We start from the raw sequence: 144,179 nt of genomic DNA, 5'->3' as shown, positions 1-144,179 counted from the left end.
GACATTCGTGGTACAGTTGTTTTGACAGTGCTTCAGACATTTTAAGGGATAGTTCACCTAAAACTATTCACCCTCATGTTGTTTAAAACTTTTCTGTGTAACAGAAAAGAAGATATTTTGAGAAATGTCTCAGTAGTTTTGTGTCCATATGGAAGTCAATGGTGGCCATTGTTGTTCGATTACCGACTTTCTTCAAATATCTTCTTTTGTGTTCTGCAGAAGAAAGAAAGTCAGACAGGTTGTGAATGACATGAGGGTGCGGAAATGTTGAAAGAATTTTCATTTTTGGGTGAACTGTCTCTTTAGGCTGTGATCTGAACGTGAGTAAAACAGGTTTGTGTCCGGTCTGCACCATATCTCCCTTCCCTTAGCAAAAAAAATGTGATTGCCAGACAATGCATTTTTCCTCATCTGAAAAGCACCACTTTATATCCATCCAGTATGCAGTCATGTCTAGCACTGCCGTGATGAGTGTGATAAACAGCAGTGTGCGACACACATCCATCCCAGCGTCATACTGTAGGCAGAGGGGTTAGAGAGATGGGGGTGGGTACTGAAAGCTGATTCTGAAACAGGAACCTGGCAGCTGCGCAGCAGGTGGTCAGTGGCAGGCTGTCTATCCCCATTGTCCCTCAGATGAGCACGTAGGCCGCCGCAGACCACCAGAGCCACTGCCGCAGGTCAGGGGGCTTACAGGTGAACGAGCTGGGGGAGGGGTGCTGGATGGCTACCGTGCACCTGTTTCAGACACTGCAGTCATGGCTCAGTGGAGAGAGAGAGAAGATCCCCTGGTCTCAAGACGTGCCCTATTTGCCACCTGTGCTGTGCCCCTGTCACTTTAAAGGGGCAAGTGGCATCAGGTAGATGAATTTGAAGGGTTATCTGTCAAAACAAGCTAAATAAAATGCTTTGATCTCAATGTAAAGCTATTAGATTAGTTTATATGGTTATTAATCTATAGTGAACCAAACACCTTATTCATTTAATTTTATATTTTTGTACAGCAAATACTCATCACAGCACTCATTTAAAGAACTAAATGAGATCAGCATTCTACTCTAAAAAGTAGTCATTTTCGAAGGGAAAATATGTAAACAATCTTAAAAACTGTGTAGGCCAATAATTAAATTTAGTTACTTTTAACCTTTTTACTACTTAACCCATTGTCAACAACATAAACATAACTGTTTCTTTTTCTATTGCTTAAAAAATACAGAGAAGAACCAGCTGCGTCAAGCTTGTTTGGTACTAGTACCAATAGACCAATTTGGAGTCGACGTCACGCATACTGGTGGCAGAAAAACAGTGGAAACAAAGCAGCAATGAATGAAACGTAGGAGACAATTCCTTCAAAAATGTGTTTTTGTGTTATTGAATGTCAGAATAGGAATGGCAAAAATGATGGTGTTATTTCCTATGGAATACCGTCGTTGAATGACATTTCAAGCTAAACAAGCCATTAAACGAACAGGCTGGACTGAAGACATCATCCGGAATACTCGTTTCTCTGTGTTTATTTGATTTCAGGTAAGGTTTTCTATACTGTTTATCACACACAAATGCAAAATAAATTATGTAACGTTAGATAAGAACGATAATTTAGATGCTTTCTGCCACCAGTTCGGCTCCGCCCACATAATCGTGTCACACTGTTTGCAAACAAAAAATTGGTCTATATATCAGCATAGCCATTCTGCTCATTAGCAAAAAATTCTATTTAACCAGAATTGTAATCTTGGACATGAAAGTACTGAACTTTACCCAACTGCACGGAAAGGGATGAATTATAAAAGCATTTACTTACCCTCAAGTTGTTCCAAACCTTTATACTGTATAATGTGTATATTATACATACATTTCTTTTTTTTCCTGTTCAACACAAAAGAAGATATTGTGGGAAACCACAGACTTTAAGGGTACCATTGACTACCATAATGGTTTTCCTACTATAGTAGTCAATAGTGCCCCATATTTTTTTGGTTTCAAACAAGATTTTTCATTTTGGGGTGAACTATCCTCATGTTTGATATTTTTAATATGTGACCCTGGATCACAAAACCAGTCTTAATAGCACGGGAACATTTTTAGTAAAAGACAAAAATACATTGTGTGGGTCAAAATTATTGATTTTTCTTTTATGCCAAAAATCATTAGGATATTAAGTAAAGATCATGTTCCATGAAGATATTTTGTAAATTTCCTACCTTAAATATATAAAAACTTTATTTTTGTGAGGGGATGGTCTGCCATAGTGCCCCTGATTAACAACTTCAAAGGCAATTTTCTCAATATTTAGATTTTTTTTTGCTCTCGCAGATTCCAGAGTTTTAAACGGTTGTATCTCAGCCAGATATTGTCCTATTCTAACAACTCATATATCTATAGAAAGTTTATTTATTCAGCTTTCAGATTATGTAAAAATCTCAATTTCGAAAAATTGACCCATAAGACTGGTTTTGTTGTCCAGGGTCATATGTAGTCATCACTTCATTAATATTTTAAATTTTATTAAGAATATAATTTTCACATGTAACCCCACAGTATGTAGTTGATACTGATTCTGAATAAGCTACACTGTAAAAACTAAATCAATTTTTTGGAAAGTACATTTCCGTTACGTTATTTTAAACCAAACTTGTAAATGTGTGGTTTATTTCTGAAGTTTGACATTTTTACCGCATTTCAAAAATACGACAGCATTTTTCACTGAAGACCAGAATCCAAAACCTAACAAATACTTTTGATCAGCCTAACTATTTAACAGCAAAGTGCCATTTAGACTTATGATTATTTATGTCTGTCCTCTTTCAAAAAGCAGAACATTTTTTAAATTTAAAGACTTTACTAAGAAAATCCCTGAGACACGTTGTGTCCTGATTACACAACCTTGTTCATGTTAACCACTCATTTAGCTTTTAAAGTGAAGTTCACCCAAAAATCAACTTTGTGTGATTTTTTACTCACCCACATGACCTTAAACATGTTTAGAGACCTTCCGGCGTCTTTGTAGCACAAATAGAGATATTTACTCTATTTGGCGCGTGCTCTCGTGAACGCGCGCCATACACTGAAAAGACAGAGGAGAATATATCGATTAAAGTCGGTGTTTTGGTTTGTTTTTCGCACATAAAGCATTCTCGTCACTTCAAAAAAATTCAACTGAGCCACTATGCGCTGATGGACCAATTTAACAATGTCTTTAGTACTTTTCTGGACCTTGGCAAAAACTGACATGATGTCTGTGAGGAGGCCTGGAAAGCTCTTGGATGTCACCTAAATATCTTTATTTGTGCTCCAAAGACGCCAGAAGTTCTCTAAACATGTTTAAAGTAAAAAATCACACCAAGTTGATTTTTGGATGAACTATCCCTTTAAATCCTGTTTTTCTGTGTGCCAGTCCTGTCAGTCCTTTTCTCGTGTTTCAAGAGTTAACCGTCATGCTTTCCATCTCCCGGCTCTTTCATTTGCCTACTCAGCTGTCAGATCCAGGCCTCAGGCTGCAGGGTCTCTGTCTACAGCACTGGTCCTCAGCCCATCATATGTGGCTCCACAGGCCTTTGTTTATAAATGACATCTCTGCTAGTTAGGGATAAGTTTAACAAGCTCGTCTAAGCCCACACAGTGCCCTTTCTGAGATAAACGAGTGACCTCAACGCAGCAGACGCTCAGCTGGACGGCAGCACCCGGAACACCAAACCGATGTTTGTTTATATCCATCCAATTATCAATACACATAATGAGTCTATTAGCTACAGAAAACATGCTGTGCTGAATATGTGATGCAATGCACCAAGAATTATTAGACCGATCTAAAGATCTACAGGAACTCAAATGAGTATGAAATGTAAAACGGTTTCTACATGGTATTGGATGCCACCCACACAAACGTGCTCTAATGACAGATCTACTCATAACCAGAAAAACTGAAAATATCTCGATCCGGACCTCCCTAACGCTGCTTGACCCATTGTGCCGAGGAATGATGCATTGTTCTTGCTCACGGCTAACGTGTCTAATCAGTAAACTGAGCAAGTGTGGGCTTGCCCGGACCCGAGGTGCGGCTTGTGTCTCAGGTTATTCTGTGCTGCTTCAGCTCTATGAAAGGCATGAGGTTGTCAGAGGTATCAGAGCGTCTCAGTTCTGGGGGGAGGCGGTCACGTTAAATGAGGGCCACATGACTGCACACAGATGATAAAGAACGTTCTTTGGCTGTGAAGAATGTCACATTTTACGTAACTGTGGTTGATGGACCAAAGTGTTCCTGTGTACGATATATTTTTTCAGCAAGCTAGAATGATGTTGCTAAATGCAGATCTGAAAGCATGCTGTCTGCAATGCATGCAAACAAGTGTGCCGTGAGCCTGCTGATTTACATTTAAATTAAGAACATTAATCTCATAAACACTTTCAAGTACTTAATTAAATCTCATCTGCTGCAATAATAAAAGATGTAAGACTGGAGCATGAATAGTTGTGGTTTTATTGTGATCAGACTCCTAGTTCAGTTTTCTTGGCTTATTTTTGACTAAACCCCTGCTGATAGAGTCCAGACATCCGAAGAATATAAGCCTATGCATAAGTTTTCTATTTTCAAAAAGGGAATTAAACACGTATTATACATGTAGCAAAAAGGACACCATTTTTGAAAGATACTTTGGAAGATTTCTGTGAATTAAAATGTGCAAACCACAAGCAAGTGGTTGCTCTTCATAAAACAAATTAGTATATTTATTCATTTTCATGTGCCAATTTATGAGGAATATAGACCGTTATGGATGTAGCAATTCCGAAAGTGGCACTATGCAAAATCAAAATAATAAAATGCCTATTAAAAATGCTTTTAAAACTTTAGGAGAGACCTCACATGGGTATTTAAACCGTGACATGTTGACATCTGTGCTATTAGTATGGTTAAAACCTTTAGTAAAATCTTTATTTTTCATGGTAGAGTTGACATTTGCATGGAATTGCCCATATTTAGTCTTGGTTTGCTTTACATTTTTAAAACTGAATCTAAGTATACCAAACCTAAAGGCACAAAGATAATGTCACAACCTGATTGCTCAGATTTTATGACATTTTTTTGCACATTTTATCATATGCCTATGGTAGTATGGGAGAACTCGCGAAAAGCTCACAAATGTTTAAAGGAGTCAAAACATCACCGTGGATTTTGCCTATCTGTTGCACACACAAAGAATTAATACACTTTTTCGCATCTTGATTCGCATCTTGTTATCACTTCCTGTTTTTTGGTTTGTCTAGATGTCTATGTTTTAAAGCTTTTCGGGGTTTTAGTTTCACCAGGGTTCGGATGGCGGCATTCACCCTTCTTTGCTCTAATTATTGGTTTCACAATTTTGGCTATTTGTTTGACCTTACTTTTTGTTCTAAGCACTTGAGAGCCAATTGGTTCTTCCTTCTTTTTTGAGCACATACAATTTATTTTGGAGAACCACATTTATAGAGCAATCGCATTTCTGTTCAGTTCTATGGCCTCTCTGTCTGTATTAATCTTCAAATGGACATAACAGAGCAGAACACCACTTCCTGGATTACTGCTTTGATAACAAACTTGTCAAGCTAACCAGACATTTGATTTGTGATAATCAGTCATGTAACGTGAACTACGTGTTCTGTTCTATCCTTTCAATGACCGTCCATTGCAAGGTTGTGGGCTTGACGTGGGCATGACATCTCCCGGGCGAGTTTAGACTTGTCCGAGAAGGCCTCCCAAGGACCAGGCACGTGGTTTCCTTTAACTGTAGCAGTACTCACCAATCACAGCCGGGCACACCGACTAGCCTGCCAGCCAAATTATAGCTTTGCTGATTGTTCCTGGAGAGGCTCTTTAAACAGAATAATCAAGTGTTGTGCTCAAATGCTGGCCCATCAAAACACAATGCAACTGAAAGTTCACAGCAAGATTATTCCAGCAAACTGATCATTTGGCATGTCATATCTCAGCCAACAAAAAGGAACTAGATCTTTGAAATCATGTATGTGCAACTTTTAACTCCAAACCCTACACTGAGTCCCATGTGACAACTAGCCCCAGTCTCCCCTACACTTTGCTCATCACGCAAACCAGACAGTTTGTCCGTGTCGATTTCTTTCAAGTGTAACGCATCCAAAAAGTGGCCTTTGAAAGCCCCACACAACTCGAGCCGTCTCATAAAACTAACAGGCGTGCCATCCGCTGCACGACCGTATGGTAAATCAGGCATGCATTGTATCCCGCTTAAAGATGAGGCTCATCCGTCCAGTCCAGACTCTTAACAAGATCTTTACAATGCAGTGCGAGTCAGCCCAGTGAATGAACACAACGGTGGACGCCGCTCAGCCTTGGGAGGTAACTCAGCAGGCCTCCATTGTAATGCTAAAGCGGAATCAGGGAGCCAGGATACTCATTTAAAGGAGAAGAGATTGGAAGTGTCTACGAGGGATGGAATCACAACACAACAGACAGGCAGAAACTCCCCTGCCATCAGACCTCACCCTGAGAGGGACAAGATGTTCTCAAGGATCTTTCATGACAGCGGCTTTTAACTGGAGCTTTTAATAAACTGTGTAGCAATTGCCCAAAGACTTGCCCATAAAAAAGACCCCCTCCGCACGAAAACCCGGCTATACTGTCTCGATTTTTTTTCTGTGAAAAAATAAATGAATAGATACAAAACACAATGAGAGAGTTTCTAAAGAGTTTCTCGGTTATTTATCGTACCGTAATGTTGTGGTGTCTATGCAGCTCAAGGTCAAAAATAAATTGTTGGTTCTACTTAAAAAAAAGAAGTTACCTGGTTGCCTTAAAAGTTTGAGTTAATGCAACTTAAAAATATTAGTCAAGACAACGAGTTTGCGTCAAATTCATCGAGTTAACTAATATTTAACTAGATACCTTTTTTTTTAAGTTGAACCAACAAAAAGCGACAAAACCTTCTTTACATTGTAATTACTACAAAATGTTATTTTAAGTTTATTTCACAATTTTGCATTGTAGCAATGCAGCTGTACAGTAAATTCAACAATAGAACAGATAGTAGAAGCAAAAATAAAACAGGAAATTATATAGTACATGGTAGTATGGTAGTATTACATTGACGATAGTAACACGCAATTATATCTCGTAACTTTTACTCGTAACTTTAACAGCATTATGACCATAACTAAAAGATTTTACGAGTTAAAGTGATAGTTCACCTAAAAATGTAAATTCTGTCAAGAATGTTGTTAACTGGCACCCATTCACTTGCATTGATTTTGTGTCCATACAATAATAGTGAATGGGTGCCGGCGCTGTTCGGTTACCAACTCTTTAAAATATATTTTTTTGTGTGTTCTGTGGAAAGAAAGCTATACATATGACAAGAGGGGTAATAAATGATGACAGAAGCTTCATTTTGGGGTGAACTTCACCGTATGCTCAATGTTCATGTTAACTGATGCATTTAACTAATACAACCTTAGTGTAAGTGTTGCCACATTTTCTAAATGAGGCAGTCAAGGTTTCAAAGCCGCACAATAAGCATTTATATTGATTCTATTATTAGTCAGCATATTCAAAATGTTAACATTTCTTTTATTCAAACCTTTTTTCTTAACTACACAGGTATTTTGCAAATGGGTACTAACAGCACACACATTCAAATCCACTTTGAGAAATATGTGCCGTTGTACACTCGAGGAGCACATATTGTACTGTACCGCAGGACGGTCTGCCTTGTTTTGCCCAGGTCTCCAATTTGAACACTGCCGGTCCATAGAGAGCAGTCTGGGAACTATCTGTCTGAAACTTCAATAAAGAGCCATTCCCAAACAACAAACCAGACTTAACATTCTGAACACACAGCTTTTCCAAGACCTGAATCTGGCCAAAAGGCCAAAGACAATTAGCTGATTACATATAAATGAGACACAGTGAACAATCTATGAACAATAATGTTTTGCATCAGGAAGAACTTCGAAGACGGCTTATACAGTTTAATAGATTTTTATTGTATTTATTTCACATCTGTGTATTTGGCAAGTACAGAAGTTCGCAATGGCCACCCTGGCAGGATGAGGCTTATGGATGTGAATATTTGGCATCATTTTGTATACTTGACTTGAGCTTTTTTGCAAACCCCCAAGTTGTGCTGGACACTCTCTTATCTGGCATTAAGTCAAATTGGGTCATTATAGAAAACAGAGCTCTGTCCTCTCGTGAATTGAATAAAGAATCTACACAGCAAAGAATCACAAATGAACAGTTACATTGAGAGGGCTTTGTAAAAAACGGAACACAACCAGGAGCACAAAACACTCATGTCAGAAGAACAAAAAGACATCTCAGCCAATAGCATCTATGGGACGTTCAGTTACTTCAATGCATGTTCTTCTCGTGGATATTTTCAAGCATCTTTTGATGCAAACTCAGGACAACTGCTGGGGTGTTACCAGTCCAAAGACAGATCTTGGATGGTCTCTAAACCGCTTTCATTAAAGATATGGTGGTCTTGTGTTCTTCTCAATACGCTGTGTTCTTTCAGCCTGGCTCATGGGATGTCTTAGGCTGGCATGCAGCTGATTTTTGGCTTATAAGCAACAAAAGTGGGCATTGGAGCTGGTGGCCATTCTGTTGTGGTGGATGGTGTTACGTGATAAGGGTGAGTTGTGTGTGGCTGTCCTGTGTGAAACCAGTGATAGGAAAGTGCAGGACCCTCAGGACCGTCACTCCTGTTCCCTTCATGTAATGAAAGCACGACTATCATTAGACTGGCCCTCGGCATGTCATTTTCTCTCCTTCTATCCCCTGTTCTCTAATTATGCATCTGTGCATCAAACCTGTAAACCTCAGAGAGCTATCTCCCAACCAGGAAGCATATGTATTATATAACCGTAGTGTAGTCTAATTGTATGTATATTTACACTGCCGGTCAAAAGTTTTAGAACACTTTATTTACATACTTATTTTTTCATATATTTTATAAATAACAATAGTAAGGAGAACTTGTTAAGTTAAATTAAAAACGTAAATAAATCTAACCTGTAAAATGTTAGCATCTTCAGTGTAGTCACCTTTTGTCTAGAATTTGTAGAAATGTTTTCTTGTCATTTTATCAAGCAGCTTCTCGAGCTTTCAACCTGAGATGCTTTTTAAACAATATTCCCATCTGTGCTCTTATAGGCTGCTGTTTTTTCCATTATTCACCAGTCGTCAAGTCATCTTTATAATAAAAAAACACTTATTTTTGTAGAATGATGTTTTTCTCCATGAAACTAACATTCCTAAAGTTGGCATGAAACAGAAGTAGCGATTGTCTTCTTTTTCATATTGTGATCGATCGGAGTAAAATGGTTTCTAAAAAGAGAAAAAATGAAGGGCGGGACCTGATTTCATCCATCAAGAACTGATTGTTGTGAATCGCTAATCCCCGCAATCTTTTTCCAGGCAGAAATGAACAAGTCTTAGATAGCTCCGCCCTCACGCCATTACGCGTGATAGGAAGTGAAGAGAGGTTGTTTAGAGGGGGTGGAGGTTAACCTTTTTGATTAAAGATTACGAGGGCACATGAATTTAAAAAATATAAACATATGTTAATATGTGTATACCACCACAACTCAATATGATACCTTTGATCACCCAAAACCTTGTATTGAGTACATCTTGACTGATTCTAATACAAATACCTGTTATCACATTCTTCCTGCTGCCATTTTCATCCGCATTTTATAAACAGACAATACATTTAATACTTAAGCCTACATTGAATTCAAGATTTACATTTCATCAGATGTGTATTCCCTAGGAATCAAACCCTTGAGCTTTACATCACTAGCTCTCAGATAAACTGCAGGACTATATCATAACAAGCAAAATACAACCTGGCATTGTTTAATGAAAAAACTTTATGTCAGTCTTTACGTTCCCCTCGAATGACTTCCGTTAACATTTTTGTTTCTTGTCAGTGTGGTGTGTTGTCAAACAACTTGTATTTAATTATTAACAGTAGAGTACTTAACACTCGGGTGCACACACATAACACTCTTCCTATATTTCCCTGCTTCAACTTCTACGTCTTTCTCCGTCGCTCATTCTCGTCTCGGTCCCGCAGGTGAGCTATTATCCACCTCAGTCCTCCTGGGCCCAATTACAAAGCTCGGAGTCGTCAGAGGTGTTCACTTCAGACCTACTGTACTTCTGAACTGACTGTACATTTGATTCTGTTAATGACTGTATGTAGATTTGTATGTGGAAATGCGTCTGTATGTATGCATCTGCCAGATTGTACGTGAAGTGAGTTAAACACAATCAGTCTTTCAACGGTTTGACTTTTCGTTGGGACGTCAACGCAAGACGTGAGCAGGAAAGCTTATGATAAGTACATTAAAACAGCTTATATGTCTTCCTAAACTGAATCGAAAATTCTTAGGAAATGCTTGAAGTTGCTTCTTACTATAATATGCTTTGTATTTACAGACACACAATGTGAGCAGTATATAATCTGTTGTCCAGTTCATTTTTGGACAGGCAGCTCTTACAAAACAAAAAAATATAATGCCGTACAGTATATTAAATAAACAATAAACATTTTCTTATACTGGAACAAAGCGAGGAATATTTCATGTGTTATTCAATATATTGTAGTAATATAATATAAAAACTATGTAGTTTACTGTACAGTACAAAGAATTAAATGATTTGTGACCAAGTTTGTGAAAACCAGTCTCAAGTCCCAAAATATTGTGGGTTAATATTAATATCATTCATGGCATAATGAGCATCAAAGTTCGATTTCAACCATAAATTTGACTATGATTTCAATGTTTGATGCGACCTTACATAGTCAATGTTCAAGATATCAATATTATATATTATAATGTCAATATTATAATTTAACATCATTTTCTTTACATTATGTATAATGATTTTATGTAGGAAAATGTTAAATACAAAAATGACATTAGCTGGGTTTTCACAGGCTGGGTCACAATAAATATACTGTCAGTTAATTTCCTAGCTATAGAGAAGAGTATGGACAAGTAGGCCTCCGCAAGTAAGCACAGGGAATATCTCAGCACAGCTCACACAGTGCACCTTCCATAGATTCCAATTGCTTTTAAGAATCCAGAGCACTCGTGTTCTTCTGATGTGTGTTTGTAGTGTATTAACCCAGTTCCCCTGAAAGCTGAAGCCACAGAGCGTGCATGTGTGTGTGCGGCTGGATCACAACCTGCCTGTAACAGGTGTGGTCCCTGTGGGTCCAATCAGTTTTAATGAAGCCCTGGTGGTAGTGTTTGCTCTACAGGAATAGGCTGATGTTTGCTCTACCTCTCTCTCAGGTATCAGCAAGTATATCTCCACTGTACCACCTCTCTGATTCAGCTCTGAGAGCTAGCAATTTCATAATCTAATTTACCGAGCGTTTACACCATCAGCTGTGTGCTGTGTGCTCAGTTCAGCAGGCCAACTGACACGATCATTGAATAAAGGATGAGTCATATTCTTAGTTTTAACAATTCACACAGACGTCGTTATTATCAGTTCTCCTTCATTTACAAGGGAACATTTGGTTTAGAAAACCTTTGTGAGTGTTCTAAACAATGTTTTTACATTCTTTAATTCTAAATGACATTACATGAGTCTTTTCCCAAAGCGATTTAGCACTGATCTTCGTAGCTTAAGACCCACAAGGGCATAGAATGTACAAACGCTGCATGTCCTGAGAGCTTTTATGTACTACTCTTTATAAGAGATGTTTATTTTCTACAAACATTTGATCATTGTGTTAGCAGAACAAAGGTTATGGGTTCGATGCCCAAGGAACTCACATAGCCTACTAATAAAAATTGCATACATTGTGACTTGCAAAATATCAGACCGTCGCCTGTGGTGGTCTAAAAAGGACATCTGTTCATTATTTATATTACAAATTTGACTTGCTTTATCACAAATGAATACTAACCAGTGTTGGGTAAGTTACTCTGAAAAAGTAATTAATTACTAGTTACTAATTACATATTCAATTGTGTAATTAGATTACTGTACAAATTACTCTCTCCAAAAAGTATTTAGTTACTTATTACTAATTACTTTCTATATCCTACATCAACTTTGATTAGTTAAGTGATTCAAGGACGGCTCTTTTAATTCATTCAAATAAATAATATAAACTACATAAAGTACTCTTATTTACTGACCAAAGTATTACAAATGTGAGAATTATACATTAAAGCACAGATTTTAAAGTTAGACTTTGAATTTTGATTTGTTAATTCCACTATTGCACACACATTACACAAAGTATTTAGTCTAATTACATCAAAAGTAACTGTAATTAAATTACAGAAAAAATAAGAGTAATCCCTTACTTTACGTTTTCAAGTGAAAAGTAATTAAATTACATTAACTAATTACTTAGTAACTAGTTACACCCAACACTGATACTAACACACACAAAAAAAGAGGGGAGGTCTTAAAGGATTCTTCGAGCTGGTACAGAAATGCTATACATAACAGCACTTAAAGAGATAGTTCACCCAAAAATAAAAAAATCTGTCATCATTTATTCACTCTCATGCCATTCAAAACTTGTACCTGACTTTTCTCATCCGTTGAACACAAAAGAAGGTATTTTGAGAAATGTCTCAGTGGTTTTGTGTCCATACAATGGAAGTCAATGGGGGTCAACGTTGTTTGGCTACCAACTTTAAATATCTTTAGTGTTTTTCAGAAGAATGAAAGTCATATAGGTTTGGAATGACGTAGGGTGAGTAAATGATGAAAGAATTTTCGCTTTTTTGGGTGAACTATCCTTTTAATTAGCTGGACTTATTTAAGGAGACACAATGCATTGTGGACCACCGTGTCAAGTTCAAACACATTTAAGCTTCTGGACACCTCATCCCGGCTCGGTGCCCGTTCACACGACGCGCAGGTCGGTCATCAATTATGAAGAAGTGGAGAGACATGTTCGATGGAGGTGTCGGAGACCAAGGATCACATTTCCCGTGTGGAGTCATGCTTATGCAATCAGGCGCTATTTCTCTCACTGATTTAGTGTGAGTGCTAAAGCAAATGAGATTTGTGCGCGACCCACACACCCAGACAGTGTGGGAGGAGAGAGTTTGAACAGGGCCAGAGCAACAGGCAGGTGATAGGAGATGAGCTCACTGCCGTACGTGATTAAGGAGAGGCAATGACATGCAGCTGGCTTTAATGAGAACGGGATAAGCTCAGTTTAAAAAGCTCTAAATGCGAGAGAGCACAAGGCAAGGCGAAGCTAATCATATACAATACAGATGAAAGACAGCCACTGGGGCGGAAACAAAGAGGAGATTAAATGTGAGGTGAGCTTGACTGTGCTAACGCACAAAGACATCCTGGAACAATTTTTATTTATACATTCGTTATACAAAAATTACAAGGAGAGATGAGCTGAAAATGGACATTCTGACATCATCTACAAAGACGTTCGTTATTTCACTGAATGCAACATATAAGGGAATATACTGGCTAATATTAGGTAAATAATGAATGGGGCTCCAAAAAGGTCACAAAAATGTAAAAATAGGGTCACGTTAAAAATGTAGTCTTAGTTTTCCGTGGCATTCATGAGAGAAGTAATAATATCTGCACAAGTAATTTTTATGAAGGTTGAGAGACTGCCCCAATACATAGGCCTACTACTTTTAAATTATTTGAACAAAATTACCAAAAATATTTTTAAAAACGCTAAACCTTTGTGTTCTATAGGAGTAATAAAATTGCACATGAAGCATGGTGGTGAATAAATGATGAATTGTCATTATTGGATGAACTAAAACTGAAAATTCTGTCATCATTTATTCACCCTCGTTTCATTTCATCATTTACTCACCCTTGTGTCATTTCAAACCTGTATAATTTTCTTTTTTCTGCTGAACACAAAAGAAGATATATTGAAGATTGTTTGTTACCGAACAACATTGGCCCTCACTTCCATGGTATGGAGACAAAACCACTGAGATATTTCTCAAAATATCTTTTGTGTTCCACAGAAGAGAGCAACACTTTCTTCTGAAAAATATATGAATACATTTTTATTTTAGTTTGAATTATCCCTTTAACAGGACACATGTTTATGCTTGTGGAGGAAAACCCTGAGTGATACCTAAATGATTCATGCATCTACCCAACTCCTTAAGACCCCGACTATGCTTCGTAGGATAACGTTGCAGTTGTTTGTCTCTTTTTGCTGTCTGGCATTGGATGGAGTGTGTGGCCCTGCTCCAGGACACTGCCTCTGGTTCTGGGCGTCCCGACACTCTGCCCTCTGGCTGCTCTTTCTTGCTCAGCCACTGAGATCTAAGAAACCCCTGAGGAATGCTTTTCACCAGCCACCCTGCCAACCCGTCCTGTGCCTGCACCATACTTTATAGCAATTAACCCACAAAGGACATGGAGAAGAAATGAAAGGAGCAGGCAGGAGTGACATTTAGGAGAAGTCTGTTGACTACTTCTGCATTCCAATCACGACTGTGGCTTGTACCCAGTGAGCCATATTTTCGCTGCACTGCATTTGTGAAATGCTCTTTTGGTTTGCTGCGTGAATTTTTAACACAGTTACAGCAAATCAGTACGATTAATAAACATGTCATTATGTCTTCATGTAACATTGCATGCGCAGGAAGGTGAATCTACATTTGACGTATTTAGGGGAGACGAGACAAAAAAGAGGCCATTGAATGTCTGCGTGTACGGTGCGGCCTGTGAATGGGCTCTTCACCCCCCTGAAGATTTCCCTAATAGCATCTCCATTTGTTCAGACATGGGTGAAAAGATCTCATCCCAAAGAGGCATAAATAGCGCAGCGTAGCACAGTTTATTGCGTGTGTATCTATTTGGGGGTTGGACACAAAGAAAATTAGCACATCAAGGAGCGCGGAATAAAGCTGGCAATTGTAATAGAGATGTTGGTAACAAAACTGGCCCATTTGAGAGAAAATGATAAGTGAAAATTGAGGCTTGAATGCTTTGAAGTGAGTTTGGAACGTATATTGTTATCATTGCATTTGGCTTTCATCCAGTCCATGCTTTTTCGGGTCATCGAACCCACAACCTTGGCATTGTTAGCACCATGTCTATATTTTACAAACCATATTCAATTTCTAAAAGATATCTACTAATTCTGATGCAACCGTGTGCCATTCTGGCAATGCTATGCTTGTTTTTATGATTTAGCATGCTTCAGTATGCTTGAAAGAGATACAGGATTACGTCGGCTAAATGTCGCAACAATACAATTAAACATGAACACATTGTCACTAATGCAGACTTATCTGAAAACATCGTCTAACCTGCTCTATAGTTGTGTGAGATAAGAGTGATTTTATTACCTTTGCCCTTTAACCTTCTACTATTGGTGACTGGTGGTCAATCCAGAGTGGAATGAAAGGGTTTGTTTGGTTTAGTAAAGCTTTAAATAAGATTAGGGAAAATGACTCGCAGTCTTTTCTTTGGGTCTGTGAATTCTAACTGTCAAGCGCGGTTCATTGGGGACATCAGAGACTTGTGAAAAAGTCCTTGCGAGATAATGGGAAGTAAAGGAATCCAAAATGTCAAATGTAAAGTGGGTTTTAGGTAGTGTTTGCATCATAGACAAATGTAAACATTGGTTAATGCTCCATAAAACATGCAAAAACTTCAAACAAAGTAGTATTTAAAATAAGTACAAAACAATGCCATAAAAGAACCATTTTTTACTGTAGGGTTCTATTAAGAAACGTCCGCATTTATATAGGGTATATATTATACTCTTAAAAAAGGTGCTACGAAGTTCTTCACAGTGATGCCATAGAAAAACATTTTTGGTTCCCCAAATACTCAAAGAAAGATTTCTTTCTTTCTCTTTTTATAATGTAAAGAACTTTTTTTCCACTAAAAAAACTATTTGTGAAACTAAGGTTCATCGAGTGTTAATGGTTTCAAGGGGTTTAAAGGTTTTTTATTTGTCACAGATATGTTGATGCATTAATGTAGTGAAATGTTTTTTCTTAGTGTCTTGTTCCACAGTGCAACTTCAATACAGAAACAGAATAAAACAGAATATAATAAAAGAATATAAATAGGAAGAAAATGTAAAGTAAAATAAAATAAAAAAGTTAAATGTAGAATATAAATATGTGGAAACATAGACTGTAAAATATTAAAATGATGATTTTATGGCATTTCTGTGAAGAACCTTTCATAGCACCTTCATTTTTTAAGTGTGTATTAAAATTGATATTTCGGTTTATATTTCTTTCTAATATTTGATTCAATCTAAATTTAATACCTATAGCGCTTTTTCTATAGGAGCTTTACATACATATGTAGTAGCCAAGTAACATATGTACTAGTAACAAAAGTAAAAAAAATTAAGATTATAAAAAATACATGAGATGAAATAGAATAGAATAGATAACACAGTTGTCACGGGAATTCGTGACATCAACGAACTGTAATCTATTAATTCGTGTTCATGGACACAAATTTCCCCCTTTTTTTCGTGTCAGTCAGCACAACCTTTTTTGTCACCCAGCACGACTTTCAATCTAACGTATTTAATATGCGGTATCTTTCATATGTATAGCCTATATATACTGTATATCAACGTAATCTGGTGGGAATTCATACCTATTTTACAAGGTGGCTAATTCATGTGAATTTCTATTTCCTACGATCTCATTCGTATGTTTTGTAATGATTTGACTCTGCCCCTGTGACGTCGTGGTCTTGTGAAACTCACATTTTTAGCTTAATTAGTATGAAAGCATATTGGTTGCTATTTTCAATTTGATGTATGTAAAATGACAATGCAATTGTGTATTTAAATATACATTTTAAATAACATATGTGCAACATTAAGTGCAAAATGAAAATAAAAATCAAATTATATCAATTACATTTGTCAGTTCCTACACTAGTTTTAATGTGTTATTTAAATGGTTATTTTTAACGCTCTTTAAGTTGCAAAATGAAAATGAAAATGCATTCCCCGGATTGAATATATGTTTAAGATAGTCAAGCAAAACTGTAGCAAAATGAAAATTCAAATGTTATTTTCCCTAAATGCATTAACATTAACAGGTTGAACGTTTGGGATTGCATTTTCATTTACACACAGCGCATTGGGTGTTGCAAAATTCTATGTGGACTTGAAAATGCATTTCGAGCTGGCCACGCCCCCTCCCCGGTACAGCGTCATTGTGTGAAGGCGGAGCCAGCATCGCTCGTTACGTGCATGGATGTGTGCGGCTGCAGAACTGATAAAAACATTAAATCGCATGCACGCATCAAATCGAATTGGAGCACAAAGACAAAAATTACTTGCTTGTTTTTTAATATTATTACGTGTCTGTAGACGATAGAACTAGTAGCTACATTGCTAGAACATCTCCTAGAGAATTCTCTGCCTTATGAAGCGGTGAGCTCACCTGTTGAATGTCTCATAATCACTATAAACTGACTTTCTCATACGCGTTTTCATCACGAACACATTCAGTGTTTCGATTATTATCTTTTTTGTCACAATATCTTCATACAATCGTTCAGAAATGGTCGTTTTGTGAGACCACTCTTCAGTAACTAACTGTACAATCATAAACGCGATCCATCCACGTGAAAAAACACCTGTCTGTACTGTGCTACTTTCGTGCTGGAGACAGTGTAAGGGGTGAGATTATGCACAAATTACATAAACATTGCCAAAGTGGAGATTTGCCCTTACGAAAATTAACCTTGGTTTCATCCGGATGCTGCAGTTTGGGCTGTGACAGATCCACTTGTAACTCGATTCCAGAAGTTACGGTTTCGCCACAAAAACAGTGTCTGAATGATTATGTTATGACTAAGACAACAAATACTTAATGTGTTTATGATGAAAACGTGTATGCGCAAGCGATTTAACGCTTTTATCATCTCTGGAGTCCTACGTATTTTCAACACCTCAAAACAACACATGTAACGAGCGATGCTGGCTCCGCCTTCACGCAATGACGCTTTACCGGGGAGGGGGCGTGGCCAGATTGAAAATAGCAACCAATATGCTTCCATACTTGTGGTACTGTCAGCTCAGCTGCTGTTGAGCCGCGCGCTCCCAAGCGCTGCTGGCAGCGCGAACCGCAAACACTTGTTCGACTTGATGCGGCGCCGCAAGATCCGACAGGCGGATGACATCTAAACACCGCGAGAGCGATTATAAACCAAACATTTTATGGTTTTTCGAATGGCTCTCGCGGTACTTTGATGTCATCCGCTTGTCGGATCTTGCGGCGCCGCATCAAGTCGAACAAGCCTAAAGTGCTTTTATGCGCGAGGCGCTGCAGACGCAGGATGTGCGGGCCGGTTGACACCCGTCCGTCTAGCGCGTTTTTACACAGAAAACGGTGGTAAAGTAGCACCGCGGGATGGAAAATCACGTTGTCTATGAATGGCCAGGCCAGTCACTGTAGCTCACAGCACGGCACGCACATACTTTGTGCTGTTATTAGTGTGTTCTGTACAGTAATGAAAACAGGTCACACCACAACAAAATATACACTCACACAAATGCTCCCAAATATATTTTGGGGTCGCACAGGTTAAATTTAGGGAGCATATGCAACTAAAATGGTCGCAATTTCGAGCCCATCACTCCATCATGCCAATTGCGTAAGGAAATTGTGTTCTTGAGACTTATCAGATCTCTTCACACCCCTACAATTTAACCATGGTATTTGTAGTGGAACTGTGGTCATACAAATCTGACAAAAAAACATGGTTTCTACACTTACACTATGATAAAATCATGGTTGATTTCCTTAAGGGCTTTTAAATCCTACTATAGTAAATAGTACACTACAGTATATATTACTGTAATATAGTATGCTGCAGTTTACTATAGTAAATGCTGTAATACACTATATTATTGTTTCATTTGGTCACACTCATCTCTTGCATGTCATTTTGTCAAAGCACAAGATGTTACTATGGCCTTAGAGTTTGCCTGTAGCCTACAGCAGCACCCTGTGCTCGACTGCCATGTGTGAAGCAAGACACGCCCCCTCATTACCATATGGACACATAAATATAGAAATAAATAAATGTGAAAATAAATTAATGTAAAAATGTAGAAATACATATATATTAGCATAAATGCATAAAAGAAATACAAAAATGTACAAAAAATAAATGCTTAAATAAATAAATAATATACGTTTAAATATCATTTTTTTAATTAATTTTTGTTATTTTTAGAAAATTAATTTCATTTATTTTTGTAATTATTTATTTTTTAATTTTGGCAGGATTGGGCTTCCATAAGGTGTTGGTTAGCCACCTCCTAAAATATGTACAACTTCTTTTGATATCAGGTTATAAATATATACATACACGCGCGGTCTGTATTGCATCTTCGTGCTGAGTGACACGGAAAAAAGTGGTGCTGAGTGCTGACTGAAACAAAAAAAAGGGGAAATTCGTGTCCATGAACACGAATAAATACACTGTAAAACTTTGCAGTAACTTACTGTGGATTTAATGTACAATTTTGTTTTAAGCATAAACTTACCTAGTTTATATATTTTTCTTTCATAAAACAAGAATAAATATCTTGGGTGACTTTTCTTGTTATGTAAATGTATCGTAATTTAAGAAGTTTTCAATATTTTTACAGAAAACAAGAGAAAAATGCTTAGGAAGAATGTCATTTTTTGCAGTGTGCCTGTCTCTTCTTGCTCATTTTGAATCTCAAAAGTCATTAAAGTGTTTTAATTTTGATTAAAGTAATTGAAAACAGTACTAATTGGAAAGTATATTAGGTAGTAATTAAATCTACAGTAAGTTACTGGCAAACCTGCTGCAAAAACTGCAGCAAAGTTTTACAGTGTAGATTCCAAATTTCGTGCCAATGCCACAAACTGCCTTGAGACTGGATTGGGTTGGAATAGAATAGAAATGCATGTTTTAAATAACACAACTGATTGATTCAGGTTTGGGCATAAAAACTCCACACACAGGATGCTGATAGCAAATGTTTTGCTGACTTTTTCAGCAGAATAGCTGACCCGTCTCTCTGTGTGATCTGGCTGACATGCCCACATAACACCTGTAATCAGGGGCTGCCAGCCATGCCTGGGGGGACATAAAGCAGCGTGGCGATGCCCTGCTGTGACAGCTACCCTTGTTCCCACTGACATGTCCGTATGTGGGCCCCGAGCGGCGACGGTCCCCGTGTAAATACAGACAGGAGTCTCTGCCTCTGGGGAGATAATGTTATCTGTAGCGTCAAGGAGCTCTCCCATCCCTCCTCCACAAAAACACATCCCCTGAGAATCATACAGCACCCCCCACCCGTCCCCTCTCACCCTGCCTACACCTCAATCACAGTCACCTCTGTCACTTCAACACGGACCCCGACGTCTCAGCGAGTGTGTTTTTGTGCTGAAAACACGAACATGTGCGCTGTAGATTCACTTATACGTTACTCATCACTGGATGTGTGAATGTGTATGAATGAATGTCCTTGCCATGACCATGGCTTCGTTGGGCACAGCTTGTTGGAATTATCATGCCTGCTTCTCCCTGATGTTCATGGAATGTGAATTATTCCACAGATTCAGACACATGACCTCCAGCAGAAGGAGGCAGAGCCGATGAAATCGACTAATCCTCGCTTTGCTTTTTGCTTTTTCATTAAAAAGAGATTTTATGTGTGAAAGTATTATTTTTTCTATCAAAATGGATTTTCACAGAAGTCGGCTTCAATGTGGGAGGCAAAGCAAGGATATTAAATTACGGGCAGCATAAGTAAATAAAAAGAGCATTTCTCCTTAATTCTTAAAAACAAAAGTGCGAAAATAGGGTTTCACAGTAATGCCACGGAAGAACCATTTTCAGTTCTCCAAACAATCGTTGAGTGCAAGGTTGTTAAAATACACCTTTTTTCCACAATAAAGAACCATTTGTGCAACAGATGTTACACGTTCTTAGCATACACCCTGTAAAAGAGCCATTGATATGCCAGACTATTAATATTCAATAAACATTCATTGTCAAAGATCAATGCAAATCAGAACATTGTCAGTGTTGAATATATTTTAACAAAGCAGCATAATAAACAAACAAGTGCAAATTCAGACATACTTGATGCCCCTTATGACACCCCATAATGACATTAAGAGTAATGGTCGGTCTAACCAAACAAGCGTAACAGCAATGTAACTATTTAACTGAATGCAATTTGAGAAATGCAGACCAGTCTGGGCATGTTTGACTGTATTTTCTGTGTCAATAATCAAACTGCACTGACAATAAATCACAAACAGTCATGTTGAAAAGGGTTGTGGACAGCGTGCTGTACAAGGTGGGACAGAAGGATTATGATGAGAAATATTAGGAAAGAACACTCATAATACAGTTTACATAAATAAATGGAGACCGTAGGTCATTGAGAAATATCTGCCCTGGAGTTATTACTCTTTGCAGATCCTCAAGTTTTGTGTCATTTGCCTTCGCATGTTGACTGAAAACGTTTACAGTGCGGTTTATTGCTTAATTTTATTCATGGAAAAACAGAAACATAAGCATCATAAATAGTTTTAGAAATATTTAAACAGCATGCAGATTGTTTTTTTTCTATTGGTTATTATCAGTATTTTTTTTCTATAATCAGTTAAATTTAATGTTGTATATACTGTAGAATCTTAAAACACAGCAATTATTTTAATTTAAATAGCTAATGCTAAGAAACAATATATGTATTTGTATGCTGAAGGAGTCAGCACATGTTGTACAAAGCAACAGACTGAAAGCCAGTTGTACTTATGTTTGATCTTTTTATTCAAGTACAGAATATATTTTGTTTCATGTTGCATGTTCATTTCTAAAAGAATCAATACAAGTACACTTCCAGAACAGTCATTGCCATGAAATTGCCTCCCACATTTCATCAGAAATTCCTAAGCGTTGCATTCTGAAACATAAGAGACATCTTAAGGGATACTTCACTCTTGTAGCAGATCATCGTGAACAATAGAAAATAAATTATTAGACTAAATCACTGGCCAACAAACTGAGCTAATGTTTCAAAGTGCTTGTGCGGGTTTGTCTTTGAAAATGATATTGCGAAGCACGTTGGCCTGTTGCATCCCTTTTCAATATCTAATTTATATTTATGTCTTGTTAGATTTACAAAGTATGACATCACCTAAAATATCTGGTCGACTAAAGCGAATATATTAGATTGATTAATCAATACAGGAACAAAATGTCGCTATCCTAGAGAACTAGATTTGTCCCACAACAATATTTATCAGCATCCTAACAAATTTTCAACAAAGAATCAAGAATTCAAAGACCAAAAGTGATTATAAATGAATCGGTATACGTTCTTAAAAAATGCAAAAGACGTACAAAGAATAATTACATCGAACTTTTCACATCTTCAATAATTCATTATGCTAATGTAGCAAAACAAAAGTCAACAGGTCTTCAGACCAGCAAAGACAGTGCATGTTCATCTGTAAAGTCACAGATAAGACTCCGCTCTCTCCCACAGTTGCATCTCCGAGAAGAATCCCTCACAGAGGCCATAGCCATGATCCATTGAAAGTGGAATGGCCTGGGCTTCCTCTTTAATCTCCCAAGGGTGCTGCTGATGCTGCTGCTGCTGAACCTGATCCGGGAACAGAGTCATTCCTTCATAATATTGCGGATGGGCCTGCACATGCTGGTGATGATGCTGCTGGTGAAAGTCCTCCATGTTGCATCCCATCATGCCGTTCGCCTCCAGGTAAGCACAAGCCTGCTCGTCCTCGTTGCTATAGCCATTCCCGTGCTGGTTCTGTGAAGATACTTCCATCTCACACCCCAGTGAGCTCAGGGCTGTGTTGATATCCAGATCCTCAAATGTGCTGTCATTCCCGCTAAGAACATCATCAAAAACAGAGGCCAGGTCGAAATCTCCTCTCAAGACGTCTGACGTTTTGATCTCGGTGGCTAACAGAGGCGACTTGGAAATCCTGGTGAGCTTGCTTCCTCGTTTGGGAAAGACCTGCTTGCGTTTGTTTCCCAAGACTGGTCCTCGGAAGTCACCCATTCCCGTTCCGGTGCACTGAGAGCCATAAGAGGAGCCGGGTGAGGATAATATTTTGCTCTGTCTCTGGGTATTGAAGTTTGTGGCGGGCATTCGCCGCCGTTTGAAAACGCCGTTGACGAACATGTCAGCGTACTGGGGGTCGATTTGCCAAAAGCCGCCCTTTCCTGGCTCATCCTTCTGTCTGGGCACCTTCATGAAGCACTTGTTTAGGGACAAGTTATGGCGGATTGAATTCTGAAAGAAAGAAAACACAAATGATTGATTCTATCAAAGTAAGCATAAAATATGAACGACACAATTTTTACGCTATTTTAACAAAAATATTATATACTGCTTTAAATTGGATATGTACTAGCAGGTGCATCTCGATGGTTTTATGCACACTTAACACAACCATTTCTATGCAAATGTTTTATTTGAACGTGTATTCAACGTCACGCTTATATTTATTAGTTAATTGTAGCATAAATGCAATAAAGTCCAATGGCAGTAGGCGACACATAAGGGCTCCTATAAAATCCCATTGTGCAGCAGGTAGAGGTGTCCTGTTTCATTGGCTCACTGCTCACTGAGGAAGACAGACACAAAGGGGGGAGGGGAATGTTGCGTGTACAGCAGAAGAAATGTGGTGAATAAGGATCTCTAGTAATTCAGCACTCCTAGTTTCACATGATCGGTGGCTCCCATAAGGATCCCTCATTATGGAGCGCGGCCTCAGGAAAGCCAGTGCACTTGGGTATAGTGGTCTCAGTTTCCATCATCAGGGTATCACTAAGTATATCAACATCTCACATAAGTGCAATGTATTTGGCACAATGTTTTTGTAGTGTGGTTGATGTGTTGACAGACCATGGTTGACTGACAAAGTTCTTGAATAAACTGTTAACTTTATGAATGAGGTTTCTTGTTAGATCAGTACACCTGTTGCACAAAAATACTTTTTGTCTTGGATGTGGGAGAAACTGAAGCACTTTCGTATAGAAAACTTCTAATAAAAAAGGAGAATTAGTGATGTTACCTGCCAACTAGGCTCCGCGTATCTGTAGTAGCAGAAATTCTCTGTGATCCAGCTGTATATGGCAGACAGTGTGATTTTGGTTTTGTTACTGGCTTGCATTGCCATGCAAATGAGCGTGGCATATGAATAAGGTGGCTTTACGTGGCGGTTTGTTTTATACTCTATTTCCTCAGATGGATTTGTTTGCGCCGTTATGTAGTGTCCGGTTTGTTGGTGGACGTACGCATTCATCAAACTGCTGCAGGACGTTGTGGGGTTGCCAGGTGTCTGTGGCATCCCCGTGGCCGCGGTATCTCCGGCAGGTGGGCTGGAAGGCGAGTCGGTTCCCCCCAGCTGGTTTTTGTGATAGAAAAGGTGTTGCGGGTGGAAAGTGGGAGTCCTCTCCGGATTGGCACTCAGGATGGAGAAGTTCTGCAGCCAGTGCAGACTGGTGAGACTGTCGTCGAAATGAATAGAGCCGCTGACGTTGTCCTGATCCTCCGGATGAAGCATCATCCATTTCTCTTTGAATTTGTTCGCTATCTCGGGACTCATTAACACTGGCATCTCGGGCAAGATGTAGATATCCTCTTTATTTAGTTTTTTTTTGGAAGAAAAAAATCTGTAAAACATAGATACGTTGCGTGAACATTTTAAAATAACGGATGGTGAAAGAACGTAACCGTTAAGTGCAGGAAAATATCTTTACAATGGTCAAATTCATTCATGCCAAAGTATGGCAAATTCAATCGCTCATGTAAATGCTCACCTGCGAAATGAAAATACACCGATGTTTCAACAGTGCGCCGATCTTTGAATATCTTTAGGTCCGTTAGATTCTACTGATCCTCTTAGCGCAACAAGTGCAGTCGATCCACAAAACAGCACATGATCTGAAATCTATAAAGCATCCACTCCCGTCTCAAATAAAGTCATGTAGAGAAGCACATCAACCGTGTCCAGAATGGTTTCGTAAGTGGGGTGAGCAGGTGAATTGAGAGAAATGAGATGTAGGCTTTGCGCTCCTCCGTTTTGGCTGTTTCTTAATAGCCCTTTAAATGTTGACGCTCTCTGATTGGCTCAGAGCTTCAGAGTTTAACATGTCATTGTCCCTGCGCGAGGAGTGTGTTCAAGCGCACATCCCCGCGAAATATGACAGGTGCTGGTTTTCTAGCAAATTTAGCGCGATTTATAGTAAATAGGTATTTAGCTATGATTTTTCAAAGTCACATGGATGAACGTTTTGTAAGGTAATACAACGAGTACATATATAACAGCATTTATAACATGCTTAATATTTCTTAGACTTTTTCCTCATCACATCCCTTTCCTCATGCCTGAAATAAGTCGTTAAAAGTCGATATATAGTGTGCGCGCGCCAAAAGTAGAGGAAAGGCGCACAAATGAATACGGTGACGCGCAAGAAGCGCGCCACTCGGCCCGCCTGTAGACGCCTCTTCCCTCTCATTACATAGTGAAACATTTATCTTGTATTTAAGCAAACTTTCGTTTCTTTACAAAGCTTATGCCCATACTGTGTTGGGTGCTAAATTCGAGTAAAATGAAGTGATGCAGGTTTAACCAAACACGAAATGAGCGTCTTTCTAAAACAGTGGCTATACCGCCACCATATGGCTACACACGGTCACTACATAACCTCAGTGTTTCTGCCCCAAACGTAGCTCTTCGCGTTTTTATTTGTGCGTTTTCAAAACGTGATATTAGTCAACTTATTTGATATAATTAATCGTGAGATCAGGTTTTATAAAACAGGATTATCGTTAATCGAGAAATGACCACAGTGATTGACATTAGTGCACAACACTTTATGATAAAATGACTTAACTAAGTACAAATATACAACACTTTAAGGTGCCTGACATAGATAAGCAGCAGTGAATTCACTAAAAAGCATCAGATATATCTTTGTAAATGATGGCAAATCCCATAAACTACTCATTAAAGCTTGAAGAAGTGCTACAGTTTTCCATTATGTACGTTTCAAAGGAAAGAAGTTAGGAAAAGCCACACATTACTGTAAGGCACAGAACAAATATATAAGATACAGACGTACATGATTACTTTATGCTGGATAAGTATATGATTATACAGTGTCTGCATCAGAACGCAATCTGATGCACTTAGTGTTCATTTGCTGATTATACAAACGATAAAAATACCCAGGACAGTCATAAAACACCGTGAAGCAGAAATAAATTTGAACCATTAGATGCTATACTGTCAAGGTAAACGGTATTTCACTCTTATGAATATCTTTCATGAAGTTTTCTTAAAGCTAATGTGATAAATATGCGTGTAGTGTTTGTTACAGTTGTCTACTTCACATAGAAATGTTTTGGACACTTCAGCATGGGACTTTACTATGATTATGGTTCTTGATTTGAGTCTTAAATATGCCCTGGAGATAATGCAGCTATCATTAAACATTGAATTTGCTGGGTTGGAAATTGATTGAACGTAGAACGAAAGTGTCTTGGTCATTATGGTGTGAGACGTTCATCTTCCATGTGCAGGGTGCTGGGGAGGCAGAGCAGAGGTTGACTGGAGCTGCTGGTGCTCTGACTCTTCAGGCTTTCAATGGAGCCAGATGACCCTGAGAAAAGGTGAGGAGTGAATGAAAAAACAATAGCTGCAGAATGCAGAGATCCTAGTTTTACTATGAATGTTATACATTTAGTGTTAAGTATGCTCACTGTAAAAAGTAATACCTTAGATCTACTCAATAAAACGATGGCAACAGATTACAAGCAATTTTTAAAAATTAAATACAACTTATTAGAAATGAGTAAATTTCAATCAATTTTATTGTTTAAAAGTTACATAATAAAATTGAGTAAATGCAAATTGTGACATAATAAAATTGACTTAAGGTTCCAAGATCTACTTGATTATTTGTTATTAATATTTAATTAAAAAGAATAATTAAACTTTAAATATTATTCAGAGAAGGTAGAATTTACCTAAAAATGATCAGACACAAAAGGTTCTGAGGTGAATTTATGTTGGTCAAAACATTTGGAAGAAAAAGTCAGAAACAAAGACATTAAATGAAAGAAGCAAAACACACATATTACTCCGTAAATAAGAATAATAACAAATTAATTCCATCCCTTCTAACACTGTGGCCTAACCAGATGATACAAGAAGCCACGACATTTAAAAAAGCGATTTCGCCGAAGCGGCTAGTAATTCGGCTTTAAACAGCACGGAAAACATATACCCAGCTAACAAAAGTTTGTTATAAGAACTTTCCTTAGAGGTTTTTCATGCTTTTGAAAACGTTTTTAAAACGTTCAGTGTCCAGTTTTTTCATCAAGACATCAAGAATCAGTGTATGAACCTCAACAATGGTGACAATCACCAAACGAATTTTATACTGCAATGCATGCTGGGTAACATCATAGTACAAAACTCATTCATGATTCCCAGCATGCATTGCGGTTTATCTGTTTATCTGAATTAGTCTGTTGATTGTCACCATTGTTGAGTTTCATACACTGATTCTTGATGTCTGTGTTTTGCAGTTATGCTTTTTTTATTACGTTTTTATTTGCGTCCTGTTATCACAAATGTTTCTAGATATCAAAATGTCCTCAAACTCCCTGATCTTATAGTGTTCTTTCATGATCAACAGCACAGCACTCAAATGAGATGAAATCAGTGAATCAAACCACAACATGATGGTGATTTTAATGATCCCCAATCAACACTCGATTAGTTTCTCACTGCATTGCCATAACAAATGTACTTTAAAAGCACACAGATACAGCATGCTAAAAAACAAGCTATAAAAGTTAAGGGTCAAGAGTCCAACTCAAGAAAACACTGATCACCATGATGGTGACTTTTGTTAGCTGGGGACGTTCTTAAAACATAAAAACCTGGACTCTGAACGTTTTTAAAACGTTTTCAAAAGCATGAAAAACCTCTAAGGAAAGTTCTTATAACAAACTTTTGTTAGCTGGGTATATGTTTTCCATGCTGTTTAAAGCCGAATTACTAGCCGCTTCGGCGAAATCGCTTTTTTAAATGTTGTGGCTGGTTAGGCCACAGTGTTAGAAGGGAAGGAATTCATTTGCTATTATTCTTATTTACGGAGTAATATGTGTGTTTTTCTGTATGCATCTTTCATTTAATGTCTTTGTTTCTGACTTTTTCTTCCAAAAGTTTTGACCAAGATAAATTCACCTCAGAACCTTTTGTGTCTGATCATTTTTAGGTAAATTCTACCTTCTCTGAATAATATTTAAAGTTTAATTATTCTTTTTGATTATTTGTTATTAATATTTAATTAAGTAGACCTTGGACCCTTAAGTCAATTTTATTATGTCACAATAGCATTTACTCAATTTTATTGTGTAACTTTTAAGCAATAAAATTGATTGAAATTTACTCATTTCTAATAAGTTGTATTTAATTTTAAAAAATGCTTGTAATCTGTTGCCGTAATTTTATTGAGTAGATCTAAGGTATTACTTTTTACAGTGTATGTGCACCTTAAGAGTCAAACCCATGACCTGAGGATTTAGATGCGTAAGCAGCCAAATTACCCTACAAACATTTTTAATAAAAACTTTTAGGGGTGTAAACACCTAAAGAAATTCTAAATCATAATAATTTATAATGAGGAAGTGTGTCTGAGGAAGTGTGTCTAAACAGTGCACACAAAAATCTTGTACAGTGTGTATAAAGTCAGTGGTAGTAAAATGGAAAATCAATAAGAAAGAGAGAATTCTTAATGACACAGATAACCTACCGGAGTCAACATTCCTCTACGGCAGTGGACCATGACTCAGACGCTATGTGTGTTAAGAGCAAAGCCGAGTTAAGAGTAACACGGAGTGGAAACAGAGAGAGAAAGGTTAGGAGGACAGTACAGGATTAAACACATGCAACAAACACATAGCTGAGAAATAAAGGAGTGAAAATGTTATCTGAAAAATCCAAAAACAATCTATTCTTCTGAAAGTATTAAAATTATTACTATATTAATACCTTATATATAACGTTGTTTTATTCAATATTAGATTATTAAACAATTTGTCAGTTTGTGTCTTTGTTAAAGGCGAAGTTTTTGATTTACAGCGGCCACTAGCGTTGTATTATAGATCTGCAACGAATCGATCAGTCCAAACCACCATAGTACAAAAAGATGTTGTTCTCATGTTGACGCAGGGATGAGATCATGCGGGCATTAGAAAGACTGTAGAAAGAGCAATGTCTTATTTATTACATAAAATAAAAGATCTGTGGATTTTAAGTATAAAAAGAAGGATAAAAGTCAGGCAGGAGATAGGACCTGCTTTAATATTATAAAGACTTTCCAGCAGAGAGTCGTTGGAGAGAAAGATCGTTTTAAAATCACCCCCGAGGAGGTTGCTTTGATTCGGACAAGTATGTGAGTAACATTGTTTTTTCTGTTTGTTAGAACCAAGATATGTGGTTGTTTTTGTTCTAATATTAGCTGTGTGACGGAGCAGTTTTGAGCGTCATTGTTTATCTGGAACCGCTTTAATATTGTACTTGTCCAGATACTGGAGAGAGGGCGCGAGAGCACGTTGGCGCCAAAACTGTAGAGAGAGCGCGTTTTACTCTCTTACTCAATGATGAATAAACTTACATTTAATCCGCATTTAAACATGCTAAAGTTTCAGCCTTCAATGTGAGTCACATCAATCTTACTAAAAGTGGTGGAGAGATCATGTTAATATGATTTTGAAAAATGTGCATTTAAATAGAAGCTCTCCTGGTAGAAATATCTGAGAAACGCATTAGCAATAACAAACAGAGACAGGTTTTACACAGCAGAGGATTAGTTCTGCCAAACATGCTGAAAAATTTGCTTGCTCCAACTTTGCTTGCTCTTTAGATTTGCATGTTCTCAAAGTCAACATAGAAAGGATTTATCAGGACATAAAAGACACTGTCCCCGCTCCGAAACCCGACTCAAAGGAACTGTTTCTGTAAAAGGACAGATGAATTCTGGCAGCCTCAAAGACTTACTGGGGGTGTTAGTAGTGGGGTACCGAGTGTGTGTTAGCGGCTCACCAGGCAGGGCCAGATCTGCTGAGGGGTCACTTTCTGTACGGCTCAGACTGCTGCGCTCGCTGTGGCAGTCCTGTAGGATTTCACTCACTGACGCACCCAACGATCTGCTCTCTGAACCTGCCAACACATAGCATGCTGTCTCTAATCACTGATACTACAATACAGCAACATTAACACCACATGCAGAATGGCCATATGCAAAACGTATTTAATATAATCATATTTTTTTACAATTTTTTAGACTGGCTATATTTTCCCCCAGATTATCATTTATAAGAATTTGCTAACCTGAATTTGGGAAACCAGGTTTGGCGGAGCCACCCTCTAGTGATGCCTTGTGGGAAATAAGAGAGGTTTAGCCATTTTTGCATGAAATGAAAAATGAAGAACAGATAAAATTGTTTACTTTATTTACTACTTTGCTTTTCTTTATCAATGACGTGCAACCAGGTAAAAACCACATGCCCTATGCAAACTACCCCATTACACCATCAGGTCAACCATGCTCGCCTGGTTTTTCTTAGATTTGCATGGGATACATTTGTAGGGAAAGTATTATGAGCCCCTTTGTGTTGACCATTTTAAAACAAACGGTAATCAAACCACATTACAAAAAATGATAAGTTATAAAAGTAGTACATATAACGTGTTGTTTCTGCTTTATGATTATTACATATCATGACATCAGCCCGAGCTCTCCTTTTGCATTCACCGGTGCATTTTGCGCATTTCATGAAGCAAAACCCTCAAGTAATTTGCTCATGATTTAGTTCTTCCGATTCAAATATCTGCAACATCTTACAGGAAATGAGGATTAACGTTCAAAATTGTATTAAATAAATAATGATTAAATACTAACTTCAAACAACCTGAACTATAGTGCAGGAGTCATATGGACAATTTTATAATGTTTGCCATGTTGGGCATCCCCAGTTCTAATTAATTACATAGAAAACATGTTCCAGGATATTCTTCAAAAATGAACCTTTTGTGTTCCACCAGTCATAGTGGTTTGGAACAATAATATGAGGATAGATAAATAAATAAGATGAAGTAGTGAAAGAGGCTGACCTCAGTGGGAGTGAGACTGCAGGACAGGACAGCCCGTGGCTGGGCATCAGAGAGCTCTGACAACCTCTCTTCATCTTCTTCCTCTTGTATGGGTGATGATGGAGAACGTGCAGACCTGCAGCACATCACACATTTCACTAAAAAACCCTTCAGAATTTTCTGAGAGTTCACTCAGAAATATTGAAATATTTTTTATCAAAAAAACGAAAGAAAATGAATTGGACCAGATTGTGGAAAAAAGCAGTCAACAAGATTTTGGGACATATAGGAACTTTATTTGTCTCTCAATGTTATATACTGTAAAACCTCAAAGCGTGTGCTAAACCCTGAACTTACCCATCAGGTGACTTGCTTCCTTTGCTCTTAATTGATGCAGTGTCTCCGCCCTGCTGCCGGCTGGTCAGGTTGAGCGGATCTCCCATGTCTCCAGAATACTGGATCTCCTCATACAGAGGTGCTGATGGGATTGTAGGGGACACAGGCTGCACCCCATTCAGGGCCTCCAGAAGGGAGATGGGCTCATAACCAGGGGGGATGTTGTCAGCATTCTGAGATTCAAAGCGAAGTGTTTGCAAGTTAGCAAGATTCTGACTTCCTGCCATAGGAAACTACAGAATATAGGACAGTGACCTGATGACCTCACTGGTAAATTAAGTACTGTACGAAACAGGACTGTAAAATGATAGATTCAGCACCAAATAAATTGTGCATGTTTTACATGTGATTTAAGTATAAAGGGGGCATTAAAGGAATGTTGAACATGATTAAAGCATGTGTGACCCACCGAGTGTTCAGTATGGTCAGAGCTCTGCGACAGAATTGGGCTGAAGGAGACAGGGGAGAGAGTGGCTGCTGTCTTCTTCCTAACAGCTCGGATCTGGAGCAGTGCCCTGAACGCTGAGCAGAGAAAGGCGAAAAGAAGGTCAGAAGGAAGAACACAAATAAGTGCAGTGTGCATAAACAAACACAGGTGCTGCATCTTCACATGGACGCACTTAAATGTTACCAGAGTTGTTTCGGCAACAAAAAGGGGACAAATATTTGCACAGCTGGTCTTACTGCTGAAGCAGTTCAGTGCATGCTGTCACAGTTCTATAGTTCTAGCTCCCGTTAGCATATTTCCCCTTTATAACTATAGGAAGTAAATATGTTCAACTTTAAATGAAAACACTGTGGTCTTCTGTGACAGGCAAGAAGTATTTATTCTTTATCATAAATAAACACTATTGTCCAAATATTTAGGGTAACTCACTAATTAATATTTTTTCTACATTACAGAATAATAGTAATCACACCAAAACTATGGAATAATTATAGAAACAATGTACAAATTATGTTGTGATAAAACAGATCAAAACTTATAATATAGTCAGTTTTCAGTATTCACCCTGGGATTCTAAAGCAATTTTGAAGGAGTTTCCATCTATGATGGGGTCTAATTGGTTACTTTTTCTTCATGAGTCATCTATTTCAAAAACGTTTTATTAAATCAATTGAATTGAATGAAACTAAAATTTTGAACAATTATATTTTTTGTCTACAAAACTCATTCCACACATTTAAGCATTCACACAATCAGATCAAGTTTGTAGAGTCAAAAGAACATTTTGATTTCACATGTGCATCTAAACCTTTGAACAGTAGTGTAAATACTTATTATATTATTATACTATTCTGTATTTATGCTATATATTAATAATAGAAAACTGATGTAAACACTAAAACAAGAGTCAGGACAGTGTTAAGTAGAAAGTCCGTGTTAGTAGATGCTGTAACCACACAGTTTGGGGCAGATTTAGTCATGCACCCTAATAATAAACATTTTATGCACCATATAAAAATACAAATATTTCGTAATCTTTCATAAAACATATTATATGCTACTAAAGGGCATGAACTGTGTGTTCTTTTGTTGCCAGTGCCCAATGTCAGGATGTAAATTTCCTGTGGCTCAAGAGTGATCTGTCATTCGGGACTCGGGTGAGTGGAACTGAAATGAATGGGAATGATAAGCGAGCTCTTATGAGGTATGAGAGAGTGAAAGTGATCTCCAGCAGGTGGCACTGTTCTCCAACAGTCACCTGATGCGCAACATGCTCAATTGACTGTTCAACAACTAACACCAATAAAAATAGTAGATCAGTCTACAGTATATCAAACAATCAGAAATAAATCATCACTCTGCCTTTTGTTTTAATAGCCATAACAAATTGAAACGTTCACTTTGAGGAACAAATCTAAATAATAATGGAAGAACAATGCAGCATGCTGAAGCATTAATGAACACTTACGGAGTCTGCAGATAGGGCAGTTGTTGGCCTGGTAACGCAGTGTGTCAGCACAGGCATTGCACAGACACAGGTGCCTGCAGGGAAGAATGAGTGTGTCACGCATGTCTGATAAACAGACCACACACTCGCTGCTGTTGTCACTGTTCTCATCCTCTGTGGACTAAAAATATCACACTCAATCAGAGACAGGAAATAGCAGGATGGATATTATATTACCACGAATCAATCGCAGACGTCATATCTTGTTTGCACCTAAATTTGATCAATTGTAGTGACGCGATTTACCTTTGTGTCCTGATTGTTCCTGTTTTCAATGCCGTAAATCTCCTGTAGCAGATAGCTCACACGATCCACCTAAAAGATGATAGCTGATGCATAATATATGGATACTGGCACGGGGAACCACATCACAGATCAAAACGATAAGGACCGTTTTCATGAAGTGATATCTGTGTTTAATGAGGCATCCAATTATTTAACCAGCACAACCACAGATTTATTGCCAGGCCAGTTCTGTTCTATTGCTTCAAGTCACAAAATTCACACCACTGCATTCAATAATGAGAGAGATGACCCACACATACAGTATTACTTACTATTTGCTTCTGTTTTAAGGGTTTCACTGAGAAACTTCCATCAACGTGCTGTTAAAAAAGAAATATAAGTATACTTTTATTTTATATGACTTAGTAAAATGTCACTTGAGCTAATCTCAGAAAAACTCATTTGAACTGTGTTCTATGAGTAAGGATGATGTTTGTGCTTAAAATAAATTTTTGGAAGCACAAAGAACTTGAGATTGTCGTTAACAAGAGTTCAAATGCTTTTATTTGTTTGGGGGGGAAATAGAAATGTAAATATTTTCTTTAATAAATTTGAGTACGTAGATTAGCAAAGTATAAAGCTTTTATGTATGAAACTTATTGTTGTTCATACATTTTAATCTATTTTTTAATTTTTGTACAAAACAGATCTTGGACTATTTTAAACTTCTATAAAATCCTGGTTAATGATTCACTGCAAAGAATGATTTAATGGGAAGTGCATATAACATATTTCTCAAAGCTACTTCTACCCAAAAAAGTGCATGTGATCGAATGCTTTCTGCTCAGCTGACATTCAAATAAAACAAGATACACTAAAAAGAACAAATGTCAAAGAAATAAATAGAATGCATACCCTTTCAAAAGCTGCCAAGAGAACATGTGCATGACCCGTGACATCTGTAACTAAACAGAATGTTTAGTTATACTTTTGTACATTATTTACTGTAAATTATGATCATAATTTTTCACCAACCATCACCATCATCCACTATTGCCTGGACCACCAAAGGGAAAACACCTCTGTCCAGATCAAAGTTTAGCTAAAAAATACATTAATTTGAAATACATTAAGCCTTAATGAGTTAACAGATGTGTACAGCAATATAATATTGAACATAAAAAATCACACCTCCTCAGATTTCCATTTGGTGAAATCCATCTTGAAGGACGGCAGAGAAAATTGTTGATTTATACCTCTTTTATAATGGACCGTTTCAGACACCATAGAAGGACTCTTGGGGGTGTATCTTCAAAATAAAAATTGTTATGATTACCAACAACAGATCTGAGCTTACCTGCACTTCTCAATTAATAGTCATGATAATACTATTGATAATACAACACAATGAACACAAACACACTTCACACAAACATTGAGAATTAAACAAACAAAGTTGCCTTTGCAAATCACTATTTCAATCAAGCATTACTTTTTCCAAAGATTCCAGTAAGTTATTGTTTAGGTACCAGTGGGTTATATTTCATTGGTATCAAATGTTGCAAAGTTGTATTTAAAATAAATTGAGACTATTAATCACAGGAACATTCTGTTCAACATATATCCCTTTATGCAATACATTTAAACAGGCACTGGTGAAAATTAACTTATTTAGCAACATGTATTCAACTACAAAATCTTTACCCTATGGATTATTCAGTACATACTTACATTGCCATCCCATTGGTAAACTCCTCAAAGGCCTGACAGTACAGTGTAATAGCCACTCTGGCATCAGTATCAAAGCAGAACTCAACACTGTAAAGAACTCGGGGATCTCCCGTGTCCTCGGGGGTGCTGTCAGAATCATCCTTATACCTGAAAAAAGAACATTTGTTGAACCTCAAGCATATATTATATCGTAAGGACCACAACTATCCATTTTCTAATCTTATATAATTTTCTTAATGTCATGACTACCTGACGAGTCTTAAAGAATCCTTCCTAATGTTCACCAAACTCCTCAGTGTCTTCACAGGGTCATGCGGGGCAGGGGTCACATAGGGAAACTGTAAAATAATAAAAAAGGTTACATATCTTTGAGGTGTCAGAGTGGATGTTTAAAGGTTGTTAGTTTGGTCACCTGCACAGGTCTGTTGCCTAGGAAATTTAGATCCATATTTTCACCAAAAAGGTATCCTTCGGGATGTGGAGTGTCAAACTTTTCTCCTCCCATGAAAAAATGACTGGTAAAATAATTTCCTGCAAATAATACAGTTGCATATGATGAATGTGGTCACATCAAAAACTTGAGTTGGCACAATTTGTTTTTAATGCATCAGTGAGACATCAGACTAGACTAGAAAAAATAACTCGGTGCTAAAACAAGAGAATGGGTAACTTTGGAGATTGTATATGATGCGATACCAAACTACATTCAACTTCATTTGTCAACAGTATTATGTAAGTCACATTTTACCTGATTTTGGAGGGTATCTGTACGCCGAATTGGCTTGAATATCGATGTCTTCAACTCCAGCAATTCTCCGGCTAAGTACTGAACCCATGTTTTGAGGTTAATATCTGTTATATGTTGTTAAAATAAGGTTTGTTTGGTTAGCGTTACAGTTAACGTTAGCTGGATAACGTTCGTTTCCTCCTCTGCTATGGATACGTTCCCATTCTCTGACGATAAAAAACTACGGAGATCAAGGGATTTACTTTTAAATCGACGTGTTAGGTCCTGGTAAAAGAAAGATTGACTTATGTCAACTCGCAAGTCGAATAAACGAAGGAAACGATTCGTGAACAAAATAAAAACAAACAAGACTATTTGAAAAGACTCCCTTCTGAGTAACCCATATTCTCGCGAGACGGGAGTGCAAAGGATGCTGGGATATGTTGTACCCGTCTGCCATTCATTGTAGTTTCAGCTGTCATTAACATACAGGCATAGCAAACGTTATAAATAATAAGACGCATGTGTGTAGTCTTAAAATATGAGTATTTTGTAAATCCAAAACTAATATCGTATGGTGTGTTTACAGTGCTAAAATATTGCAGTATGAAATATTTACGTATTGATATATGTGTGTCTATTTGTGTTTTGCTGTAAAAGCATAATTCTTTGGATAAGCACAGCCACGCGCTGTTATGCAATTACAAGAAAATATATGTCATCTTACGTTGTCGTCATATAGCTTATAATACAACAAAGCGAGATGCTGTGGGACTGCGCTAAACTACCGCGGAGGGCTTTTATTAAGATCCCAGTGATTTAATTGGTGTTGCAAGATTTGTTTACCATATTTGGGAAGGTAGCGGCATAGCTCGAATGGGAATTGGACGGGAGAGGCCGTCATTCATAAAATTCTGCCTTCTAGAATTTAACAAACAAAGCATTGCATGACGGTATATGTAGTTCCGATGTTTAAAGAGCCACTTCAACGCGTACTTATATTAACGTCATGCAGTTAATATATGCGCTTTTCAGATTTAAAATAGGTAATTCCACAATGTACAAACAAAATCGTAAACATTCACATCGAGCGCTTTGACTTGTGTATCAAAGTAAAGCGCTGTCATCAGAAACACAACAAACGTGGATTCCCGTGGCATACAATTCCCATGACCCATGCGCCGCTCTGATTGGTTGCGGTGCGCTGTCAATCATCTGGCGCTCCTTACGCCAGCGCTCATACAGTAAATATTTGTGTTTGCTCAACCGGCTGTAATGGTGGACGACTGAAAGAGAAAAGCCGAGAGACTACATCTCAAAAATACCATCCCGGGTGAAACGCTATTGCTCGTGGCTCGGAAACAAACAACGGCGAATATGGATGAACTTAAGCACCAAGTTATGATAAACCAGTTCGTCTTGACAGCTGGATGTGCCGCAGACCAGGCGAAACAGCTTTTGCAAGCGGCACATTGGCAGTTTGAGGTAAACGCAGCGGAGAGCACACCATGCCTAAACTCGTGCGTTGTTTATATAATGCAACACATACTGTAGCCTGTAGTTGCGATTTACGACTAACAGCAATGAACTACAGATGTTGTACTTTTCCTTACAAATTTAAAGACATGTCTTCTTGTGTTTTATTTGCTTTAAAACGACACTTAATAATGTTTATATCTTAACAAACGAGAAATGCGCATCCGAGAGATAGTCTACTATCCAATTAGAGTTTACTCCAGATTAAATACTATAATCCTTATTAATATTACCCGTGACACATTGTACTAGCTTCGCGTGCTATTATGCAATGGAGATGACTGCTGACAGATAACGTTACGTTACATACACAGACTGCACACCAGCAGAAATATCTGACACAATGCTCGGTCTTTTTTATCCCAAGTTCATCCACATATTACAACCATGCTGCTCGCAAAAAAAGAAGAGTAAACCCTTTAAAGTTTCTCAGTCTGTAATAAGAAAAACACGTGTTTTAATGTTATTATTATAAAGTAATGTTGTGTTGTCCTCTCTCACTTACAGACAGCCCTTAGTGCCTTTTTTCAAGAGACAAATATTCCTTACGGTCACCATCATCAAATGGTGAGTACGAAAGCCATCGTGTGTAGCCTATACTTGATTCAATAAAAGCATGTTAACGATGACTTGTGTATGTTGTGTGAATATACGTGTTGGGTTGATATCGTGGCTTTGCCTGTTTGGCCGAAACAATAACAATGTAAAGCTGTAGCCATAGCGTCGGCCATGTTGCGGAGAGACGGACTGGGCTTCCAGAAATAAACACAGCGCTGTGTTCACTGTTATTACTGTAGTGTGCCTAGACAGACAGCATTCAGTCTTGACGCATAAATTAAACGGTGGTCACAAGGTTAACGTTTTCTCTTTTTCCAAACAACGAACTTAAAAGTTTTATCATTTGTGTTAATTTCTTGCAGAAAAAGAAACATTGTATTGTAGTTTGTAGGGCTGTGTATTGGCAAGTGCCTCCCGATACATATCACGATAGATGGGTACAATATATTGTTATGTATTTCGATACGATACACATTAGCCAGGGCTTGACATTTAGCATTGTCACGTGGTTGTCCTTCGGACAAGTAAATTTGTCATTCACTTGTCCGAGTACAAAAATTACTTGTCCAAAGATGATATTTCATTTGAATTATAATATAATATAATTGTTTCGGATTTAGATTAGTCAAGTTTGCTTCTAAGCATTTTAACCAGTGTCCGCTTTGGCCGCCTGAATTTGGTTATAGGCCTACTCTCCGTGACTGCTATAAAACAAAGGCAAGCAGTAATTATTATTAGTTTTAAGGCTGTAAGTTAACTTTTTTTTGTAAGTTAAATTTTTAGATTACCTAAATTTGTTTGAATATTTCTAAGTTCTGTGTTTTTCCTTTTTTACTATACAATAGTGGTATATTTGTCCACATAAATTACTCTCAGAGCAACTCAGGAGATGAAGTTCATGTGTTCATATCCTCATACGGAGCAGACGCAGATAAATCCTCGACCATCACTCGTGTTGTATGTGAAACTGTGCACGTAATTCACTCAGACACGCAGAACAGCCAGATGACATTTAAATAACAGGATTCCGCGTCCGCATGTAGTTACATGCACTCAGTGCGATGCGCATTGATTATTGTCACACACAAACACGCAGCTCTGAGCTCTTATATTCTTATTATTCTACGTATATGTCTCACTGTTTTTTTTCAAGTTACTTGTCCGGTCGGGCAAGTAAAATTCTCTCTCACTTGCCCATACAAAACATTCACTTGTCCCGTACAAGCGGACAAGCGTTAATGTCGAGCCCTGCATTAGCGATATATTGCAATACTTTAAATAGAAAATGTAAAAAGTAGAGCTAGAAATACAACATGCTGTGCACCACCGGTGGTTTTCTGTAAGGATAAGTGTAAAAACATCCCTTACCTCTGCAGAGTGGCCATGATGTGCCATGCATAGACCTTTAGATCAGAGGTTTGGGTTCTCAAACTGTGGATTGCGCCCCTCAGGTGGGTAGCACAGGGGAATAAGGTGGGTCACGCAAGTCACTTGGCTGTTGTGGTGCATTACAGTTAAAACAATGAACATGGGCAGTGTAAAACCCCTGCTTCATCCGTGCTGTAAATGTGCTGGTGTCACATCCGTGAAAGCACAATACATTTCATTGTTACTTTTCTTAATAAACGTTTTGTCTAATGCACTTCAGTAGCCAAGTGACTTGTGTCATGACTTGCGAAGCCTACAAACAGCATTATTTTATATAACTCATTACTCCATTACTTATTTTGAAAACCAAAGCACACCCACACATCAGCTCTGAGAGCTTGAAGCGTTCTTATAATTTTCGCCATGCTCGCTTCCACTTACTTTTGGCCGTATGTATATGACATGATTTAAAAAAAATATCGATAGTAGAGGTATCACTATCGAAAAAAATATATATATTGCGATAGTTACATGTATCGGTATTTTTGCACAGCCCTAGTAGTATGTATGTATGTATTATGTTGAAATGCACATTGTGGTGGATTTCTGGGGTATCATATGATTTGTGTTACTTATACAATTTTACATTATAACATAATAATTATGTAATTACACATTTGACATCTTTTGATCTGTTATTTACACAGTAGTCCACACAGTTGTGCAATTCTTCAGATAGCAGTTCACTCAATGTTTTTGACTGTTAGAGGTTTATTGATGTGAAACGGTTTTGGGGAAAGCCACTGAAGGAAATGCATGTGATGCTCATCCCATTGAAAATCTATAGATCATTGTTTTTGATCATTCAATATTGATCATTCCAGTATATTGCGCGAGCTCTTAAAGGGGCAGCAGCATAATAAAGATCTCTGTTTATAATGTTCATCAAACAACAAAGGACGGGCCCAAAAACACTCACTGATATTAAAGGAATTGTGTTCTCTTATAGGAGTTGTTCACAACAAATAAAGGAAGAAAGTAGCTTTAAGAAAGATGTGCTTTAAATATGGTAAAGTGTTGAAAGAGAGTGTACATATACAATAAAATAATTCAATCATAAACAATGATTTGTATTAATTTCTAATTGATTTATTAATGTATTAAATACATTTTAATGAAGTTTTAGTGATTCTTTTTTCTTATCCCACCCCACGACTCTGGTGCTATCAAATTAAGAGCTGGTGCCACCAACTGAATAACTTGGTAGCATCAGTGCCACCTAGTGTTGTTTTTGGCGGCCTGTTTTAATTTTAGTTTTAGTCTAGTCTTTGTGTCAAGCTGTCATTTTAGTTTTTATTAGTTTTAGTCACGTTCATACTCTTTTTAGTCTAGTCAAGTTTCAGTTGACTAAAAGTCTTAGCATTTTAGTCTTATTTTAGTCAGAATTATCCATGACTATTTTCGTCTAGTTTTAGTTGACGAAAACTGATGACATTTTAGTCTAGTTTTAGTCAATGAAAATTGTATTTTAGTCTCTTTTTAGTAATGCAATTCTATTTAACCCAGTCAATATAGTATAAGTACCTAGTAGCATAGACGAAACCAAAATATTCTTTTAGCCAAACCCATTTCAAACAAGGTTATCTTATTATATTATTGTTACCTTGTAGACTCAGAATACATCGATTCCAGACACGGAAGACATCTGATTTGAATTTACGGCCATCGGTAGGGGTGGGAATCTCTAGGCACGACACGATGTGATTCGATTACGATTCAGAGGGCTGCGATGCGATGATAAAACAATTCTCGGTGCATATTTTTCCTATACAAATTTTCTTTTTCTTGCTGTGTGACTATTACAATCAATATCAATATCCTTTATTAATAAAACAAATGGAAGTGATTTCGCAAGTCAACTGGAAGGTTACATTTGCCAGCATTGCAAAGAACCAACAGGAAAAGAGTGACTGCCCTCAGTGCCCTGTAGTAGCATACAGAATGCAGTGAATTAATGCAGACTTTTTTGCACATAGCACTGGAGCTAGAGAGGTTTAAAGTTATTATAGTTCACTAAAGTATTTTTTGTCTGAGTGTTCAATTTAAGGGGACTTTTATTTTGACGGGTCTTTGGGAAGACGCTTGAGTTTTTGTGTTTGCTGGTAGCTTCACTCAAACAGTAAACGCTCGTAAAATAAACTCTCAGAGCAACTCAGGAGATGAAGTTCATGTGTTCATATCCTCATACGGAGCAGACGCAGATAAATCCTCGACCATCACTCGTGTTGTATGTTAAACTGTGCACGTAATTCACTCAGACACGCAGAACAGCCAGATGACATTTAAATAACAGGATTCCGCTCCGCATCTAGGTTAAAGCAACAGACGAAATAACGTTATAACATTTCGTCTCGTCTCGTTTTGGTCAACGAAAATGAAGAGACATTGTAGCATAGTTTTTATTTTGTAAACCACATTTAGTCTCGTTTTTATTCGTCAACAATATTGCATTATACAGTTAATTATAGTCATCGTCACATGACCAGCATTTACGTTGCGTCTCGTCTCGTTTTCGTCACGTGATAAAGGTTCGTTGACGACCATATTTAGTCATAATTTTCGTTGACGAAAGCAACACTAGTGCCACCTCTCTCAAGTGTTAGTCTAGAGCCCTGTCAATGGTGTACAAAAACAAATGTGTGTTTTGGTGTCGTTTGTTTCATATTGACTCCTATTTGGTTGCAGGAATGCATCATTCAGGCTCATATAGAAATAAATGATTGACGGTAATAGTGCTTGAACTTAAAATGTCATGTAATGTTTTGGCAGCTAGCCGTCCCGCAAGTGTATCTGTGCAGTGCTGTTTATTCTCCATGTAAATATGATGGTCAAGTGCCATTACCAATAAGTTGCACACAGCAATCATTTGTCAATGGCAAGTCGGCAAGGACCAAGACAAAGCAATTGATGTAATGTTAAATGTCAGGAACGGTGAGGGAACAAGGACAGAGGACCCAGGCGCAGACAGCGGGTAAGGGGTTAACACAAGACGTTTAATAATAAAGACAAAACAAAACCCACGCAGGGGTAAAATAACAGAACAAGGGTATTAACATGAAGGGTAAAAAGGAACATAGACTAACTACACTAAACTAGACGAGACTAAATACAACACTAGACATAAACTACAACTAACTAAACTAGATAACACAGCAATACAAACTGGGAGGGTGACAAGGGACAACCAAGGCAAAATGATCCGGCACAAGACAGAAGACACAGGGGCATTAAGTAAGGGATTAAATCAAGAGGGTAACAGGTGAAGGGCATGAAACAATAAACGAGCAATAATGAGGAGACGGGAGGGCAGGAACAGAGAGGAGACCGGAGAGAGTGTATGGCAAGCCATAAGGGCCAAATTTACCCTTCTCCACATGAAACACGTGGGTCTGTCATGATTCTGCTTCAAGGCTCAAAAAGCTTGACAAGAGCGTGACGTCTCCTCCGCTGCAGTCACACAGTTATCGCTGACCATGTTGGCACATAATTCACACGCTGGGCCGAAGCCATTAAAATGGATATGGGCTATATGAAAATGCAAGCGTGACATTTAACACTTGGCTTTAAAAAACATGTCTTTATTCATTCTGCGTTTTGGCTTTCTTTCTACTAACTGTTAAAATCATGCATTGCTTATGACTAATATGGAAATTGAATGCAGTCTGCCAATCCGGGCATGGTATGAATGTCATTTATTTACTGTATTGTTTTATAAAAGACATCTCTCGTTACAAGGCCATAACTATCGTAGACATTGAGAAATATGCGTCATACCCATGTTACGTTCAATAATCGTCTGCATTATTGTTACGATATTGTTTTTATAACACGCTTTGACAGATATGATGTAAGCTGAATTTAAGTTATTATTTATGGAAGCCAGCATGTAAATCTCGAAATCTCAACTGAATGCAAATGATTAGACTTTAAAACTGCTGCCTGCTTGATTTTCAAAAGATATAGATTTAATAAATACTTTTGCACAACTTTTGAGAAACGTGCATGTTTTTCAAGGAATTCTGTCCCTGTCATTTCAGTGACGCTTTGACCATGCAGTCACCTCAAAGTCAGCCCCAGTAATGAACCCAGTGATCCGCTTGTTAAAGTACAGTAATTAATACAGGATTTAACATGGAAGAACACAAAAGTCTGGTTTCCTGGCATGGGGGCTAAGAGGGAAGGTATAACTTCTGGTAACTTTAACTGTGGTTTGTTCCTGGGTGTGGCTTAAGAAAAAGCTCTCTAAAACTGACATACAAATTCAAAAGTTGGTCAGATTGTAATTCTCGGATACACCTCCATTGCCTGCACCTTTCAGAAAGAGGTGGAAGAATAACAGTTTGATTAAAACTATGGACAAAGTGTCTTATCTTGATGGCCTATTTGTCATAAATAAAAGAGAACAGGTGTTCTTGTTTGTTGAGGCTGTGAATTGAGGAAGTGGGACAGTTAGATAGTGTGAAACAAGTACAAACTTAAAGTTAAGAAATACTGTAAAGGGTCATGTACAGCAGTATTCAGAGTTATTATGTTTGCAATAAATACAAATATATATATTTTTACAAAATACCAATATATAAAATAAAACAATAATGACAAACTGTATTTTTTAGGTGGCATAGCTATTTGGAGCATTTGGCCTTAAAGCTCAGTGTCAGTATGGGTACCAGAGTGTTTTATTCAGACATATTTTTTCACTTGTACAGCTGTACTATGCATTCCTTACACCAAGATTGCTAGAGCCTCTTTCGTGTACTCCTGTGAATTACCTCCAGGACATAAAATTTAGGCTTGAATGTACTTGGACAGAAAACGTCATAACTCTCCAAGGTGTCTGTTACTTGGACACCCCTCAAAATGCTCTGATTTTACGATCAACACATGTTGTCACTTGTTTAACACTTTAACCATTGGGCCCACCTCATTGATTTAAACATAAGCGTAAAATCCAGCCACAATTTTCAGAAAATAACGGTTTATTGTTTCCTCTTAAATCCAGCTGTACTATGTCAACAATCTCGAGTTAATAAGCAAACCTGGAACTGAGAGATCATTTGCTTACATATGTCCAAACACTTGAACCAAGCACACCAGAAAGGCCCACTTTGTTTCTTGTTGCAGGATGAAAGGTCTGCAGCGTGTGAATACAAATGAGTGCTTTTTTTGTTTTAAAAATGACAGCAGCTCCTAAAGGCATCGTCTGCCTGCTTAGCAACACCTCCCAGCTTCTCTCTCATGAACTCACAGATACACTTCCATCAGATCATTGCAAAATCCTGTTTTTTCAATGGAACGCTATAGCGAACCATCAATTATGTCATTACAGACCTTGTCATTACATTACGTACACTGTCCGCCAATGTGCTTCTTTCCATGATTCCAGCCCTTAGTCATCCGTTTATGTGTGCACGTGTAGATGCGAAACAGTGGTTGTGCTAGAACGTGCTTGGAGTGGTCAATTGCGTCATGCGTTGAGCCGAAAAGAATTTGAAAACTTGCGTCTTTTTCGATGTAACTTGTAGCTGAATTAAAGAGGAACATTTTGTCAAGCAAAAGCCATAAATACCTTCACTGCTTGTTTCTTTTCCGCTGGCTGTTAGAATAATAGTAAAGAGCAGGTTAATGATCTCAAGTTTTTTCCTGATGCCCCACAATGCTCATGAAAGTGAGATTGAATTTCAGTTGAGCAAGCTTTGATGTGTTTGAATCAACGTGTTTCTGCCGCATTCATAGATCCTTGTTGGAGATGTTTAAACACGCACAACCCTCCATCTTGAAACCACAGCGTTGATGCAAAACGATGTTTGTTTATGTGACCAGAACCCGTCACAGATGTGTAATTTGTAAGGCTGGGGATGATGTATCGCGATTCACACTAATTCTGTCAGGACCACTGTCGTCAAATATTTAAACAATAGCATATATTTAAGGTTGGCGGAAGGAAACTGTTCTGGGCAAACTCTCCGCCCGTCCATGCAGCGTTGCATGGACAGAGCGGGAGCGCAGCAATACATGTCCCCCCACCTGGGGAACCAGAACAGTTCATGATGCGTAACAGGATTAAATTAAATGATCTGACAGATACGTGCAGATATGGATGAGATGGGGATGGAGATGGGTTTTGAGTGCAGCACGATTGAGCAGCTGATAAGGAGCAAAGAAAGGCAACTTAGGGCGTTTTCACACATAAGGGTTTGTTTCGGAACCTGGTGCGTTTTCTCTCTTGGTTCTTTTCTTTTAGGCATATGTGAACACTGCAATCGCGCTAGGATCCGCCCCAAAACAATCGCTCCGAGCCCGCCTGAACAAGGTGGTCTCGACCCGATTGCAAACGAACTCTGGAGCGGTTCGGTAGACGTGTGAAAGCCATCCGACCCAACGGACCAATGAACCAGACTGTATCACAATGTATGATGGGTAATTATGTAAAGTTGCGTCAAAAGGGATTGTTTTGCTAATGGCTCCCTGTAACAATGTTCAAAGTAAGGATGGAACGAGGCGGGAACCGGCGAACGTTAAACCAAACTTTTAATAAAATAAACAAACAACAAAACGAAAGTAAAGTGCTGACAGCTCCCTCACAGTCGACTGCCGGCCACACAAACACAATAAAACATAACATAAAATCCAGGCCTGGTTCTCTCTCGTCCTTCTCCTCCTTTTATGCTTCCTAACAACGCACAGCTGACGCTCATTATCACTCGCGTTACCGGCCGGAAAATAAACAGATGCACTCTTGTCATGGCTCTGCCTCACTTAGTCATGTTTTTCTTGGTCCTGTGGCAGAGCCATGACAAAGCCTTTGATTTTATGTGAGAAAGCCATGAGTTGTTGATGTTTTTTACTTCTCATGTGTTTTCTCGTGTCTCGTCATTGGCCCGCCCCTCTTGTTTCATGTATTGCTTCCCTCTCGTGTCTTAGGGCAGTCGTGGCCTAATGGTTAGAGACAAAGAAGGTGACCAGAAGGTTTCCGGTTCGATTCCCAGGACCGGCGGGTAACAACTGAGGTGCCCGTGAGCAAAGGCACCTTACCCCTATTTGCTCCCCGGGCATTGCAGTGATAGCTGCCCACTGCTCCGGGTGTATGTGTGTTCACCACTTGCTGTGGGTGTGTTCACTTAAATGAACAGAGGTCACATTTCGGGTATGGGTCACCATATCTGACTAATAGATCACTTTCACACTAATGTTCCTCACCTGCCCTTTGTAATTATCCCTCGTTTGTCTTGCCTATAAATGCCCTCATGTTTCTTTGTCTTGTGCTCTTGGATTACGTTTGTTGTGCTTGTATGCGTGTCCGTTCGTGCCCCGTACATCTCCACGTGAGTGTTCTCTGTGCCTTGTGTTGAGTTTTCTTGTGCTTGTACCCTGCCTGTTATTAGACGTTGTGTCGTGTCATATTTTAGTTATTTTTGTCCTGTTGTTTTTGCCCCATCGAGGGAAGTGTTTTGTTTTTAGTTTTTTATACATTAGTCGTGTCCTCGTTACCCCCTCGTGGGTGTTTTGTTTCTGTTTATTGTTTTGTATTAATAAATCTGTTAACCCCTTCATTGCCACTGCCTGCACTTGGGTTCTTCCCTCCTCAATCGTGACACACTCTGACCAATCGAAGGAGAGTTTACTCGCACGTGACTTTTATTAACAAAGTTTGGTCCGTTTGGAAATATTCCCTTGTGAATGCGAACAGAACTAAAATAAATTTCAATATTGTAGTGATTTAACCCCCGGTTTCGGAACAAAGCAATCGATACACGTGTGAAAACACGTAGTCTAGTGTGTGTTGTATGACTATTGGTTAACGTTGATTAGCTGCACCTGATGTGATCGGCTGATGCAAGCTAGACTCACGTGACCTGCCAGAACTAACGCTACGCTTGATTTATACCTGTCTAGAATCGATTCTGAATAGCAAAGGCTTCGATTCTGTGTTTTATGCACAACTCTTCCGTGAACTACGGCTTTTTGATCAGTAGGAAGTACTGCTGTGCTCTATCTAAAATCACTACGAGATTGAATCGTTTATAACATGCATTTGAAAAAGCAACACTCGTCAAACATCAGCTTTATAAATGTACTTTATTGTCATGAAAATACCTGAAAAGGTTTGAAGAACAGCGATAGAATATGGCCATGGGCTAGTTGCAAGAAGCCACCATATTAAATTTCTGATCAGCAAGTGTGGGCAGGCTTATTTCCGGTCGTATTACACTGTATGTGAAAACAAGGATTTTTGGCCGGCAAACATGGGCTTTACGTGGTACACAGAAATGTACAGAGGATTTTCTGTCATATCACTGATATATCAGTTTCTTCTTTTTACCTAAAAAAAAAACGCTCATATTTGCCGGCCAAAAATCCTTATTTTCACATACTGTGTTATATGACTGGAAATAAGCAAGCCTGCCCAAACTCGCTGATCGGATATCTAATATGGTGGCTTCGTGCAACTAGCCCATTGGCATTTTCTGGAACTACTGCAAATCCCTTTTTTCCATACTATATAGTAGGCGAAAATGAGTATGAGTCATGAATAGCATGTCCGAAACCTCATTATGCAAAAAAACAGTAGGCGAGAAATACCCGGATATTCTACTACTTCCGCCGAGATTCGTGAGTGTGGTTCGGATGGACTCTTCTCTATCCCATGATGACACGGGAGCTTAGCAACGGTCAAATTACAAAATTAAATAAATTTAGCGGAAAACTTTAAGGCAGACGTCCGTTTTCAATGTAAGTGCCAATAAATGAATTTCTCGTGACTAAATTCGGTTTTTATCAACGCTCACGTTTAGGTTGTTGTTAATACGTCATAGGTCAAAGAGCATACGGGTCACATGACCACGAAACATGACGGACGCAGTATGTCCGAAATGTATTCATACTACTCACACTCATACTATATAGAACATACTGTTTTAACGGCCGATAGGTAGGTACTTATTCAAATTCAGTACGTAATGTCACAGTATACGATTTCGGATGCAGCAAGTATGTCCGAAATGTATTCATACTACTCCCACTCATACTATATAGAATGTACTGTTTTAACGGCGGATAAGTAGGTACTTATTCAAAATCAGTACGTACTGTCACAGTATGTGATTTCAGACGCAGCGTACATGTGTAAATCGTTCTTCTTCTGTGGCCCATTATTTGGAGTTTCCGCGCGAGAGCGCCCTCTGGCTTACGGATGTGGTGGCATTTAACCGTATTTCATTGCGAAACCGAGCATAAAAATTACATGATGTATTGTTCCAGCCCTAGTAATTTGTCTTGCATTGAAGCAGACAAACAACTCAAAAGTCTCCAGGGTCAGACACAGATCAGTTTTGTATTCTTAATGTGAATAGACAACTATGTAAGCCATTTTTAGGGCTATTTGTCACGTCCATAAAACATTGTTTCATTCATAACCATCCATATTTTTCATAAATGTGCACATGAAAATGTAAATATCATTATTTTATGCTTGCTCTGTGAAGACCATTTGTTGGGTATTTTTGCTTCTGGTTTGTGCATTTTAATTCACAGAAATCCTACGAAATGTGTTGTCACGTCCATAACACATTTACGTTTTATAAAACAGAAAACTTGTGCACAGCCTACATTTTTATGTCTGGACTATCAGCAGAGGTTTAGTAAAATCTAGACAGATGGTTCAATATATTGATAATAAATACATTCTCTGTTTATATAAGTATAATATAAACTTATATTTATATAAGTTTTGACTAAAAATGTCACATCCATAATGCTGGAATTGCCCATGCCAAAGTGAACTGGACTGATCACTGCAGGTCCTGCTTTTCTACGCCAACTCTTGACTTCATTTCTCATCATCAGATCTGTCCTCCCAACCAAAATATTTCCATAGCAACCCAGCTGTCGGCCCGAGCATGCTTGTTATGTACACTGCACCTCTTGAAGTGCGCTTTGTGAGTGTTTTTATATTACGAAGGATCCGCAGATGCATCTGCTTTTGATTCGAGGGCCACCTTTAACCTTCTCTTCTGCATCTGTAGCAGCTGGTCGGACCCTTTCCTACATTGAGGGGTCCCTTCAATGGCATTTAAAGTGTGTAAAATTTCACAAGCATGTACGTATAATCTCTGAGACTTCCGTTGTGAATTAAATCCATCTAGGGTCACAGAGGTCCATCTGAGACTTTTGACATCCACAGTGGGGTGGTTGTGGCGGTTTTTAGAGAGATTTTCTTACAGACGGGTCAATATAAACTGCAGCCGGCACGAGTCAAGGTTGCTGACAAGATGCGATGCAGAGCACAGACGTGATTGCAGCTGTAAGACAATATGGAGATATTTCTCGTACCTGTGCAAGGGCACACCAGGAAATATCACAGCAAAAAAAAACTCTGTCTGAGATATATTAAAAGAATCGTTCACCCAAAAATGAAAATTCTGTCTTCATTTACTCACCCTCAAGTTGCTCCAAATCTGTATAAATGTCCTTGTTCTGTTGAACACAAAAGAAGATATTTTGAAGAATGTAGGAAAGCTAACAGTTCTGGGGCACTTTTGACTACCATTGTAATTTTTCCTACTATGGTAGTCAGTGGTGGCCAAGAACTGTTTGGTTACAAGCATTCTTCCAAATATTTTTCTCTGGGTTCATCGGAACAAAGAAATTCGGAAAAAAGAAACTTGAGGGTGAATAAATGATGACAGAAGTTTCATTTTTGAGTGAACTGTCCCTTTTAAGGGTCTGTCAAACAGGATGTGTTTGTGAAGTTTGTCTGCAGTGTTTTTTATCTTCAGTGTACACAGACTGAAGTATTTACATTTTGTCTTGCTATTGTTCAGCACCTCATGCTATGTTTTGAAGTTTTCATTTCAAAAGTCTGAAAACAGCTTTGAAAAATGTTTTTTGTGTTTGCATCCATAACGCAATGTAACAAATGAAAAAAAATTTGCATGAAGTTTAACATGCTGATTTTTTTTACCATTGACGGTTCTCACAAATAAAACCTAAAAAATATTTTCACATACATTTCGGTATTATTTCTCGTACGCAGAAATGACAAGGTACTGGAGTAACACTGAGCTCAAGACAACAGTTTACCATAACAGTTATTTTAAAATGAGTTAGAAAATTTCTAGAAAATTTCTAGAATTTTCTGAGAGTGACAATTGGAAAAAAATGTAAATATGTGAAAATTTGTACAGTTTTTGTTTATTTGCAATATACCTATATCGTAATTAATGATACAAGCTCAAAATTTACTCGAGCTAAATATACACTAAAACATTGATGCTACATGAAAATAAAAATGATCACAATAATTAGCGCCACAGAATTGTACAAGAACTATAAAAATGTCGAGCGAAACAACAATCTGTTATTTTTGTTGTGTAATTTAAGATACATTTTTCTCACATTTCCTGACGTAAGGGTTGGTTGGCCGGCCATGATTAAATTAATCTAATTGCTGGTAGTTTAAATGATTTTTGTACCTTTTTAAAATAATCGCACAAAATCAGCACATTTTAACAACCCTACATTATACACAAGCCATTGTGTTTGTTTAATCTGCTATTATTTTTGTAATCTGCTACTCCAGATTGTAAATTTGCTCCAGGCATTCTTACGGTGACCTGTGAAATAGTGTTTATTTTGATGATGTTGTCCTGCAGCCGAAAACACTGCAGGATGGGGGGGGGCTCTCACGAGGCCTATTGTGTACATCAGTAAATGTGGGAATTGTTGTGGACAGAGAACAAACCGGTTCAGAGAGGACAATGGGGAGGTCATCGAGGTAATAAAGCAGGCGAATGGGGCACAGAGGAAGACAGATCGGGTGATGCCAGGCACAGATGAGAAACAGGAAGTAGAACCGTTAGAAGAGCACCGATCGAAACGGAGAAGGAATGCGGAGGAAGGGAGGGAATGTCGGAGTGATCCGTGGGGACAAGCAGAATTCAGTTTTGACACTGTAGAATGTTTTTTTATTTGCCATAGGGTTTAAATAGGGATGCTTCAGTATCTTGATTCTTGCCATCATGATCCGGTAAAACCTCATCATGTTTTTCTTGTGTTTGAAATAACCTGATGCTTTGTGCACAATAAGATGTTTTAAAGAAATGTGTGTGCTATCGAAGAACTCGTTTGTGATTCCTTCTCCATCCTCTGCTTTACAGATGTGTACTCCCGCCAACACACCGGCAACGCCACCAAACTTCCCCGACGCCCTCACCATGTTCTCTCGACTCAAAGCCTCGGAGAGCTTCAACAGCAGCAGCAGTCCCAGCATGGCCACCTCACCCCCTCCACCTCCGGTCAGCTGGGGCATGACCCCACCTGTGCCCAACCAGCAGGGCTTATGGACTCAGGGGACTTCCCACCAACAAGCCCACCCTCCCCCAGGCTGGCCCTCAGCTGTCAATCAGCAAGCAGCAACCGAACAGAAGGCCAGCGTCGCCATGGATGCCGAAAGATGAGGGCCAGGACTACACGGCCCCCTTCTCTCCCTGGGAGGAGAGAGTTTAGAGAGGGTTGGTGAGGGTCAGGGGCACTCGTTTTTCTCTCTCACTCACCAAACACGGAGGGGGGAGAGAGCTACACCAAGAATAACTAAGCAACATGGACATTTTCAGAAGAGGATAGAAAGCCAACACAAAGTTAACAAGAAAGGAAACATACGCACATTGTATTGCGAAGAAAGAGAGCAACTGAAATTTACTGAAGTTTGGTTTTCTATAATAAAAAAAATAGTTTAACATATATGGGACTATGATCATGGATTATTTCTGCTATTTTCTGACTGATGGACGTCTAGCACCCAAGGCAGTAACTTTTCTCACGTTACTTTTTATTCTTTCATCTGGTGTTCTTTCTTTATGCAAGACCTGTCATTCATTACGAGAGTTGACGTTGCATGTGGATTAGCGGTTTCTAACTAAATAGTATTCATCACAAGCATTCACACGTACGGTGTGTGACGCTTGTGCACTCTGAAACATCAAGTCTGTCTGATTTACATTTCCTCTTCCCATTGAATAATGGGACTTTTCGTACCTCACTGGTAACATGACTCAACCAATCAGGGAATCTCACTAGGATAGTTTTTCGAATTGGATTTTACATACACGCTTTGCATTATCCATTACGCAGTAACTCACTGTTTTTAAAGATTGTAAGGTTTGGCCTGAAAACTGATTCTGTTTTCTGGATTGACAGAACAATTTGGATATTTTATAATGTTGAAGGTTTTATTTCAACGTTTTGGGGAGGGGGCATGGGGGATGCAAGCTGGTTAGCTGTATAGGGTTGTTTAATCAGATGCTAAAAGTTACATTAAACCAGACTACTATACATGTTTGTAAGCAGACTTGCCACTTTGCATGATGTATTCTTATGTATATCATATGTTGTAGTTTCTTGCTTTTGGGGGAAAATTCTACATGAACACTTTATGGGAATTCTGTCTCATTATCAGTTATAGACGGAGCGAGCGATCTTTTAATTCATGGCAAGCCCTGCATCTGCTTTTCTATTGCCATTTATTTAAAAAGGATAGATTGGAAATGCATATTTTAATGTCAAATTATTGTTTTTTTCGGATGAAAACAACATTTGTCAAGAAGCAATGCTATCAGTAACCTTAAATTGTAGTTTTTATTTTTCGTTTACACCAATTTCTGATGAAACTTGTCTCTTGGGGTCACATGTTCCTTAATGGTTTTTCATGTATGTTTTCCCTTGTTTGACTGTATTGATACCATTCCCACAATATTTGTGGACTACCTGATAATTAACTTATCATTGTTTGTGTTCCTAAATAAATATTGTATGTCCTATTATGTGACTTGTGTTGTTGAACAGATTGTTCTCTTCATGCCTGTTCTGGAAATACATTCATACATTGTACTGGTTTGTGTAAAAGAAAGTTGTTTCACATTTTTAAAAAATGATGTCACAATTATAAGGTTTAGTTCACCCCCAAAAAATGTTGTTCAAAACCTGTATGTCTCTTTTGTGGCTCACAGAAAAAGATATTTTTAGATATGTCTGATTGGTTTTGTGTCATACATTGGAAGTTAATGGGTTGTTTGGTTACCAACATTCTTAAAAATATCTTCTTTTGTGTTTTGCAGAAGAAAGAATGTCAAACAGATTTGGAATGCCATGAGGGTCAGTGATTATTAAATCATTTTCATTTTTGGTTCAACTGTCCCTTTGAGAATGTGGAACTGAATAGGTGTCTATCTATGATTTACGACAGTTTAGAGAGATATAATGCTTAAATTAAAGTTATTAAAGTCACTCAACCATATACACAAGTGCAACAGTGAAAAACTTGGGTGCAGTTCTGACCAACATGGAAGTTGATATATGACAGATTACAAAGTAAAAAAGAATTACAATAACCTAAACCGCTTTATACTACAAGTGACTTCTCTGAACTTAACTGTTCAGTATAATAAATATAAACATACACAACAATATTTTTTAGAGAGAATTAAGCCCAGCCGACTCATAGTCACTTCACTGGGGGTGCGGGGAGGTCAGAGAGCTCTCAGGCTGGATGTCCTTACTTCACCTCTAAATCAACAACACTCAGAGAGAGAGAGAAAGAAGAGAGTTTGTTAAACCCCAATCACAGTCTTCCTCTCTCTTCGCCCCTCCCTCTTCGCCACTTCGCTATTGTTTGCGTGTTCTTTGCTCTGTGTGTTTATATGTTTTCAGGGTGTGACTTGGATACCAAATTGTGGCCAAGTACTGAAATTAGCTCACATGGTGTGCAAGGTGAACCTTGGCCTGGCTTCTTATGCAGTAATGTTCTTTCACACAGACTCACGCTGATGTTTGCCATCAGACATTCTCCCTGTTTGACCCTGAGGATCCAAAATTAACTTAATGAACAAATCTACCAATCGTGAGTGCATTGGGAAAATATATTAAACATAACTGTTTCTTACTACCATGAACCTATGTTTGGTATCTAGAAAAACCTGATTGTAAATTTTCCAATTGGGTGTTGTTTTGTGAGACATTGTTTAGTGGGTTTGAATCGCTCTTGTTTATTACATCAGTCAGATAGATAACCTATGTCATAGATAGGTTGAACACCGCCTCCACAGAAACATATCAACGACTACTTCTCTAGCCCCTCCCACTGGTTCGCGCATGACAGTACTGAATTAACACAAATTGCGCGGAACCAGATAGAGCGAGCAAGCAATGCCTGGTTGTGGTAGAACACAGTCGCTGCATAACCTTCCTTCGGATTCTGACATTAGTAATGCTTGGTTGAAGTTTATTTTTAAAGAGGTTCCAGCTCACGTGGGTAAAACATTACCGCGGATTCCGTTGTGAACAAGGCAGAGGTTGACGATGAATTTGCTTAGAGACTAAAATTAAAATGCCACCAATATTGGATCCGATAGGAATGGCGCTGCAATCTTATCATATTTGTACTATGCGTCACTATTGCTTTTTTAGAGATCGCTGTGATTTGGGGGGCTCATATATCATTTTTCAAGGTTTTATCCACCGTCTGCAAATAATGGAGGCTGTTTTGAAGTGTTTTGGTATTTTGCGTGCTGGGTCATATCCGTAAGTTACCGGGAGTCTCCCGTTTGTTTATTTATCATGGAAACTCTCGTAACATTTGATATTCGCGATTGCGGTGATCTTATGTCCGGTTCGCGTTCACGGGGCTCAAATGTTGACAGGTACGGATATCATTAAACACCATACAACTAAATTTACATTACATTTAGTCATTTAGCACATCGGTTCCCTACAGGGGGGTCCCTGCCCACAAGGGGGCCTCAGCGAGCTCTGTGGTGGGTCGTGTCATATTTTGAAAAGTGTTGAGCAGTGAGCATTAAGGAGAACGATCATATTACTTTAGCTAATTTTATCCATGATTCCCTGGCTGACCAAAAAATTGACAAATTTGTAATTCGTCCTCCACAAAAACGACCGAGTCCCACTGCTTCACCTACAGCAGCTGATAGTAATGACCCAGGCATACTGAACCCAGGTGTGGAAGCTCCCACCAATTCGTGTCGCAGTTTTAGCAGTGCTAGCAATACTGGAAATACGAAATGCCGGAAATACCAAGATAGTTACCTGAACTACGGTTTTATTTCATTTTCTCGTAGCAAAGAGTCCCTGCTACAGTGCATTATCTGCGCCAAAGTCCTTGCTAACGAATGCATGAGGCCGTCCAAACTAATGAGACATTTACAGACAACTCATCCTCAATACCGCGACAAGCCCAGGACATTTTTTGAGCGCAAGGCAAAAGAGTTGACACACTCCCAAAATGAGATGAGGGAAGTCAAACTTCAAAAAATATCGTATACAGTTGCTGAAAAAATCGCCAAAGCAAAGAATGGGCATACGATTGCAGAAACTTTGATTTTGCCATGCGCAACAGAGATTGTCAAGGAATTATTTGGAGAGGATAAATCAAAACAATTGGCTAAGATACCATTATCAAATAATACGGTCAAACGTCGAATCGCAACAATGTCAGAAGATGTGAGGGGTCAGCTTTCTGCGCGATTTCGTGGTAATAACTTCGCACTTCAAATAGACGAGTCTACCGACGTGTCAAAAATGGCACAACTCCAGGCATACGTTCGTTTTTTGTTTTGTTTTGTAAAGAGTTCCGTACCACGACGACGGCAAACAATATTTTTGAAACTTTGGATAATTTCATGAGATCAAATGAGCATTGACCGAATTATTACTCACTACAGCAGCAATCCTCACACTGATTGATAAAGCCCCACAAATAACATGCAAGTATTGAGGTGCCAGACAGCAGTCATTTTGAAATAGCCTATATTCATTCTTTTTTCTTACACACCAATGTGAATACTTATATTTTTGATGTTGCATTTCAAATAAGGCCAATTTATAGGCTACTCCTATAGGCTTACATTTTTAAATTACAAATGGCCTCCTGGTCTACTGATGACTTGGTTATTGTATTTTAAATATTATATATAGGCTATTATTTGTGCATAAACATATCTGGTTATAGTAATAAACATACCGTTTGTTTGAAAACAACAATTTTTTGTCATCCTTGCTGCAAGCTTACAAGAGCGATAGTATCATTAGATATGTGTAGGGTGCCCTAAAATATTTTTTGGGAAAGAGGGGGTCTCAGACAAAAAAAGGTTGGGAACCACTGATTTAGCAGATGCTTTTATCCAAAGCGACTTACAGATGAGGGAAACAATGGAAGCAATTGGAACAACATAAGGACAACAAAAAGCATAAGTGCAATAAAAGAAAATTGGTCTCACATAGCCTATCACAGTGTACAGAGCTAAGTGTTTTTTTTTTTTTTTTAAAGAGTAGAGAAGAGATAGAAATCAGAACTGATCAGTCAGGTGTTGAGATGTGTTTTCAGATGATTCTTAAAGATGGCCACAGAATCTGCTGATCTTGTAGCAGCGGGCAGGTCATTCCATAAATATAATCAACTATAGACTATACAAACTCTGCGCAAAGCCTTGCCATCACATCCAGGAAATAAGTCAGTAAATTTGGGTAAAATCACAGGCTTCATTTATCCCGTGCGAATGCGCCACATGAAATACAGATGTGGGGAGGTCATTTCTAAATCACACGAGGTCCCCAGATAATACTAATCTTGTGTGAATAGGGCCAATGTGTAACCTTACATTACGTCTCTAACCAAATTCACAGAAGGCTCCAACTAAGTTTACTACGCAAACTGCAATCCAATCATAGCAGTGGGCGTTTACTTCCAAGTCAAACCAATCGTTTGTCAGGCCGGCCTCAAAACCCGGGTGGAAAATAGCCTATTACTTATTGATTTTGATGTTTTTAAATGTAAAAACCACGCGAATGTCATAAGTAGACCTCATACTACAGTATAAAACAATTAACAAGCCCAGTTCATCACACCTTTTATGTGCATTTGGCACTTTGCAACTAGAATTTAAAAAAAAATCCATCACGTTAGCTGGCTAATTTCTGACCTCAGTATCAGTAAACATTGTGTAGTACACTTTGCTTGCCCTTCATTCTGTTCCCGTTTTATCACTGGCACAGCTCTCAGTTCAGGGCACAATGTTCTGCATGGCAGGGGAGAAGGACAGCGCAGATGTCTTCCTGCTAAGTGCAAACTCGTGCTGCATTTTGAAAAGGAGTTTGCGACAAGGTTTCGGATGATGTAGGAAAAGGCTGCAGGGGCTTAATGAATCAGTAAAGGTTTGCTATCGGATGACGCACACTTCCACTCCAGAGCTACGGCAGCCAGAAGTCTATCAGGACATGTCCGGCACCGTACGGCCTAGAATAAAGAATTAGACATGAGTCAGCAGAAATCGAGAATGAGCGAGAGATCTGATTGCTGCATTAACACTGTAAATTGATTGATGAATGGAGATCTGCTTCAGGTAACCAGACATTGTCAGATGGAGCCCTTATCAGTAGACAGTGCAAATTATCTAGTTCACCCAAAAATAAAAATCCTGTCATCATTTATTCTCTTTCATGTTGTTCAAAACCTGTATATGACTCATTCTTGTGTAACACAAGCCTTGCCTGTAAATCTGTACTCACCCTGACAAGAAGTTATTAACTGAATGAGACATTTTGCATTCACTCAATGAGCAAATTGACAGTTGTTAAGAGAGAAATTGAGAAATCTCAATGACTCATGCAACCTTGATTTGTAACTTTTCATGTCCTTTTTGTGTAAAGAAGCTCTTAAAGGTCCAATGTACCAAATTTAGCAGTGGTGTGGTTGAGAATTGCAACCAAGGACTCACTGAACCCCTCCCTTTCGAAGCACTACGGTGGCTGACACAGAACTAAGATGTTGTCACGTTTTCGCTTCTTTGCCGAAGGAGATAACGTATTTACGAAACTCTGTAGAGCAGTTTGTCCATTTAGGGCTACTGTAGAAACAACATGGCAAATTCCATGCAAGGGGCCCCGCGGTGTATGTACATAGAAATATCTCATTCTAAGGTAATAAAAGCACAACGCTTCATTATGTAAGGTCTTTATACACCTCTGAGGACATAGTTATGTATATTATATTGCATTTTAGATCCTCCAAAAAATGACACACTGGACTTTAAGTCAGTATGAGTTTGTGTGTAAAGCGTGCTGTCCAGACTTTATCTAGCAGGTCATACTGGGATAAAAGCTGCAGAGACGCAAGCAGTGTTCAGTACATCTTTACCCGGTGTAGAAGATCTGATTTGTCCGCTCTTCTCCTCCCCCGTGCCCACATACAGTATGCACACATTCCCCTCCTCTTCTCTCTGAGTGTCTGTACTGACTTGCAGGAGATTAAAGCTACGTCACAGACAAATCAGCACAGCTGCCACCCGCGCACACACACATACACAGACTCGCAGCATTATCTGCAGAGATTCCTCACTCCCTGTAGCCATGAAGCCACAAAGTCTGATCAACTGCCCTCCAACACGTTGTTTTTATAATCAAATTCACATTTGCATATTGAGGATCAACGGCCCTTCACACTTTTTTTGTCACACAGTCTGACACACACATTTTTTTCAAAATATTCACAGACTTGATAAAACAGGACAGTGTCACATAGTTCATCAGTACAATTTCATGTTGTGATGATTAAGCAACGAGTCATTGTTTTTCTAGCAACTGATGGTTGTTTAATCAATGATTCAAGTTTCCGCAGACAGAAAAAAATTGCAGCAACTTTGAGCAGTGAAACAATATGTGCAGACGGTGATTGGATAACACCCTTTATTCTGCATTCCTTTGCCCACGGTTTCAGATACCCTCCCTTTATCAGAGTTCCTGTTTAGGCTCCTCCCCCGGTGATGTCATCATCCTAGATCACGTTTGGTACAGGTGCCTGCAGCAGGGACTGGACCCCCAAGTCTTCATATGAGATATAGTGCGATCTTACAGATAAGAGAAAGAAAGGATGAATCAGAGGGAACATGGAGTAGGTGGGGTTTTCTAAAACGGTGTAAAAATGGAGAGAGGGTGCAGCAATCCAGCTCTCATGTGGCAGGCCTGTCATATTCACTGGTAACTCACAGCTTAACTTCAGCTGCTTCCACTTTAACAGGAAGTGGCTGTCAGTATTTTTACAATCATAGACACGTGTTACCTCACATATATAGACCACTTAAAGATATAAACACTGATGCAGAAGCACTTAGGGTTTCACTTTTAGTTGTTTTGATTTTTTAAATCTTACAGGTTTAATTAAATATTAAAAATATTATTTCACATTTTTGGTTCAGTTTTTTGTTCAAATATTTTAGCAGTGTTAAAAACTGAAACAAGAAGTTCTTCTGGACCAGCATTGTTTACGTCTTCCGAAGTGGTCTATACCCGGCATACACAGACTTCTAAACTATATCTCACATTGCATCCCTCTAAAACGCTAACATATACTTTATTCTGGCAAAACCAAAAAATCGCATTTAAATATACGTAGATGAACAATTTATGACATCATTTTGCGTTTCATCTTCTGAAATATTCCAGGCTGTGAGGTAAACCAAATGCAACTGACTTTTTTAAAAGAGGGAGGGGCCACCCTATATGCTATAGCCTATTCTCGATCCTATTTTCCTGTTTCCGTGGAAATTTGCACAATTCAGCCAGTCTTTAAGTGGCTTCCTTTAAGTGTGTATTCTCAACAAATTCAGTGACATCTGAAAGGTTCATTTATTAGTGTAAAATTGAACCAAACTGACCACACTTCATCAATTACTTAATCTAAACAATATTTATAAAAAAAATTGTACACGTACAAAATATAATTCAACTTCGATTCTTTCTTAAATGTAAGCAATTAACAGTTATTCTCAGTTCAGTTATGAATGGCTTACCACCTTGATAGACTTGGAGAACTGAAGAATTCACACACACTGCGCATTGTGATACTGTCCAGCCGTCCAGAGCTCTTCAGAACGCTCGGATGTCATTGTGTGTGAAAGCCTGACCTCTAGAGGTGAAGGACAGAGGAAGGAACAGAAAGTGTTAATAAAATTACTAAAAACTGACATGTAAAAATGCATTTAAATCAATGATATTAATACCAACTGACGTGATATTCAAAATTAAATACTGCAATTTTATATCACAAAAATTTGTCTTTTTCAATATTTACAACTGATCTTGCTTATTTTTAAATAGTGGAAGCTTTATTTATTATAAGGTCTCCAAATATATTAACTATATATATATAATATATTTTAAAGAAACAGAAACTACCCCCCCCCCTACACACTCCAACCCACATACACAAGTAGAAGGAACCAGTAAGAATGACGGTCAGCAATTCAACCTTTACTGGAAATTTGATTATGAAAATACATTCAAACCACGATGGAAATCATATCTTGCCTTGCTCAGCTCCCACAAAGGTAAACGTAGTCTTTACTGTGGAGCTAGGACCGTGTTTTTTTAAATATAAAAACATTTTATTTATTTGTATTTTTGACACCAACATGGGGACGATGCCGTAAGATCCAAGTCAAGAGATCATGGGAATTTTAGGACAGCACAGAGGAAAAATATTTAATCTTCAGGAGTAATGCTGAAGTACTACGAGAGGAAAAAAATTGCAGCAAACTGATCAGTGTTCTTCAGCACTGAAACTGGACAGTTTCTAACCGAGAACGAAGACAGCATTCAAGTGCCTATAGGTAATGTGACATACTGATCAAGAAGTGTTTATTGAGACACACAATAATACAAGAATTGATTGAATGATAAACAGACATGACTAAATGTTCATAACACCTGATAACACTTTTCAAATAAGCTCTGCTAGTTCAGACGATTGTCTGATTTATACGATAACTAAATAAATTAGTTGATATATTTAGTTATATTATTTCTTATTGTTTATATATCAAGGATGCTTTTGTGAAAACAATTACAACACATTTTAGAAAAAAATATTTACATTTTCAAAGATAAAACAACAAAAACATTTACCACTGGTTAAATGTTTATCAGCAATATCATTGGCAACTGTTCTCGAGGATCAATAACATACAAATGGCAACAGCTTTGATGTAGTGATCACTAAAATTAAAACATAAGATGTTTACCATTTTTGGCCATTGTCATACATTTTTAAAGATATTTTTGAAACTAACCAGTATTCCTGACTGAGTAATATATGTAAACGGTATGCGTATATATTTACAAAAATAAACAGGATATAGTTGGCTATTTAAAAGTCAAATAACAGTAGGTCTTTTAGTTCTTACTCATTATTTACATATTCGGTTGTAAAATATGTAATTTGGTTTTTAGGGCAGCAGTACAATGAACTCTGTACTGCCACAGTCCTCTCAACAGGACGAGCTTTACAACATCCTATTCAGAAGACAACAACTCCAAAACCGACTCCAGTTTCTAAAGGAGATCCAGAAGAAGAACAACAGAATAGATGGTAAAAATGCTTACGTGGGTTATATGAAGAACTACACATTTAGAAAAGAACTAGTTTTGCTGGAGATATTCAAAACTGTTAGACATTAAAATGGGATTGTTGTATGCACTGTTTAAAATGCAGACAATGATTGGAAGAATAATCACGCTCTTTCTCTTCATACTAAAGAAGTTGTATCTGCTTTGCAAGGCAATTGGCCCCTGGCTGTGCATGATTAGTTTGACTGGTTAGTGAAAATAATCATTTGGCTGTTCATTTACATAGTTTGTATCCTCAGGTTCCCTTGCAAGCGAAGAGGGCCCGTCAGAGGTGGAAAGAATAGAGGAGGAGTTGAAGAACCTGGAGGAGAAAGAAAAGGAGCTTCTTAAAAATAAAAAGACCCAGGCAGTGCCTGCCAATGTGCCCACCAAAACAGTACAACCCACAGGTAAAACATCTGAGAAAGACAATTACTATACTACACACAGACCAGAGATAGCCCACCGTTACCATATACTACACTACACATGCTCATATTCATTTAACAACATACTGTGTACTGTATGTGTAAGTACATACATAAGAAGTAGTTGACAAATACATGTGTCCTATGGTGTGACCTAGCAAAAATTTAGTAAGCAAACTATTAACTGTTAATAATATGTTATTTTATATTAATAATATTAGTAATATATATTTATGTTAGTAAAATTTGTAATTTATAATATAAAATAGCAAAAGAGAAATTTCTTTATTGTTAGGGTTTTTTTTGCTGTCACACCATATTTATTTGTCAACTACCCAAATATACATATAGTTTACAGGTAAACCTCCTGACAAAGACAAAAAAAATATGCTATACATATTTTTAGTCTTTATTAAATCTTCCCACATTTTAAATGATATTAACTTTTCAAGACTATGATATAACACAAAAACAACTATTGGAATGATATTGTGGGAAAATGCAAAATAAATAAAACAGTTTATTTTAGCATTTTCAGTGTTGTCATCCTTTGCCTCACCCTTAGAGATACTTTAAAGATACATGCTTTTGTAACGATGCAAATGCAACCAGCTTCTTGAGGGGATTTTTTAAACACTGAGATGCTTTCTATACTTGTTGGTTGCTTCTCCTTTATTATTCGGTCCAAGTAATCAAAACATTAATATGTTGACACAGTTTTTTTCAACATAACTAATTTCAAACATTTAGATTTACTCAATTTACTCAAATTTAAGATTTACAGCATTAACTCAAAGTTGTGTTACTTTTTTATCATCTAGATAAGTGGTTCTCAACAGGGGGGCCCAGCTTACTTCTAAGGGGGCCTCAGGATGACTAATAATTTAATGAAATGAGCATTGAATTACATTTTAAAACAACAAAAACCCAGATATTTCTTATTATTTGTCCATTTTTATTTTGAATAAACACTTTTCCAGTTAATATCAAGCTCTGAAGAGTTTTTGTGAGTGGGAGGGGGGACTTTGACTATTGATACAGTGGGGGGCCTTGAAGTAAAAAAGGTTGGGTACCCCTGATCTAAAGAACCCTTTTCCACTACAAAAGAATCTTTTGTGAAACAGAAAGGTTCCTTATGGAACATTCATACAAAAATGGTTCTTCTATGACATTGTGAGGCAGTGTAACTTCAGATCAAAAGTTAATATAAAAACATTTCAGTCAATTGACCCTATTTTTAAATACAAATATGTCTGTGTAGGCTATCTAGTTTTACATATTCAAATGTAACATTAATTGTCTTGTGTCCAGAGCCTGGCAATGATGGGGAAACAGATGGAAAAGCTTCAATGCAAGCATTCTATGTTCTCCCCTTTTCTCCCACTGAAACAATTTCTACCTATATTCTTGTGGAAGACGAAGAACCAGGTAAATGTAATGCTATGCAACATTATACATAAACAGCAAATCTCTGTGACCAAGCTAGTCTTCTACGTGACCCATTTTACAGAGCCCGTAACAGAGCAACCTAAACCTCCAGAACCTGTCAAAGAACAGCCAAAAAATTTAAAGTCAGGTAAAACACTATATAGCAAAAGATAGCACTCTGTTTAGTAAGTTAAGGACTAACTAGTGTTTCACCTCCACAGAGACCCCAGAGAAGACCATAGACATTGATGATCTGGGCACGGGCCCTGCAACAGTGAAGTGCCCCTCCTGCCAAAAAATTGGCATCACTGAGATTCACTACAAATTGGGCAGCAGTGCTTTCCTGTTTTGCTGTCTCATATCTGTGATTGGGTAAGTACCAAAACAATTACAATCTCTGTAAAAGCATCTGTAAGCTTTTAAAATGTGTGATATCTATTGCACTAAGATGAATTATTATGAAAATATTTATATTCTCATTGTGCTGCTCCTGTAGGTGTGTAGCTGGGTGCTGCCTGGTCCCATTTTGTATGAAACGCTTTAGAGATGTTTCTCACAGGTGCTCATCCTGTCACAAAAAAATCTGTAATGTAGATAGATTTTGAGGCACAGACGGTGTCATTTGGTTCCTGGTCTGTGACAGTATGACTGAAGGTCCCCCAGAAAAGACTGGAACTGGATTTTTATCCAAAATCTTTGGACGGGACTGTTCGGGAAAAACAAAAGGAACTGTACTCAGGTTCAGCAACTGACTATTTAACCATATTTCTATGGTACAGATCCTTACATGCAGGGCCCAACGCTCGCAAAGCAAAATTTAATTTCAAAGTTAAAAGTGGTGAGTAAAAAGGACTTGAATGGAAACTTTATAAAGAACTTCAATAGTTTAAATTGAGGTTTAAAGCTTGTTCTATTGAATTTGCGAAGTGGCCTTCCAAAAATGCTGATATTCAGTATGTCAGCACTAGGATCCTTCACTGTTTGCATCTCTCTGAGCAAATGACTGATACGACACTTTAAGGCTAACATTCGACGCATCACTATATTTTATTAATATGATCTGATGTATTTTTGTGATATGAAAGAAATATATGTATGCGTATATATAGAAGTTATATGTACACTGTAAAACTTTGCTGTAGTTTTGTGGCAGGTTTGCCAGTAACATACTGTAGATTTTATTTACAATTTTGTTTTAAACATAAACTTACCTAGTTCTTATATTTTCATTCATTAAACAAGACTAAATATTTTAGGTCCATTTTCTTGTTATAACGTATCATAATTTAATACGTTTGAACTATTTTTACTAGAAAACAAAACTGCTTAGGAAGAATGTCGTTTTTTGCAGTGTTGCTGTGCAGTGCCAGTGATGAGACCAGTCTCTTTATAGCTCATTTTGAATCTCAAATGTCAAAGTGTTTTATTTTGATTAAAGATGAACTCAAATTGAAAACACTAATAGGAAAGTATTAAGTAGTAATTCAATCTACAGTAAGTTGCTGGCAAACCTGCTGCGAAACTACAGCAAAGATGTACACAGTGTATAATGTTAACCAGAGATAATATTTTACTTACCAAAAACGTGAAAAAAAATCTTTCTAGAATCCATAGAAAATTTTAAGGGAATTCATGGTAAATACAAACTGGAAAAAACAACCGTCTACACACCCTATAGGACTTTTAATCATTATTTTATATACTCTACCATAAATCTTGAAAGTCATCAAGAGCCCAGGTACCATTTGCACAGATACATCATTTTTGTAAAGTTTAAAGTGTAAAGTTTACTCTCTTACTGTATGTACAAAGGTCTCTTAAGACACAAATAAAGTAATAACAGACACGTTTTGCATGTCATTCCTCTGGTATATTTAAGAGATTTTAAACATCCTCTACGACAGCATTTGCACAATACATCTCATTGACACATGATGGCATATATATATATACCTGTATCTTTAAAACTATTCACAAATTAGAGCTCATGGAGGCGTCGAACATGTATAAAAATATGTATTACATCCATTCAAATATATACACAATGTGCAAAACAAATGGCATACAAATGATGATTGAGCTCCCGCTTTGTGGGAGTAAATATTGCCCAGTGTCATCACCACTGATAGATAATATACATTAATATCCTTAAAAAGGGCATGACAGTTATATAGATGAGTCCAGCAGACATTGTTGAAGGAAGGGCTAGATACAGTAGAACTTGCGCTTAAGCTTGACAGCAGCTGAGCGTTGACATTTTGCAGAAGTTTGCAGTTCTCAGCTAAAACAAACATCCATGCAAATAAGTGATGTAAGACCAAGTTGATGTTTTGATATCTGATCAACTGCATATACCATGTACAATACAGCACTGTGTATAAAACACAAGTTTGTTGACTTATTGCTTTGCTCTCCAACAGTCCTTTTTATATCGATAACAGTGCTATTATATCGACACAATTCCTCTTTTTGTCTCACCAGAAGAAAGAAGTTCTCACAAAATTCAACAGACTCTTAACCACCCAAAATTACAGCATAGTACAATATTTGGCCTCTTTGGTAACTGTTTAGTTTGAATGCCATTAAAGCCCTAAAACACAAGAAGCATCAATTGTTGAAAACTAGTAGGGCCGGTGTTCAATATTTTTCACTTATCTGAGATTTCATAGACATTTCATAGGTGTACATGATATATTACACCAGGCTCCAAACGGACATGTGTGTTTTAACTAGATCTGTCCTTAACGCTACAGTACACATGGCATTTTTTCTTTTCTGGAGAGGCCACAATTTGGGCAATATGCAGAACAAACAGTACCAAGCCTTAAAAACACAGCCGATGAATTCTCAGGCCTCTGAGCTAATGACGACAGACAGACGACAGAAGCAAAACCGCTGATAAAAGTTTTTATAAAAGCTCATCTGTAAAGGTGCTCTGCTGCCGTGCGATTGATCCATGATGAACCGTTCATCACTGCGGCATGAAAGTGCTGTACAAACAAAATATAAATCGACACAATCGGATCAATTTCCCTTTGGATCGAACATAACTTGCACATATGGATGTGAGTGGCAGTGAACATGTATTGCCTTGCTTAAAGGGATAGTTCAACAAAAAATGAAAATTCTGTCATCATGTACTCATCCTCAGATTATTCCAAATTTGTAAAAATGTATTCGTTCTGCTAAACCCAAAGAAAGATGTTTGGTCAGTAACCAAACAGATGTTTGGGGGTCCATGGGGGATGACATCTGTTTGGTTACTGACATTCTTCCAATTATCTTCCTTTGTGTTCAGCAGAACGAAGAAATTTAGACAGGTTTGGAACAACCTGAGGGTGCGTAAATTATGACAGCATTTTTTCGGGGGTAAACTATCCCTTTAAAGCAGGGGTGTCCAATGTCGGTCCTGGAGGGCCACTGTCCTAAAGAGTTTAGCTCCAACTTGGCTCAACACACCTGTTTGGAAGTTTCTAGTCTGCTTTGTGAGACCTTGATTAGCTGTTCAGGTGCGTTTGATTAGGGTTGAAGCTAAACTTTGCAGGACACCGGCCCTCCAGGACTGACTTTGGACACCCCTGCTTTAAAGGAACGTGAATGTTAAAAATACATCCAGAGCAGGAAATAAAACGGTACAATTTTCCATGAGGTGGCTAAAGATAGCACATGAAAAATAAGTACAGATGTAATTCTGAAAACAACAAACAGAAAAACCTATGACAAAAGGATGTGCTTCTCTGAAAGATATTACATCGAGTCGATTATTCACATGCTGCAAAGATATTTCATTTATACAGATATTTCATTTATACAGATATTTCATTTGGAACGTCTGTAGGCATTTTTCTTTTGGGACTCTTTCCAGAACAAAAAAAAAACAGACCACACATACACACATACATAAACAAACAAACATGCATACACACACACACACAGACACTCACAAAACAAACATGGATCTACACTCACACACACACACACACACACACTCTCGCACGCACGCACACACACATATATATAAACAAACATAAAGACATTACATGATGACTCATGAAAAGCAAAACAAAAACAAACAATTGAATTTTGTTATCCGACACCCTCAAAAAACGATTTAAAGGCATAGTTCACCCCTAAATTATCCTTAATTCACCCCCATGTCAATTAAAACCTGTATATGAAAATATTTTGAGAAATGTCTCAGTGGTTTTGTGTCCATACAATGGAAGTCAATGGGCACCAATGCTGTTTGGTTCCAACATACTTCAAAATATCTTCATTTGTGTACTACAGAAGAAAGAAAGTCATACAGGTTTGGAATAAGTGCGAGTAAATGATAAAACGTTTTTTCATTTTTGGGTGAACTAATCCTTTAAGCTGCCAATCTCATATAACATGCAGTGTGACGTCAGTAACAGCTTTAACCGTCTAAACCGATCAACTTCTGCTACGTAACTCCAGAGTGTTTTGCATTTCCTAACAGCTGGACAGTACAAAAATCCCAGACGTTCATACATATTGAAAAGGCCATTGTATTTAGTGTGAACTATGATGGCTTCAATTACATCATTTCTCAAAAAGAGTCTCTCAGCATTTTGTTCCATGACATCAAAAATAAACCGAGTGAGAACTTAAAATAGAAAGTACACTATGCTAAAATTAAACCATATATCAAATCATTGAAAAACACAGACACATACAGTATGGCGCACAAAACTAATAGAGTCATTAAACGTCAAACAAACAGCATTCTATGAATGTGACGAACGTTTTCACACACAGACAATGATTCACAATTCACATACACACAAATAATGGGTTGGCTATCCAACAAGTAGTTTCTATTTTTCTTTAAAAATGTTCTCAGTATTTACACAAAACTGGATTCGTCTCAGACTGTTTAACAACAGTGGAAGAACTGATCGTCTGTTGCACACAAAATTTTTCCTTTTACTTGGCTAAAGTTGGAAACTGGTCTATGTTGTCATTTCCTTGTGTGGCTATGACTAAAAAGATGATATCTGCAATATCCTAAGCCAAACCAAGTCAGCGACTGCTGTTTCCATTTAAGCTTGCAGAACATCTTCACAAAACAAGAGTCAGTCCATCTCTGGTCTCAAACCATGTGTCATTCAAACTCCTTAGAGAGAACCACAGAGAGGCAGACTGTCTAAGTGTTTATTTTTAATGAAAAACAATAATAAACAATTAAATAATATAATTTAATCTTCATTAGGTTTCTGTTGCTGTTAATGTAGTCAGCGCTAAAACTGGGGATTCTGGGAAATGTAGTTTGACTGAGGTGTCACAACTAAGGATGAATCTGACAATCTCCTCCTCTATAGACACTCACAATGAAAGGCTGGACACATAATGGTGATGTTGCTCAAGGTCACTGTCAATTTTGTGCTAACAAAGCCAACTTTTGGCTCAGTTCAAATTAGTTGTGATACTTGTAGACTGACTGCGAAACCAATTCGATGTCAATGGCACGTGAACAAACACGACATGAGCAAGAAAGCTAAATTCAATCTGCTCCAAGTAGCTCCCTCTCAGTGTGGCACGAAAAGGAGAGCACAGTCAGGATTAAGCCAGCAGAACCCGCTTTTGTGCCCATTCCCATCAAACAAGAGCATTAACGTGAATAAGAACAGATGGTGAATAGAACCACAGCATAAGGCCCGATTTACATTTCGCATCTAAAACCGCGCAGAAAACGCGAGCCGTGTCGCTTTCTCTCTTCAAATGACCCGCGGTGTGCGCGCGGCACTCCGCAAAGTTGAACTATTTCCTCCTCGATGCGGCGCAGATGTGTCTACATTAAAAATAACGAATATGCACGCGGAAAAGACGCGAAATGTGAATCGGGCCTAAGTATACAGCAAGCTGTCTCAAAGAAAGTTGATCACATACCCAATCGCGACCTCAATCGTGGGCCTTAAAGAGATGGTTCACCCAAAAATAAAAATGATGTCATACCCTTATGCTGTTTCAAACCAGTCAAATAAAAAGACAGCAGCATCAACGTTCTTTTGTGTTACACTTAAGAAACAAACAGGTTTAGAAGAACACAAGGCTAAGAAAAATAAAAACAATAGGGTGGTGAACTGTCCCTTTAAGAACACAAACAAATCCCCATTTTGATTACTTCAAGACCGCCAGTCAGACAGCGTATTTTGAGGCGAGATGTGCGAGTGAAGAAATGTGTTTTAAGGACAGAAAGTGAATCCTCTTAGTCCCAGTGTAGCTGCAGGTCATGAGTGTCCAGGAATTCAGAGTTGATGCCCAGTGGGTTGAGTCCGCCTATGGGCCCGGGCATAGTAGTAAGATCCAGCCACTCCATGTTGTCCATGGTGTCCTGCAGACCGAAGGAGAGGGAGGAGGAAGGCAAGGGCGGGTCGGTGAAACTCAGCTCGCACGTGTCCATCGGCGAGTTTGGCGGCTCCAGGATCTGGTTTTGCAGTTCGTCCAACAGGCCCAAAGTCCTCTGCTCTGGTTCTGGGTCCCCGACAAGCGTGCCCTCTAGAAGGGCCTCCAGCTGGTTGTCAGAGTCCAGGGAGGCCAGGCTGGGCATGGGCTCCATGAGAGCCGGCGGGTGTGCCATATGAACCTGGGCGGGCGGTCTGGAAAGGGCGGTGTTGATAGGCAGGGTGATGACACTGGCGGTGACAGGCATCATCTTAGGCACAGAAGGGTCCTGTTGACTAAAGGGGGTGATCTCTGCAGAAAACAAAATGAGGGGCGGCTTGAGGACTATCATGAAAATAAACATCTCTTTTACAGGTTATTGTGTTTTTATTCTTTTTTTCCTGAATGTTTTGAAAGGTGTGGGCAAATTAAGTTAATACAAATAATTAAATAAATGACAAACACATTTATTAAGTAATATTAAATAAAAACATTAATATATGACTATAGTGTACATCAACCATATCTTCAAAAATATGAAGAACTCACCTCCACTTTCTATTAAAATGTCAAAAAGATCATCCATCTGTTGACTTGTCGCTGTGGGAATCTACAGATGGACAATATAAAACAGATGATTTTTAATTTAGAGAGGAAGATAAAATAATTTGTAACATTCTGAGACAATTTTCCATGTTCTGTAAAAAACAAAGAGACAAATAAGATTTTAGGCAAAATGTCTGCACTGTTCCTCTCTATACTAAAAAATAAGATGTTAAATCTTTATTTAAAAAAAAAAATGGATTAAAAACGTCTGATCTAATCATAATCATAAAAGAAGTAAAATTATTTTAAAAAGGTGAATTAAGATCACCTAAAACTTTTATTGGAATTTATTGGGAACAGATCAACAGCAAAAAAACTTTTTTTTGCAAGGGAACATAAATGACCAATTAAAAATAGATGTCTTTTTATTTGGAGGGGAACTTAAAAGACACCAAAAAATAGATTTGTTTTTCTCTGGAGGGCAACATGAATGATAAATAAATACATTTAATTATTTAATTTTTCACTTTTTTTGTAAAACTTTGATTTGGGTCAAAATATCAGCACTGTTCCCGTTTATACAACAAACATGTTGTATTAAACAACAACCTACATTTTTAAATCTCACCTAAGCCTGATGTACTGTATTACTTAAAAAAAAAAAACAGAGAACAAGACTAGAAAACCGGGGGACATTCTGCTTAAAATCTCATTTTTACAACACTGAAATGACATAAAATGAATACACTAGTTTTTTTTGTGGGGGGGTATAGGGGTGATTTAAGGTCAAACAACCCCAGATGCTATAAAGTGTACATGCACGCATAAAAAACGCAAATCACCTCTGAAAGTGTGGGGTTCTGTAGGCTGCGGGTTTGTTTGACAGCCTCCTCGTAACGGGGTGGCTCTCTGTTTTTGGGTGCCTGGTTGAAAGCTGAGGACTGCTGGATGAAGGAGGACTGGGGCTGAAAATGAAAATCAACACTCAATGCAGATCAGCGATACAAAACAAAAACACTTTTTCAACTCATTATAAAAGGAGAACTAATTTATGTCTACCTTATTTAGTGGCCCATTTATAAGAACGGGCGGTACGGGGGATACTTGAGGAGAGATCCTTTGCTCTGGGGAGCAGCTCAAGAAGCACTGAGGTATCTCCAGGCCAGCTCGGTTCTCACTAGCACCGTGTTGGAAACCTGACCCCTCGCTGGGGCCCACAGCCAGAGTCTGTATGAAGAGAAAACCAACATACCATCCGTGACCAACCAAATAACAGCTACTACATCTAAGAACTCAAGTTTCTAAATAAAGAACCACAACTTAAAATAAAAAACAGAAACATCAAGTTAAGGCCACCTCAGGTCATGCTGGCTTGCGTCCATAAGGCGGAGCTGTCAATGAAAATGTTATCAGCTCATCACAACCCATGAGCTCTAGTTCCTTGCTCCCTTATCCAGGACTCGGGCAAGACTCGCTCACTATGTCAACGGTATGGGAATGTAGTTCTAGGGGAAACCTTAGCACGATTTCCCACTGCCAGGACAGACCGATTACAGCAGAGCGAAAGGTTCGAATAAGACCAGAGACTAGCATCCATCTCATTGATGAATGACTCCTCTGGCCAGACAAAAGTAGATGATCCCAGTGTTAACAGATAAGAATCCTACTGGCATGATTACTGTTCTTTCCTGGATTACACAGTTACTCCAAAACTTAAACTACAACTTTGTAGAGTGAACAAATGTAGTGACTAACCGATTTATCGACCGGCTAATTAGCCGATATTTGGCGATTATCTTATTGGTCTGTGTCCAATAATTTTTTTTCCAATTATTTTGTGTTTTCTCTTTTTTGGCCAATGAATCACACTCAGAACTGAAGTGTATGGAGGGAGAGGGTTTTAACCATTGTGACACTAATGGCAAAATGTTAAACAGGTTCAACACCACCACCTACTGTTAGTGTCAACCAGATACTGGCACTGAATTGTTTATAATTTCAATAAGATACATTGTGACACCCCTAACACTTACTAAAGAGAAACGTAATCACAGTTGAGCTGAGCATCAGTCATGATTTGCTTATCAGTCATTATACCGGTGCGAATAAAGACTGACCTGAACTATGTGGTTGTGATTGACTAGCTGCCGTGATGAACGACTCTCAGCTTTGGTGGGTTGCAGCTGGGGGGTCTGAATTAATCTCTGCCCTGACGGTGAGACACCAGCCTGCAAGACTGACTGCGAAGAACATTGGAAATGTACACAATCAATAAAAAGTGATATTGTATGGGTCATCAATGTCTGTTTTGACAAAATACAGTAACTATTTGTTCACCTGTAGTTTGACATTAGTGTTGGGCAGCTGGATGGTAGTGGTGTTATTTGCCAGGGGCATTGGGAGAAGTATCTGCGTTCCCCCGTGTTGAGTGGTAAGAATAGTCTGGGGCTGTCCTATGACCCCTTGATGTCTGATAATAAACTGGGGGAGGGGGGTGGCGGTGACTTGGTGGAGATATGGATCCTCAAGCTTCACCAGCGTTGGTGTAGTGTGTGAATTCAACGTGCAGTTGGGAGGGACAGTGCTTTCAGTTTTGACAGAAGCCAACATGGCGGCCACGCTGGAAATGTTGCTGTTTTCCAAAGGTGGAACGACGCTTCTTTTTTCCACCTCCAGCTGCATCTTCAGCTCCTCCACCAGCTTCTGTTCCTGCTCCAGTTTACGCAGCAGCTCCTTGATCTGACGCTCTTTTTCGTGTAGCCTCCGGTCCTGTTCCTCAGGAGCCGCCTTTACCACACTGCTGCTGTTACAATTCTGTGCCTCCATCGATGCCTCCTCTCGCCTGTGAAGCTCTGTGGAACCAGGGGAAACGGGTGGGGTAGAGCTCATATTTTCTGAGGTCTGCTGGGAGGGTGTGAGGGTTGTAGTGGCACTGGATAATTCCATAGGGGTGCTGGAGGGCTGTGTGTTAGGTCCGGTGCAGTTGTTGGGTGCAGAAGCGATTGGGTTTTCTTGGAAAGGTTTAAGCCGTTCAATAAGGTCCGTTTTTGTTCCTGACACTGGAAGACCACGTAACTTTAACTCCATTTTCAGCTCTGCCACCTGCCAATATAAACCAATGTGTTTAGAAATCAATCGCAAGCTGCTACCAAAGACGCAAAACAAACTAAACCAAATTTATATAAATGATACATTTATATAACTGTGTATAATATGACATGTGTAAAATATTACATTCTTTGTGGGAAGTAAGTGGTACCTTCATCTCCTCCAAGTGGGCTGGTAGTACACCAGCCTTGCGGGTGGAAAGGGTGCTGTTAGGCCGCACAGGTGTTGCTGTTGGCAGAGAAACCATGATGGAGGCTGGAAGGTTGCTGGTGCTGTTGATAGCCACTGTGGCACCGCTATTTTGTCCCTCTATTACAGGCCTGGTGAGTAATGTGCGAGGAAGGACGTAGATGAGAGAAGAGAGGAACAAAATCACTTAACATTACAGCAGGAACAACTGTGTCGTTCCACTCCTGTTCTCAATAAATAAACGCCACTGAACAATGCATAGGCAAAAAACAAAGGCAGTTAAAATGCACACGAACACAAAGAAGCAGAGGAAAAACCTCATCGACTTCCTGCCATCAATGAAAATCACCAAACAGGATTTGTTATTGGAAACTAGGTAATGGGGTCCTGTGGGCCACTGGCCACACGATACTGTGTTTTTAAGACCTAAACCAACCATATGCAGTGATTATACAAATGGTTGACAAAGGACAGGCCAACGCAAGGCTTCAAAAGCATGGAATGACCTTTTACAACATACCAAACAGGGCATGTTAAGACGTCAAATGGTTTGCAATAATCGAACCAGGTGCCTGTGCTCAACTCAGTGACTGCATTGGACAACTGGGCTTTATTTATTGATTACAAACACAAAACCGGATGTCATTGCTCACTTGAGTGGTGCAGGAAGGATGGTCTGGTAGTTATAATGCTGTTGTTGCTGTTGGCTGAGGATCTGTAGCTGCAGAAACAGCTGTTGTTGTTGTAGTAATCGAGCGTATGACGAGTCCATCGGGGCTTGGTTGGGTTCTTGTTTCTGGTCTGGGGGAATGTACTGATGATATTTTAACTTTTTCACACGTGGCTTGGCCTCCTTGCCCCTCTTGCTGCGGCTCCTATCTCCGGGTAACTTGGGTTGACTTTGCTGTAGATTGAAAGAGATTTATAGAAACTTGTAGCATGATGCATTACATCGGAATCAAGGCCATTTTAATCAAATTACATTTGATAAAGTGAAATGTGTAATTTGTGTACCACTAGAGTCAACCAAATGGAAATGACAAAACTAACTGCTGTTTACAAATTTTGTAAACACACCAGTCTGCTACTGGTCGAATAGTGCCTCCCCATTAGGCATGTCACGATATCAGATTTTCAATACACGGTTATCGTGGTCAAAGAATTGCTGTACCACTATTATCACGGTATCTCCTGCTTTTTCCTTTTTGGCCAATAAATAATGTAATAAATGTAACTACTGTGACTATTTAGGCAAAACTTTACACAAGTGCTGGTTTTTTACAATATTATCATAGGTGTAGAATTAACACAATATCGCTAATCATTGTCTTTAATATCATGGTTATTGACAATACTGTGACCCCCCTATTCCTCATAATTGTGCCCTTTTACTGACCTTTACAAGGGTGGGTCCGGATTTCACAGGGGGCATAAACGTGACTGGCTGCTGTGGCATGGGCACAGGAGGGCTAACCTTTGGTCGATTGGCGGAAAAAGGCTTGAGGAAAGCTGTTGAAGTGGTTGTGACTGTAGGTAACTTCTGTAAAAAAAAGCAAACAAATGATGAGCCCAAACTTCTCATTGTGTTCTGTCTCTGAAGTCAAGCATACAGTACCTACCTGTAAAAGGTGATAGGGCAATGGTGGAGACTCTTCCATGATCCGCACATCTCCGGGTGAAGCAGCAGAACCTTGGGACTCTTGACTACCCGGCTGCTCAGGTGACAGAGCATCCCCGCTGTCCTCATCTATTTGGTAGTCTTCTAGAATTTTGGGGTACTGCATCTGACCATCTATCCAATTATCACATGAAAGAACAGAGGATAATCATTCTCCATTATACATCCACATTTAGGACACATTATCTTGTCCGCCCATTAAGGACACGTTTAACAAGTTTGATATTTGGATTAATATAATCACCAATGATGGCCTCCTTGACGCTGGAGTCTACAGGCAGGATGTTCTTCTCCACCAGCTCCATAGGCCCGGGCCGCTGAGCGATCTTCTCATTCAGGTCATCGGCCAGTCGAGCTCTCTTCAGTTTCAGCTGCGTGGCCTGTAAAGAGGGTTCGGCCACAGTCTCTGCCAAACCACCAAAAACCACGGACAATCAGCGCCGCAATTACACAAACCACTCTTGAACAACCATCACAACAATCAAGACCAAACGAAACCACGGCAGTAAACAATAGACAAGCACTGCATGGCTGGAGAAAGTAAGGTGGTTGATTCAGAATCTGGATTCATCCCAATTTCAAGAAATATTTGAAAATCCTGTCATTATTCGCAAAACCAAATTACTTCTGTGGAATAGAAAAGAAGAAATAATGCTGAGTTTTCTTTTTTATTACGGAGACCAGGACTTTGCATTTAAAGCCTTAAAGTGATAGTTCACCCGAAAACTCGTCATTTACTCACCCTCTCATCATTTTAAACCTGTTTAACTTTCTTTCTTTTGCAGAACACAAAAGAAGATACTTCGAAGAATGTTGTTAACTGGTACCCATTCACTTGCATTGCTTTTTGTCTATACAATATAAATGAATGGGTAAAATCACAGTCTGGGACAATATGAAGGTGTATGAACAATGACAGAATTTAAACTTTTGGGTGAGCTTTTCCTGCAATGCAGAGTCCACAATTCTGAATATTGACCTATAACAATAGATATCTGTAGGTCTGAAATGTGGTCAACGTAACCTCTGTTTGTACCATGCCCATTTGCTGCCAATGTACCTCATGCGACGTGAATGGAAAATTACCTTGTAAAATGTGCATCCGTACCAACTCAGCCCTTTCTGGACGGCTGCGGATCTTGTGCTTTAGGAAATTTTCAGTCTACAGAGAGACAAAGGATTCAGAGTTTAAAATCCAAATCCCTTTGCAATTCACGGATAAAAGCAACCACTCCAAAGAGTTTGCGATGATCCCCTTTGCAAATTACAAACACATTTACAGAGGCCTTAAGCCGCTAAAACAACAGAGAGGTTCATGTGTGTCCCCTCAAGGAACCCTCTGTGGAACCCTCAAGGGGTTTTAAGAAGGATCAGAGATCCCAGATGGCTGAGTCCTGGTGGTCCGCTCTTACCCTGGCTCTCTCAAGGCTGCGGATCTGTTCGTGGAAGGCTGCCGGGCTCTTCAGGGCTGTAAAGTCACACATACAGAGCATCAGTCTCTGGAGGACACAAGGTCATCACCCACACACTTCAAACACACGCTGCGCTTTCATCAGCTCCGGTCTTTCAAAGTGCTGCTTACTAGCATTTGCTGTAGTGCCTGGTTTCACATGGAGATATTGCTCAGAGATGAAGCGAGGTAGAAGGACACACTAAGATTAACGTACTGTTAGTCGCAAACTTCAAGCTAACTCTTATCTGCAGGATGATTTACAACGATTGATGGGAAAGCATGCAACGTAATCCATTAAGCAAGGTTGAGAGAAAAAGCAAAACCGTGTTTAGCGAGTTTAAACGCTGTCACGTGTTGCTCACTAACTGGGTTCGAACGGAAAATGACTGAGCAATAATGGAACAAACTGATGTGTTTGTTTGATGTGCGGCGGTCATCCATGGCCCGATGACAGACGACTATGATGTAAAAAGAGAGAAACTGTGGTACAGCAACCACAGCAACAGATTTCCTCTCTTGAATGCACATTGACAGGATGTTTCAGTCAACATTAAAACAAAACTGACTTTATTTACTTTTCTTACGGCACCTTTCTAGTCTCATTATTCTTTAATCAAAAAGTTTGAACGGGCTCGGCCTCTAAAATGATTTTACTTTTTGTGTGACATCACAAATCCCTCTACTTCTATTTTTTTCCCTACAGCCAATCGTCTGTGTTCTGCTACATAACACCTCCTTTGTACTAGCCAAAAGAAAATGGGTTTTAAACTGCATTTCAAGTGGATATAATTCGTATTATGGAGTGCAGCAAGGATGGTGTATTTTTGTAGGCTAACCCAGAGGTTAGCATCGCACGGGTTTCCTCATCCAAAAGCCTATGGATTTTCCTTTAGACTTCTGAAAGATCGCAAAAAAGAAACTCTGTGATTAACACATTTTTGTGGCGTTTAGACGTTTTGTCTATCAAGATCATCTTTACGAATTAACACAACATTTACAAAATTCGAAGCCTAAATACAATAAGCAAAAGTAAAAAGCTAACACGAGGCTATACTTGCTCGACATCGACATAAAGCCTCCAGCCGTCTTTCAAACTGTATTTATTACATCCGTTTTTTTAATTTGTGCAAATGTTTGTGAGATATTTATGTATGATGACGTTCATAAGGTCCCCCAGATAGCGCAGGTATGTCGGTAATATGTCTGCTAAATATCTGGAGATCTGCTGTGTAAAAACATCTGATTCTCATTCTAAAGATAAACATCTTACAGACGTCATTACTGGTGTGTTTTATGTAGTAGAATAAAGAGTGAATATATTTCAGGCATTCAACCAAAAACCCATTTAAAAAACCCATTGACTTTGGGGGACGGAACCAGAAGTGCTACCATGCTAACTCACTTCTGGGTTTTGCATACAAAAACACATTATTTCAGCAGTACTTGATTCTGTTTGGTCAGTCGCGTCATTTCAAGGTATGTTACACAATAACAACCACTAAAACTGACAACGCACAAAACTGATCTTGTCGGGTTTATTTTGCAATAACTACCTGCTGGATGTACATCATCACTTACTCAACACTTTGCAACAAAAAACAAGACTCAAAAATAGACTTTTCTGCGTGCCCAGTAACTGAAAATATGGTCAACACAGGAATGAGCCTCAACTGGCCTGAGACTGCCTCCTTAATATTAAGACCTGAAGCCATCTTCAAAATGATCAAGTAAATATAATGAATCTTCTCCTGCCTACACTGGGGCATGCATCAGTATTATATAGCAGGGGTCATGTACTCACGTGGCATGATGCCTTGATCTACGAGCTGCTCTCGGGTACGTCTCTGCTGCAGCCGGAGCTGGAGAACTGGTGGAGAGAAGAAGAAAGGTTATGCTCTTAACCCAATCAGACTTTTGAACACCTGGTTAACAAATCTGCATAAATACATAAACAGGGGAAACTGAGCAACCGAGATCACACATTTCCTCTTTACCATTACGTAAGAGTCACCATTCAAAATAAAAAATAGTCTTTCCTGCTACCAAAACACCGGGGCACTTGAGTGACCCTTTTGAAGCACGCTGTTCTACACACACTTCCTGGGAAAATTCTGAAGACATTTTTCTTTTGTCTTTTTGGCTGAGCCTCCCGGATTTACTTGGCTGATTATAATAACATCTTAAATTGGTCAGAGCTGTCTGAACATGTCATTTATCAGAAAATCAAGAGCTCTGTCAGCAGGGGTATTCATTAACCAAAATCCTTAAACGCACAAGGCCAGTGCAAAATTTTTACAATTTAAGTCAAACATCATTTTTTGTTGTAGTTAATATCCTGTAGCTTACATAACAAAGAATGCCATTAGCAATGCCAAGGTCATGGTTTTAAGGAAAAAACAACTTTAATGGTAAAGTACTGCAAGCTTTTGTAAATTACCGCATTTTAAAAATGAACATTGATAAAATAACACCCGTTTGCTGTTAATAAGGTCGCCTGAGGTGATGAGGAAAACAATTGTCATTTTACCACTTTCACTATGAATTTCTGCACTCAAAGGTGAGATGTGTCATTTCTGCACCATCAGTTTCACCACACCGAAAAGAAAAAACACTTTGTCGATCACTTTATATACGATTGCTTAAACAAACATCCCAAACTTTTGCCCCAGTTCAGTCAACGCTGCCCAAACAAATAGAGATCTTTTGACTGGGCCACTGTATTTCCACATTTCAGCGGAGTCAAGCTACAAGACAGGAGGAATCTTTTTTACACTTATTTTCGCAAGCTTAGTACAATAAGACTCTATTTTCAAAACCGTATCCTTACCTTGGCCCGATTCTAAGCTTATAAATTTACAAATTTAGCTTCTAGGTACGATTTAGCAGATGTTAAAGGGATAGTTTATCCAAAAATGAAAATTCTGTCATCATTTACGCACCCTTATGTAACTTCATACCTGTATAATATATATTATGAACACAAAGAACGATATTTGGAAGAATGTTAGTCATTTTCAGTTCCGGGACATCATTGACTACCATAGTAGGAAGAATTAAATGGTAGTCAAATGTGCCCGAGAACTCTTTGTTTTCCTAAATTCTTCAAAATATCTCATTGTGTGTTCAACAGAACAAAAAAATACAATATTTTTCCTACTATGGTAGTGGATGATGTCCCAGAACTGAAAATGTGAACATTCTTCCAAATATCTTTCTCTGTGTTCATTGGAACAAAGAAATTTATACAGGTTTCTTTCAAACAATGTAAATGATGACAGATTTTTCATTTTTGGATGAACTATCCCTTTAAGTGTAAGTGTAAAGCAGAAGTAAGTGTGATATCAGTTGACCTCGCAAAAATAAGTACATTAAGTCATTTTTTCTTCAACAGTTAACAATTGCAGCTTGACAGTAAGAAAATAATGTGCCATGAAGTTGAAAATAATGGGGCCTTTGCTACAGTATAACAGCAGGATAACAGATGCATTCCTGGTGCTCTGACTGCAGATGACTCAACATTGACCTTGATCCTAATCAGGTAAATGTTTTACTTGAGGCGTAGAAAACAAAACTTAAGCTGGATGTCAGAAAATGTGTTTACTGTAGATCTCCTGAATCTGCAATGCAAAGATAACAATGCAGCTCTTTAGGTTGAGTTATTTCACATATGATGAGCAAGAGAATCTGAGATGCTCAAGGCCGAATTCTCTCGAAATTCATTCAAGTCTTCTTTAAAAGCCGAGTAAGAATTCAGACGGACCAACACTGCAACTCAGTAGCTTTAAAACAGCTACTAGGAAGAAAGTCATGGAGGTCCATTCAAATGCTTTAAGGCTTTCAAAAAAGATGCTGTTTATAAGGAACAATCACGACTATCCTGTTTTGCATCCGATGCGTAACCTCAAACGTTCGCTGCAGATTATTTTGAGTAACTGCAGAGCAAAGCACTTATCTCAGTCATGAAAGCCTCCTAATTTTCAGTTTTTTTTAAGGGTGTCATGAAAATTTCCATTACACTTCAGCCTAGCAAACACAGTTGAACAAAGCTTCAGAAAGCTAAAAAAAGCTATTCAAAATGAGATAAATCTGCGACAGTTCAGTTTTGAGATATCCACCTCTCAGAGTCGAGCAGCACACAGCAGAACCTGACATGAGGCTTCCTCTGCAGGTGTCATGATGATCCAATTCTAATCAAGCCGCCATGCTATCCGCCCGTCCTTACGAACTCAAAAGATCCCTGGGCTCCAGAATGAAGATCCAGTTCGTCAGGGCTCTCCATGCACAGTTATCAGCTCCTCTGAAACTGGGACTCCCTCAGACCAGAGAGCATTTCTGCTCCTCACAGTGAGAAAGGAGGGGGCATAAAGACCAGGGCATGGTTAACCCTTCCCTGCCAATGAATCCTCATGATTCAGATTGAGGTTTAGTTAGAGTACTGGATAAAACCGCCTGGCAAATGCTTAAACATTATTGTTTCAATGTTGAAAAGTTGGCTAAACATTTTGTCATGCCGTTGGATGTTCACATCAAAACTTTGCCAGTTAAAGATAGATGGGTCATGAAAGTAGATGGGAGCCGGAAAAAACAACCATCATTCAGAAATAATCATCTTCTTCATCATCAACATAGTAAACATCTTCTTTGACAGACCGCCAGAGGATGAGCAACTGACACAGACCACTCACTGCCAGAGCCGCAGCGGTTTACACTTCCACTCGATGTGACGGCATGACCTCGGCATAACTAGAGACCCAGAGGTGCAGCCCTCATAGAGCTGTGAGCCAGCACATGCAGTCAACGCTGTCCTGTGACCTTTCACATGTCAATCAATGTCTGCACCTAAACGACGAGGCAAAGAAAACGACGGCTTCTGTTTACTAAGGACTGAGAGAATGGAAAAAGACCCTCTCCGTCTTAGTGGGCACAAAAATAAAACGTTTCGACTGGAGATCAAACCTAATCAGGATATGCTGTGAATTTCAAAAGGAAGTCAATTGAAGGGCCTGAATTTATACAAGCTGTGATTACAAAGTGGCAATGAATGTGATTCCAGGCCGAGGCCAAATTTCAAATCGCACAATAAATTCACTTTTGACCAAAAATGGCCAAAAAATCTGACTGATGGCAAACATTTAGCCAAGAAAGACATCTAAATCAGATATCTTTGTTGAAGGAAAAACAAGCTAGTACCAGTCTGTACTGCTTGAAGGAAAGGATCAACTAAAAATTAAAACTCATAATTTATTCACCCTTACTGTATGTCTTTTGATGACTTGGTGGAACACAAAAATTGATCATTTTTAGCAGAATGTCCAAGCTGCGGTTTTCCAAACAATGAAAACAAATGATAACCGGTTGTCAAGCAAGATTTTCGACACAACTTTTCAGTGAACAATGACTTCAATTTAAGTTTGTGTATCATTTGGCTTCAAAAAGACAAATTTTATGAATGAGGCATAAGAGATCTGTTTAGACAGAAGCATTGCGTCTACATTTGCCAGTTATTGTGATGTTCCTAACAAGCTGTTTATTAAAAAAGAAACAGTTGATAATGTCAAACATGTGTTGAGTGTCTTCTGTTTTAGTTGTATTTAAAAAAACATGTTCACTTTACTTGAACAAACTTTGGAAACCGATTGCACATAGTTTTTTAAGTTGTCGTAGCTTAAAATGGAATAGTAAATCTGTATCAAGAGTACTAGTATTTTAAGTGAAATTGAGATATTAAACTTGATATTTAGTAGTTAAATTACTCAGAAAAAGCTTGTTCTACTTACTTATAGCTGATTACTTTAATTTTACCTTTCAGTTCGGCTTGAAAAAATAAGGGCAATCGGTTTCCAAAGTTTTTTTTAAGTAAACTGAACTAATTCGAATTTACAGTGAATCTTTTACAGTATGTCCTTTTTGGATCTTGACAGACTCTTAATAAAGATAAGTTGTGTTCTCTACCTAAGCATAATTGTATAATAAACATAATTGTATAAAAAAGCATAATTGTATAATAAACCTTTTTTTGTATTTTATTGTTTTTTCTGCTGAAATTCTCATTCCCGTAATGGGTCCCGATTTGTCCGAGTGCATGGTATGTTTTAATTTAAATGTAATTAAAATTTGTTGACTAAATTAAAAACTATTGGATCTTCTACTAGATGTTATCAAATGACAAAAAGTGACAAAAAAATTACAGAATTGACAGAATCTTCATTTATAATAAAAATGAAGAAACAGTGGAAAAAAGAAGTCCATGACTGATAATCTCATCCTCTGTAACATTTTTAAAGGACTGTTTGCACACACACAAAAATGTACATTAAGTTTGATTTCATCTGCCAGTACCGTTCAAATGGCTAACAGGTTAAAAAATTACTTTATATTTTTCTAGTTAGAAGCTTAATATTCTTGACTTTTTTTATTCTCATTACCGTTACAGGTAGGTTTTTGCACTTAGAAAAAATGTTACATGTATAATTTTCTATTAGAATATACTTCATTAATGTCTTATTATGTATGAATAATAAAAACTTGCTTAGGCATCACGGCTTCGCTTTTTTTTTACTAAAACATGTTATGGGATTGACAGTTTTAAATTGTTACAGAATTTATAAGGCCTTTTTTGTAAAATAAAATTTTGAAATGTCAGTAAAAGTTGCGAAATTAATGCTTTTAAACATGTCACACATTGCTTTTAATGAATAAAAACGAAATTTATGGAAAGTGTTTTTAAGAAAATCATGTTTGACATCTTGAAACCAAGATTTAGTGAGAATCACCCATTGTTGCTTGAGCATTACTATGTGGTTAGTTTGTTACTGAATAGCAAAGTCCAAAGATTCCATTTCTTCCCGTCTAAGGTGTGATCCCTGGGATCAAAGGACTTTTTTATACCCAGAACTTACCGTTCTTGCGCTCGCTGAGGGGGGGCAGCTTCTGGCTGGGATGCAGGGACAGCTCGCCCATCTCATGGGTAACAGCCTCACTTTGTGGACTGGGTGCCAACAAACCCCCAATCCCAGCATCCCCTTGGTCCTCCATGTCTCCTCAGCGAGGAGTCAACGGTCTCGCTGGAGATCAGCAGGAGGTGTGGTCACAGAAAGCTCAGTTCACGCTTTGCAAAAGACAAAGACAGATTTAGGTGATGAATAACGGTCAAAGAGCAGAAAAACTCAAGCAGAGGCAACAGGCTTTGTATTACAAGCAATCACCAAAATCTTTCATAGATTAAATGGAGCATTATATGAGAATGATGTAATAGGTCAAGGATGTGGTAATGTCTGTAATATCACTCTAGCCATGAGAAAAAAAGAGGATGTTTCAAATCTACGGCATATACAGTTGCTGCTCTTGACCTAAATATCTATCAAACGTGAGCAAATAATCTCCACAGGATTTGAATGAATGGACACAGTGTTTGTAAGCCTTTCATTACTTTACATCATCGTGGTGGATGTGAAACCAATAAAAACAAATACAGTCCTCACCATGGTATTATAAACGGCTAGTATACACTAAAACCACATCAGCACAAACCACAGTCATTACTTCCCAGGAAACATTCAGCATTCAAAAACCCCTAGTCATGTCATATGGGAATCCAGCATCTCGTTCTTTTCATGATTTTAGTGGCAGGTTAAGCAACTATTTCAAATGTATCATTCCAAAACAAATGCAGAAATTTTTGCTTATGTGTAATGTGACTGATTTATTTAGCCAATGAGGAATTTTGTCTCTTAGCTGCCATCTGTTAAAAATAAAGCCACATCATTTCATGTCTAGAATAATCTTTAAAAGACAGACTGTCCTGTCAGCACTGTGCACCCTCACAATTCCTGTGGATGCCCAAACACATCCCATCCTAAAAGAAATCATTTGTCTACAAAGTGCTGAATAATTGTTCCTTTCTGTTGCTTCTAACACAATCTAGTCTTTTCAAAAACAATGTCAGCTTTTGAAATATAAATGCCAGCTATTTCTACTGGCTGATGTATTGGGCCTTTTGCATTAAGTAAAACATTGTGGGACCTTTGGTCACTTATAAAAGATCACAAAACATGTTTGGAAATGTAGATACTGCAAAAAACATCATGGCCTGATATGACCCCTGAAATGACTGGTCGCATAATTTATGTATTCTCTGTAACTGTCCATAATGAACGTAATGATCAAGATAACCAATCAGGAAGCTGAACATGATGCACTGCAAATAAACATTCAAACAATAGTGTGCAGCTATAATACTAACAGGCCATGCCTCAGTGTGTTCTTACATAACACACTTGCTAATGCCAACATATTCTTGTTAAGTGGTTATTTTTGCATTTCGTACACTCTCTGTCCTATAAAAGCATCATGTTTGATAGCTAGCTAAACCCACAATTTGTTTATGTTTTGCAGAGGAGTGTGCCAGCATCTTGCACACAATGTGCATGGATTGAAAGTCTGCTTTTAGTCCTTGATAGTCACTGTTGCTAAGATACGATAACCTCCCACACAAATAAACTCAAGCTGCTGGACTACATCTCTCACTTTCTTTACTGTACAGTGTTTATTTTAGCTGGTTGGTCTTTTAGGAGCGTGATGTATTTTAAAAATGGACCTATGAAACAGTCTGTGGATGCAGCTCGATGGGTACAAAAAACACGGTTAGAAAAAACAAAAAGGTTTGAGTATCCAGCTAACAACAAATTTTAGTCACACGCGCTGTATGCAAATGCTAGCATAAACCAAAGAATAAACTGAAATAAAAACATATTCTGATCGTACACAACTGACATCACTTATGAACCCAAAGGTTGAAATGTGCAGCCTAAGGCCGTGTTCAGACTGACCTTGACAAAGGCGCTTTATTAGTAAAAATAAAAAAAACACTGGCAGCGTATGGTTACAAATAGCAGCTGAACGCCATGAATTCGGAGGTAGCGTCTGTGCACGAAGGCAGCCCAGAGAAACAGATAGGCAACGTAACGGAAGTCTATTTGAATTATAATCAGAGCGTCTTTGCAATAACGAAGCACATATTTAAAAACTACAATACTAATTTCTCGATAGAAATGCAATCAGAAGTTGTTGAAAGTGAAAATAAAACTTACATTTATACAAAACTATGCTCCAACGGGCGTTTCGGCCGCATAAAAAATTACATTTTTTCGAGCTTGAGCCCCCTCAACCAATCACGTTCCTCGCATGTTGTTATGGAAACAACAGGTCACTGTCATTCTTTAGCTGTGAAAAAAGAGCTTGATGTAGGGCGTTTTTTTTCAGAAAAGTTGAACTTTTTTCAACCTCAAAAGAGGCTCTGAGCTGCAGAAAAAGACGCCTGTGCTGGCGTTTAAAAAAGCGCACAGGACATTTTTGGAAAACACGGTTTACTCCATAGGATAATAATGTAAAACAGACGCTAGCAGCTTCAAAAAAGAAGTTAAGCCTGAACACAGCCTAAGTTTATTTTTAGGTTAAAGGTCCAGTTTGTGAAATTTAGCGGCATCTAGGGGTGGGGTGGCGAATTGCAACCAATGGCTCAGTCCATCCCTCCCTTTCGAAGCACTAGGGTGGCTGACACAGGATTAAGATGTCATCAGGCTATTGCTTCTCTGCCGAAGGAGATAACATATTTACGAAACGCTCTGTAGAGCAGTTTGTCCATTTAGGGATACTCTAAAGGGGACCCGAGGTGAATGTACTTAGAAACTAGGGCTGTCACGATAAACCGACGATAAATATCACGTGATTTATGCACAGCTTTTGAGTGAAGTACGGGAAAATGTTGCTGCATCCAGAGGGCTCTCTCGTGCTGAAACTACAAATACGCACTGCAGAAGAAGACCATAACAGGTTCTAGAATCTATAGGAAATGCCTATGGACATCTTTTTATCACTGTTACTCAAGCCTCATCAGGTATTTTTATGATAATGAAGTATATTTATAATGATCATGTTTGATGGGTGTTGCTTTATCAAATGCACGTTATAAGCGACTCTAACTCGCACTGCTTTTAGATCGAGCAGCATTTCTTACTGATCCCAGAGACGTGCTTCACGGACAAGATACGCATTAAAAAAAATATCGACACATTGCATATTGCAGCCAGCTCGATTACAATAGGATTTAGTGGTATCGCGATAAATTATCGTGCAGCCCTATTAGAAATAGCTCATTCTAAGGCAATAAAAACATAAAGCTTCATTATGCAAGGTCTTTATATACCTCTGAAGACATAGTTGTGTATATTATATTGCATTTCTGTCAATAGATCCTCCTTAATATCACACATTGCACCTTTAAGAGAAAAACTCACATTTATAATGTACATTGTTAACAAAATAAGAACTTCAACATTTCTTTTTACTCTTTACTCTATAGACATGCCAAAGACTATCGTCTTGGAAAGACATGTCATGTATGACTTTCATCTTCAAAACACAACAGAAGATATTTTGAAGAACATTGGTAACCAAACAACACTGCCCCCCCCCATTAACTTACATTGTATAGACAAAAAACATTTTTCAAAATATCTAGGGTCTGCACTTTTACTGAATAGAGAGATATGCAGGAAAACGTATATTTACATTTATGCATTTGGCAGACGCTTTTATCCAAAGTGACTTACATTGCATTATAATATGTTTCTAAGTATGTGCAATCCCTGGGTTCGTACTCATGACTTTGGCGTTTCTAGCGCCATGCTCTAACTACTGAGCCACAGGAAATGACACCTCACTGAGAAATGACCAGACTTTGTAATGACGTCCAGCAATGTTAAAGAGTAGATATTTAAGCTGAGCTTGTGTTTTTATTGGCTGGACACTTCCATACAAAAACAACAACAAAAGTGTTTTGCAAGAGACATTTCATTTTTAGCGATCTGAGCTGGGACAGTTCACACAGAGATGTGAGTTCTTTCATACTCATACATCATCCTTAAGTCATTTGAAACCTGTATGACTTTCTTTCTTCTGCAAAACGTAAAAGAAGATTTTATAAAGAACGTTGGAAATCAAGCAATATTAGACCCCACTGACTTTCATCGTATGAACACATAACCACAGAGACTCTCAAAATATCTTCTTTTGTGTTGCACAGAAGAATCATATACAGGTTTTAAACGGCATGGGTGAATAAATGTTAACAGCATTTTTATTTCTGGGTTAAATATCTCTTTGAATATTAATGTAATATGTAAAACCATGTGATAACCCTTGTGACTTTAATAACCTAAAGTAGTTCTTGTTTTACTGAAGTTGCAGTTAGCTTTTGCATTGTTCTAGTAGTGAAGTTACAACATTTTGGGGTTTTCTCTGGGAAGATGTGCTCTCTAGTTCTCCTTTTAACAGATCGCTTCTTCCTCACAATGCCAACATGTAATTGTTTAAAGTGAACCCATTGACAGAGATCTGACTGAACCCGATTCTGCTGAGACAGCATACCATAAAAACCATGACTTAACAGCCTGGAAAATACTGAAAATAAATTTCTGTAGCCCAATTAAACAGCAAATCCAGATGATACAGTAAATCTTTTTCATGTGTTCTGAACCGGAGGCAACAAATTCCAGGTGTTCATAAAAGGAAAGTAACAAGGTGGGATGGCACAGGCTAATGTTTCGTCTGGCCCCTGTAATAATCTTTCTCAAAGCAGTTAATAGCTTTAAATATGCAACGATTAAAATGTTTCATTAGTGGGGATCATTAACTACTTATATTTATATAGATGTTATTATGAAGTGTTATATATTACAAGAATATCCATAACAATGCCAAGACATATCAAATGTTGCATATTCAGTTAATTTAATGCCTCCGGATACACTCATTCAGAATTTCCACAATCAAGTAAGATTAATAAAAGTGACTGAAAGTGACAGGAGGTCAAAATACATCTCTGCTGAAAACAATCACAAACTTTAATGGTTTCTGGGCTGTCGCGATTAACCGACGATAAATATCACGTGATTAGCACAGCTTTTGAGTGAAGTACAGGAAAATGCTGCTGCATCCGAATGCCAGAGGGCGCTCTCGTGCGGAAACTTCAAATATGCACTGCAGAAGAAGACGCGTTCTAGACTCTAGGAAATGCCTATGGACATCTTTTTATCACTGTTACTCAAGCCTCATCAGGTATTTTAATGATAATAAAGTATATTTATAATGATCTTGTTTGATGGGTGTTGCTTTCTAAAATGCACGTTATAAGCGACTCAAACTCGCACTGCTTTTAGATCGAGCAGCATTTCTACTGATCCCAGAGCCGTGCTTCACGGACAAGCTACGTATTACAAAAATATCGACACATTGCATATCGCAGTCAGCTTGATTTCAATAGGATTTAGTGGTATCGCGACAAATTGTTGTGTTTACCATTAAAACCATTATAACATTCTATTGGTCCCTGCCTGCCAGATAACTTCCCACCAAAAGACCCCAATGCATTACCAGTAGAGAGAGCATTATAATTTTCATTAAAACTAATACAATTCCTATTATAACCACTAAATCCATTGGAATTTCTGTAATGGTCTCTATTGTTTATTTTAAAGCAAGTAAGGGAATAATAAATAAATAATTCAGATCGTATTGCGTTTCAGCTTGTCGGTGATGTAATCATTCATTTAAAAGCAAAATCACATAGAGCAAAGCCCGAATCCTTCCTACGAGGACTGCGGAATTCCATTTCGGACATTTATCACTGGCGATGACATGAAGGGCAGTCAAAGATCCTCCTATATAAAGTTACACTTATGCATGACTCAACTCATGTCTGATCTGAAGCCATTACATCTGTTGGGTTGTTTACAGTTCAGTGACAGTCAGACTTCAAAAGGATGCATAACCTGTGTGTTTAACATTACTGTCCTGCAGAACATAAAACCATCTAATAGCATCTACAGTATTAACGTCATTTCACAGAAAGTCTCGACATGTAAATATCACAATCTTACGACAGACATGTAAAACAACAGATCATAGACTGTTTACAGACATAAGTTAGCATGCTAGTACCTCACAAAACCTCCAAGAAGTGTCTATAATCTTGACATACAGAAGCGATTTAAAGCAGCGACGGCTGTCATTTGACAGCGAACCAATATTTTAGGTTTAAATTTTTAGCGTGGATAAATCGGATGTACATGGCAGCCATGCTTCGTATTTGTCAATGGATCAATCATCATATCATCAGACAGCGCGACAAACAAATCACTTACAATCACATTACGTCAGATCGTACCTTAATCCCTATGGTTGTGTCTCGCTTGCATCTGTCTCGGGCCCTTGGTTTAATGCTCCATAATTGTCCTTGATTTGATCACCCATGTACCCAGGGATTGATACTGTTTTTCTTTGGGACTGAAGTTTTTTTTTTGAGGAAGTAAGATGGCTGCTGCTGGTCTGCACCTAGTGACGCAAACGGAGGTGAGAGCAGACTCGCCAACAGAGGGCGCCACTGTTAAGGGCATGTTTTGTAGCAAGAAGGGTGTAAAAAGAAATATGTATTTGGATCTTTTATTTAAAAAATCACAAAAATCTAACCTTTCATTAGAGAATAATATTTTTAAAGGGGGAGGGGAATCTCATTATGAAATAAATGTTTTTCTCTAATACACATTGCTCATTATTAACCATACCCTTTTATTCAGTACTTTTTGCAACCATCTTTTTGCCAAGGTAACAGCTCTGAGTCTTCACCTATAATGCCTAAAGAGTTTAGAGATCAGAGACAATTCCTTCATCCAGAATCACTCCAGACCCTTCAGATTTCCAGCTGCATGTTAGTGCTTCTCCTTTTCTGTTCTCCCCACTCATTTTCTATAGGGTTCATGTCAAGGAACTGTCTGGGATGGCCATGGCAGAAGCTTTGTCTTGTGCTCAGTGACCCATTTTGTTTTGATGTTTGTTTTTAGATCATTGTCCTGTTGGAAGATGCAAACTTGGCCTATTACGTGACTCCTTGTAGGGGCAGTCAGGTTTTGATTTTTTATCTGTTGATATTTGCTATCCACGATGCCATCTATCTGAACAATATATCCAGGATCTCCAGAAGAGAATTAGACCCAAAATATTAATTAAAGATACAGCAATGTATATAATTTTACACATGGGGTACTTTTTATCCCTGTGTACCAAACCCATATTGAGTGTTTGCTGCTAAAAATCTCTTTTTTTTTTGTTTTGTCAGACCATAGATCATTTGAAAAGTAACAGACACTACTGGAATTACAAACAGGATGGTTTCTTTGTCAGATGAAACTAAAAAAATGAGCTTTTCAGCAGCAAACGCTCAAGATGCGTATAATTAGTAGCATTAAAAGCATTTAGTAACATTAAAACGTTACTTTTAATAATGATTTAGTAACATTTAAATGTTAAAAGCATTTATTAATGCGTTGTTCCAGAAATTATTTCTGGGTTGAGGTGGGAAATATGCTAAATCCGAGGTGTCTGGAATGCAGCATTACTTTTATAAATACAAATTAACCATGATTTTGCTACAGTATCCACAGTTCAACCATGGTTCTTGCAATAAAACCATGGTTATACAAATGATAATAAATAGACCCAAAAATTGATAAATATAAAAACTTACTACATTTTTACTAGGTGCAAATTAAAGGGACTTTTACATTGTGCTTTCAAGACTGCACCAATAACAATAACATTTTATTTAAAGTCACACAACATACAGAAATAATTCATTTCAATCACTATCATTTTAACATCTTACAAAAAAACGTGTAAAATGCTCAAAGACAAAATGAGGCATTTTGTTATCTTCAATACACAACGACAGCTTAAATGCTATTAAAATATACAATAGCAATTCATTCAAAGCACATGATACAAGAATTTTATAATAAATACAATTCAAAGCCAGACATTCTTGTTGGCACAAAGCTGAAACAAACCTGAGATTACTTCACAAATTCAAATGCTTCTTTAAAACACCTACTTGTTTTTCTGAACAGGCACTATATTCATTGGATTGTGAATAAATTCATTAAGCTGTCTTGCATTGCTGATACTGCCCAATATCTCACTTAGCTTTTCCTGACTAAATGTCACAAGATCAGCCAGACAGGAAGCTTGTTTTAGAAGGCTTTTAAAGTTTTTCACATTGACTCCAGGCATTCGGAGCAAGAAGTCGTGCGGCCCGGGGTTGTACAGATCTGCAGACTCTATCACAGTATCCGACTCCACCGTGACGGCCTGAGCCGCAGCAGCGTCAGGTTCCTGGCGGCCATGTTTGAGCTCCTGGAACAGCTCTGCTGTAACGTGGGGCGACGGGCACCAGAGCAGTCTCAGACGAGGGAAATGGAGGGTGAGAAGGGTCAATTTGGACGTGACGTCATTGGCGGAGATCTCCTGACGCAGGTCGCTCCGGGCCACCAGGGAAAAAGGTTTAGCTGGGTCAAACTCGATAAGCAGCACGGGCCGACGATAGAATCGGTTCATGGAGAGGCACTGTGTGTAAAGACGCCCGCTTTGCAGCGAACCAATGAGATCGCTGACGCTTTTGCGCTCCACGCAGATATCCGATGTCAAAATGTAGTCGCCGACTTCTAGAGTCACGGGTTCGATGTCCAGACCCCGTCGATGCAGAAGGGATGGAAGCTCACTGCGGAACTCCCTCATGTCGACTATGATTTGATGAGGCTCTTTAACCTCTTCACGACCCCCTGAATTAAAATTTAAGGAAAAATTAAGGAAAAAATTACACTTTAATATGTGTGAAATTCATAGAAGTAATGTACCAAAAAGTAACAGAATAAAATAGTTACCTGCTTTGCGGGTGTCAGTGGCAGCAGTGGCGGGCTCCTGACTGCGGGCGAGATCTAGGTTGGTGTCCTCCCTACCTTCTCTCTCTTCCGGCACAACCATGCTGGCTTTTTCCCTATATTAAAGAGAATAAATAGCTTTCATATAATGACAGCATAGAAATATTTATGTCACTGAATCTTCAATTCCTTGGACTGAGGTGTGGATCCAACCTTATGAGGTGCTCAAATGCTTGTTTTTCTTTGCTGAGGACTGTAAGGTACCTCTGCTCTTCTGTTGAGCCTCCATAAATAAGAAAATACACCCTACAAAAGAATATAAAAATGAAAAAGTTATCATATATTTCATATTATACATTTACATCTTACGTCTTGTATTTTGTCCATATCAATATACACACCGGAGAGGTTTTCCTGGTCTGCTGGCTTTAAAAATTTCCAGCTGTCGCACAAAACTGAGTTCAGCATCATACAAAACCACAAACATGGGGTCAACCTCATGCAACACCCGCGTCAGACTGTAGGGGTCATTGCATCCTTTCAATGGGTGAATGACTGTCAGTGGCTCTTTAAGAATCCCGTAGTAGTCATCTGAAGAAAGATCTAGTAGAACCTCTTCTTCTTCCTCTTCTTCAACCAGTCCTTCTTCATCTTCACTGTTTCCAGTCAGGTCCTTCTCAGCTCCGTCTTGTTTCTCAATCTTTGTAGGTTTCTTTGAGTTGGCTTTGGCTATTTTTTGCCGCCCATTCTTTCCTTTGCTCATCTTACCGGAGGCTCTTCTGGGCCAACCTTTCTCATTTATCAGCAGAGCAGGCTGGGGATCATCTTTTCCAATTGTGCGGGCATAAAGGCGATTCAGTAGGTGGTCTGCACCTTTGTGGATATATTCCTTCAGCTGAGCACAGGTTCTGTCATCACTGGCGCATATCAGCACACGGCCTGGTGTGCAGACAACGTACTCAATTTACTATTCATGTGAATGCAAGGAGTGAAAAGTGCAGTTTGTAAAATTATTTTACCTGGTTCACGCTCAGAGCAGTTGTTCTCCTTCTCAATCTCCTGTAGCACCTCCGTTAAAGCTTCCCACTTGGGATTTTTCTCAAGTACAAGCTCTCTTTTTGAAGGGCCTAGTGAAATACACAAAAAATACACAATATATAGTATGCATAACGCATATGCAAAACAAATTGAGGATATGCGATTGTCGCCAAAAATGCAAGATAGTATTTATTTTGTGTGTAAACATTTTTTAATTCAATTGCTAATTTGTGCAATTTTTTATCATTTTTTTGGGATTGTTCACCCAAAAATGAAATTTCTGTCATCATTTACTCACCCTCTTGAACTTGACTTTCTTTCTTCTGCAGAACTAAGATATTTTAAAAGAAGAATGTGGGTAACCAAACAGCGCCGGCACCCATTCACTTCTATTGTATGGACCCACAAGCCACAACCAGTGCAAGTGAATGGGTGCCAGCGCTGTTCGGTTACCAACTTCCTTCAAAATATCTTCTTTTGTGTTCTGCAGAAGAAAGAAGGTAATACAGGTTTGAAATGACAAGAGGGTGACTAAATGATGACAGAATTTTCATTCTTGGGTGAGCTATCCCTTTGTACAAGTCAAATGTATTGTACCTGTGGCACTTTGCTTTTGCTCAATCCCTCCAACTTTCATTTTCTTCTTTGCCTCTTGAATGCGATACACCCGACTGCGAGCATTTACAAACATTGACATGCTAGAGTCCAGGAACAACCAGCCTGATTGTGAACAGAAAAACGTGACAACAATTGTATTGTATTTGTAATAAAGTACAATAAGAGCAAAAGGACAGATGACTGTACCTGAATTACTACCAAAGCTTTTCTGGCTGGTTCTCAAAGACTCCAACAGATTGAGAAATGTGACGCAATCGTACTGAGTGAGGTAGAGAAGAAGGGTTCTTAAAATCTTCAAGTCCTGAACTAGAGATTTGGTCCTGGAGCCCAGCTGATGCCACAATGGGTTGAGGTAATGGCGTACTATCTAAATACAGAAAAACAAAAACTCACACCATTAACTTCTGTAATTCCTTTACTTATCTTGAATGTGTTTTTATTGCTGTTGTTTTATTTTGGTCTGTTTTGTTTTATTTTTATCTATGTGTTCATGTCTGTTTTATGTGCTCTATAAATAAACAAGACTTGACTTGCCAAACACTATAGGGCCGTTTCCTGGACATGGATTAGGTTAAATCAGGACTAGGCCTTAGTTAAATCAGGACATTTAAGTAGTTTTTACAAACATGCCTTACAAAAAAATATCACTTGCATACATTTTGAGACAAAACAATGGCACTGATGTATTTTAAGATATGTCAGTGCAAGCTGTTTTCAGTTTAGACAACTCTTAACATTTATTGTAGTCTAGGACTATTCTTAATCCCTGTACAGGAAACCGGCCCTATATGTGTAGTGCTAAAAACACATATTATTTTGTATTCATTAAATACAACGTACATATTAATTGTGCGTTAAAAAGCAATCATTAAACTATTATTCCAATATAAAATGTTCAGTTCATTACGATCAACAGCATAAGAATATGGGGTTGTCTCACTTTCTCAAAAGAAGTGCCCAGGGCATTCTCCAGCGAGAGATCTTCTGCTTCCAGAGTGGGATTATAGCGCTTTAACTCCTTCAGGCAGGCGTTCATGATGTCCAGAATAGAGCTCTGGATAGCTCTCATCGCTGGAGTCATAGACACATGCAACTCCACCACATCCGGCTTGTGTTTGTCCAGTGTTGTGTTGACTGATGCTTGAAATCTAGCAGACAACAACACATTATGAATAATGCCTAAACAAGTATATGTGAAGTAGATTGTTGCTGAAAATTGTTCATACCTTGGCCAGAGAAAGAGTTTCTTCACAAACAGATTTCTCATCACCCGCTCAACCTGACAGAAACCAGAAGAGAAGGATGTCGCCTTATCTGTAAAGGCCTTGATGAATCCTGTCTTGTTTTTTTGCCGATAGAGTCTCAAAATGAAAGCCTCCTGACATGATTCGATGATCTTATGGGCTCGGTACACCAGGATTCCTGTGTAAGTAAACACCAGCACAATTTACTAAATTAACTGTGTTACTTGAGTGTAATGGACACAGCTTTATTTTGGACTTCCCGCTGACCTGTTATAAGATTAGCAGGAATTCTGTCTGTAAGGAAGTCCACCACCAGGATACGGCTTGTAACAAACAGAACGCCTCCTCTGGTGTACACATTATATCTTTCACTGCTCTGGACATCGCTGGTTACAGTCTGGGGAAGATGGCTCACCCCTTCAGATCGCAACTTTTCTGTGAAATACTCCTGTGAAATACAGACAGACACATTCACCTTATCCTGCACATTAAGTAACTTCTATTTAGGAATTATACAGTCAAAAAGTGTTCATATAATTCATAAAAAGACACAAACCAGCACAACAACAGTACAGCCATCTCTTTATCAAAGGTTTTCCATTTTTAACAGCGATGGGTCACTATACTTACTCACTATTTTAATTTTCATTAATATTTTCATATTCAAATATTATATTACTTATTTTTATTTTAATGCTAGAATTTTTTATTAAAAACACAAACACTTACATATATATGTAAAATGTGTTATTGGTTACCATTTAATACTTATACCATTTGCTATTTTCTTTTACATAATTATATTTTTAGCCTTTTAATAACTAAACTATAACGTGTTTTTACAGTTTAAAGATTAGACCTAAATATAATAGGTAAACTAGGTTTTACTGTAATTAAACCATGGTAAACTTGTGGTTGCTCGGGTTTTCCGACGAATTTAAAATATATATATATGTTGACTAAAGTGAAACCTGGTAGATTTGTGGTTTTACTACAGATAACTATGTTTACTATAGTAAATTCGTGAGGGCAAGTACAGCATATCACATTACTGTCACTGCTTGACATGTCAACAACCCCACTATTATTGTAGATGTGATCCAATGCAATAGCATGGTAAAACTGTCTGTCCCACCTGTTCAGGGGTAGTTGTGTTCAGAAGCAGAACCAGACTGCCCTCCTCTGAATACAGTTTCATAAAGTGTAGCAGTAATCTGTCAATCCCGAGACCCTCAGCTGTGATCATGAGCCCGTCCGTGCTGAACAGACTCAGAATCATCTCCGTCTCATACTCCAGAAGAGGGCTCGCCATCTTGATGCTTGATTACAACGATGATCGAGCCTTCAAGTGGTGTGAAATATTCATTCATGTATGTATGATTTGCTGGATAGCGCTGGATTAACAATTCTTAGATTACGGAAATTCATAATTTGCCTTTTATTGCGAATCGAATCGACGAATCGAAATCCACAAATGTTTATAATGAGGTTGTTTTATATTTCTTCATATTATACAAGTTCTTTATGTCTTCGTTACGGTTTCAAAAAGTAGTACTGTTGTGTCACGTGACCATGCGGCGCTGCCGCTGAGAAGACCCACTGCGTATGACATCAAAACCCCTATTAGCGCCCCCTACTGCTTTGGAGGGAAAACATAAGGGAAAATTACGTGTCCGTATTAAAAAAAATTTTTTTAAATATGTTTTAATGATAGGAGAACATTAATTCATTGTGATGATGTATTTCACTGAAGGTGTATTCAATAAACATTTATATGAAGGAAGCGACACCTCACTACGTGGCTCTGTTTCGAAATTGGATATGTAAACATTTCCATTTTTATTCATTTATTTTATTTTATTACATTTAAAGACATTCGAAAAGACTGCGACTACACATAAACAAGACATGAACTGTCCCAGTTATTTATGTTACTAATTCAATATTGTTCTTTTATCCTATTAATTTGTTATATTTTCTATAATGGCCGTAAACAGAATCTATTGAAGTAAATGCTAACATTATATTTTAGCAAAAGCCTGAGCTGAACAGATTCAACGTGATGAGCTATTGTGAACAAACTAAAGCCACATTAGATATGCGTTCTAAAACATTATGGGATGTATTGTCATGTTGTGGCCTCCAGAGAGCAGTAAAGCACTTCTATGTAGAGTATTCTGTATGAGCGCTTGCACAATAAGTGGGGCATGCTTAAAAATAAATAGGAAATGGGTTTAGAGAGCTATTATGAAGAATATTACATGCACAAGGATGTTTTTCTTGAAGAACGCTAAAATCAATCTGCAGAGAAACATTTTCACTTTGTTGCCAACACAATTACACACAAAATATAGGCCTACTTAAGCAAAAATAACAAAATGAACAGAATAGATATGCAAACAGGTGAATTTATTTTTCAAGTTTTTATATCTGCAGCCTCTACATAAATGTATAACTAGAAAGTTGTTATTCTGTGACTATAGGTAAAAGTGCTATGAGACTATATTTAACTTAATCTTTCAATCCTTGTAAATAGAATAAAATAGAATTCAAAACAAAATAAAAGCGTGGATTATTTACAGTGGGTAAAAGATGATCTGGATATGCTAAAGATATGTTTTAAGTAAGGGATAATCCACGGCGTGGAGGCCAAGAAACACCTGACACAAAGTGCATTAAAATCCTTTAATGCAAGGTTAGCTGTGGATTATCCCATTTATCCCATGGTCATTTGCCAAATTAAAGCTGTTATTGATGTTAACGGTGCAATTTTTGATCAGACAGGTGAAAATGACAGTTCTTTTTGTCAGTTCATTTCAAATGTTGATCAAACTGACTGGAACTGTCCGTGCATTAAACGGTTTTAATGCACACCATCCAGCCAATCAGAATCGAGTATTCAATCAGACCATGGTATAAAAGGTCTGCTATATTCTAGAGTGTCCTGGGAGAACCCTTAATTCATCAAGTGATTTGGTTTCTTGTTTGAAATAAAAGACTGGAAACCTTGAATAGCCTACGTCACTTAAGAAGTAACATCATTCCATGGCAGAAAGTAAAATGATAAAATCAGCTTTTTTGAGGTCATAGACTGAACACCTAAAAAAGACGAAATGGTGAATCTGGAAGAAAAAGAAAGGGACCTTTTATTTAACCTGGTGCAGAGTTGAATATGAGCCATTCTCAAAGCCCATCATGTCAATAAAGACTGCGACAGTAATAGAAAGCAAACAAGCAGTGACTGGAGATGTCAAGAAGCATATGAGAATAATCGAAGCAAGAAAAGATGGCAGTTTGGGGAGCAAACTGGCGCTTCAGGGTTACGTATGTCACTCATTACAAAAAGTCAAAATGTTCAACTTACCATAAAGAGTAATTCAGAATCAGTATGTAAATGATATATACACCATACGAAAGAGTGGCTTCTCAAAAGAACTGTTTTGAATATCACACTTAAAGTGTTCCCACTAACTAACAGATATCACTGAAATAGATGTTCTGAGAAATCACACCTGCTGTGTGACAGCCACAGGCTATACCACAAAGTTTTGGATGAAAATTACACATTTTCACAATATTGCCTGATATTCAGTTTGCACAACCCCAAATGAAGAAACAGTGATAACTGTGACCATCATGAGATAAACACTCAAATCACATTCTCAGGTATTTGAACCTTTAATGATACCCAATAAACTGGCTGGTTTTGTAGTAATGTGATAAATGATCCATGCTAATCTAGAGTCTTTGCTAAAATTACCATACTGTGGCTTCCATCACCACTTTGAAAGCCAGTCGCTTTCAGTGCAGATGGGCAATTCCGTGCAAATGTTAACCTTAAGAAGAATAACTCAAGTTCTTACCAAAGGTTTTAACCATATAGGCTACTGATAGGTCATATGTCAATAATTGGGTGTATGCACTATGCACACAGGGCGATGATGTACTCTCAGCCAGCTCTGTTACATCTGGCGCACGTAGCATCCATATGCTCAGCCGTAGTGCTGTCTGTTCGCTGAAATTTGAATGATTTCTTCTGAATGTTAACATAATTATCGCTTGGTAAAAAATAACGTCAGCGCCATGAGAGCGGAAGTGGCTTAGCTGGCGGAAATTTTAGCGGAAGTACATCATCGCCCCGTGTGCATACCTCATTGGTGCAAAAAAAGTTTAATATATTGCCTTCTTTTCATTAATCCAAATATTATGTGTTGTAATCTAATTGAAGAAGGGGATGAAAACCAATGCTGTCCAGTGTGAGAAAATCTGGCAAAAGATTACCCGTATTAGTTATTTTTATAAGAACCAAAAAGAGATGAATGTTCACATAAATTGTAGAACATAGAATCCCTCCGCATGTATAAGGCTAGTTTACATTTTCATGTTGAAATGAGTCAAAACGCTAATTAAAGATGCTAAGTTAATAACACAGCTCAAAAGCATAACCAACAAGGTCACATGCAACAGCATTAGGTATGAGGATTTATATATATAGTGCGTTATTGGGTTGAAGATTTGATTTTCACCTCTCAGACAGGTATTTATAAACTATATAATTTTGCAATGCCAATGAGGCATCTTAATCTTAATGATGTAGTGTGTGTCTGCATCTCCTCATTTGACCTGTGTTCTCTCCATCTTTGCTAATGTGCCCTCCACCTCACTGTCTGCTGAAAATGACTTACTGACCAAACCCAATGCAATACAGTGTTCAGATGCAGACTGCACATCAAACTATCAAAGTCTGACTGACAACCCGAAGTGCCCACTTGTATAAAGTTTTTGCTTTAGAAAGTTTGGACCAAGTAAGAAAACTATCAACTCAACTTTATTTATATAGCGCTTTTTACAATTTTCATTGTTACAAAGCAGCTGTACATAAGACATATTGACTATAAGCAAACCAATTAAAGTTGAACCTGCAAAAACAAGAAAAAGGTGAAAACAAAGACAGACATACCCACATACAAAACACTCCACACACACAATATACGTACTAACACACAGACACACACACACGGACGCGGACGCGCACACACACACACATGTACACACACAAGTACGCGCACACACAAAGACACGCACACACACGCACACGCCCGCACACACACACACACACACACACACACACACACACACACACACACACACACAGTGGGAAGCACACATTTAAGATAAAGGAGAGAGAAGCACAGGTCAAATATAACAGACTATAAATTCCTATATGCAATATTACTTAAGTAAAACTTTAAAATTCTAAAGCAGCCTCCCCGGCCAGGCAGATGCAAAACAGTATGCAAACGGTGGCGAGGAACCCAAAACTCTAATCGAGAAAAAAAACCTCAGGAGAACCCAGGCTCAACCAGGGGATTCCAGTTCCCCTCTGGCAAAAGCTGCTGCCTCTGCACAAGCTCCAGAGAGCTTGCACAAGGCTAAATAAAATAAATAAACTTACTAATAAGGTAAATTATAGTTTAAGATTATCATTAATAATCTAATAGCATTTGAAATTTTGTGGTGAGGACATGTCAGGTGACCGTGTCCTTCTTTATCTAGCTCTATCATCTCAGCTCTTGTCAGGTCTCCGCTCTACCATCAGGTCAGGCCATGAACTGCATCCTGCTCACTGTGGTAACCTTGGAACAATGAGACAAGACTGGCTGAGAGTAGAGTACTGTTCTGCACTCTTTGATGCAACAAGTACATCAGTTGTGTTTTTAGTTCTGGTTGATCTAACTAGTGCAGCCTAAACCCTCAGAAGATTTATATTATGGAAGTCTAGTGTATGCAAGATTAAAAAGATGCGTCTTTAGTCTAGATTTAAACTGACAGAGTGTGTCTGCCTCCCGGACAGTGCAGGGAAGACTATTCAAAAGTTTAGGCGCTAGATAGGAGAAGGATCTACCACCTGCACTTGATTTTGAAATTCTAGGTATTACCAACTGACAAGGACGCCTGAGAGCATAATGCACGTGAAGGACTGTAATACAAAAGGAGTTCATTCAAGTACTGAGGAGCTAAACCATGTAGGGCTTTATAGGTAATAAGCAAGGTTTTAAAGTTAACACGATGCTTTATAGGTAACCAGTGCAAGGTTGACAGAACCGGGCTAATATGTTCATACTTTTTTGTACGTGTAAGAACTCGAGCTGCCGCGTTTTGGACCAGTTGGAGTTTTTGTAATAAGCCTGCAGGGCAACCACCTAACAGTGCATTACAGTAATCTAGTCTTGATGTCATGAATGCATGAATTAACTTCTCTAACTTCTTTTTTGACAAGGGGCCTTATAACAGCCACCTTATATGCTTTAGGCACATGTCCCAATGTCAGAGATGAGTTAATAAAACCAAGAATAGGATCTATAATTTCTGGGAGCATCTCTTTCAGTAGATTTGTAGGTATAGGGTCTAGCATGCATGTTGTGGGTTCTAACAATGGGTTCTAACTGCAGCATAAAAAAGATCTTAGCTCTGTATACTGTGGTAGGCTACATGAGACCAGTTTTACTGCACTTATGCTTTTTGTTGTCCTTCTGTTGTTCCAATTGCTTCTATTGTTTACCTCATTTGTAAGTCGCTTTGGATAAAAGCGTCTGCTAAATCACTAAATGTAAATGTAAATAATGGCAAATTTCTTTGTTTGTTGAAAAAAAAAGGTTTTATTAGGGATCGTGGTTTAGCTGGTTGGTGTGAGTCACTGTTATTATAATTTATATTTTATATATAATTTATTTCAAATATTTCTGTTAATTAAAATAAAATAGAATGTATATTCAAAAAATATTATTTGAAACACTGAGAAATGTTGGCTCAGCAATAAACTGAAATAAGGGATAGTTTACCCAAAAAATGACAATTCTGTCATCATTTACTCATCCTCAGATTGTTCCAAACCTGTATCTTTGTTCTACTAAACACAAAGGAAGATATTTGGAAGAATGTAAGTAACCAAACAGATCTCATACCCCATTAACTCCCATAGTTTTTATTTTATCTACTATTGCAATAAATGGGGGATGAGATCTGTTTGGTTCCTGACATTCTTCCAAATATCTTCCTTTGTGTTTAGTAGAACAAAGAAATGTATACAGGTTTGGAACAACCTGAGGGTGAGCAAATGATGACAGAATTTCATTTTTGGGTGAACTATCCCTTTAAGGTTACTAAAAACAAAAAAAGCAAAAATGAACAAAGGCAAATTAACCAAAGCAAATGACCAAAAAATTACCAAACAAAACAAAGCAGCTAAAAATGAAACTAAAATTAACATGGAAACCAATATAAAAATGTACAAAAAATAAAAGATAATTCTAAATAAAAATAAAACTACAATGAAACTACAACTCTGGTTAGTTGCTACTAGTAGAGGCTGTAAATACATTACAATTACGGTCCTTAATGCAGACATGTATTTTGACAGAATATTTTTTTGCAGGTATTACTTTATATAAATTCTAAATATTTCTTTATTTTATATAGTTGATGTTTTGTCGGGTCACACACTTACAAGCATAAAATGGACTTAACATCACAGCTCAGGATTGTCGCTAGTGAATGGTTCTGAACTTTGCGTGGTCTTGTGGAGCCTTATTAGTCACATAGCATTTTTAGCTCAGGTGATTGGCTAAAAAAAGGCTGTTTAACTCTACCAATTCTATATCTGTATCAATTCTAAATTGTGTACATCCAGGAACATCTTAACAGCCATCATGGATGAGTGAAAATGAGATCCAGGTATCATATTTCCCCTTATGATTCACTATATCATTTTTTACTCTAATTCAGTTTTGGCTGTTTGGCAGGTGGTTATTATTGGTGGTTTATATGTCAGGCTGTTAATGCCCTGTGATTTACTCAGTGTAGGAGTTCATTCTGCTGTGTGAAAAAAGCCAACCTGCTAAATGTCAAACGCCATCCTGTTCCAAGTCTGAATTCATCTACATGCCAAATTGCCTGTCCATGCGAGAAGCCAATGGGGAGGGCAAGAAAACCCTCTTTAAGCTCTACAAACTATCCAATGCTAATAATTCCAATTTCTATGGCATCACTATAAAGAACCTTTTGTAGCACATTTTTTAAAGGTTCAGTTTGTCATTTTTTGTAAAGGATCTATTCACATAAATGCAATCAAATATACATAACTATGTCTTCAGAGGTATATACTGTAAAGACCTTACATAATGAAGTGTTATGTTTTTATTATCTTAGAATGAGCTATTATCTATCTACAAGATACAGTAAATGTACAGGTAGGTGGAACACCTTCCAGGCATTACTGTCGGTCGCACCTCCTCCGGTGCCCATGGGTCAGCTGCAGGGTCATCAGCCATGAACCACCATTCACCAACGTTTCACTCCTTTAATCCTGGAACGTCTCCTGGTGGCGGAGCAGTGACAGGGACGTCTCCCTGTCACCCCCTGCAGCTGATAGGTGTTACCCTCTGCAGCTGTTGTCGGGGTTGTCGGTCTTTCCTCCTCAGCCATAGCCAAAAGCTCCCCTTCTTGGCCTCCTCGGCTAGCTCTTTGATTGCCTTCTTTAGGGTCCCTCCAGTCGCTCCTACCTCCCTCAGAAGGCGTGTGGTTGACAGCCCCACATAGCCTCGGCATCCAACCTCCACTGGATAGATGGTGGTCTTCCAGCCAGCCTCCCAACACTCAGCAGCCAGTTCTGAGTACTTGGCCTTCTTCCGTTCGTAGGCGGCCTCAATCCCCCCCTCCGCTGGTATGGTGAGCTCAATGAGCAGCACAGATTTTGTCTTGGTGGACCACACCACTATGTCGGGGCGGAGAGATGTGGCAGTGATCTCGATCGGGAAACGGAGCTGCCTGTCGAGGTCGACTCTCATGTTCCATTCCTGGTCAGGGGAAAACGGCCTAGGTGTTTCTCTTGGTCTGACGTTTCTTCTCCCCCCGTCTTCCGTAACAAACCTGATGTGGTTGTGGTTCTCTGCTGGTGGTGCCCCTTTGCTGCCCTGTCGACGCCCCTCTAGCACTTCGGCTAGCTTTCTCAGAACCTGGTCGTGGCGCCATCTGTAGCGTCCCTGGGAGAGTGCGATCTTACAGCCTGACAAGATGTGCTGGAGGCTTGCATTAGGGGTATTGCAGAGTGCACAGCCTTCTTCCCTCCCAAACCACTGGTGAAGGTTCCGAGAACAGGGAAGCGTGTCGTAGGTTGAGCGGATTAGGAAACTGAGCCTTGCCTGCGGGATCTTCCACAAGTCTGACCAGGTGATGTTTCGGTTGGCAACTCCCTCCCAGGTTGTCCAGCTTCCCTGTCGGCCCTGCGACACGGCCTTTATCCTATAGCGCTCTTCCTCCATTCTTGTCACCTCCGCCACCACCATCTCCTTCCTCTCTTTACGGTTAGCATTGGACCAGAAACGTTCTCCCCATCCTAGCCCTGCTCTTCCAAGATACAATGTATAAGTAAGGGATAATCCACGATTAATGGGTTTTAATGCACGATGTGGAGGCTAAGAACAACCCGACGCGAAGCATTTTATTGATGTTAACAGTGAAATTTTAGATCAAACAGGTAAAAATTACAGTGATTTTGTCAGTTAAATTTCAAATGTAATCAAACTTACTGGAGCCTCCTGTGCGTTAAAGGGTTTTAATGCACGATGTGGAGGCTAAGAACAACCCGACGCGAAGCATTTTATTGATGTTAACAGTGAAATTTTAGATCAAACAGGTAAAAATTACAGTGATTTTGTCAGTTAAATTTCAAATGTAATCAAACTTACTGGAGCCTCCTGTGCGTTAAAGGGTTTTAATGCACACCTTCCAGCCAATCAGAATCGAGTATTCAAAAAGACCATGGTATAATATCTTAATATTATACATTATACACCGCAGGTCCCCTTACATGAAATTCACCATGTTGTTTCTACAGTAGCCCTTATCGGACAAACTGTTCTACATAGCGTGTTTCGTAAATACGTTATCTCCTTCGGCAAAGAAACGAAAACGCAACATCTTTTTCCTGCGAGTGCTTTGTAGTGCTTTGAAGGGGGTGGGTGGAGTGAACCGTTGGTTGCAATTCACAACCTCACCGCTAGATGCCACTAAAATCTCCACATTGATCCTTTAAGAGTGTAAAGAAACGCATCACGTTTCATTGAGTTGAACACGATCTGCTCAAACGTACGACATACTAACAGGATTGCAATTGTTATGAAGCCATTACTATGGTGTGGTCACTGACCTGGGCAAATCATATTATGTTGTACATCCTTCAGTACTGAATGTTGTCTTAGAGGGACATACTGATTACTTGCCCTTGGGCCCGAGCATTGCAACAAAGAGCACAGGATTACGCTTTCAAAATACAATGATGCTTCAGCAAGGAACTAGAAGGAAAATAAGGTTACATGACATAACTTCTGTCTAGCATCACTGAGCAAGATATTTGCCGTGAGTTGGCAAGCAATAGGTACAAACATCTTTGTTTATTAGGGTTAGTGGATGAAACTGCTCTAAAAATATTCACACGATTTGTTTGGAAAGAAGAATGACTAAGCAGAAAACTAAAATATCTCATTTATAATCAATTTTGTGTAATTACAAGGTAAAAATACAGTCATGTACAGAATATGATCATCTTTAAACATCGATACGTGAAAAGAAAAGAAACCGAGGATCTGAAACAGTGTCATTTTACACATCAAGCACACTTGCACAAAGGAAGGACAGATGAGGAAGTACGAGGTCACAGATGGAAGAGTTTGGTCTTTTGAAAATGTCTCTTTTGGATGCTTCTGGAAGTCACTCGTGTGAGGTGAGGTCAGCAATTATGTTTTGTGGTGATCCACCCACAGCGCAAATGACTCACTGTCCTGTTCACCGTAGCCCTGTCTTTCAACGGTTACCATGGCGATCGCCTCTTTCCTCCTCTCAGAGTTGGAAGAGAGTAATGAGCAGAGCAGAAAGGAGTGAACTCATCAAACTGTCATCTACGGTGTTCAGCTCTATTAAACTACTATTGTACCACAGCATTGCCTCTCTCCATTAGTATGATGAGCTGATTTAACTTTAGTGTTTAAGAAATTCTCAGACGCATTTGCATGATTAAAGTGTAGAGAGCCATGATCTACGTATCAAAGATCAAAAGTTTCACTGGCTCATGTTTTTAATGCTTGCTAATGTATTCAGAAGGTGAGACTCATTTTAGTTCTGTAAGAACACACCCCATAAAAGCTTTACATGTAGACACAATGGCTCTACAATGAAATGATTACAAAATAATTCATCCCAAAATTAAAATTCTGACATTATTCACAAAATCTTAAAAATGTTTTACACAATCTCACAGAAATTTGAACGTATTTTACGAGGTGGCTAATTCGTATGAATTCATACGATCTTATGATGTGTTCACATCAAACGTGAATTAAACGGTTTGCGCGAGTAAATTACATACAAAGTCGATGCAAAGTTGCGAATAGATGCAAATTGTTGCGCCTTCCGTGCAAGGTGAAAAATTTATGTCAAGTGAGAAATTCGCACGAATAACTGATTGACACCTACTATTTGACACAGATGGATGCGTGAAGACACAGTCGCGCGAAAATAAACTATTCCCGTAATTGTAATAACGAGTAATAAGGAGCGAGGTGTGAACACGGCATTATTCGTATGGTTTAATATGATTTGCTTTTGCGGCAGCGTGGTTAGGTTTAGGGGTGGGTCTTCAGTGTTAAGTTTCTCTACTAATCTTACATTTTGTACGGTTCACATTGTACGATATCATACGTATTAGCCACCTCGTAAAATGCCTATACATTTCCATGAGATCAGGTTGAATTGTTTTCTGTGGAACACAAAACCACTTCGGTCTGCATTCAATTTCATTGCAAAGAAAAAGACTAACGTAAACATTCTTCAAAAACTTTCTTTGTGGAACAGGTTTGGACTGACAGGAGGGTTAAAACAACGACAGAATCGTACACTATTGCTTTAAGACGTACTTTTCCGATCACTGTACATACCATTTTCAAAAATGAGAGCGATCATAAAATCTTTTTTTTTATTTAGCACTGCCCGTTGGAAGCTATTTCACAATAACAATCATTTGCCAAGTTACCTATTTTGTTGAAGTTTAGATACAATTGGTTCTGAACATCATGTGATGTCACCTCAAGCATGAATGATTTCTTCCATCCATTTGTGATGTGTCTGACTCTGAGTGTGTTTATTTTATGAAAATTCAGCCAACTCCTCATGACAAAAAGCATCTAGGTCACAAGTTCTGTGCTTACTCTGAATACACTGCATGTTTGAGTTCTCCCACCTGAACGACACTGGGGTCCAGGGATAGAGAGGACCACTCCAGAACTTTCACTTTCTTCTGCAGTAGTCACTGTGGATCCACTACTTTATTTCAATGTAAGCTTAAAGTAGTTGGCTCTGAAATCCTTCTTGATCTTATCTTGGTCTCTACAGATCTGGTACTTCACTTGATTTTGACAATCTGAATAGTGCTGACTGGTCTTTTTTGTAATCCTCACTATCATCTCTCTGTTGAGAACTCAAACCCAATGTGGTGCTTTTAAGAGAACCCAACAACTAAGGGACCTAACGGCTGTTTGTCAGAAGACTATGCAGATTTACCACTCAAGACAATACAGGAACTCATGCACAACCATCACAAATGGCTGCAAGCATTCAATAATTCATAAGGGAACAGACAATATTCAGAAACAAGGATATGTCCACTACTTTGCATAATTCTTGTTATTTATTTCGTAAAGTATATGTGAAGACTGTTCTTGACTGTCCTTGGGGGCAGTACTGAATAAAATAAATGCAAAAAAATTATAATCACTGTGTCTGCACAATAATAGACTATTGGTGGATCATTCAGACCAGCAGTTTCTTCAGGTCTTCATCTATTCCTCTTTCTGTTAATTGGTCCAGGCTATGGTAGCGATGGGTGACCTCATCTTCAGTAACTACCACCACCCTCACGCCATGCGTGTCATCTCCCAACTGACAGCCAATCGCTGAGCTCACCACCATATCCAGCCCATCATGGAATCCCCCGGCATTTCTGTGGTAGTGACCAGCGAACACGGCTTTCACACCTAAAACAGAGTAAAAAACTAAGAAACTGATGTCACTAATATTACTTAGAAAATGACAATCTAAAACATGCATGCTGTATGATTTTGGATAAAAGTAGTAGAAAGCTGATAAAATAAATAAAAATCTACACTTGAATGGGAAGTGACTTCAAGTTCACACTGACCAAATGGGAGTCACTTCAGATTCAGTTTTCATAGTCAATTTGCATAACCATAGCTTTTCATCACTCCCCTGCAGCAACGTTTAAGACTCTACCCATCAGGAATTGAAAACAAAATCACCATAGTCCATCAAACAAGTCACTCAAAATACAAGTCACCAATGAGCTCATTTTTAAAGGAATGAGGTTGGGGGTGATTCTTCTTAAAAGTTCATGCAAGGTTTAGCTTCTGATGTGGAATTCTACCATAGGAGGTGGCCCCGTACTGGGGTAATGGATGCATTCGAAACATTCACATGAATTTTTCATGCGCACAGAGCAAAGGTGCCAAAAACCGCAATGATGATGGTAGATGGCAAACCAAAGCACAAAGAAGTGAGTAGAATAATAGTTCGCTGCTTGTGTGTTGATCTGTATTTCAGCGGTTGTTTCACATGCATTCAACTGAAGTTTTTTTCTGGTGGTCTATTGGACACAAGTCAAGAATGATGCTAATGAACACAAATTACACTGACCTTGATACAACAGAAACAATTAATGGAAATCAATCATTCGGGTGAATCGTAATTACATGTAAATGTGTTGAATGGGAAGATTATGGTCATTTCAAGGATGTCTCACAACATCTAATCCACTGCACGGATATAAGCAACAGAAACACTACAGACCAAAAAAAAACAGCGTCTAATTATCTGGAGATCTCAGACGTGAAACTGAGGTGTGGGATGAAAAATCAAAGCTTTTCCTCAGAGGACATCCTCTCTACCGCACTACAGCACAGAATAATTAGACATGCAATACAGTTAATTACTGTAACTGCATCTACTGAAAACTGTAGGATAGAAGACATTGACATATGGTCCAGGACTTTTTCCATTACTGTGATGACTAAGATTTAACTTGTTTATTTCTCTGTTTTGATTTGATGTTTTGTCTGCCCTAAAAACCGCGGCGTTCTGCAATAGCGTCTCAGCTTTGCTTCATTTCTCGATTGTGAATTTTGGCTGTGACTGTATCAGTGACTCTTTATACTCCCACCCGTCCTGTAATTCATGCTGATTAATAAGATGTGATCTCTTAACAACAAACAGTGCCTGCCTGGTGGATTTAATTGTCAAGATTTGCTGTACAGTCTGTCTGACCACTCAGCGCTCTGCGGTGCTGTGTTATTAAGATGTCAATCTAAAGATTATCCAAGAATGTGTTACCAATGGGGATTCTGGGATTGGAGACAACATTCACACCAGCATATCAACAGATTACAATTGTATATGTAAATGACTCTTTTTTTTCTGTGAAAAAATGAATAAGAAATGTCTCTGTGGTTTTGTGTCCATACAATGAAGGTCAATTGGGACCAATGTTGTTTGATTACCAACATTTTTCAAACTATGTTCTTTTGTGTTGTGCAGAAGGTTACGAATGACATGAGGGTGATAAAAAAGTTTTTATTTTTTGCGAACTATTCCTTTAATTTTATAATTTGCCACATGTTTATATTGTTGCCCTTGAACCCATCTATAAAGCCACATTTTGGCCATAAATATATGAATATGCAAAATAATAAAAATAAATACAATTTATATTTTAATATTTCTACATAATTGGCATATAATGAAATACATTTTTCAAATGTGTATTACTGTATATTTCTATATATATCGTTACATGTATACACTGAAAAGAAATCCTGTAAAAAACGCTGGGACGCCAGAAATAAACCGTAAAATTGTTTCCTGTAAAATTACAACTTCATTCCCGTGGTCCTTTTCTGGAATTTTACAGTATTGACTGTATTTTCAAAAATAAATTTTAACAAAAATCCTGTGTAAAAAACTGTTTTCCGGCAGCTGAGGTGCCAGAAATAAACCGTAAAAGAACAGTTTTTAAAATGACACATTTGTAAAATGACATGTTTTCCCTGTTTTTCATGCAAGTTTGCAGTCTTTTTTGACCATATAAAAAAAAATACATGAAAAATCTGTAAAAAAAATGCATAATAAGTGGAAATCGTTTAAAATGTTTTGGGTTTTTTAAGTGCATGTCTGTATAAATTTGGTCAACTGTTGCAGTGACTCATTTCCATCCCATGAACTTTTATTTCACATCTTCTAGATACATTTCAGAAAATCCCATTTATCTGTTAATTAATGGGCTAATTACTTAGAATAGTAGTATCTACTAGAGATCAACATGCTTTTTGGCTCAGAGAGGTGAAAGTTTGCTGAGAATGTGAGAGGCAGATAGCAGCACTAAAAATAAATATCCACATAAAATAAGCGGAGTTCTGGTCCAATAAGGAAGCACGACGCCGTTCCGGATTCATCTCTCCCGAGACGCACTAAACGCGAGAGCCTCGATTCCCAGCCGGAGAACTGACGGATCTGCCAGATTTGGATGATATGTAAATCCTCACTCTCGTCTATTTAAACAACTTAGACTGCATTAACGGTTTAGTTTGTGTGTGTTTCTGCCCATTTATGTCAGCTGTCATTAGGCCACTGGGAAAATCTTCTCACCCAACTCTGCCAAGGCTAATTTGCATGATAGAAAGAAGTACAAAATGATTTTGTGCAACGAGAACATTGCTTATGCCGGTCATATATCACGGCCATTTATCACTGTGGATCCTGTAACAGCTCTACAAATGAGGGACAGAAAACTGTGTGGAACATAATTATGATTTAATCTAAATATGCATAAAAGGCGACCGGCATAAAAAAGTGGTTGTCAATATCAATGATTTCTGTACATGGTGGAGCCATCCTATGTGGGAAAAACATAATTTGAAAGCAAGACATTTTTTGATTGTTATCTCAAAAATGTTACATGTGATTTTCTTCGTGGATATTTGTTAATTTACTCCTTATTGAGCGATTTCTTCTGTGCAAAGCTATGACAAAAACAAATTACGAATCGGAAACCAACCTTATATAGTCTGCTTGTTCCGCATTAGCGAACACTACAAGCCAACAACATTACAAATTAAACTTCACTATATGCAATTTTCACAAACCAATCCATCAATAATGTAAAATACTCAAATGTTATCTGACCCTGTAATTTTTTCCATCGTTTCCATTTGTTATCTTTCCAAGCGACCTGAAACACTCTTTCTAATGATGCAAGACCTTGAGATAAACAAAAATAACAGCTGACCCTTTCCTGATAACAATGGGCACTCCATCAAGCTGGATCTCTCTGTAAACGGTCTACAACGGTCTATTTTTCATTCTCTGTCGAAAACAACATGTTTCCCAGTTTACCTACAATTCTCTAATGACAAGCGTTCCTGTGATTAACCAAAGCCTGCATTCATTTCCACCGGCTTGCACTGAATGAGAGCTGTAAGCCAGCAGAAATCGTGGAGGAAACACTGAGCTTATCGCTGCCAATTAACACGCTACACGATCGCACCACCGGCAATGTGAGAAGTGTTAAATGACAAATTAAAATGAAATGGGTTTGCATTATAAACAAATGCAATGGGGGTTAGGGATGATAAGATAAAAGTTTTGATGATTTATTTGTCCATTTGATGTTTTTGTTAGGAGCACAGATCCTAATAAGATTTAATCAAGGATGTTTTCAGAGCGCAGATAAACTTAATCTTTACATTTCAATTCAATTCTGGCTCAATCTTCAGATGTTATTAGAATGGACGGTAAGATGAAACAAAAACCACATGGTTTCTTTATCTCTGCATGTGAGAAAAAAAGCATACACAGTACACGATTTTCTAAACCTATAGTCATGGGTAATGTGTTAAACAAAACAGGACTATATTATTACTTACTGGTAGCTAGAGCATAATGAAATAGAGTGTGAAGCTTTGTAAATGCAAAGCTTTTGTGAAAATCTACTGAATCCATGTGCACCGGACTATAATTGAATCACCCAATGGTTATTTTCAAGGACTGTGCGAGTAGTTTCTTCAGGAAATAAGGTCAGTTCAACCCTGACCTCTGATGATACGGCGCTATTAGTGACATTTATAGATGGAGACCCCTTAAAGAAAGCCTGAAGATGACCTGACTGCATGTGAAGTGATCAGAATTTTTTCCCCAGAACAGATCTTCTGAGGCTCACTGCCTTTTAAAAATAGCTAAAATAAATATCATTTTCTGCATTATATTGAATCTAGAAGCTACCGCCAAGATTTCTTTGCCCCCTTGCTGTATATTGCTCTGGGCCTCTACAGTCAATTCAACTAAGACAGGCTTATTGTTGTTTAAGCTAATTTTGCATTCTTTGTCCTTTGATTATTGAGAAATTCAAAATGTGAAGTGCAAATAGAGAAAGCTGTGTTTGGAAGTAAGCCGTGGGGCGGATGTGTCAAGTCCTGGAGGATCAGATCAAGCCCCCCTCTGTTGCACATCATGTATAAAACAATAAGAGATGAAAGCTGAAATCACATATTAAACCAATTTTCCAGGACTACAAAGACTGAATCCTTTCTGTTCTTTCTTCCGTTTCAAATGATCAATGCACTATAATGTCATCTTGTAACAGTAAATAAACACTGACCCTTGTGTTAGTTAACATAACCTCTAACCCTGTTGATTTCCTTTTAAAAACAAACACAGCAGCTCATGTCATGACTCATAAGGGCAGGTTTCCTGAGTCAGTATTAACTCCGTGTAAAAATGAACAGAGAACGAACCAACATGCTTCACAAGATGAAAATCATTTGCTTAGCTGTAACAATAATATTGATTTTTCAATATTTTACAGATTATATTTATTCAGATTAAAAAATGCCTGGTAATCGTGAATATATTAATGCTCATTAGAAAACAACATGAAAACAGTATTGAGTGTTGAATAATGTACACAGCGAGCGTACTGTACTGTACGTCCACACGGTTGTTAAATAAAATAACATTCGCTTTGATCCAAACCCACACTGGGTTCTACAATCAATAATTAACCAGGGGCCCGTTTCAGAAAGGAGGTTTAGTGAAAACTCTGAGTATATTAACCCTGAAATGAGGGAAACTCTGGGTTTTCCGTTTCAGAATGTGAGGTATGTCAAACCTGAGAAAGCGGGGTAACTCAAGCCCGTTTCTAAAGGAGAGGTATCTTATACTCAGAGTCAGTAACCATAGTAACTTACTCTGTGAACCTAACCTGGTCGGGAGCAGGTTTTCTTTGGTAAACCCAGAGTTTATTTCGATCTCCTCCCCCTTTTAAAGCGCAAGTGGTGTAACTCATCCATTCATTCATTAATACAGTCATTCATGGCACACATTTTGATTACACAGAGACCATCTCAGTGACTTATACTGTATGTCATATGTGCTTTTATAGAGGATTCATGAAGAGGCTGCATTAATTCATTGGAATGTACTTTGATTTCAGGAGAGCACCGAGTGGAATTTTGTCATTTCCCTGTGCATTTTTATTAAAACTGTACCGTTTTTCTTTACAGTGAATTAGATGTATCAAAATATATCTCATCCATCCTTACACATAAATAAAGTGCATGAATAAAGAAATGAATAAATACAGACATACATGCAGAAATGAAGCGATAAAGGTAATAAACAAGTAAATTTGACATGCAGCCATTCCAAGTGAAATCTGTTCAGAGCAGGATTCGAACCGGCGATCAGTCTAACTTTGCACGAGAGTCTGACGCCCTACAGGTGTCCTATACACCATGACGTCTTACTTGCGTAACTAGAGCACTCATGGCGAGTGAGATCATACGATTTTTTTATTATTTCTGTTGTTTCATTCATTTAATGATTAATTTATTTGTTTATTGGTATCAATTTATTAATTTAAACTTAAGTCATTTTCAGGACATCAGTAAATCGAGCGGAAAGTGTGCCTCACTCTCATGTGCTTTCTGCCGCCATGTTGCTTTTTTTGGTGCTGTTGCCATGGTGAATCGTGCTATCTTCGCTCAATTGATGATGGCTTTTTAAATCAATGGTGCACGCGCGTAACCTAGAGTGAACTTACTCAGAGTGGATTGAACTAATTGAAATCACCTGTTCTGAAACCGAAAACTCAGAGTTGCGATTCTCTGAGTAAATCAACTCAGAGTTCACATTTTAATTCGGTGTTGGTTGAACCTCCTTATTGAAACAGGCCCCTGAACATGGCTGTCATGTAGTCCAGACTCATAATAAAATCTGGAACATTTAAAAATGTGCAAGAACAACTTTTACTATACATCCCACACAAGCACTTTGGGGCACTGACAGCATAATTAAAGAGCCTCAGGCAAGACAAAGGCATTATTCCACCCGGTGACCATAAGAGTGCCATTTAGCATTTACACTTAAAGCATTCTGGACCACAGCAAGTTTCAGGGGAAACATCTACTGTATATAGGTATATGCACTGTTTCCTACAAAATCAGTGCTCATTTCTCACATTCCAAATATGTTTTTGGCATTCAGTTGCACAAGTTTTATACACAAAATGTACTACTCTATCTCAAAATTAGGTGCTAGGACCCTTCTAATTTATATAACCCATGTTTTCATTAGTTCTGTGCTGTGGAAATTAGTGAAATTGTGTATTTTTTGAGTTTTGATGGCGGAACGACCGGTACAAATCAATACAGTGTAATAGGGTTGCACGGTGTACCGGTGCTACGGTAGCATCGCGATGCTAAAGCTTCAAAATACCCGCGATGCCTCTCTATTTTTGAATCGGTAGTATCGTAGTACCGTAGTTAATGTTGCATATGCGCATTAATATTATTTGAACACATACATCTGCCTTTTTGCGGTGTTTATCTCCAAAACGAATGTGTGTTTTGAATGTCTCAGACGAGTTAATGATTCAAATTGGCGATTTGAACGAGTTGGTTAAATGATTCACTAACTCAGTGGAAAATTGACGCCACCTATTGGCCGTTTTAGTTCTGCATTTAAAGTAAGCCTAATATTTCTCTTTATAAAGACTGCTGTATCAATGAAATTTGTCCAACATTTGAATTAGTTCCTACGTGAAAAATGATCTAGTGCACTTTAGTATTTACTACAGTAAACTACTAAAACTCATAGATACTAGTGTTTTTGAGTCTTATCATAGTAAATTTTTAAGTATACTACAGTATTTATAGTATTTACAAATTACTAAATGTAAATGTATTTGCTACAATTTATCCAATTACTACAGTTAATACAACAACATATTCTAGTGCAAAGTATAATACAGTTTACTATAGTAAATACAAAGTGTTTAATCTAAATCTGTGTTTTTTGAATAGATTTGAATTATATGGCACAGCATCGTGATACTACTTGGTATCGAGATACTTCAGCTGGTAGTATCGTAAGACATGTTTATGGTACCGTGACAACCCTACAGTGTAATGCAGCACTCTGGACTTTTATCCCTCTCAGCCTCTTTTTGAAATCAACATGGCGGCAGCCTGAATAAGGTGTATTGGTAGTCGCTCTCTAATGTCGCTCATTATTTGCATAAAGTTGAACAATTCTCAACTTTTTTCCGTCGCTAGACATGGAAACTTCCTTAATGGTCAGTGTCGTTCGTGTCGCCGGAAGTAGCCAAGCTTCCATTGAAATGAATGAGATTGCAGTCTGAACCGGGGCATTACTTATTCAATATTGAAGATATCAATGTTTCATTTTTATAAAATGTTATATATATTGTGTTTTATTGTGTTAGTTAGCTGTATTTTTTTGTTATTATGGCCTAAATCAAACCAAACCAACTGCAGTTTGATTGATATTAATGCACAATAAAAAAACATGATTTTTGAAAAAAGTTGTTTCATTTTGGAACCAAACTCTTCATATATATATTTTGTCGTCACTGACGGCACAGAAAAACAAACTTACTGACAAACTTGCTGTCCACTTCAATAATGAATCACTTGACTGGTGCAGTTTTACGTAAATCAACTTATTTTGCACAAAAGCCTGAATAAAACATGAAACTTTATCTCATCCATGATTTGCATACTACTGTCCAGCAGAAAACACAGCTTATGTGCGATCATCAGAGAAAGGGCAAACTCTTCAATAATTCATGGTACTGTACGAGGTATGGACACTCACGGCTCCTCTTGTTTGATGTGCAGAGCTTGAGTTCTTTGTTCTCACCTGCTCGTTTGAACCTTCGGATCAGGCGCTCTCTGATCCCTCTCTGCAGGTTGAAGTAGTCGTCCTCTTCCTCGGGCGCACTGAGGAAGAGTGGAATGTGCTGAAAGACGAGCACGTGCCGGCATGGGGTCTGGGCGGCCCTCTGTAGCTGCTTCTCCAGCCAGACCTCCTGAGCCGCCGTTAGCTCAGGGCAGCCTGATGAGTCAAAGAAGAACTGAGAGTTCAGAACCAAACACAACACCCCGCCCACCCAAAAACTGAAGTAATCGTCGCCCCAGTCACGGCAGAACTGCTCCACGGTGTCCGGAGTGGGCGCGTTGCCAAGGTCGTGGTTGCCGCTGACAAACACGAGAGGAATGTTAGGGTCAATGCCTCTTAGTGCTGCTTTGAGATCCTTAACTTGGCCTTCCCTGAATGAATTTCCTAGAAAAAGGAAAGACATTTGTCTTATTTGAAAAAGCCTTATTTAAGCTGTGACCTTAAATGTAAAATGGAATGATGAACTCAATGACAGTTTTTTAGTCAAGCCTTAACTCTTCATAACAATTCTTTAAAACAAAATGGACTAGTGTTTGAAAACCAATATATTCCCATATTGTGAAGTAAAACAAGATTATTTACAAGAAAAAAATGGTGGGCTTCATTATTTTTAACCTAGCGTCCAAAAAAGGGACTAACCCAACCATTGGGTTGTCAATTAACTGGGATGTTTTGACTCATTGTTGGGTCAAATATGAACATTGGCTAATTTAAAGGGATGATCCACCCAAAAATGAATATTCTGTAATCATTTATTAACCCTTGTGTCAATTCAAACCTGTATGACTTTCTTTCTTTTGCAGAACACAAAAGAATGTTGATAACCAAACAGCACTGGCCTCTTTCGACTTCCATTGTATTTACACAATACCATTGAGACATTTCTCAAATGAACATCGGCTAATTTAAAGGGATGATTCTCCCAAAAATGAATATTCTGTAATCATTTATTCACCCTTGTGTCATTACAAACCTGTATGACTTTCTTTCTTCTGAAGAACACAAACGAATGTTGATAACCAAACAGCGCTGGCCTATTTCGACTTCCATTGTATGAACACAAAACCAATGAGACATTTCTCAAAATATCTTCTTTTGTGTACCACAGAAGAAAGAATCAAATACAGGTTTTAAATTACATGAGGGTGAATAAATGATGACATCATTTTTATCTGGGGTGAACTATCCCTTCAACCCATTGGCTGGGTTTGTCTCATTTTGACACAAAGCTGGGTTAAAAATATTTTTTGAGTACAGAGGTTGAGCATTTTTTATAAAAAGTTAAAAGGCCAAGCAGCTTTCTTCTTTGGAATAATATGAACTGAAGAATCATGTACAATAAGACCAAGAATGTGCATAAGTACATAGGGCCAATTATAGTTTTATTGTTCATTATATATTTTACAATAAAAAATTACATTAATAATGATAAACTATATATTTTTATACAGAGTATAGGAAAGCATCCAGTCTTAGCACACTTCTCTCCAGTAAAGGCAGTCTGTCAAGTATTGAGTATTGGTGCTCATTAATAACAGCCTTAGGTTACCTCTAATATGACAAGTAGGGCATCTTGCTAATTGCCTGCTGTGGATTTGAAACTCAATGAGCAGCGGAGCTGAAAGAAGAGTTGGCATTAGTGACTGCAGTGTTGTGAATGTGGTGTTGATGTGAGATAAAGAAAATCAAACCAACAGACCATCATTTTAGTCTAAAAAACAATTTGGTACAATTTTGGTACAAGCCTTTTTCAGCTGCTTGTATCAAATTATTAAAATCGTGTGGTAAGAAGGATGATTCCTTAAATTCTGTATAAAACGTTTTTAGATAGTTGAGGTGTTTCCTGTAGCTCAATTGGGAGAGCAATGAATTAGCAACACAAAGGTCAAGGGTTAGAACTCAGGACAAACACAACGATAAAAAGATATATAGACTGAATACACGGTATGTCGCTTGAATACAACCGTCGACAAAATGGTTAAATTTAAATGGATTACTTTTCAAATTATTGCCAACTTTAAAGTTCATCACATTTTTACATTTTCCATCTGAAAAGTGAATTCCATCCAAGTTGTTCCAAACCTGTATATATGCCTTTGTTTTGCTGAACACAATGAAAGATATTTGGAAAAATGTTAGCAACCGACATTTCTGGGACATCACTGACTACCATATTACAGGTTTGGGACAATTTGAGGGTGAGTAAATGATGACAGAATTTTCATTTTTGGTTAGATTATCCTTTAAAATTAACAAGTTATTCCAAAAGTATTATCTACAGAAATAAAAATGTGTCTTAGATTTGTGTGCTATATTACAGTCAAATGACAATTTAAATTGGAAAACAGGTTAACTCTGATTCATGAATGAATTTGTGAAGTGTGATGACTGGTTTAACGAAAAGAACAAGCTAAAAAACATTTGTTTACTTATCACACCGATCCAGTTCTCAATTTCAAGTCATTGGCAATGATCTGGTCGCAGTGGTTCACAAATGAACAGCTCACTGGGGAACAAATAATCAGACTTCTATTTCAGTCTGTTCTTCTGAATATAGTGCAGAAATCATGTGTACCTACAGTACTGTATGTAATGGTGCCACAATTTCCAAGACCTAAGGTATCTTTAAAACATCACTTTTTTGTTCCAAAAATCCAATTTGTACAATAGAAGGTCAAATAAAAAATGGCAGAATCGTCATGTTTACTGTAGATAGACTGCTCCTTCACAAAAAAACAATGAAATCCTTCACACAAAGTGCACTTTGTTTTAGCTGTGAAAAAATGACTAACCAATAACATGTTTTTTTTTGTGTCAGTGCGCTCGGTGTGAATAGGCCAATTACTACTCATTCTTTGTGATCAAAAGAGTTTCCCAATATCTTACACAGAGCTTTGTTTTGACTTCCGCTGATTTACGTAACACTCAATCCCAACAGGTCTCCTTCTCTTCCAGCAGAGCCAAATCCCAAAGAAACCCATTAAAAAACCCTCCCAAAAGAGATGTCTATCAGCTAAACATACAAAGAAGCAGGAGCTCCTTCAAAGCTGATTTCCCTCTGGTCAGCCACAGATGTGTATCTGTTCCTTAGAGAGCTTTGCTTTTATGTGCTTTCAACAGCAATTAAAAGCTTAATGTTTGAAAAAGAGGATAAAGAAGGGAGACGATACCTCCGTCTCACCTTCTCAGACGTCCCCCGGCGGAGAACACGGCCAGTCAAACATTTTTTACAGTCCTCATCAGGACAGCATCAGGTTCAGTGCTCTCCAAATCTAATCACCTCCCTCGATGATCTCTCCTGCTGCCAGGCAGGAGAAGTCCTTGAACCGGAAAGCTCAGAAGGATTCTTTGCCGATATCACGGAGCGACCATTCAATTACAGCAGGGAACGTTGTTCGTTCTAGATGTCCCCCCTCGCTGTTCATTACAAGGTGGAACGTGGGAGGCAGAACGGCTAAAACAGAATCAGATCTGACTGCCAATCTGACTGCCAATTAGGTCACAGCACGTGTTTAATGAAGGTACAGTTGACTGACAGAAGGCTGATCTAACCTCAATCCCCGTAGACAATAAAAATGCTAGTATAACTAATGTAGTGACATTTTTCAGCATCCGGGATCTCGGATTCACAGCTCGGTGAGACCCTCAATCAAAAACGTACAGTAAGCATACTTGAAACTATAGGGGTTTTTTAAAGGATGCTTTGGGTCCAAGCCAGTCAAAAGAGAAACTGATTTGGATGACACAGCGACGCCTCCTTTCTTTCAGGAGTCTGAAGAAGTTCACAATGTTTCCCAAGATGCCAAACTTCTCTTACAGGTGCACTATTGATGTTTGTCAGGTAGTGTTATGGTTGTTGGTCCGAATGTATCACCAAGGGTGTACTGCCCATCCTGCAGGATATCCACACCAGCCGGAGCAAGACTAAGGCCAGAGAAAAGATACCTGCCATCCTCTCATGGCTGCAAGAGAAAAACAAAACTACCAAAGCCTCAGGGTCAATACTGAGGGGTTCTGGAGGAGCAACAACCCTCAAGCCATTGAGACACCTAATGAGGACTCAGCCAGGGTCCAGGAGGACATTAGACGCCATTATCATACACAAATACATCTCGATATTCTTTCTGAATACAGTGGCCTCAAAAAGTATTATAACACCTATGGGTCGCACATAAACTTTTTTAATCCTATTTTAAGACATCAAACTAAGTGGCTAGCTGTATGACTTTCTTTTAAACCTGTAAGAATTAATTTCTTCTTCAGAACACAAAAGAAGATATTTGAATGAATGTTGGGAACCGAACAACGATGGTACCCATCGCAGGGCTGTACAGTGCAACATATATGCTATGAAAAAATCTGTCGATGCTAAGAATAAATGTAATAGTGTAGCACGCGTGCGATACAGTTTTGAACGTGCATTGTACTGCGGTTAGATTAGACTTTGAGCATGCAAAATTTGTTCGGATGGTGCTGCGAAAAGGTGCGGGAGCGATTCCTCCATCTTTTACATTTCTGTATTGAGAGGTCACACTATGACGTTTTGATCTTCTATTGGTCTCACACACTCATGTGACGCAAATTCGCAGGTCAGAGTTCACCAAACTTGAACTTTGCTACGCAGCGGAATGTGAAATATCTTAGGACAGGTTTGCGTTTCCAGTCTGTCGCATTCGCATGCGCTTGAATGGAAGTCAATGGAATGAAAAGTAAAGTGTGACCGTGGCTTTAGACACAGCTGCTTGTTTGTGTGAAGTGTATGTGTCGTTGTGCTTTTTCGGGTGTGAGGTTAACTAAGGGTGCACCACTATTTATTTTTGCTTATATTTAGTTTTTGCGATTAAAACTTGTTTTCTGGATGCATTGAGTCCATTCATCTACAGCCCTGATCTGAGTGATGTGGGAAACCGTGGAAGGAATTGTGTAATCGGAATTCTACTATTTAAATATGTCATCTGCTTGTTTGCATGTGTACGTGTGAACGAGTTGCACAGTTTAACATGTTACAAGCATGACAGTCGTGGGTTTGTCTGTATCTCACTATACGAGTACATGAACACATGAACTTCACCCACAGAGTTGTTTTAAGTTTATTTTCCAAGCGTTTCACTGTTTGAGTGAAGCTACCGTCAAACACACACTGAACCTCAAGCGTCTTCGCGACAACCCGCTGAAATAAAAGTCAGCTTAATTTGAACCAGATGAAGGAAATAATTTTACTTGTAGTAACTTTATAAACGGTTGTAAACACTACAGTATACTTTTATATTTACTATAGTAAGGTTCACTCTAGTGAAATAATTACTATATTATAATTACTATAGTGTACTACAGTTTTTTATGGACAAATGTATTTACTATCGTATAGCAAAACATTGAAAATACAAATTTGTAAAAACTACAAATTATATGGCCCTAATTTATCCATGTGTAACATTAATGTCTTTTGTCATTTACCAGCCTACTTATGTGATGAACTGCACTTTTTATACTTGTGCTACAACTATTTGGCCTGTGCTATAAAACTTTAAACCTCTGTAGCACCGGTGCTATGTGCAAAAAAAAGTTAACGTACAGTCCTGCAATTGACTTACATTGGTTTTGTGTCCATAAAGTAGTAATGAATGGGTACCGCTGTTGTTCGGTTACTAACATTCTTCCAAATATCTTCTTTTGTGTTCTGCAGATGAAACAAAGACATATATGTTTGAAATGACAAGAGGATGAGTAAATGATGACAAAATTGTTATTTTTGGGTAAACTGTCACTTTAAAATTAACATAGGGAAGTTTCCAAACGTAACTTTTTGCCAAGTAATTTTTCACACAGATGGACTGGGGTCATATGAGTTTTGGAACATAAAAATATGGGTCACATTCTTACAAAGGTTTGAGAACCCCTGTTCAAATGCTTGGTGATGAAATGGTGTTTAGGAATGGTAGAGTTTAGGAAAACACCATACAGAACAGAGAGGGGAAACCAACTGCATGATGGGTACGGTGTGTAATGCATATGACATCCTCTGGCTGCTCTGCTGGAATGACACTAATAGGTCTTGACACCAAACTGTTTAAAGGTCCACAAACCTTATAAAGTTTCATGGCTGTGCAGCTTATCATAACTTGACCTATTAATTACATCCAGAAGGGAAGCCACAAGCCCCGGCTGATATTACTATAAGCAAATATGACACTTGAGAGTTCCCCCAGATTTTAAAGTGTGTAAACTGATAAATCAGTCTGGTGAGTTAATGTCAACATTCAGATATTTTTTATAAATTCATGTGCTGCTGAGAAATACTTTTGACAGCTTCAAGTGTACTCACACCCAGCAATCCAACACTTCAAGCGGTCGGTGAGGAATTACGCTTATAAACATTTTCATCGCCTTTGCGATTGATCCTGTCAGCACATTCATATGTGCAGGATAACTGCCTCCCGGCCTACAGAGTTTTTTCTTTTCCCAATGTGCTTTTCAGTTTGAGCCGAGGCAATTAGATAAGTGTAAAGATCGCAGGTGGACGGCTCAGGCAGATGGTCCACAGCTCCATTTCATAACAGCCACCTCAGAGATTAGAGGCATCAGAAGAATAAAGGACTAGAAAAGGACCTTCTGCTCAAATCCTGCCTCTTCAATCATTTTAAAATACATAAGCCTACATTGAACCTTTTATTTTAATAAATTCATTCTTTGTTGTAGAAATAAAACCATCTCCAAATTTTTTTTTCTTCGTAACATAAATGTTTCTTTGTCTATAGCAGTGGCCAAAAGTGATGTCCGGGAGAGTATATTTGTACAATATTTGCTTTTAATGCTCCCTCAGGTTTAATTAAACAACAAAACATGAGGTACAAAATGGATAAAACCCTTTTAAGATATCTATTACACAAAATGATTTGGCAAAAATGCTAACTACAGCATATCAGGGAATATGGACTTTATTCAAAATACAAAAATGCATAGAAAAACAAAAAGCTTGCAGGAAATAAAGCAAACATTGATTACAATTTTAAGTATTATTATTATTTGTGGAGTTATTCTCTTGAGCTGTGTTTTTAAAAAGTAGGAAAAATTACAATGGTAGTCAAAAGTACCCCAGAACTACACTGACCAAAATTATAAACGCAACACTTTTGTTTTTGCCCCCATTTTTCATGAGCTGAACTCAAAGATCTAAGACTTTTTCTATGTACACAAAAGGCCTATTTCTCTCAAATATTGTTCACAAATCTGTCTAAATCTGTGTTAGTGAGCACTTCTCCTTTGCCGAGTTAATCCATCCACCTCACAGGTGTGGCATATCAAGATGCTGATTAGACAGCATGATTATTGCACAGGTGTGCCTTAGGCTGGCCACAATAAAAGGCCACTCTAAAATGTGCAGTTTTACTGTATTGGGGGGTCCGAAAACCAGTCAGTATCTGGTGTGACCACCATTGCCTCACGCAGTGCAACACATCTCCTTCGCATAGAGTTGATCACGTTGTTGATTGTGGCCTGTGGAAAGTTGGTCCACTACTCTTCAATGGCTGTGCGAAGTTGATGGATATTGGCAGGAACTGGAACACGCTGTCGTATACGCCGATCCAGAGCATCCCAAACATGCTCACTGGGTGACATGTCCGGTGAGTATGCTGGCCATGCAAGAACTGGGATGTTTTCAGCTTCCAGGAATTGTGTACAGATCGTTGCAACATGGGGCCGTGCATTATCATGCTGCAACATGAGGTGAATGGCACAACAATGGGCCTCAGGATCTCGTCACGGTATCTCTGTGCATTCAAAATGCCATCAATAAAATGCACCCGTGTTCATTGTCCATAACATACGCCTGCCCATACCATAACCCAACCACCACCATGGGCTACTCTATCCACAATGTTGACATCAGCAAACCGCTCACCCACGCGATGCCATACATGCTGTCTGCCATCTGCCCTGTACAGTGAAAACCGGGATTCATCCATGAAGAGAACACCTCTCCAAAGTGCCAGATGCCATCAAATATGAGCATTTGCCCACTCAAGTCGGTTACGACGACAACCTGCAGTCAGGTCGAGACCCCGATGAGGACGACGAGCATGCAGATGAGCTTCCCCTGAGATGGTTTCTGACAGTTTGTGCAGAAATTCTTTGGTTATGCAAACCGATTGTTGCAGCAGCTGTCCGGGTGGCTGGTCTCAGACGATCTTGGAGGTGAAGATGCTGGATGTGGAGGTCTTGGGCTGGTGTGGTTACACGTGGTCTGCGGTTGTGAGGCCGGTTAGATGTACTGCCAAATTCTCTGAAACGCCTTTGGTAGAGAAATGAACATTCAATTCATGGGCAACAGCTCTGGTGGACATTCCTGCAGTCAGCATGCCAATTGCACGCTCCCTCAAAACTTGCGACATCTGTGGCATTGTGCTGTGTGATAATACTGCACATTTTAGAGTGGCCTTTTATTGTGGCCAGCCTAAGGCACACCTGTGCAATAATCATGCTGTCTAATCAGCATCTTGATATGCCACACCTGTGAGGTGGATGGATTATCTCGGCAAAGGAGAAGTGCTCACTAACACAGATTTAGACAGAGTTGTGAACAATATTTGAGATAAATAGGCCTTTTGTGTACATAGAAAAGGTCTTAGATCTTTGAGTTCAGCTCATGAAAAATGGGGGCAAAAACAATAGTGTTGCATTTATAATTTTGGTCAGTGTATTTGCTTTACATTCTTCAAAATATGTTCAACAGAACAAAAAAAATGTATAAATCAAATTTTTTCTACCATGGTAGACAATGGTGGCTAAGAACTGTTTGGTTACAAGCATTCTTCCAAATATCTTTCTTTGTTCATCAGAACAAAGAAATGTATACAGATTTGGAACAACTCGAGGGTGAGTAAATGAATATAATTTTGGGGTCAACTATCCCTTTAAGCTCAGCACATTTGAGAGTATTCCAAAAAGCATCTTGTGTGTTTCAATAGAAAAAAACAACCTTGTTAACAAAAAAAGTCAACACAGTCAAGGTCAGAAATTTTCCTAACCAGATTAAGAAAAGGCAGTTTACCAGGCATAGCGTGGACCAGGTCTCCACACAGCACAACGAAGCGAGGTCTGGGTTGAAGTTTGTTGATGGCCTGGACCGCCTGCTTTGTGAGCTGCACCTCCTCAGCCCACTCATCCCCTCCTGAGTCACAGTCACCTATCCTCCACGCTTTCATCAGGCCAAGCTGGGGATCCGCCGCCTTGATGAAATAAAAAGGGCCATTCCACTCCTTCTGCTCATCTGTGAGCAACCAAATAAAAAGCTCAGTTTACAGCAGTATCGCACCTCTACCTGATGTAAAAACATGAAATATTGATGGCGGTTTTTGTGGAGAAATCAAAGGGATGCACCATTTAAGACAAACTGCTCATGTGTCTACTGTCTAGCAAACCTGGCAATAAAGCTTATTCTAATTACATAAGACATTCACAATTAACTGTCTTATAAAAACAGACAGTCCAAACACCTGGGGCCTCATTTATAAAACAGTGCGTAGAAACCTTCCTAAAAGTGAATTTACGCCAGAATGCTGAAAAGGGCATACGCAAACAAAAATTGAGATTTATAAAACCTTGCGCACTCACACCTGCACGCAATTTTCCCTTTATAAATCACAGATTACCTGCAAGTGTGCGTACGTGAATCAGCCTCATATCCCGCCCTGTACACGCCCATTTTACCCATAAATAGTCAATGCAAAGCAGCTCATGAATGCTTATTCGTATATTAATAAGCCTGACATCCAATCCGCTTGTTAAGCCTGACGTCACGCACCATTATGGACGTATACCGTTTCCGGGTTCAACCGCTATCAGATGCCATAGAAAAATAACAAAAACTTATGTAAAACCCCCGATCCTTTATCTCCGTAACGAAATCACAAATGGCCACACATGAGATTCACTGAGATTTCCATATTAATAATTGTTAGAATTATTATTATAATTATATTAAAGCCAAAGAAGGTCTCTGCAGCATTTGTATGTTTATAGCATTTAGACTGATCATTTACACCTCATTAAAATCACATCATTAATTAGTGGTGTCCTTCGCCTGAGATAAAATTTGAAGACATAATTGTTAGAGACGAATGTTTCTTCATTCCGGTTTTGTTATGAACATAGTTAAAACCGATAACGAGGACATTTAGAGTAACGATTGTGCGAGAGTTTAATGGCTGTATTTCCAGACTTTGACATTCGATGATTATGCAGGAAAATATATTTAGCTATTTATTTACACTCTGTTATTTGATGCTGTCCTATATTCTATGCAGTCGGATCATCTCCTCCTCATGCGCTCAGTGTGATGGTGAGACAGCGCTGATTAAATATTTAGATTGAATTTTTATTTAAGATTTGAGTTTGATTTTACAAGAGCTGCATGAAACAAGTATCACTCAATACAAGCGCAAATAACTCTGCGGATTTAATCTTCGTGATAATGAGGATATTTAAGGTCAAATTAAATGTGTGTGAGGGATTAATGCTTATAATCATTTTTATCACACTTACCTTTTTGCAATCTAACTTGAGTTCACTAACTCGCCATCGGTGTCGCCAAACTGCTCTGTCTCCAAAATGTCCGTACGCAAGGGTCAGAGTTTGCGTGCAGGTGCGCACATTTTTCCATCAAGTTTGTTTTTATAAATCCCATCTTTTGCGTGGGAAGTGGCGTACGCCTCTTTCAGGGAATGTTTTGTGCGTACGCAACGGTTATAAATGAGGCCCCTGGAATGTGTGGAATCGATCGTCACACGAAACATCAGCTGTTTATGACACGTTCACAGCTCTTGTGTTATAAGGAAACATAGTGGTAGAAATAAAATGAATTTTCACACCTCCTCAAAGTGTTTACAGCACAAACACACAGTCATTGTCTGCAGTTTAGAAACTGTTTCTACCCATGATTCTTTGAGGAACTTTCTCTTGAAATACGGGATCATAAAGTCTCTTTGCTTACCAGTACACACACATATGCCTTTGTGAACAGATTTTGTTGACATCTAAAAACTGTGTATAATGTAGTCTCATTTTATTCAAAACACTGTGTGTTCATCCTCATCTTTCAACACAAATCCCTATAAACAGACTGAGATGTTTCAAACTAATCACTTTTATTCAAACAAGATACCCTTGCCACGCACATCTCCGGATAATCACAAAACCTGGTTGAAACTCAAAAAGCATTTACAATGTGCCATCTGCTGTCCGGAATCTTGTTTATAGTCTAGTTCTTTCATGCACAGTCCTTGGAGACTAGAAACTATTTCCAACTTTAAACAACATGAAATGAGAGAAACTAAAAAGTAAAAACCTCCAATGACATATAAGAACAAGCCTCTTTCAGCAAACATAAATCAGAGAGATATCTCAGGTGACTTCTGGAGCTTTCAAATACTGCTAAGCTAATCATAAGTAAAGATAAAAGCATACTGTGGTTAAGCGTAATATATCAACTTAACTCTGATGCATCTGCTAACTAACAGTTGCTGCTTCAGGTTTTACAAATAAACAAAGAAAAATAATTGCCAATGTCAATAATGTACGTGCAAAGCAAAGAATAAAACTCCAGACTTGATTTACATATTAAGCAGACAAGCAAAGTAAAACACCACGTTTTAAAGCAAAATGTTAAGTTAAACAGTCAAAGTTGATGGTTTTCTGAAAAGAAGTGCAACCTTTCACATAAATTGTCTTGTTAGGGGCAGAGCCCCGAAGGGGCTATGGCCTCTATTGTTCTTGTCAGTATTCTTCTTCTTCTTAACCAATGGTAGTCTATGGTAGCCCTATGAACCATACGTAGGAAAATGGTGAAAATTGGCACGCTCGTAGAGGTGGTACTCATTAGTCACGTGACCACGTATGGGGTCTCTAGCACTCACTCTATAGCGCCATCAACAGTTCAAAAATGCACTTTTCAAACAGCTGTAACTTTTGAACCCAGTGATGTACAAAAATTGTACTCCGCACACGTCATGCACTCATTACGCTCATCGCATTCCATGCAAGTACAGTATTGCATTTTTTCGCTACAAATCCTAGAAATTGTGACCGATTGTCACGACAAAAAAATCAGCTGAGACGATCTTTGGACTGAGCCGCATAGAAGTGATGCTCCGGAATGGAGCTGTTGCTCAAAAGTTACGACGCCGCAAACTTTTCAAAGTTGACCCAAAAATGTATTGGAGGCTGTAACTCGGCCAATGTTCGATTCATCGATACAACACTTGGTACATGTCAACTACACCTCAGACTGGGGGTCCTTGCCAAAATGTGGAACAGCCCCACCTATGGGTCGCGAGATATGAAAAATTTATATTTTTGCATCTAACTTTAGAAATGTTTGTCAGAAAATCGTGTTCTCGGTGTCTACGGATTCCTCAAATCGTGCCGGATCGGGTGAGTACGATTATGTTGCAATTGAACGATCGGCTTGTCCGCCATTTCGAAATCGGTCATAAATCGCAATATCTTCGCAAGAGGTCGCTGGTTCGAACCTTGTGTTGTGCATTTATACATTAAAATTTGCAAGTATGTGCACAAATGTATGTCAACAAACGAAATGTAGTGTCATTTTAGTAATTAAATAAAATAAACTGCGATGTATGTAGTGCAACTTAAAGCGGTTTACAATACATGTAAATACATACAAACAGAAAAAAGCGAAGTACAAAATGACATTCTGTCTTTGTAATTGAGAAGTAGCACACTTTTTGAATGACAATGTTGTTCATCAGTTTTCATGTTCCTTTTTTTTAAATGACCCATAGTAATGTAACTGAAATGCTGACTCAGCTATAACATGTCGAATGCGCTCATAAATGTGCGAATACATCTAATACTAAACTCTCTCCATATTATTTTAATTGTTATACAATAAAAGAAAATCGCTCTATGGTACACCCAATTGTGCCTGTAGTTAAACACACTAAAAGTGGTTTGATGAGCAGACTGAACAGAAACGATCATCAAAAATGCTCGCGTTTCACTTCATAACACTTAAGATTAAAAAACTACTGTCTTTTTTTGGTGTGGATTATGATTTGGCTATGTGTCTAAAAATATCTCACGTATGCCCAAATCATAAACTGGAACAAGGTTATTTTTCACGTAGCGTTAACTTTTGAACGCATAGGTTATGCTAGCTAACTTTGTTAGTTTTACAACTAGCAGTTAACTATCGACCAGAAACTAAACATAAAGGAAACTGTTTGTCATCTCTTCTTTAGATGTCACAAGTACATTAGTATAAAGGGAGAGAGAACAGTGAGAAGGCTCATGTTATGTATCAGGTTTGTGTTCAANACTGGATGCCGGCTGCACCGAGACTGGACGCGGCTGGATCACCGGCTGGGCAGGGTTCAGCATCCCCCTCCTCGCTTCTTTTTCTTGGCCCGGCCCACAGGACGTGTGGCCGCTGGAGAGAAGCGATGGGGAGCCCGGTTAGCTCCGTACCGGAGAGTCGGACGGGGAGTCCCACACTCCTTCGTCTACGCCGGCCCGGATGCTGATGGGGGAGAGGAGCTGCCGGGGGAGAGGCGGACGGTGCGGCCATGCCGATGACCCCGATCTCCATGACGCGACCCTCCGGGATCGCGGGAGGGGAGATGGGTAGGGTGGGCTGAGACCCTGGACTCCGGGCTGTCATGGCTATCTCACCGTGCACTCGAAGTCCAGTGGTCTCAGCATCCTCATCTCGCCCGCGACAGAGGTCCCTGAGGCCACCGTTAACAGGACCCGAGTTCCGCCTCCCCAAAAACCACCTGCTCTGTATAAAATGCCTCCTCTGCAGCCTTAGGAAGCGTCAACGTAATCAGATATTGTCATCTCCCTGACGGTGGCTGCAGAGGAGGTGAGTCTGGCGGGATCGTTGGGTGGACATGCTGCCTGCTGGGTTCATAGGCTCTGCTTGTATTCTGTCACGATTGTGGTGCAGAGAAGAACCCAAGCGCAGGCAGGCAGTGAAGGGGTTAACAGAAAATATTTATTACAAAAACACACAAAACAAAACCCACGAGGGGGTATAAAACAGGAACTAAACTAAGAAACAAACTTGAAATAAAAGACTTCCCACGGGGGGGCAAAATGAAAACAAGAACACTAAACTAAACTAAAGGACACGACCAAACGTCTTAAATCAAAAACACAACAGGGTAGACCACAAGACTCACGGAACAAGGACAAGGCTGGAAACAGGAACACTGGACAAGGCACGGAATCAACACGACAGGCATATACACGGTACATAAGAACAATCCACGAGCACAGGACAAAGAAACATGAGGGTATATATAGGAAACACAAACGAGGGATAACGACATGGGGCAGGTGTGAGACATTAAACACTCAGGGAAGGATAACGAGGAAACAAGAGGAATGGGGCCAATGACAAGACACTGGAGAGAACGTATATTACTGTCAAACGGACAATAATATGTTTCTCTCCACACATAACCAAAGACTTTGTCATGGCTCTGCTACAGGACCAAGAAAAACATGACAAAGGAAGCAGAGCCATGACACATTTAGAGTAACGATTGTGCGAGAGTTTAATGGCTGTATTTCCAGACTTTGACATTCGATGATTATGCAGGAAAATATATTTAGCTATTTATTTACACTCTGTTATTTGATGCTGTCCTATATTCTATGCAGTCGGATCATCTCCTCCTCATGCGCTCAGTGTGATGGTGAGACAGCGCTGATTAAATATTTAGATTGAATTTTTATTTAAGATTTGAGTTTGATTTTACAAGAGCTGCATGAAACAAGTATCACTCAATACAAGCGCAAATAACTCTGCGGATTTAATCTTCGTGATAATGAGGATATTTAAGGTCAAATTAAATGTGTGTGAGGGATTAATGCTTATAATCATTTTTATCACACTTACCTTTTTGCAATCTAACTTGAGTTCACTAACTCGCCATCGGTGTCGCCAAACTGCTCTGTCTCCAAAATGTCCGTACGCAAGGGTCAGAGTTTGCGTGCAGGTGCGCACATTTTTCCATCAAGTTTGTTTTTATAAATCCCATCTTTTGCGTGGGAAGTGGCGTACGCCTCTTTCAGGGAATGTTTTGTGCGTACGCAACGGTTATAAATGAGGCCCCTGGAATGTGTGGAATCGATCGTCACACGAAACATCAGCTGTTTATGACACGTTCACAGCTCTTGTGTTATAAGGAAACATAGTGGTAGAAATAAAATGAATTTTCACACCTCCTCAAAGTGTTTACAGCACAAACACACAGTCATTGTCTGCAGTTTAGAAACTGTTTCTACCCATGATTCTTTGAGGAACTTTCTCTTGAAATACGGGATCATAAAGTCTCTTTGCTTACCAGTACACACACATATGCCTTTGTGAACAGATTTTGTTGACATCTAAAAACTGTGTATAATGTAGTCTCATTTTATTCAAAACACTGTGTGTTCATCCTCATCTTTCAACACAAATCCCTATAAACAGACTGAGATGTTTCAAACTAATCACTTTTATTCAAACAAGATACCCTTGCCACGCACATCTCCGGATAATCACAAAACCTGGTTGAAACTCAAAAAGCATTTACAATGTGCCATCTGCTGTCCGGAATCTTGTTTATAGTCTAGTTCTTTCATGCACAGTCCTTGGAGACTAGAAACTATTTCCAACTTTAAACAACATGAAATGAGAGAAACTAAAAAGTAAAAACCTCCAATGACATATAAGTACAAGCCTCTTTCAGCAAACATAAATCAGAGAGATATCTCAGGTGACTTCTGGAGCTTTCAAATACTGCTAAGCTAATCATAAGTAAAGATAAAAGCATACTGTGGTTAAGCGTAATATATCAACTTAACTCTGATGCATCTGCTAACTAACAGTTGCTGCTTCAGGTTTTACAAATAAACAAAGAAAAATAATTGCCAATGTCAATAATGTACGTGCAAAGCAAAGAATAAAACTCCAGACTTGATTTACATATTAAGCAGACAAGCAAAGTAAAACACCACGTTTTAAAGCTAAATGTTAAGTTAAACAGTCAAAGTTGATGGTTTTCTGAAAAGAAGTGCAACCTTTCACATAAATTGTCTTGTTAGGGGCAGAGCCCCGAAGGGGCTATGGCCTCTATTGTTCTTGTCAGTATTCTTCTTCTTCTTAACCAATGGTAGTCTATGGTAGCCCTATGAACCATACGTAGGAAAATGGTGAAAATTGGCACGCTCGTAGAGGTGGTACTCATTAGTCACGTGACCACGTATGGGGTCTCTAGCACTCACTCTATAGCGCCATCAACAGTTCAAATATGCACTTTTCAAACAGCTGTAACTTTTGAACCCAGTGATGTACAAAAATTGTACTCCGCACACGTCATGCACTCATTACGCTCATCGCATTCCATGCAAGTACAGTATTGCATTTTTTCGCTACAAATCCTAGAAATTGTGACCGATTGTCACGACAAAAAAATCAGCTGAGACGATCTTTGGACTGAGCCGCATAGAAGTGATGCTCCGGAATGGAGCTGTTGCTCAAAAGTTACGACGCCGCAAACTTTTCAAAGTTGACCCAAAAATGTATTGGAGGCTGTAACTCGGCCAATGTTCGATTCATCGATACAACACTTGGTACATGTCAACTACACCTCAGACTGGGGGTCCTTGCCAAAATGTGGAACAGCCCCACCTATGGGTCGCGAGATTTGAAAAATTTATATTTTTGCATCTAACTTTTGAAATGTTTGTCAGAAAATCGTGTTCTCGGTGTCTACGGATTCCTCAAATCGTGCCGGATCGGGTGAGTACGATTATGTTGCTATTGAACGATCGGCTTGTCCGCCATTTCGAAATCGGTCATAAATCGCAATATCTTCGCAAGAGGTCGCTGGTTCGAACCTTGTGTTGTGCATTTATACATTAAAATTTGCAAGTATGTGCACAAATGTATGTCAACAAACGAAATGTAGTGTCATTTTAGTAATTAAATAAAATAAACTGCGATGTATGTAGTGCAACTTAAAGCGGTTTACAATACATGTAAATACATACAAACAGAAAAAAGCGAAGTACAAAATGACATTCTGTCTTTGTAATTGAGAAGTAGCACACTTTTTGAATGTCAATGTTGTTCATCAGTTTTCATGTTCCTTTTTTTTAAATGACCCATAGTAATGTAACTGAAGATGTGACTTTGTAAATGCAAAGCTTAAATTGACTTCTCTAATCTAATTTCAATATTATTATTTTTGTTTAATAAAACAAATGTTATGTACCCCAGTTGTTACCCCTTGTAATGGCAAAGCTTCTTGTTAAATTCACAATATTTGTCAATGTTTCTGTATTTTCGATTTTTAAGCAAATGTCTGTTGTTTTAGTGCCAGCTTTACTATGTAGAATACATTTGCATTTACTACTTGTTGCCATAACTAACTGGACTGTAAATTAAGCTCCACAGTCAGACCATGCTCACATGAGTAACAGTTTATTTCAACATTAAGCTATAACTGTCACCATATTGCAGTAAAGAAACTTTTAAATTTAAAAACAAATGGTGGATCAAGGATGTTCAAACAAAAAATAATCAAACTATTTAATTCCCTTAAAGGTACAGTGCGGGATGTTTTGTATGATCTATTAACAGAAATGCAATATAACATACAAAACTGTGTCTTTAGATGTGTATAAAAACCTTACGTAATGAAAAGTTATGTTTTTATTACCTTAGAATAAACCAGTTGTATCTACATAGGGAGCGGGCCTATCTACATGGAATTTGTTATGTTGCGCAGCCATGTTTTGTACAGTAAGCTCTAACGGACAAACAGCTCTACAGAGCGCGTTTCGTATATGTTGGTCTTCGTGTGTGTTTTTAGACGCAGCTTGCGTCATCACTGAGTTGAAGACGCACAAAGTAGTAAGTCGTAGTACGGAGAGGAGGAGGAGTAGTCGTCGTCTAGCTGAAGCAACTGATTGTTCTGTCTTAGAAGTTTTGATAAAATGGAGGACCATGCGTATTGTGCACAAGCGCCGACAGAGCTTGAATCTCCGTCGTCAAAGAAGCTCAAACGTGATGCTGCCAGACGAATTAGAGACAAACGGCGGCAGAAATCCAGGATAAACATCGGTGTATCTATTACCAGATGGAAGGCACTGTTGAAAGACAAATGTTTTCAAGGCGACGCCGAAGTTGCCTGTTTTCTGCTAGACTGGTAAGATAATTCAACATTTTCAATGTTTCCACTTTTTCAATGTTTACCAAACAACTGTTTTGTTGAAACGGTAACGTTAGCATCTTATACAAATGGTCATATAACCTCCAAATAATAATGTTTTTCCGTCCCTGCGGTACGTACTCCGGTTGTTCCTGACTTTACAAAGGGGGAGACAAACGTCTACTAACTTACACCTAACTGCCTATGTCGCTGTCAGATCAAACGCTTTGAACAGCGTTGCTATTTATGATTAGCTAACTTTAGTTACTTCACTACTCTCAGCGTGTACTAGATAGCACGCAAGAAATATATCTAATTATAGAATTGTAACAGTAACTTTCGCAATAGAATACATGTTAAATTATTAATTACGTTAATATATTGCCTTACCTGCTTGTATCACTACTATCCGCTGTCTCAGTAGATGACATCTTTTTTTACTGTTGCGGCCTCTGTCGTAATTCGAAAGGGAGGGGTGGGCAAATGACTCAGAGATTCGTTGCAAAACTATAATACAAAGCTAGTGGCCGCTGATTTTCAAGAACTGCGCCTTTAACGTAACTTTTCACATCATGCATTGTCTCCAAGTAGCTTAAGAAAAAAATAAACTTTTTTTCTACAAGACTAAACCTTTACTGAGTGACTGTCAAGTTGGTGTAGACAAATTGATTCAAATGATACAGGTTTCTTTAAAAAATACACGTCAAAAAATGTTTTTTGTTTTGTCATTACAAATTTGTTATGGTTTTACAAGTGTTAGGATCATTCTAAGTACTTATTAAATACAGACTCTAAATTGAAGTTAATATAGTATTTAGTATACCCATTATGCTCAGAGCTCGAGTCTGGTCTTGAATTGAGAAACATTTGAGGTCAGCAAACAAATTTGTTCACCATCATCTAATAAGACTGAATAAACTGGTAAGTGTGTGACACAAATGTGTCGAACCCTACAAAATCTATTGGTTTGAATACTATTATAAATCAAGCAACAAAGTTAATTTAGGCACTATAGTAAAAGTTGATCTATTACGATTATTAGGACAAAGTCATGGGGTCCTATGTTGGGCTCGGCTCCGTTGGTGCTGCTTGCAGCTCTTGTCTATTGAATTATTTCTGACAAAACAGCTTCCCAGAAAAAAATTAAATGCTTTGCAACAAACGATTATAAAAGTTAAAACTTTGTGTCATATGATTCTTGACAAAAACCCTAATAACGTTACTTCCCTAAAAGTTATCTGATCAGAAAAAAACTATAAATCAGCTTTAGTACTAGCTTGTCAAAAACGGGTTTGTATGTGCAAAACCGCCCAACATTTAAAAACTGCAGGATTATAAACGATACATTTAATAAAAACAAATCACATACATACGTAAGTTAACTTAATCTTTCCAGCACAAATGTCAATCGATGTTAGCTAGCATCAGCTAACGTTAACAGCAAGTTACCTTCTGTCAGCCCTTTATAAGTCCGATCCTTCGCTCTCAGAAAAATACTTTCGTTCCCTGCCATTGAATCCTACAAAAAGTCCAGTATTTCGTTGTAAACGCTGTTGTTTCGTTTTCGTGCTTGGTAACGAAATGAAGGCGTTCACTGCTAAATCTGACAGACTCATTGGTTGCGGTAAATCGAGTCGTTTGGTATTGTATTAGTAATGTCTGTCACTGCTCGGTCTTAAAGAGATACTTCACCCAAAAATGAAAACTCTGTCATCATTCACTCACCTTCGAGTTGTTCCAAATGTGTATGAATTTCTTTGTTCTGATGAACACAGAGAAATATATTGGAATAATGCTTGTAGCCAAACAGATCTCAACAGCCATTGACTACCATAGTAGGAAAAAAACAATGGTAGTCAAAAGTATTTTTTCCTATTATGTGAGTCAATGGGTGTTGAGATCTGTTTTGTTATAAGCATTATTCCAAATATATTTCTCCGTGTTTATCAGAACAAAGAGATTGATACACATTTGGACCAACTCGAAGGTGAGTAATGATGACATAAATGTCATTTTTGGGTGAAATATCTCTTTAAGAAAAATGAGCCTGTTTGACCGATAGCCTATACTGTCAGGTCCCGGGTTTAACCACCTCCCTTTTTTCCGCTTTCTCTATGTGTGAATGTTTTCGACCACGTTGTACTGTTGTGACAGTTGCCACGTGCTCGTTGTCCACGTGTTGATGTGCCCCGGCCCCCTCGTCTCCTCGTTAATTTTTCCCTTTAGCTCATTCCCCACACCTGGTGCTCATTTACTTTCACCCTATTTATTCCTCTGTGTTTTCTTGCACGGTGTGCGTTCGTCTTGTATGACCACACTGCAACCGGCATTATAGCAATCTAGTCTTGTCGAGAAGGAGCTCTTTCTTGCTGTGTGGATTATTTTCCCTGCCTTGCCAAGTGGATTTAACATCTAGCCTAGTTTTGTGGTTTTTCGTGTTTTGTCGAGTGGATGAACTTTTTCCTCAACTCTGTTGGATTATTTTCTCCAGTTCTTTTGGAATATTTGCCTCCCTTTGGATTGCTGTTTTTTTCCATTGTTTTCTTATTTTTATTTTGATTAACCGATTGGTTTTATTTTCTGTCTGCCCAGGCTGCAGGTGTTTTTTTTGTTTAGTTTTTTTCCCCCTGTTTGCATCTTTAGTTCGCCAACCCCCTTAATCATCCATCTGCTCGGGTCACCGTCGACCGCGGACACCACCGAGCATCCGGACACCCATCACCTCCCCTCGGCCCCCGAACTCTAAAGCCTCTGGCTCTTCGGCGGAAGCGGGCGCCCGCCCTGGACTATCTCTCTCTCTCACCTGGGGGAGCTTGTGCTCTAGGAATTCTGAGCTTGTGCTCTAGGAGTTCTCTTCCCCGGCGTCTCATCGTCTGCCTGGGTGAGGTTAACAGTCCGGGAGGATGGCTCTGCTCACGACAGTCAGCCTTCTCTTCCTCGGGCCTACACACCATCCCCATTGGTCCAGCCGGTTCCCAACAGCCCTGGGCGAACCTCAGTATCCACCGTCTCCTGGAACTACTCACTTTTCTGCACTGTGTCATATCTCCCTGTCTGTGCTATATAATAAAGCTTTGTGAAACCCGCTATTGAGTCTTCATGCTCTGTACCCTGACAGAACGAAAAGAATGGACTCTGTGGGAACTAATCCCATGCGCAGTGCTCTGATGCAGCAAGGAGCAATGCTGGGGCATAAAGCCACTCAACTTAACTCTACGGTCCACGAGGTGGAGGTCCTTAATGCCCAGTTGGCCGAAATGGCAGCTTGTCTTCAGGCCCTGCAGACCGAGGCTGCTGGACGGCCTTCCCCATCTCGAGACGACAGCAACCGGGATCCCGAGCCGCATGCCAACAACCCTCCGGTGTAGAACGGTGATCCTAATTCCTGCCGGGCATTTCTGTCACAGTGTTCTCTAGTATTTAACCTACAGTCACGCCGTTATGCCGCTGAGGCATCTAAAGTGAGCTATGTCCTCACCCTTCTCTCTGGCCGGGCCCGGGAATAGCCGTCTGGGACGGCTGTTTGACCGATTGGTCCGAGGAGAGGAGGCGGCCGCCCAGCTCTCTCGTTTGAGACGGGGTCGGACATCCATAACGGACTATTCCATCCAATTCAATACCCTCGCCGCAGCATGCGATTGGAATGCTGTCATGCTGTGGGCTCGATTCCTGGAGGGGTTGAATGACACCATTGCTGACGAGCTGTCTGTTATGGACATGCCCGAGAAGTTGGAACATCTCGTTGAGCTCGCTCTCCGGGTGGAGGTCGTGCCATAGATCTCCTCCCGGGTACTTCTCCGCCCAGGGGTCGCTTATTTTCCCTATCAGGGCCCGAAAGAGAGGCTGTGGACCGTTACATATTGATTCTCTCCGGTCTCGGCTTATCTGCCACTCCTCCTCACCAGCTGGAGCGTGGTTCTTTGTTTAGAAGAAGGACGGCTCTCTGCGCCCCTGTATTGATTATCGTGATTTGAATGACATTATTCTTAAGAATAGGTACCCCTACCTCTAATGTCTGCTGCTTTCGAACTTTTGCAGGGAGTCCGGGTCTTCACTAAGTTAGACCTTCGCAATGCCTACCACCTTGTTCGCATTTGAGAAGGAGATGAGTGGAAGACGGCATTCAACACACCCATGGGATATTATGAATACCTGGTACTTCCGTTTGGTCTCACCAATGCCCCCGCCATGTTCCAGGGCCTCGTCAACCGCGTTCTGTGTGACATGGTTAACCAATTTGTCTTTGTGTATCTGGAAAAAAAATGTATCTTCTCCCCCTCTCTCCAGAGACACGCCCAGCATGTTAGACGAGTCCTCCAGTGGTTACTAGAGAAACAGCTCTTTGTTAAATCGGAGAAGTGCAAATTCTGTTACGTTCCTGGGCTATATAATTTCCACAAGTGGTATTCAAGCAGATCCCGATAAGGTTAAGACCGTTGCCGAATGGCCCATTCCCGACTCCTGCAAGGCTCTGCAGCACTTCCTGGGTTTTGCCAACTTTTACCGGCGATTCATCAGGAACTTTGGTCAGGTAGCTGCACCCCTCACGGCGTTAACCTCCACCAAGGTGTCATTCAGGTGGAATCCGAACGCTCAGGATGCCTTTGATAAATTAAAGTCTCGTTTTATCTCTGCTCCTGTCTTGTCTGTTCCAGATCCTGAGCTCCAATTCATTGTTGAGGTTGATGCATTGGATGTCTGAGTTGGCGCGGTCTTATCACAGCGATCTGTCCTCGATGGGAAGGTGCACCCCTGTGCTTTCTCTCCCATCGATTCAGCCCTGCTGAACATAATTACGACATCGGCAACAGGGAGTTGTTGGCTTTGGGTGAGTGGCGGCACTGGTTGGAGGGATCAGCTCAGCCCTTCTTGGTCTGGACGGATCACAAGAACCTCGAGTATGTCCGTTCGGCCAAGAGGCTGAGCGCCCGTCAAGCACGCTGGGCACTCTTTTTTTGGCCGATTCAACTTTACCCTCTCGTTCCGGCCTGGATCGGAAAATATCAAGCCTGATGCTCTCTCCCGTCTGTTCGAGGCACCCGAGGAGGAGCCTTCGGCCAATGCCATCCTCCCCAAGGTGGTGGTGGTCGGGGCTGTCTCCTGGGGCATCTAACAGCGAGTAGAGAGGGCCGGCCGAGGCGTGCAAGTGCCAACAGAGTGTCCAGCGGGCAGATTGTTGGTGCCGGCTGCGCTGCATTCTGAAGTCCTCCGGTGGGGGCACTCGTCCAGACTGGCTTGCCATCCAGGCATTCGGGAAACGTTGGCAGCATTTTTGGTGGCCGTCATTGGTCTCAAATGTCAGACAGTTTGTGTTGGCCTGTCCGGCGTGCACTCAAACCAAGACCAGTAATGGTCCTGCCGCTGGTCTCCTTCGCCCCCTTCCCATCCCCTCCCGCACTTGGTCACATATCGCCCTTGATTTCATCACAGGGCTTCCCCCTTCGGGAGGCAAAACCGTGGTTCTCACAGTGGTGGATCGCTTCTCCAAGGCGGTTCATTTCATTCCCCTGCCCAAGCTCCCTTCCTCCCGGGAGACCGCTCAACTGATGATTGATCACATCTTCCGCCTTCATTATCTGCCGGTCAACGTGGTTTCTGATAGGGGACCTCGGGCCAACCAGGATCTGGGTAGAATGCTCCACTGTCTGACACTAACTCGAGTTCCTGGTGCCAACAACTCTCATGTATAAAATACGCCCACAATTCCCACCCCTCGGCTGCTTCAGGTTTGTCTCCATTTGAGTGTTCTCTTGGCTATAACCCTCCCCTGTTTCCCTCACAGGAACCCGACGCTGCGGTCCCGTCTGCACTGGCTTTCATCCATTGCTACCGCCGCACCTGGTGCGCACTATTGTCAATGTTTGATTATTTGCACGCACACTTTAAACCTAACACACCCAATTCTATTAGTTGTAGCTGTGTTTTGGATGTAGGGATGTCATACAAAGAAAAACACATAAATCTTGCATTACAAGTTCATTCTGATTGTCAAAACATTTGATAATTTCATTACTTCCCATTTTTAGTGAACTGTCCCTTTAAATTCTGAGCACAGACCATACAAAGGTTGTGGAATTTATTGTTCAATGCATTTAACCATTTGTAAAGATTTTATTTTAAAAATAATTTCTATTTTATTTTAACCACAACCTATAGACACCCTTTTAAAGCCACACCGCCCTTGAGGATGACTTAATCTTTTTTTATTTAGTGTATTTCTTTGATAACCTTTAAATTAATTTACAATATGCACACAATTATTCTTAACCTTATCCCAAATAAAACGCTGAATTGACAGATAATTATAAATTACATGAATCACGTAAATTACATATTTTTTATGTAAATCAGCATTTTTTCGTTTGCATCAGTACCGGATGTTCAACATTTTATATCGTTAAACACTAAACAGTTGTCAAATATCGAATGTTTTTAGTCACTTACAGTATGTGGTGTGTTGCACAGCACTCTTTCAACATCAAAACTGAAGCGTCTTGCTGAACAGCTAAAGACTTGACACTAGCGCCGATTTTCTTTGATTTGATTGGTTACTGCTCGGCTCTGTAACTAATAACTCCCGTCTCCTTTCATTTGATTGGCCACCTCACGTATTTTGATATTGCAATGTTGCGTTTAGTCAGTAATTTCACTCACTTTTAGGGCTGTTCGATTCGGAATTTTTTGGAGTCAATTTCGATTCCAATTCCTGGTTTGGGAATCGAAAGAATCGATTCCAAGAATTTGTTTTACTACAGATTTTTATTTATTATTAAAAGATTTACAAATTTTTAATGCGTTACAATTTTCTAAGCTGTCACTTTTTACATTTATTAATTGTTTATTGTTTCCATAACAAAAACCTTAACCAAATGTGTCGATCTTGTCCTGCAACTCCCATGTTTCATTAATAATATGATTAATAATCTAATTTACTAGCTGTTTTAAAAAATGAAGCACAGGTCAAATGACTATTTTTAAAGTTATTCAGCAGCGTACACAAAAATACTTGAGGAATATAGATAGATCAATAACAGTAATAATAACAGTAAATTGTATTAAAAGTATACTGTTTACATTAATATTACGGTTAAATGCAAGTAGTGCAGACAGGTGTTGAAAAAGTTTCGTCCAGCTTTTAACAGCCTTAAACAGACGTCCAAGTAAATATGTTGTTATATACTGTACATACTGAGCTCATCGGTATAGAGCGTAAGAGAAGACAGTCCGTCTGAAAAGCAAACGTGCTTATATGTTAAATGTGCGGATACTTGTAATTATATCTCCATTGTGTGTGTGCAAACAAAGCTTTTACTTTTATGGATGCGAATAGTTTATGTCATTCCACAGCTCTAGACTTCATTCATCAGTTTTTTTCTGAAGTCTGTGCTGTTTTAGACAAGAAACTAATGTGATTCAGTTGACCAATGACATCAGCTAAGGGGCAGTGCTTGTGCTTATGAAGGGTCTTAAAGAGTTCCAACCTTTGGGATCGACTCTCGATTCTCAACGCCTTGGAATCGAGGAATCGATAGGGAGGGCTCTACATGAAATACATGTATTTGGTCTTGGCAGAATAGATCTGCTACGCTGCTGCTGCTGCGGTGGACCAAGGACACTAGCTGTTTTCTGATAGACTTGCTACTGCCAATACATCCACAACATGCTGCTGTGTGTATGTAAGGAATGCTGCTGCTGCTGCTAAACATACAGTATATGAACCCCCGTAGCGTACATGATCACCATGTAGCACAGGTGGAGCTGGGGAATGGGGAGGGTTTCTGAAGCGCGCTGCACTGCAACGACAATCACTAGCCACGATTTAAACGTTGAGAAGCAAGCTCGTTGGCTGCTGATACAGAAGGAATCAATCAGATGCGTCATGTGGTAAAGTTATGATGTCAGATAGGTTAGACTATAGGACTGCGCCATCTAGAGTTTCATGGCAGAACTTTCTCTGTCATTTGAATCATATACAAAATAAAATCTGTTATTAAATACTACAGCAGTAAAATGATTACTTTGAGGTAGATTTTTATTTGACATACATTGGGTTAATTTAACTTATTTTTCAAAGTTACTTTTGCCCCCAAACACTACAATCGCCCCCACCAAGGGGGGAATTGTAACACTGACTTATTGCATTTAGTTTAATATTATAGTCTTGTCCTTATTAGTGAAAATATATAAATTGTTTTATTAATTAGTGCACCTATATTTCTTTCGTGCATCAAAGGATGATTAGTGTATTTCAAGTAGTTTGTGAGTTATGGAGGAAAATGTAAAAAATGTTACTATTTTCTCGGTCTCCCCTACTGTAATATGTAATATATAACTTATCAACAAAATGCACTTATCTATAGACAACTGTAGGCCTAAGTAGTCCTACCAACAGGTGCGTATAAAACAGAGCACAATAGTTTTCTTTTAGGCTATTTATTTATTTGCTGCAAATCCAGAATAGAGAAAACATAAAACA

The 144,179-nt window shown here is 38.7% G+C and overlaps 7 protein-coding genes across 11 annotated transcripts; 2 read left to right on the top strand and 5 right to left on the bottom strand.

The window, feature by feature from the left end:
- Positions 1 to 21,814: 21,814 nt before the first annotated feature.
- foxj1b (forkhead box J1b) lies at positions 21,815 to 25,112 on the bottom strand. Its single transcript, XM_057358761.1, has 3 exons — positions 24,845 to 25,112; positions 24,097 to 24,697; positions 21,815 to 23,312 (listed from the first exon to the last, which is right to left on the bottom strand). Exons 2-3 carry the CDS (start codon positions 24,640 to 24,642, stop codon positions 22,509 to 22,511), a joined length of 1,350 nt encoding a protein of 449 aa, XP_057214744.1. The 5' UTR covers positions 24,643 to 24,697; positions 24,845 to 25,112; the 3' UTR covers positions 21,815 to 22,508.
- A 751-nt stretch (positions 25,113 to 25,863) lies between these two features.
- mgrn1a (mahogunin, ring finger 1a) lies at positions 25,864 to 36,663 on the bottom strand. Of its 4 annotated transcripts, none has more exons than XM_057359262.1 (17): positions 36,250 to 36,663; positions 35,914 to 36,032; positions 35,751 to 35,839; positions 35,502 to 35,648; positions 34,962 to 35,079; positions 34,806 to 34,872; positions 34,686 to 34,735; positions 34,103 to 34,150; positions 33,792 to 33,860; positions 33,507 to 33,666; positions 32,000 to 32,112; positions 31,552 to 31,763; positions 31,216 to 31,330; positions 30,433 to 30,478; positions 30,145 to 30,261; positions 28,853 to 28,895; positions 26,575 to 26,689 (listed from the first exon to the last, which is right to left on the bottom strand). In XM_057359262.1, the coding sequence occupies exons 1-16, from the start codon at positions 36,335 to 36,337 to the stop codon at positions 28,858 to 28,860; spliced, it is 1,596 nt and encodes a 531-aa protein (XP_057215245.1). In that variant the 5' UTR covers positions 36,338 to 36,663; the 3' UTR covers positions 26,575 to 26,689; positions 28,853 to 28,857. The 4 variants fall into 4 exon arrangements, with proteins under 4 accessions (XP_057215243.1, XP_057215244.1, XP_057215245.1 ...); XM_057359263.1 differs by having other exon boundaries at positions 34,686 to 34,729; XM_057359260.1 differs by lacking the exon at positions 28,853 to 28,895 and having other exon boundaries at positions 25,864 to 26,689.
- Positions 36,664 to 37,459: 796 nt separating this feature from the next.
- Positions 37,460 to 53,564, top strand: ubald1a (UBA-like domain containing 1a). The gene is given in 4 exon segments (XM_057357756.1): positions 37,460 to 37,713; positions 38,272 to 38,331; positions 51,906 to 52,087; positions 52,089 to 53,564. Coding segments are annotated over 4 exon segments (516 nt in total). The 5' UTR covers positions 37,460 to 37,605; the 3' UTR covers positions 52,255 to 53,564.
- Positions 53,565 to 61,135: 7,571 nt separating this feature from the next.
- On the top strand, positions 61,136 to 67,965 carry LOC130568748 (lipopolysaccharide-induced tumor necrosis factor-alpha factor homolog). Of its 2 annotated transcripts, XM_057357753.1 has the most exons (7): positions 61,136 to 61,421; positions 62,041 to 62,179; positions 62,457 to 62,606; positions 63,936 to 64,052; positions 64,135 to 64,200; positions 64,274 to 64,424; positions 64,549 to 67,965. In XM_057357753.1, the coding sequence occupies exons 2-7, from the start codon at positions 62,053 to 62,055 to the stop codon at positions 64,655 to 64,657; spliced, it is 720 nt and encodes a 239-aa protein (XP_057213736.1). In that variant the 5' UTR covers positions 61,136 to 61,421; positions 62,041 to 62,052; the 3' UTR covers positions 64,658 to 67,965. The 2 variants fall into 2 exon arrangements, with proteins under 2 accessions (XP_057213736.1, XP_057213738.1); XM_057357755.1 differs by lacking the exon at positions 61,136 to 61,421 and having other exon boundaries at positions 62,019 to 62,179.
- On the bottom strand, positions 66,052 to 90,822 carry mrtfba (myocardin related transcription factor Ba). Its single transcript, XM_057357752.1, has 16 exons — positions 90,657 to 90,822; positions 84,331 to 84,539; positions 79,233 to 79,298; positions 77,391 to 77,446; positions 77,065 to 77,140; positions 76,223 to 76,384; positions 75,920 to 76,092; positions 75,697 to 75,840; positions 74,954 to 75,204; positions 74,263 to 74,431; positions 73,341 to 74,105; positions 73,121 to 73,243; positions 72,063 to 72,230; positions 71,846 to 71,968; positions 71,007 to 71,067; positions 66,052 to 70,769 (listed from the first exon to the last, which is right to left on the bottom strand). The coding sequence occupies exons 2-16, from the start codon at positions 84,464 to 84,466 to the stop codon at positions 70,282 to 70,284; spliced, it is 2,961 nt and encodes a 986-aa protein (XP_057213735.1). The 5' UTR covers positions 84,467 to 84,539; positions 90,657 to 90,822; the 3' UTR covers positions 66,052 to 70,281.
- A 1,234-nt stretch (positions 90,823 to 92,056) lies between these two features.
- Positions 92,057 to 97,719, bottom strand: ercc4 (excision repair cross-complementation group 4). Its single transcript, XM_057358418.1, has 11 exons — positions 97,237 to 97,719; positions 96,369 to 96,549; positions 96,084 to 96,279; positions 95,798 to 96,005; positions 95,044 to 95,224; positions 94,837 to 94,959; positions 94,221 to 94,328; positions 93,603 to 94,140; positions 93,415 to 93,507; positions 93,205 to 93,317; positions 92,057 to 93,102 (listed from the first exon to the last, which is right to left on the bottom strand). Exons 1-11 carry the CDS (start codon positions 97,411 to 97,413, stop codon positions 92,372 to 92,374), a joined length of 2,649 nt encoding a protein of 882 aa, XP_057214401.1. The 5' UTR covers positions 97,414 to 97,719; the 3' UTR covers positions 92,057 to 92,371.
- Positions 97,720 to 106,533: 8,814 nt separating this feature from the next.
- Positions 106,534 to 137,331, bottom strand: cpped1 (calcineurin-like phosphoesterase domain containing 1). The gene is made up of 4 exons (XM_057358758.1): positions 137,153 to 137,331; positions 126,529 to 126,747; positions 117,438 to 117,860; positions 106,534 to 109,186 (listed from the first exon to the last, which is right to left on the bottom strand). Exons 1-4 carry the CDS (start codon positions 137,214 to 137,216, stop codon positions 108,963 to 108,965), a joined length of 930 nt encoding a protein of 309 aa, XP_057214741.1. The 5' UTR covers positions 137,217 to 137,331; the 3' UTR covers positions 106,534 to 108,962.
- Between the last annotated feature and the right edge of the window lie 6,848 nt (positions 137,332 to 144,179).

Source organism: Triplophysa rosa, linkage group LG18 (genome assembly GCF_024868665.1).
Source record: "Triplophysa rosa linkage group LG18, Trosa_1v2, whole genome shotgun sequence".
In the NCBI taxonomy this organism is placed as follows: Eukaryota; Metazoa; Chordata; class Actinopteri; order Cypriniformes; family Nemacheilidae; genus Triplophysa; species Triplophysa rosa.
The sequence above is the reverse complement of the archived record's forward strand: the minus strand, read 5'-3'. Positions and strand labels throughout refer to the sequence as shown.

Coding starts and splice junctions, on each gene's coding strand:
- foxj1b (XM_057358761.1), bottom strand. CDS start 24,642: ATGCCAGTGTTAATGAGTCCCGAGATAGCGAACAAATTCAAAGAGAAA. Junction 23,313..24,096: donor ACGCGGAGCCTAGTTGGCAG/GTAACATCACTA, acceptor TCTTTCTTTCAG/AATTCAATCCGCCATAACTT.
- mgrn1a (XM_057359260.1), bottom strand. CDS start 36,337: ATGGGTTCAGTACTTAGCCGGAGAATTGCTGGAGTTGAAGACATCGAT. Junction 36,033..36,249: donor CAGATACCCTCCAAAATCAG/GTAAAATGTGAC, acceptor TATTATTTGCAG/GAAATTATTTTACCAGTCAT. Junction 30,262..30,432: donor ACCTGGTTTCCCAAATTCAG/GTTAGCAAATTC, acceptor ATGTGTTGGCAG/GTTCAGAGAGCAGATCGTTG.
- LOC130568748 (XM_057357753.1), top strand. CDS start 62,053: ATGAACTCTGTACTGCCACAGTCCTCTCAACAGGACGAGCTTTACAAC. Junction 64,053..64,134: donor TGTGGAAGACGAAGAACCAG/GTAAATGTAATG, acceptor CCCATTTTACAG/AGCCCGTAACAGAGCAACCT. Junction 64,201..64,273: donor GCCAAAAAATTTAAAGTCAG/GTAAAACACTAT, acceptor TCACCTCCACAG/AGACCCCAGAGAAGACCATA.
- mrtfba (XM_057357752.1), bottom strand. CDS start 84,466: ATGGAGGACCAAGGGGATGCTGGGATTGGGGGTTTGTTGGCACCCAGT. Junction 77,141..77,390: donor GCAGCCTTGAGAGAGCCAGG/GTAAGAGCGGAC, acceptor GTCTCTCTGTAG/ACTGAAAATTTCCTAAAGCA. Junction 72,231..73,120: donor ATCACAACCACATAGTTCAG/GTCAGTCTTTAT, acceptor CTCTTCATACAG/ACTCTGGCTGTGGGCCCCAG.
- ercc4 (XM_057358418.1), bottom strand. CDS start 97,413: ATGGCGAGCCCTCTTCTGGAGTATGAGACGGAGATGATTCTGAGTCTG. Junction 94,960..95,043: donor AAGCTTTGGTAGTAATTCAG/GTACAGTCATCT, acceptor GTTCACAATCAG/GCTGGTTGTTCCTGGACTCT. Junction 94,141..94,220: donor CTGCTCTGAGCGTGAACCAG/GTAAAATAATTT, acceptor TCTGCACACCAG/GCCGTGTGCTGATATGCGCC.
- cpped1 (XM_057358758.1), bottom strand. CDS start 137,216: ATGGCAGGGAACGAAAGTATTTTTCTGAGAGCGAAGGATCGGACTTAT. Junction 126,748..137,152: donor TTATAAAGGGCTGACAGAAG/GTAACTTGCTGT, acceptor GGTTGCTCACAG/ATGAGCAGAAGGAGTGGAAT. Junction 109,187..117,437: donor CCGAAGGTTCAAACGAGCAG/GTGAGAACAAAG, acceptor ACTCTGTTTTAG/GTGTGAAAGCCGTGTTCGCT.